At 46.4% G+C, this 143,814-nt stretch overlaps 2 protein-coding genes across 4 annotated transcripts in view; one reads left to right on the top strand and one right to left on the bottom strand.

Moving 5' to 3' along the window:
- SSUH2 (ssu-2 homolog) overlaps positions 1-10,777 on the top strand; it is a 26,274-nt gene extending 15,497 nt beyond the window's left edge. For both annotated transcript variants that reach the window (XM_032360857.1, XM_032360846.1), the window contains exons 8-12: positions 1,357-1,442; positions 2,791-2,883; positions 3,456-3,561; positions 5,344-5,451; positions 9,941-10,777. In XM_032360857.1, the coding sequence (XP_032216748.1) occupies positions 1,357-1,442; positions 2,791-2,883; positions 3,456-3,561; positions 5,344-5,451; positions 9,941-10,087 (540 nt within the window). In that variant the 3' untranslated portion in view covers positions 10,088-10,777. The remainder of the gene's footprint in view (positions 1-1,356; positions 1,443-2,790; positions 2,884-3,455; positions 3,562-5,343; positions 5,452-9,940) is intronic.
- A 44,882-nt stretch (positions 10,778-55,659) lies between these two features.
- On the bottom strand, positions 55,660-114,114 carry LMCD1 (LIM and cysteine rich domains 1). 2 transcript variants are annotated; one of them, XM_032326058.1, is made up of 6 exons: positions 113,943-114,098; positions 84,929-85,017; positions 78,870-79,125; positions 71,753-72,082; positions 58,497-58,712; positions 55,660-56,322 (listed from the first exon to the last, which is right to left on the bottom strand). In XM_032326058.1, the coding sequence occupies exons 1-6, from the start codon at positions 113,982-113,984 to the stop codon at positions 56,164-56,166; spliced, it is 1,092 nt and encodes a 363-aa protein (XP_032181949.1). In that variant the 5' UTR covers positions 113,985-114,098; the 3' UTR covers positions 55,660-56,163. The 2 variants fall into 2 exon arrangements, with proteins under 2 accessions (XP_032181949.1, XP_032181956.1); XM_032326065.1 differs by lacking the exon at positions 84,929-85,017 and having other exon boundaries at positions 113,943-114,114.
- Positions 114,115-143,814: the final 29,700 nt, after the last annotated feature.

Here is a 143,814-nt window from a genome sequence, read left to right as displayed (position 1 = left end):
GTTGGATTGGGTGTTTGCTACTGGCCTTTGTTCCCTTTGATGGTTTATGGTTCATGATTTTAATTCTTCTTTTTCTCATCTGTCTCTAAACATTCATTGAGACTGAGTCTCCGTTCAGTGCTGGGCCTCTGTAAGAGGACTCAGTCCTGGGGGCCTCCTCACCAGGGACCCTCTGTCCTTGGGGAAGACCAACAGGTGACCAGCACATGTAGTATGCGGTGATGAGTCTAAGAAGGTGAAGTTCAGGGGGCTCTGAGAGACAGAATAGACAGGGGTCTTGGGTCAGTGCCTTAGGGCTGCTGTAATAAATTACCACAAACTGGGGGGCTTAAAACAAGCGGTATTTATTCTCTCACATTTCTGGAGGCTGGAAGTCCAAAATCAAGGTGTGAGCAGGGCTGGTTCTTTCTGGAGACCCTGAGCTACCCCACCAGCTTCTTGTCCCACATCCCCTCAGGCCTCCTTCTGGGGGCCCACCCTAGTCCAACATGACTTTGTCTTAACTAATGACACCTGCCAAGACTATTTCCAAATAAGGGCACATTCTGAGTTCTCCGGTTCTCCGGTGAAGCACTCTCTTCAGAACCCTCCAGGCCTGCTGACCCTCCCAGCGGGAAGCCCACACTCCTCACATGTCCTCAGCTCTCCCCCTTCGCTCTGATCTGTTGGACATATATTGACCCCTTGCCATGCTAAGCCACACCTTCATCCACCTTCTCTCTGCCCACCTGCCCTTCCACACTTTGGATGCCCAACTTCCGCCTGCTGTGTGTTCCTCTGCCTACTCACGTGCCACCTGTGGGGCCCAATGGCGGCTCCCCACCCTTCTGTCTCCTGTGCCCTCACTCCTGCCATATGCCTTCTCCTGGCCTTCCTGGACCCCTACCTGTGGCCTTTTTCTTCCTCTCTCCATCCCTGCTCTCCTTCCTCCCCTGGGCTTTTCCTGGAAGGTCTCTAGAGTCCACTCTGAGCCAACTGTGGAGCATAGCCTGGGGGACTTTCCAAGACCAAGCTCCTCATCCCCAGCCTGCCCCTCTCTTCCCAGTCCCTCTGGCCGTGGCCATTTGGTCAGGACGCAGTCTTGGGGGTTGTGGGGCTCCGAGAGGAGCAGGTGAAGATGGTGTCCCAGGAGAAACACAGATGTGAGTATGTCATGTCTCTGAAGGCTGCAGCCGGAGCGGCGCAAAGATACACAAAGGTCACCCCTCCCATCTTCCAAATGAATGAGCTGAGGCCCAGGGAGAGGATGTGGCTTGTTCGAGGACACCAGGTTGGGATCGGAAGCGGGTCTCAGGGTGCCCTTTGCTCATCTTCTCTGGGAGGCCAGCGGGAGCTGAGGCTGTGGTGTGTCCACAGGTGAGGTGCCCGTCCTGCAGCGGAGCCAAGCGCAAAGCCAAGCAGTCCCGCAGGTGTCTGATGTGCTCAGGGTCTGGCAGGCGGAGGTAGGAGCGGGTCTCCCCAGCCCTGAGGTGAAGGACTCTCACTTACCAGCTTCCTTGCTTTTCAGTGTCTGCCCTTCTGGAGGCCATCGGGTGCCCTGTTGTGTCACTCTTGTGCCCCAGAGTGCTGTGGGCCTAGTGGGTGCTCAGGAAATATTTGTAGAGTGGGTGAGCTTTCCTGCAGGCTTGCTATTTTGAGATGAGACTGGAACTCATCTGGCAATCTATGGGTCAGACATAAAGAAAGAGTCACTGTGGAGAAGAAGGGAGGGGGTGCTTTAAGGAAGGGAGATGTCCTCCTGCTTATATGCTGGGGACACGAACACAGAAAACCACCTGAAGGTGAGATCTGTAACTCTTTGAGGATCAGGACCTAGGCAAACCCTTATTTATAACTCACTGCAGGGCCTGCACGGAGGAGTCAAGAACAGTTTGGTGATTGACTAAATAATCAACAAAGTTCCATCTCTGTTCACAGGGCTTTGTAAATAGTGGCTCATTGCATTTTGTAAATCATGTCCATAGTGTATTTATAAATCTTGAAAGAGAAACAGGAAACCCGAGAGTGAGACCTCACGAAGTAGTGTTGGTTAATGATACTTTTTGGCTCATTGAGGCCCAGGCCATCCTTCTAAGAAGGCAGCTAGCAAAGCTTTGGCAGACCTGCCACCTGTGGTAGGCAAAGAAGGTCTTTGATTTGGAAAGAAGCTCAGGTTTCTTTTGTTCAAAAATGAAAGAATCCTATTTCAAATGAGCTTAACAAAAAAAAAAAATTCCGCCCTTGTAACAGAAAATTCTGGTATTATATTTCTGGGATGGCTTCAGGTTCAGCTGGATCCAGATGCTAAAACAATGTCACCAAGACTGTCTCCACCCTTACCCTGCTTTCCTTTGTGTTGTCTTCATTCTCAGGCAAGCTGTCTCTTGTGGTGACAGAGGGGACAGCCAACAGCTCCAAGCTTAGTAACCTCAGTCAAAAAGGATATCCCTTTCCTGATAGTTTCACAAAAAAGTTCAAGGGCAGATCTCACTGCATTCCCCAGGGTTGTGTGTTCATCTTTGTGTCAGCCACTGTGGCCAGACATGTAGAATAAGCTAATGGGTTAAGCCCAGGTCCCCAGCTGGTCATAGAAGGGGTGGGGGCAAGCCCACAGTTCCTGTGGTCAGGTCAGTGGTCACCAAAGGGAAACTGGGGCATTGCCACCAGAAGCAGGAGGTCTAGATGGTGGGCAGGGGGAACCAATTGAGGCTCACTTTAGTCCACCTCTATGAGGAAGGATTTGGCCTGGGCCTTGTAGAAGCTGCCAGGCCCCTGACTACCCGAGTGGTGCTGACCTCATGCCCCTCTCAGGTGCAGCACGTGCTCAGGGAGGGGCAGCAAGACCTGTGCCACCTGCAAAGGGGAGAAGAAGCTGTTGCACTTTATCCAGCTGGTCATCGTGTGGTATGTGGCCGTGTCTCTATACTGTGGCCCAGTGAGGTTGACTGGGGGATTTGCCAAGGACTACTTTCTGCGGAGAAACTCCATTTGGCTGGGGCTTTCACAGTGCAGGGACCTGTGCAGGAAGAAAAGGGCTTCAGGCACCTTGGGAAGGGGAGAGGTCCTGGGAAAGGCTGGGGGTTGGGGAGACGGGGTGGCTGGATGCTGGCAGGCTTTACAACAGACAGACCCGAGTTCAAATTCTGCCATTGCCGCCTTCTAGTGCAGGCAGCCACTCAACGCCTCAGCCTTCCCTTCTGGGAAGAGTCCCTGGGTCTTAAATCCCCATGGCAGGAAAGGCTCCCATGCATTCTGGGGGGCACGGTGTGAAGTGCTCACAGTTGAGGACAAAATGAGCTAATAGAACAGAGCTCTCAGTACTTTCTTTACCTGTTTCCCCATGGTGACGATACTCATGAGCTCGCCCGAGGTCCCAGCAGTAGTAATGCCACCCTCCAGCGCAGGTCGGCCTGATTCCGAAAACATGCTCTTACCCCCATACTGTGAACGCCATTCCTCATCCTTTCCCCTTCCAGGAAAAACAGCCTGTTTGAGTTCGTGACTGAGCACCGCCTGAATTGCCCTGGGGAACTCCTTGCTAAAGCCAAAGGAGAAAGCCTCTTTAAGGATGAAAACACCATGGTAAGGAGGGCTTCAAAGACCATCACAAGGGAAGCTGGGTTCCCCTCTCACTACACATTCCTCCCACCCCCCTGCCCTCCCAGGGGGAGGGCTGCATTCGCCTGGAGAGGCAGGCTGGGCTGGAACAGGGCTCAACCCCTCCTTTCCTCCCCCACACCCTGACACAAATCTTGAGACCCTCTTCCCATACTAGGCACTATTGTAGGCTGTGGGGATACTGTAAAACCAAACGCTTGCCCTAGCGGATCTCATAGTCTGGTGAGGGAAAAGGTAATAATGTTTCACTCCAATGTCAGACGGTGGTAAGAGTCACTGAAAACATGCAAGCAGGGGAAAGAGACAGGAATGGGTGTGGTTTCGGCTGGGGGCTGGGAAGTGACACGGGGGCAAAGACCAGGACAGTGCCCTTGGGGTGTGGACCCTGTGAATTTCTGGAGCCGAGGTGTCCAGCAGAGGGAGGCCTTGAGGAACAGCAGAGGGTGGGACAGGAGGGATGTGAGTTGCGCAGAGCAAGGACCTAAGACCCGAGAGGTGCCAGCGGTTAGATCATGGAGGGTCCTGTAGGGCAGGTGTTGGCAAACACTGGCCCTTGGCCTGCTTTTATAAATAAAGTTTTATTGAAACACAGCCATACCTGTTTGTTTACATATTATCTGTGGCTGCTTTCCTGCTGCAAGGGCAGAGTCAAATAGTTGAGGCAGAGACCTTATGACCTACAAAGCCTAGAATAGTTACTAAGTGGCCCTTTATAGATTTGCCAACCTCTGCTGTAGGCCTTGGCAGGGAACTTAAGTCTTTATGGGACGTCTCAGAGGGCATGTTTTCTCTAAGAGGGTCAGGTGCTCAGTTACCTTTTTCTTTTCTTTTCCTTTCTTTCTCTCTCTTTTAACCATAAGTAGCCTTTTCACATTGGCTTCTTTGACTTTATAGTTTGTATTTTAAAAAATTGAGACATAATTAACATACCTTGTATTAGTTTCAGGTGTACCACACAGTGATTCAATATTTGTATGTGTTGTGAAATGATCACCACAATGTCTAGTTAACATCCCTTACCACACACAAATTTTATTTTCTCATGATGAGAACTTTGAGGATCTTAGCAAAGGACTCTTAACAAATTTCAAACATACGACACAATATTAATTACAGTCACCACGTTGTACATAAGTCCCTAGGACTTACTTATTTTATAACTCTGTTTGCACCTTTTTATCACCTTCTCCCATTTCACACCCCACAACCACCAATCTGTTTCTGAATCTATGAGTTTTTTTAGATTCCGTATGTAAGTGAGATCATACAGTATTTGTTTTTCTCTGATTTATCTGCTTTAGCATAAGGGCCTCAGTGTCCATTCCTGTCGTTGCAACTGGGAGGGTTTCCTGCTTTTTCTTATGGCGGAATAATCATCTTCAGCCTCCTTTCTTTGCCCCAGTCAGTCTGGCTTCCTAAAGGCTCAGCTCGGGCATGTCCCCAGGAAGCCCCATCCCCCGCCCCAGTGTGGCAGCGGCAGAGGGGTGCTGGGTGAGAGAGTGGGCTGCAGGTGAAGGAGTGCTCTGTCCACAGTCCCCCGTTCTTGGTTGGAATTCCTGAGGCTGGCAGGGTGGTAATCAAAGCCCCCTGGAAGTTAGACAATCCCCACCCACTCACCGGGTGGCCTCGGGCCCTCCCCCAACCCTGCCTGGGCTCCTTTTCCAGCCCCCATGAATCAGAGCCGCAAGGCTCCGGGTGCTGACACCCCGGGCTAGGCCAGCGAGGTGGGCTGTATCTCTCCTGCAGGTGTACCCCATTGTGGATTTCCCGCTGCGGGAGATCTCTCTGGCCTCGCAGAGGGGCATCGCGGAGCACAGCGCCACCCTGCCTTCCCGCGCCCGAGTCCTTCAGCAGGTGAGTGCGGTGGGCACTGGGGGCTGTCGGGAGGCTCTGGGGGCCGGGCTGGGGCCCTGAGGGTGCCGACTCTCTGGTCACAGGAAGGAATGCGCTGTTCCCTCGGCAGGGGTCCCCTTCCAGAGAAGGGAGCAAAGGCGCCCGCTAGGGGAAGGGTGGAGGAAAGGAGTCCCAGTTTCGGAAGTACTGGAGACTGACCAGAGGCCATATGTGGCCGGAGGGCAGAGAGCAGAGCAGTGTGGGGCCGCGGGCAGGTGGGACGCCTGGGCGGACGCCTGGACGTAGAGATTAGGATTCTTATCCTGAGAGCAACGGGAAGCTACTGTAGGGTTTCAAGCAGGACTGTGGCTCAGCATGATTTTGACTTGAACCCCGTGGGTTAGAATCTTCAGAGAGGGAGAGGGAAAGTTCAAGACGTGGGGTCCTGGGCAAGTCTGGCACCGGGGGTCCTGACCCTCAGAGCCCCTTCTCTTGTCGGGAGATTGGCTTCAGGCCTAAGGGTTGCTTTGGTGCTGTGTTGGGATGGCCACTAGATGGCGGTGGTGTCTGTTGAGGTTTTGAGGGGTCGTGGGAGCATGGGGCTGGGGCGGGGAGCTGGGGGTTGGCCGGAGAATAGCCAGCGCTGGAGCTCCCTGAGTCTTGTAGGCTGGGCTTATATCCTGGTTTTCTGTGTCTCACTGTGGTCCTGGACCAGCCACTTCCTCCTCCCGGAAGTCCGATTTCTCACCAGTGAAAAAGAGATGTTTCCATCACCTCAGGGTTTGGTAGAGATGCAATAATTTGCTTTAAATGCTTGGAACCTGGTGCTCAAAATGTGCCTTTCCTTCTGGTCCCTTTTCATTGAGTATTTCTCTTTCTCTCTCTGCACATCTCCCCTGTCTGCAGGAGAGAGAAAGGTGCATTTAACTAAAAAGTAATGATAGCCATCTTGGAGCGGCAGTGGGCCTCAGAAAGCATGGATTTGGGGCACTACAAACGTAAAGGCCTGCCATGGCTGGTGCTACCATGGTAGGGAGAGCCGCCTTATCCAAAGGGGTGGGCCACCACTCATCTTGGTGTAGGCGTAGGGCAGCGATTTCAGACCTCTGAAACTCCAGATTTTTTTTTTTTTTTAAGATTATTTATTTATTTATTTGACAGAGATCACAAGTAGGCAGAGAGGCAGGCAGAGAGAGAGGAGGAAGTATGCTCCCTGCTGAGCAGAGAGCCTGATGCAGGGCTCCATCTGAGTATCCTGGGATCATGACCTGAGCTGAAGGCAGAGGCTTTAACCCACTGAACCACCAGGCGCCCCTGAAACTCCAGATTTTTATATGACATCTTCCAATTTTTCAGTACAGAGAACAAAAATTTAAAAACGCTGGGAGTACTGAATGGACTGGTGGGTTGGCTCTGGCGTGTCGGCTGTACTCAGCTACCCCCGCCTAGCCCCAACCCACGCTGTTTCCAGCTGGAAGAGTGGAAGTAACTTACCTGAAACCACACATCTGCTTAGTGGAAGAGCCCAGGGGAAGAACCCACTTCCTAGCTCCAAGCCAAATGTTATTACTCGCTGCGTTCAAGATACACAACTCCTTGGAAGCCAATGCGGGTTTATGGGGGCGTCCGCTGAGGGGGAGTTGGGGCCAGACACACCGCTAGGACTGGTGGCGTCCCAGGTTCGTGCATGCGCATGGCTCCAAGCTGCGCTCTTCCCTTCTCAGGGCCTCAGTGTCCTCATCTTTAAAATGAGCTGGGTTGGACGTTGCCTTAGGTTGGGGGCTGCAGAAGCAGCTTCAAGATGAGAGCTTATATGCAGGACATTTATGAAGAAAGTGCTCCCAGGAGAAAATTGTGAAGGAGTAGGAGGGCCAGAGCCAGAGGAGGGGGGAGCAGAGGTCACAGAATGGCGCAGTGTGGCAAAGGTCCAGTGGCTGCTCCATCCCGTGGGAGCTCTGAGTACCAGGCAACTGTGTGCCTGGAGATGAGGGGGCTGGCCTCGTGTTGTCTGGCACCATCCAATCATTGGGCGCAATTTCCCAGGCCGGCTGTGCTCCTTGCATGTGAGGGGATTTCTGTATCTCAAGGACAGGACCCTGCGGAAGAACAATGGGCTGTGAGTAGCAGAGAAGAAGCAGATGTGCAGGAATGTGGGTGAGACAAGAAGAGTCTGTGGAAACCCCCAGAGCATCATCCCATCATCCCTGTGGGACTTTGCTTTTGCCTCATTAGTATTAATGGTTTGGGTCTCATGAGAGCTCCCAGAACTGGGGTATTGATTACAGGAATGGGAAGAAGATAACGGCTTGATTTTAGCAGCTTGCAGACACTGGTTATTCTGAGATTCTTTTACTTCTGAAAATGACCCTTTGAGTCCTTTTTGGGCCCTTGGTTTGGCAGCTGGGGCAACTGAGGTTGAAGAGGGCAAGTGAGCTGCCCAAGACCACACAGTGTGTCCGTGGCAGCCTTGGATCTTTGGGGACTGTCCCCTACAGGACAGTCCTGTCTTGGGCGACACAAGCCCCCTGTGAACCAGTCCCGGAGTAGGGAAGGGTAAACCAGGGGCAGGAGGATGGATTTTATTAAAAGGGAGTGCCATGGGAGAAAACGGCTCTTTTGTGAATCTTTCTGGACCTGCATCTGTAGACAAAGATGCTTGCTGATATTTTGTTCAGGACTGAGAACTTAGCACATGGAGTCAGCCTGAGCACGCGCCTGTCATGACAATGTGTCCCCTCCCCCCATTCCAGTGCTCTCAGACATGGAAACTGCTCTCCTGGGGGATGACCAAGGCGTGCCGACACATCTGTGGCTGATTACGAGGCAGCCACCTGATGACCGCTGATGTCCTAATCAATCTGTAGCCTCAGACCTGGAGGCCTTTTGAATCCAAAGCAAATAAAGGCAGGAGGGGTTGGAGCCAGTATCATTTTCCATTTGATCTTGGCAGAAAACTCTGGAAACGAGAGTGACCATGACCCCACTGCCCAGGTGCTTGGAGCCGTGATGTGGGCTCCCACCTTCTCTTGTCTCCTGGTGCCCATTTTGTGTCTTCTATAACAGAAAGGGGGTCTTCTGCCTTTGATTTCCAAAATTACCACTTAGACACCACTTTCTGGCATATGGAAAGTCTCCGGATCTCATTTGGTGATCTCAGCAACTCTGTGGCCTAGAAGCTTCTATCCCCATTTCCTAGAACAAGCAAACTCTAGATCAGGCAGGGACCTTCATGGAAGAGGCAGTCCTTGACTCTGAGTCCTCTCTTCTGCCACAATGTCACACTGCCCTTCGGCTGCCCCTCCTGTCCAGTGGGGAGCCTGCTTCTCAAAATCCCCTGCCTAGTCTGTTTCCCCTTTTCCAGTGGCCTCTGGACCATCACCTATGGTGATAGGACTTGGGGACAGGACTGTCCCCAAGGAGTGAAACTTCCTGAAGTAAAAAGGTCTAACCCTGGGCCATCCACACCACCTCCCTCTGGGTTTGTGGACCCCTAGATGTGGGTCTGGGACAAAGAAGCCTTTCATGTAGAAGAACTTTGGGGTTTTGATGCAGAGCCTGGACCACGGGACATCCCTGAGGAAGCTTAGCTTCGGTGTTGAGGAGTAGCTTTCCTCTGCACCCAAAGCAGAGGAAGGAGGGTATTTCAGTAGGGTGCCAGTGTTCTCCTCCCAAGGTGGTCTTCCACATTCCATTGGGGGTCCCACAGTTTTGGAAGAGTAACTGCTCTGAGAAGATGCCAGAGCGCGAGAGGCCTTCAAAGGAAGGTCAGTGCAAGACCATGGTGAGGTACGAAGTGTCCTGAGAAAAAATGTCTGAAGTGGACCACCAGATTTTGGAATTTCTTTGATGTCATTGTTTTATTTTAAAATTTAATTCAAATTGTATAAGTTACTCCCTAATATCTCCATGGCTGTATTAATATAGAGATGGTTAAAATGACTTTATCTTCCACCTTTCTCCACCCTTCCTCCCCATCTAAAAAGTAACACTTCTTTTTAAAGATTTTATTTATTTATTTGACAGAGAGAGATCACAAGTAGGCAGAGAGGCAGGCAGGGAGAGAGGAGGGGAAAGCAGGCTCCCCGCTGAGCAGAAAGCCCGATGCGGGGCTCGATCCCAGGACCCTGAGATCATGACCTGAGCCGAAGGCAGAGGCTTAACCCACTGAGCCACCCAGGTGTCCCCCAAAAAGTAACACTCCTGAAAGATGTCCTATTTGCCTGGAGGCTTACCGTACATCCCGGGACTCCCTTGGGGATGACTGTGCCCCCACTTTGTGAAACGTAGCATCAGATGGTGGCTAAGGCTGAAAAGTCCATTTGGAACAGAGTTTAGTGTGCATGAAGGAGTGTAGTAGGAGATACACCTAGAAAGGCACACGGGAGCCGAAATGCCAACTCCAGAGTGTGAACTTCACCCCACAGGTAGTAGGGAGCCACTGAAGGTTCTTGAACAGGCAAATGACTTGACTAGAGCACTGAAGTTTTTTCTTGGGCAATTGTTTCCCCAGCGCCAGACCATTGAGCTGATCCCCCTCACAGAAGTGCATTACTGGTACCAAGGACAGACTTACGTCTACTACATCTACGGCACGGACCACAGAGTGTACGTGGTCGATTACCCTGAGCGGTACTGCTGTGGCTGCACCATCATCTGACGGGACCCAGCCATCTCCAGAGCCGGGAGTTTACTCATCATTGGCTACGTCGGACAAGCCTATACAAACCCTGGGGTGTCCTTCTAGATACTTCAGCTTATCATGTCAAATCCCTGGTCTTTCCAGAGTTTCTCTGGTTAAATTCTCATGCATTTAACCTACAAGAATTCAGCTAGGCACATTTCTTTAGAACACTGTGGACCATGATATGCAAATGAGCAGTTACACCCTCACCTGCCATGCCCCACCCCGGGATTCTGCATATCCCTTTCAGTTACTGCTGTCCCCTGTGGAGTCTGGCTGGTGGGGTCCTGCTCACAGGAGCAGCAGCATTTAGACAGGTGTCCAGCTCCCTTGGGACTGCATGGAAGACAAGGGGAAATTGAGACGTGAAACGGGACGTGAACCAGGAGGACAACCTTCCAGGCTCAGACTTTGTTTGCCTCCCATGCTGGCTGAACCTAGCTGATGCCGCACGCTCTGCACATGCAGGAAGCTGAGGGCAGGATGAGGTCCGTCCTTGCCTGCCCAGTACCTCTGGCACCTGGGACGGTGGTGGCAGGGGAAACCGAGAGAGAGTACCACGGGACTCCCTTCCTCCTGAAGCTCTCTAAGTCCGGGAAGGCCCTCTGAGCCTGGTGTCCTTACAGCCCACCTCCGTGGGGCTCCAGCAGGATGCTGCTGGCGGGCACGGGCTTGGGTTGTTGCGGTGGTTGGAAGAGACACTCCTGGCATTTGGTGAATGCAGAGCAGGAAAGCTGGCTGGCTAGCGCTCTGCGCAATGAAGCTCGCAGATCCGCCCCTGACAGTCACGGAGACCTGGTTACCCAGAACCTCCTCGAGGCCTGCGGACTGCCCTCATCTCACTTACCGCTCAGCTCTGCTCTTTGATTTTCCTGTTTGGTTAGGAACTGCTCCGGTCCTCTCTCTTCCCCAAACTAGAAACTCCCTGCCGACTTCGTTACAGCCCCTCACGCGGTCCTGCCTTAACCGTCACAATTTGAAATAGGTGCAGTACAATGTTACTTTCTTCTCATTTCTCCGTGCGTGCTCTTTCAGCTGGGGCATTAAATTGCTTTTGTGTTTGTTTGTTTGTTTGTTGTTTTTAAAAACATGGTATGTAAGTGGATCATTTTGGGTCATTTTGGGATAAAAAAAAATAGGAGCCTCAAGTATGTTAAGGTTGTGGCCTACTGACCTATACTTGCTGTTGATGTGTAAACTGTGAAAGAAAATCCAGCGGGAATAAAGTGAAGCCAAAGGGACGCTGTTCCCGTTCAGCACCAGGGGGTCACTGGCCCCTGGGCCCTTAGTCCCTTAGGTTTTGGCAGAAATCCCAGATAAATCCTGGATCCTACAGCCACTGCATAACTCTTATGTGTTTTTCTTTATAGTGTTACCTATTTTTATGGCCTTTGCTGCAGCCAGGATATGACTTAATTTTCTATTTCTGTCTCTTTCTATCATCCCAGGACTGAGTTGGCTGGTAGTGTGTAGCCATAAACCTAGTGGAAGTCACTGGGGGATAGAGAGTAGAACACGAGGACAGCCCTGACCCCAACACTGGCCACCACGGCCTGAGGCTCAGGTCTCAGTCCTGTTTCATTTTGAAAGAACATCGGACCCAAGTGATTCGCTTTGTCTTTATTGCTCTGCCAAAGGAGAACACTAGCCGGGCTCCTCACTAGTCACTGATGGTCAGTCTGCCAGGGGGCCAGAACCATGCTGGGCTTTGTGAGGGTTTCACGGAGATTGGCAGGCTCTGCCCCAAGACTACAGGATAGTAGGAGGGAATGTATGCAGAGGGAAATGGAAGTGAAGGTAGCTTTAGAAGATGAGGATACCTAAGACCCAAATCAGTGCTGGTGATTACAGGCGATGGAGACTCAAACTGACTTAAGGAGAAACGGTCTTTGATTAGTTCTTATCTTTTAATAAAGTTCATCAGCTTCAGGTACAGCTGGATCCAGGGATTTGAAGGATTTCATTCAAACATGGACTCCCTGGCTCTCCTGCCCTCTGCGTTGACAATAAGACAGCTACCAGCATCCTGGAATTTCATCATATGAATTCAGTGACCCCTGGAAAGAGGGGGCTTCAAGCTAATTGGCCAAAAAAGCAGGGATCCAGGGAAGGTTCTCAGTTGCTCATTTGGGTCACATGCCCATTCTTGAACCAATCCCTGATCAGCAAATGCAATGACTCAGTAGGCCAGCCTAGGTCACATGGTACCCCTCCCCTCTTGCTGGGCTCAGCCTGGAGCTATCAGAAGGGGCCCGGGAAGCTGGGCACCTGTCTTCTAGAGGCACAGACAGAAAGTGCTGAGTTTGTTCAGGGATGGTGCTCAGGAGTTTTCTATGTCCTTTGCCCCAAATGACATCTTAAGCCAAAGAGGTGAGACTGGGACTAGGTTCTTTCCCTGCCTCAGCCCTGCAACTCTCTCCCTGCTTTTGTTGGGACTGTAGGACTGCTCCTCCTCTGTAATTTGGCTATTAAAGTAAGAATTTGGACTGATCTTGGTGTCAGGGGAGGCATACAGTACTGGAGTAAGAGAGGGTATATGTGTGCGTCTGTTTGTGTGCACATGCGTGTGTATGCATGTATACATGTGTGTGCATATGTATATGTGTGTATTGTCTGTGCATGGGGGAGTGTGCACATGCGTGTGTGGATGTGTATTATGTGTGTGCACGTGTAGGTGTGAGTGTGTGTATCTGTGTTGTGTGCATGCGGTGTGTATTGTGTGTGTGCATGTGTACATTGTGTGTATGTGTGCATGGGGCGTGCGTGGGATAGTGTGCACATGCTTGTGTGGATGTGTAGGTGTGTGTGTGTTTGCCAGATGGGGAGGACACTGCTTAGAAGGCAGGAAGGACTTCCTCCCCTGACCTGGTGGTTTCCTTCCTTCACTCCAGGTCCCTGTCATTTCTCTGGAGTTTCCAATACCTGGCCTTCCTCATGGGGTTAGCTTGTTAAACCCACAGCCAACTTCAGTTTCTAGGTCCCGTGCAGCCCTTGATGTGGAGACTGAAGACAGAACCGTGTCCCTCACAGTCAGGACAGACAGCCCAAGGGGGGTTCTGTTGCTCAGCAGTGGACAGCCTTTGGGCGGCAGCAGCTGGACTCCACCAGCTCCTGGCAGGGTTCCCGGTGCCAACTGGGCACCCTGAGGGCTCAGGGATCATGGACAGGGCATGGGATTGGGGTCCTATACCTCCAGTTGAAACTCTGGCCCTGCCTCTTCTCAGCCATGGGACTCGCCACTCTGCTAACCTGGCGGAGCCTGCTTCCTTGCCTGGGAGATGGGGACGCCACCGCTTGCCTTGCAGGGTGGTCTGGAAAGGGAGAGGTGTGCCGAGCTCAGTGGCAATAGCTGCTCAGCGCTGGGAGAGGCTGCATCCTCCCTGAAGGAAACTCCTTTGGGGGGCAGTACTCAACCGCTTGTCACGGGACCTCTCCAGGTGCCACAGTGACTGTGCGAGCTGTCTTTCCCGTAGCTCCCCCTTCCTTCATCCTTCAGCTCAGCTCCTCCACCCCTTCCGCAGAGGTGTTTCTCCTCACCCTCAGCTCAGGCCAGATCCCGCCACCCCTCCTCTCGGCGCTGGGACCTCAGCAGAAATTACAAGCCTTTTCCAGGCTTTCAATTGTATCCGTCCCCACGCCGGTCCACCCAGCGATCCCGTGGGCAGGACAGGGTTTTGCTCGTCACTGGTTGTCCCAAGTGCCCTTAGTAAATACTACCAAGTGTGACTCAGTGACTGAGAGAAGGTTTAGGATACGGATGTAACACAAGGAATATTTAATTCCAGTCACCAGCAGCTGTGTGGTGCTGAGTAAGTCCTTTTCTCTCTTGGGCTTCAGTTTGCTTTTCGTACCATGAAGAGTTGGTTAGATCCCTTTTTCCTTTTCTTTTTTATGGCACCCCCCTTTCTTTCTCCCCCAGATAAGATCTTACACGGGGCCCAGATATTTAAACTCGGCTTACACATCAAGTGGAGTTGCTGTGCCTGAGGTGTGGGTCGGGACCCAGAGCCGCCCCTGGTGCCTGCTCCCTCCTCACCGTGAGCCTCCAGGGCCTTGACGCCCACTTGAACATGGCCAGGCCAGAGTCTCTCATGATGTTCTGGGAGATGGTCTGCATCTCTAACAGACCACAGGACACTCCTGGAAATTTTTGTTTGTTTGTTTTTTTGTTTTGTTTTTAAGAGAATTAAACCCTTGATGGGAGCTTATTTTCTGATGATTTCTTGGAGTAAAAAATGTAGATAGGCAAGAAAGCACTATGAATATTCTGTCTACTGGCACTCTAGCCAGTTGATAATTCTTCTGTATTTTGTCTGGAGCAGAAGGGCCCTGGGACATTCAGATTTAAGGGGTCTCCTCTTTCTAACTTGGTCCCTCAGCTAGAAGAAAGGGTTGCTACTTGTCTTTATGTCTTCAAGCCTGGGGGATTCTATGCGCCCCCCCCCCCCATTTCAGCTAAATGAGATTTTCAGTTAAAGGTGTGACTTGGATATACAGAGCTGATATTTTAGGCCAAATTTAGCCACTATCATTTTAGTAACAACAGTTTTTGTCCCATGGTCAGAGAGTCAGGAATGACTTTCAGGGAAATGGGACACGGTGGGGCTCCTGTCGGGGAGATAGCACAGTGTTGACAAAGCCACATGGTGTGGCCTCTGTGGTCACAGCCTGGGATTCCCATTCTGGCTCAGCTACAGTTCATCCCTGTGGGCTTGTGGACCTTTGCTTGCCCAGAGGTCCCATCTGTCAGATGGATGCACTGTGTACTGACTGCTAGGACTGTGGGAGACAAAATGAATTGTGCATATAGTTTGTATGGTGTATGAGTCCTCAATGGTGTGAGAGGTTAGTATGAGTATATATAGGAAGAAGCAACTGTTGGGAGGAAGAGATCAGACCCTTTGCTTGGGGGGTAGATCAGAAGGAGGGTGCTATTGACTGAGTGAAGATTTGTATCCCCTCAAAATTCATACAAGATCCCTAAACCCTGAATGTGATGCTGTTTGGAGATGTGGCCTTTGGGAGATAATTAGGTCCTAAGGGTAGAGCCCTCATCAATGTCAGAAGAGCGCCCTTACAGAAGAGACAGGAGCTCCTTTGCCATGGGAGGGATATAATGAGAAGACCGCTGTCTATGAGCTAAGAAGCACACTGGTCTTCCAGACCCTTGGTCTTGGACTTTCAGGCTCCAGAAATATGAGACATTATAGTTTCTTTTGTTTCTAAGCCTCCCAGTCTGTGGTGCTCTGTGATAGGCTCCCAGACTAAGGCAGTGGGTGTCTAAGTACAGAGTCTGAGGCTGTACCCTTTGAAACAGGGCAGCGATTTCCAAACGCTGGTCTGAGTGATGGGACCTGACTGTACCAGCATCCCCTAGAAAGTTTGTAAAAGATCCAGGTTCCTAGTCTCATCCCTAGATATTCAGGCTCTTGACGGCTGAGATCCTGTAGCCTTAACCAATGCCCCAGAATGATTCTTGCGCATGGTCAGAACAGGAAATTGACCTTTGGAGTAAAAATGATTGGGCTTTGGAACCAAAATTTTCCACCTTAAATTTCAGTTGTTAACTCACTGTGGACTTACCTTCTCTAAGCCTCAGTTTCTTCTGTGAAATAGGGACAGTCCCTGCCCTACTTACCTCCAGAGTTGTTGGAAGGTTCACATGAGTCACGGAGTGTGAATGTACTTTGCAAACAAGCACACCACATATATCTATCTCTTTCTTACCACGGGTGGAAAAGACAACTTTGATGTTTTCCAAGGCTTCCTGCTGCTCTTGACCCTGTCCACCAGGGGGCAGCAGGTGCACACAAAGGAACCTTTGGAACAGTTTCTCCCGCCAGTAAGCTCCTTGTCTGGTGAAATCAGAACTCCAGGAAGACTGTTCTCAGCAGTTTCGGGGCCATGGAGATGCTTGCAAGGCCCGGGCCTCAGGGAAATCAAGGTATCTCCAGAAAGTTCTTCAGAGATGCATTTAGTATATTTATACTAAATGTTCAGAGTCTCCTTCCAGAAGGACACTGTATGACTGACATTGAGGAAGCCAGGCTTGAGATGCCAAACTGGAAGCCAATGGTCCAGGTCAACACATTAGCTCTTGAATCCAATTCATTCATTCACTCACTGACTCATCCGTTCATTCATTCAACAGATAGGAACTGACACCTGGGCTGTGCTGGGTACTAACTAGGCCAGGCACAGGGGAGATGAAGGAGAATCAGGCACTGAGCGAGCCTTGAGGACTGTTCTCAAGATAATGGTGAACATTACTGGAGCATCACCCATGTGTCACGTGCTGTCCTCCGTTCTTCCTATGTGTTAACTCATAGGAGTCCTGCCGGGGAGATGTTCTTATTACCTCCACTGGACAGAGGAGGGAACTCAGGTCCGGAGAAATTCAATCAAGGTCCCATGGGGCACCTGGGTGGCTCAGTCAGTTCAACATCTGCCTTCGGCTCAGGTTATGATCCCAGAGTCTTGGGATGGAGCTGGCGTCAGGCTCTGTGCTCAGCGGGGAGTCTGCTTCTCCCCACTCTTGTGCTCTCTCTCTCTCATTCTCTCTCAAATAAACAAGTAAAATCTTAAAAAGAATAAAGCAAGGTCCCACTTTGAGGGGAGGAGCAAGGATTTGAACATGGGCAGTCTGACTCCAGAGCCCATGATCCGGCTGGTTTAGCAGGGGAGGCAGACCTGATGATGATTTAACAGTGAGAGCTATAAGAGACTTGTGCTTTAGTCCCTCCATGTTCCCGGGCAGGCACATGATGTCTCACTGAGCTAGGCAGTGGCTGGGGAGAGGATGCCCCCAGGGGGTTTGGGGATTGGAGGATAAATACCCCTGCTCCCTAGGGTGGGACAGCTCTGGGCCGTGTCTGTATCGCCCTCTGGTGCTCCCCAGTGGGACTGTGCTCTGAGTGGTCCCAGCTGTAGCTGCTCAACAATGCGTGCTCCCTGCCTTCCTACCTGCTCTGTCTCATTTCTCTACACTTCTCCTGGTTGCTGAGATTGTCTTCCAACTAAACTATCTCCATTGCAGCCTTTGGCTCAGGACCTGCTCTGGAGGGAGTTCTGTCTGGGACACCTATCTCCCTGAAGTTTGCTCCTTTAAGGAGCAGAGAGTTGGATCCAGTTCACAGCTGTAGCCCCAGCCCAGAACCTGCCAGAGCCGAGTGGTGGGGACCTGGAGGCTGCGGAGACATGGGGGACATCGCTTTGGCCCCATGGGAAGCAGTAAAGGCCCCTGGGAAGAGATGACATTTGAACTGCGGAATCTGGATCCCCTCTCCCCGACTTAGCTCATTATTAAATTGCATTCTCCCTCATTGATTTCCTCCTGACCTTTGGTATCCACAAGCTTCCCTGAGGTCTCCTAGAGCCGTGATCCCCCCCACGCCCCCAAGATTCCAGGGCCCCGCTGAGCCTTGCATTATCACCTCAAAGCATTTTCTTCCCATGGGTTTATCAGCACTATGAACCAATCAACAGCTTCTGCTTAGCTTTCTTTAGCTATCTGGGAGCCCAGGTCACTTTTGGGGCCTCAGTTTCCATATCTGTAAAATAGGGATGGTAATGCTCCCTCAACAGTGCTTGGGAGTCTCAGAGGGGTAAGGTGAGGACAGGCTGTCGGCTCCAGGGCTTCCCTGGGAAGTCCCAGCACAGGGCTGTCATCTTGTGCATGAAGGTGACTCAGTTCCCACCTGCTTATCTACTCCCGGGTCCCCGGGTGCCAGACAGTCTTTCAGTCTGAACTTTGCCCTCTCTCATGATGTGCTGGGTTCCCGGAAGAAACCCAGCTTGCTTGTTTCTCTTGGATGCCCCCTATACTCAGTAGAAATCCAGGCATCTCCTATTAGGGACACACGGCCAAATTAGCAATCCTCCAGACTCTGTCCAGGAGACCTAGCCCTACATCTGGACCTGATTATGCTAATAGAGCCCTCATCTCCTCCCACTGTAGTATACTACCAAGCTCTGTGGGGTTCCTATAACCTGGCCTTGGGAAAGCATCGTGATTTCTTCCGATTCTTGTTTCCCCTTTTCACTGAATGAAACAACTAATAACCATGGAGAACATTTATTAAGCCTTTACTAAGGGCCAGGTGCTGTTCTTACCATTTTAAGTGCGTTTGGCCCTACATCTTCTTAAGGATCTTGTGAAGGAAGGATGGTTTTATCCCCATTTTACAGATAAGCAGACTGAGGCCTAGAGAGTTTAAATCGCTTGTGCAAAGTCACAGAGCAGAGAAGGGCAGAGCCCTCCTGTCTGGCTATCCATCTTGGGTGTAAAGGCTGTGTGCTAGGATAGATGGTGAGCTGATGTGTGCGTGTAAGAGGGGGAGGGGTGAAGTGTGCCGAGCAGCTGACAGCCTGAGGCGGGGTGGGCAGAGCAGCATGCCGGCCCATGGGTGGCTGGAACAGCTGTGGCTTTTGGGAGGCCCCAGCCTGGCAGCTGCTGAAAGGAAGTGCATTGTTCTTCTTGGATAGAAATTTGGGGCCCAAGTTTCCCTGTGGCCAAAGCTGACTTGGCCTCTTCTCGAGGTGGGTTGGTCCCAGGTCACCTCTTTAGCCACACCCGAAAGCAGGAACTTTTTTGGAATGCAAGTAGCTGTCCTGCCCTTGGCTTCCTGTTATGTGTCACAGTTGGGGGGGTGGCCACGGAGCCCTGTGTGGTCCTTTTCGTTGCCAATAATGCACAGGGCTAGAGTTACTCATACATTATGCGATATATGATATATGTAGTACACACACATGACATATATATGAAAAACTGTAAAATCACCCCCACGTTTGAATCAATCCCAACTATGCTCTTTCTAGCCTGAAGACCTTGGCTCATCAGTTTCTCTGAACTCAGTCTGCCCATCTGCAGAATGGGTTATTAGTAGTAGCTCCTCCTCCTGGAGCTATTTGAGCACTAAGGGTATGTAATGCCTGGAAAGCCCTGAGAATGGGGTCTAGCAGCCACTCCATCATGATTACTATTATTAATCCAATGTCCGTGATCATGATTGTTTTTCCTGTTATTTCCATGTGGAGATCATTGTGGGGCTTAAATGACTTAATGCATGGCACACCGTAAGTTCTCACTAAAGGGCAGTTTATTGTTTTGTTATTTTCTTTTGCTACGTTGTTTTACACTCATTTGGTCCTCACTCTGGATCTAGGGGAAAGCTAGAATTCCTTTACTCATTTGAAAAACATTCAGAGATGAGTGAAAAAGCGAAATATCTTGTTCCGGGTTTCTTAAAGAGTAAGGGTCAAAGTCATGCCTGAAATTCGAAATATTTGGGCTCAAAACCCTACATCCTTTTTAGGAATCAAAGACTCCTTTAAACTATCCTCTGGTTATATTGAAAACCACTGTTTAAACCAGCTCCGCTCCTACCTGTTTATTTAGGAAACACCCTCCTACCTACAGTCTCAGTGTGATGTACTTAGTCCTTTGAGGCCCATTTCTTAGAAGACCCATTTCAAAGATGGAAAAACTGAAGCTCAGAGAGGTTGTACTTCTTGCCCAAAGTCATGCGGTGGGTTGGACCAGAGTCAGGATCTTCTGGCTTCTCCATCTCCAGCACAGAATTGAAGAGCATTCCTTTAAGACCAGAAGAGGCTCAGGTGTCCTAGGAAGCTCATATTAACATAGGCATGGTCCTTCCGTCCTTGCCTGTCTTCCCTGATCACCCTTGCCATTGATTCTGGCTCTGTCCCCTCTTGTAACTAATGACTCCTGTGGAGCTGTGTCCTAGAACCCAAGCCTGCCCCCAATTCCCACTGCACAGACCACGTTTGGACATCCCGAGCCTCCTGTCCCACCATCTTATTGCTGGCTATCCTTAGGTTCAGCTTCTAGGCTCTTCTCCCAGGTGTGGGAGATCTTGCTACCACCTGTCCGCATGTGGCTGAGCTGGGATGCTCACCCCTCACCTACTGCCTCCCCCAGACCAAGGCAGGACACTCAAAGACAGAAGAGGAAAGGGTGCGGAGGGGAGATGTTGCTGACGCCACCAGCAGAGTGACTCAGATCCAGCAGAAAGACAGCCTGGGTGTATGTGTGGGGACCGGGACACTTAGCTGTGGGCACCAGAAGCCTGGCTCACCCTGGCGGAAGCAGTCTGTTGGCCTGCAGAATCGGAAAGCCTCAGGGGTTTTCTGGCCGGGGGCCTGGGTGTACCCAGAGGTTCTAACAGTGCTGTGGGGAACCTGTGTCTCTCCACCTCTTGTCCAGTTGGGTGGCACGCTGCCCACCTTCATTCCAGGCTTAGGCTGACTCTCTCAGCAATTCTTGCAGCCAAGAACCCATGGCTTTCCAGGTTGCTCCAGAAAACGTTCCAGTTCTGAGACCAATGTGGCCAGATGACCCCGTTTGGGCCAGCTTAGTGCCGATGGCTGAGGCCCTGGTGATGAAATGAGCTGATGAGCCAAGGCTTGATCTGGGGAGGGGACCAGCCCCATGAAACCCGCCTGGATCCAGGAGAGAAGGCCGGTCCCCTTAGGATAGTCTGGTGCTGTTCCCAGAAGGGGAGGGGACTCTGGGCAGCCAAATAAGCAATGACCAGGGCAGCATTTGTATACACTCTCGATATGGGCTATTCCCCACCCAACCTCTTTCATCCTGACGTGGTGAGGTTGGACCTGTTCAGTGCCACACGTGATAGGAACCTGGCTACACAGTTTCCTTGGAAGGTGCAGGGGCTGGGCTGGAACTCTCTGTCTCTAGCAGCCTGAGTTCAGTCTGGAGCTGGGTGGCCCCTCACTCTCCCTCCTTCGCATGGTGCACTGCCCATGAAGGACCACCCCGTCTCGTAGCTGGGAGCTGGTTCAGGAAGAGAAAAATCCAGTTGCTTCCAAGGGACCTACGCTGTCTTCAGATGGTGCCGAATGTAGCCTCCTCCCTTAGAACAATGGAGTGAATGAGCACAGGCTGGGCACCTGGGGCTGGCGCGGGCTGGCTAGGGCAGCGATGGGCAGACTGGGCAGGTGGCCTTGGGTCTGTGGTGGTTGGTAAGCAGGAGGGAATTTAGTTTCTTGCAGGGGACCAGACCAGATCCCGTGATGCAGCCACGAACATCCTCCTGGCATTGACTCTTCTTTCTCATCCCTCCAGCTCAGCTCTGAGACAATTTTCTCATAGAAAGAGTCACTCAGAGGCTGCCCGTACAGCTGCGGAAAAGCTTCCTCCGCTTCTGCGCTGGAGCAGAGAGCTGGAGACGCTCTGGGAGAGAGACGCTCCAGCAGAGAGCTGGCTCCGCGAAGGGAGGAGATCTGCGTGGACAGACACATGTTCATCCAGATGAATTAGGGAGGACGATTGTGTGTGTGTGTGTGCGTGCACGCAACACTGTCCCAATAAGGTTTTGCAGCTGATAGTGAGCCGGAGGGCACAAGAGGAATGACAAAAACGTGAGCTGAGCTGAGCAACTGATCTGCCAGGCTGCTTCTGGGAGAGGGCCCTGTGCAGCCAGGAAGGAATGCTGAGATGCCCTCTTGCAACAGCGAGCGGGGAATGCTGTGATGCCCTCTTGCAACAGCGAGCGGGGCAGCTCCCCAACAGCCCTGCGTAATTAAGGAGGGAAGAAGTTTGATGTTGAAGTTGAGGAGGGAGTGGGTAGTTTGGAAAGCTGACCGCTGGGGCAGAGGAAGGCCGACAGACAGGCAGACAGGGAGAATAGCAGCGCAGAGAAGGAACTGAGGAATGCTGGGGTGTCGGGGGGGGGCGCTTTGCAAGGAAAACTCAGGGTGCTGACGGATGGGGGCCTTTCCTGGGAACATACACAGAGCCAAGTAGAAATTACTAAGAAGTCCCCAAATGCTTGGTGGGCTGAATCTCTTCTCTTTGCTCCTCTGGCTCTGGGAGGCCATCTGGGATAGGCTCTCTGGCCCTTTGGCTTCCTTTGTTGGTCAATGGAGAGCTGCGGGTTTGGCCGATGAGGGGTTTCTCTTTACGTCTGGTCAGGGCACCGGAGGGAATGAAGAGAGTGACATGTGGGACTGTTTGTTCCCCTGCTTCCCGCTTTCATATTGACTTTAGTTGGCTATTGCTACTCCAGGGAACCCACACCCTGCCCGCACTTTTATGGAATTTTTTCTATTAAACACTCTCTAAATTGTCCTGATTTGATTGTGCTGGCTGTTTCCCGCCAGGACCCTAACTACCCACCTGGGGTGAGTGCGTTTCTCATGGAAACCTGAGAGGGTTGGGTCCAGTGAACTGGGCAAGAGGCTGAGACAGCTGTGCACTCAGGCAAAAGACCCCTGACATCGGGTTGTCACAAACAGGTGCTTTCGGGGAGCTCCCAGCAGCTCTGGTGGCTCAGAAGTAACAAATGTAAGTTCCAAAAGAATCAGGCTGGTGCACCTGGGGCCATCAGGGTGTGGCCTTCTTTTGACTGAGGGTGGGGACATCCAGGATCTTGAGACACCGGGAGTGTGGAATCTGAGAATTGCTGGGTGTGATCATTTCCTTGATGTGAAAACTGAGGCTGTAGGTGACTCAAGGTTCCAAGTCAAGGTCAAGTAGAGGGCAGTGTTGAAAGAGCTGTAGGGGACAAAAACAGGGTTTGGTTGAAGCTAGGACGCATCTGCCTGCAGACGTTGAAAAGATGCCCTCTAGTTTTGTCACTACACTTTTGTAATTTAAGTTCATTGCAGGGCATTTGAAAACTACGCCATAAAATAGAAACACCCAGATTCTTCTTAGCACTTAGAACTCAGTTGCTACTCAAGCATATTTTCTTCCGAGTTGTCTTCTGCAATATAGTAGTCATTCTGTTCCTCTAACTTTGCATTCTACTTCCTTCTCCTAGCAATACGAGTGAACATTACGGATAAACATGATTTTAAAAACTTTTTGTTTTTTATATCATACAGATTGTCATAGTTTGTTTTTTGTAACTATTCTTAATGATAGTGAGCATTTAATTTTTTTTCCAATTTCTTTTGCTATTGTAGTTAAAGACACATGTTATATGATATATATAATACATATATGTAATGATACATATACAATATATAATCATATAAAATGATATAATGTATATAATAATGGTATATATATACACACACACATATATAATGTATATTGTTCAATATATATTATATATATGTGTGTTTCTGTCCTTTCAGGCCATGATCCCACTTTTAAAATTCTGAATGAAGGAAAGAATCAGAGATGAACATAAAAATGTGAGTACAAAGTTTGTGTGTGACATTATATATACATATCTTTTTAAAAACTCTGGTTCTATGCAGATGATTGCGGAAGCTGTACTGGTCCCATTTCTCTGACCAGTCACCTAGGAGAGCACAGCATCAACATAGCTCTGCCTGTATGGGGTAGGGTAGAGCCTCATTTAAAGGCCCTGCCCCACCCCAGGTTCCACCTCCACCTCTGTTAGTCTCAAAGGTGAGCCCCCTGGTAGGGAGGCTGTGGAGTGGTTCCAAGAGTAATATATATCCACTTTCTACTTTCCAGATGTTCCTTCTCTCTGGGACCATGTCCAGAGCTCCCTGGAAGGTGATATGATGACCTTGGGCTTGAACCCAAAGAGTACAGGCAATTTTTGGCAGGTGGATGGTGGGTTGGTGCCAACCCACTTAGAAGGAAAACACTGCATTTTGGGCTCATGTGGAGGAAGGCTTCTGCCTCTGCCTCCCATGGAGGCCACTGCAGGCTCCTCTAGGAGACTGCCTGAGCAGCTGGATCCCCTGGAGGGAAGCAGGAAGGATGTATTTAGAAAAGGTTTATGTACGGGGAGTTGGTGGAAGACTAGGCGTGCACTAGATGTGGAATCAGGAGACGTGGGCCTTGAGAGACCATTGATAAAAAATCAGCAGCGGTACAAGGAGCAAGTATTTAGCCTCTCTGGATCTGTTTCTTCATTGTGTGGTTAGTGTCGGAAAGATTTCAAGGGCCTTCCCCATGAGCTCATGCACACTTGTGCACATACACACACACACGTATGTACACATGCATACACAATATACATTTTAATGCATCCTCTACTGTTGGATGGTGAATCACAAATCCTTCATCTTTAATATTCAGTTTCCTCCAACTTACCCTAATGCTGGAAATGCATTTAGTACGGTTGGGCGACTGAATGGCTCAGTCAGTTAAGCAGCTGCCTTTGGCTCAGGTCATGATCCCAGGATCCTGGGATGGAGCCCCACATCAGACTCCCTGCTCAGCGGGGAGCCTGCTTCCCCCTCTCCCTCTGCCTGCTGCTCCCCCTGCTTGTGCTCTCTCTTTTCCCCTCTCACTGTCAAATACATAAATCAATCTTTAAAAAAAACCCACAAAAACCTGGGGCTGCCTTGCCCCTGACAAGGCCCTCTTCCCATCACTATCACTGTGGCCCCATCATGTCCTGTGGCTGGGTAGAGTTCATTTTGTTATTAACACGCACACACAAAATGATTAAGAAGCCTGATCTGCAGAGCTTGTGTGTGGTCTTATCCAGCATGTGGACCGTCACACTGCATCACTTTCTCCCTGAGTGTGGGTAACACAGAGTTGCTGGAGTGACCGTCTTGTAGATTTAGAAGCCGAGGCTGAGAGAGCCAGCATGTGTAGCAGGAATGCCCACCCAGGGCGCCCTGGAGCCAGGATTAGAGCATCAGTCACCAGGTTCCAGGCTGGTCCTTTATTTCACCTGTCATTTTGTCAAACTCTTCAAGTATGAGTCTGATGCAAGTCCTCTCAATTCCTAAACAGACAGTTAGTGAGGAGGGGTTATGTGTGGCCCAGAGCCCCATCCACCAGGGGCTTTTGGAGTAATTCCATGGCTCTTTACAGCTCTATTTAGAAACCAAGCAACCTGCCCCGTTCATTTACTTAGTTTCTCATTCATCTATCCATTCCACAAACTTGAGATGAGCACTCATCATATCTTCAGCTCCATGCTTAAGTGACTTGCCTCTTGTCCTTTAAATAAATTCTCTGCCCTTGCCTTTTTTATACATTAAGTTATTCAGATTTGTTTCTGTTGTTTTTCATTAATGAGCCCTAATAGGTATAAAGAGTTTCTATTATCTAGGTGGTGGAGATGCTTTGAGAGAGAGGGAGTCTCTGGGACATGTTTGAATGTTATATAGACCAAACTGGTGACTGAACAATGAATGGCTTGGTTCTTGTGGGGGCTGGGGGAAGATAGAGGCAAGAAGATTGTTTAAGCAGTAATGAAAGCCAGGAAGGAAATACTAAAAGCATAAGCTATGTCAGTGTTTGCACCAAAGGCAGAAAAGTTCCTTTGATTAAGAGCTTGGACTTTGATGGTAGGTCTGGGTTTGTATCTTAACTATTCCACTTCCTTGTAAGTGTGAACATGGGCTAGTCATGTAACCTCCCCAAGGCTGTTTCATGATCCAGATCGGCTGGAAAAGAGTATTAATGCTAGTGGAGTGTTGGGAGGATTCACGGAAATAACTCAAGTGGAGCCTTCATGTTGCCTGGCCCATGGGGAGCCTTCAGTAGAGGCTGCTAACCATTGATGGTGAAGACGGTGGTGATGGTGATGTGGTGATGACGGTGATGGTGATGATAGTGATGACAGTGACTGTGAGGAGGAGGATGGTCGTGGTGGTGATGACGGTGATGATGATGATTGCGATGATGATGGTGGTGGTGATAGTGATGGTGATGATAATCATGAAGGTGATGATGGTGGTAGTGGCGATGATGGTGATAGAGAAGATAATGATGGTGGTGATAATTATGGTGACAGCTATCAGGGATGGAGGTGACAAGTGGGATTTGAAGAAAAAAATCAAGGATGACTCCCGGAGTTCTAAGCCAGGTGACAGAGAGAGCACTTTTTAAAGAAAAAAAAAATACCACTCAGAGTATATTCATATGGTTATATGCTTTTGTAGAATTTGAAAATTTGGGTTTCAGGTATCTTAACCCCGCTTGGCTCTGACCGCCTTTTCTGTCCACTCTGACTTCCCCTCCTGTGTGTTATCTCTTGTGGTGGTAGGTTCTGGGAAAGCTTGAGGAAGCCTGTGGAAGCTTCATTAAATCGGTTTGATCATAATTTGCAGAACACATGAATTATATTTACTTAATGTTTTTTAACCTTGTCTTCTGGCTGTACATGGGAAGCCAGTGCCATTGCCATAAATAGAAAGTGGCTACAGAATTCAGTATGATGAAACACAATGTTAGTCAATGTTGGCTAGATGCTGCTGTTGGCAGGGACTCCAAACCCGAGGCTTGTGCTCTGTTAAAAAGGGGGATCAGGGGCGCCTGGGTGGCTCAGTGGGTTAAGCCGCTGCCTTCGGCTCAGGTCATGATCTCAGGGTCCTGGGATGGGATGGAGTCCCGCATCGGGCTCTCTGCTCAGCAGGGAGCCTGCTTCCCTCTCTCTCTCTCTGCCTGCCTCTCCGACTACTTGTGATTTCTCTCTGTCAAATAAATAAATAAAATCTTTAAAAAAAAAAAAGGGGGGGGATCAGCTTGTGTTGGAAAGGTGTTCAAGGCCCTGACATGAAAAGTGAGCCCTTGTCCTTATAGACACAGCAAGATTTGAAGAGAATTAGGGCAGAACATGGTAAATTTCTTAATGTGTGTGTCAGTGTTATTTAGTCCCTGGGCTGTGGACACCCCCAGAGCCATTCCTGAGCTGTGGGTGGGACCCACTCTATATACCCTGGACAGTCCTGTCCCAAAGACAGCCTGTCATGTCACCATGTCACATGGCTGCACTATCCAGGACCTGTAAATTGACATCGACAGGTGCACACAGGTAAAAATTAGCTCTGGATTAATCAGCTTGGTTTTCCAGGCTGCCTTCCTCAAGCAGGCAAATGAAAGGCACCATCACACAAGACTTCTATTTAGAGAAGGCATCTGAGCAACTGGGTTTGGGATGGGCCAGGCTCTGCAGAACAGGTTGTTCAAATCTCTAAGACAAGTTTGTTGATGACACCTCTGGAACCACGGCACGGCTGTCCAGCCTGGACACGATCATGAGTCACTGGAAGGGACCAGAAATCTTCTAGGAACTTCCCCAGGAGTACCCCCTTCCCAGGAAGGAGGCTGAAGCCAGCAAACTGATCTCCCAGAAAAGAAAAATGAGGATGGGCACCCTCTCTGCCATGTTTTTAATGAGCGTGCTTTTCTTGGTCCCTGCCCTGCTCAATAGTAATTTGCTCAAATGACTTCCAGAAAGACTAATAAGCACTAATATAATCACGGACACCAAAATTAACCTTTGCAAACTATTTTCATCCTTTAAAAATTATCTTTCTGGGCTGTAACCTAAGCAGGGATGCTCAAAATATTGGCAACATCTCCTTTTCAGATCTTTAATTATAGAAGATTTCAAACATACATGAGAACAGAGAGACTCATATATATAGCGAGCCCCCTTGTACGCAGCTCCTGGGGGCAGCATTGTAAACTCACAGTCAGTCTTTTTTCATCGATGACCACCACCCCCTCCTCCATTACCCTGCTAGGGCATTTAGGAGGAAGTCCTAGAATTATGTTATTTCATCCTCAAGTGCTTCAGAGTGTGTTAGGTTGAACCTTATGCCGTTGCTAATAGACAAACATATTTTTTTGAAGTTGGTTTTGGAGTGAAGATTCAAACGGAATCTACCCTATTCAGTTTCTTCGTGGGGCTGCTTCTCTTCCCTCGACCAGCCTCCATCCTTTTTCTGTCCCCTAGATGTATAGTCATCCCTTGGAGGAGTTTAGGGAGGGAGGTACATTTGTTTTTGGAACCCTTAAGCTCTTCCTGGGGTTGTCTGCTCTGTGGAGTTCCCACCCACCTCCTCTAGGCACTCAGAGATTGTCTATTTTCTACCTATTTAGGAATGTTGATTCTCCACAAATTCTGATTCCCTGAAAAAAGAAGTCCCAGAGATGAGAGAGCCAGTGGCTTGGATGGTAGAAGGGTGTCCTTGGTGCTTCTGGACCTGGTGGGGTTGGCACGTCTGTTTAAGAATTGACCGAAGCCTTACCACTGCTCTGTTACCCTGGCCTGATCACTCAACTTCTCTGGGCTTCAGTTTCTTCATATGCCACAAGAGAGGGTGTTTGTTCAGTTACCATTCCTTTCTTTTCCTGCCATTAAAATTGAGTCTGCCTTGTTCAGCACTGTAGCAAAATACCTAGCACATCGTGAGCACTCATTCATCTGCTGGTCTAATGAATGGTGTGCTCTCAGGAACCCTTCCCCTCGGAAGCCCCAGTGTTCCAGGACACCCAGCGTGGCCGGTCCTGCCCACGTGGAGAGGTCTCCCAGCTCATCCCAGCGAGGGTGATCTTCCACCATTGTGGGCAGTGGTGAAGGAGAAATGGTCAGGGACATTGGAGGCCACTTCCCCAGTGTCCTTGACTGAATGACCCCCTCCTGGGTGACAGCCTGGGTCCCAGGGCTTAGCTCTATTTTGGTGGCCATTTGGCATGTGTCACCTTACAGAGGCCTGGGCCCTCAGGGACAAAAGGCCAAAATCTGCTACAAGAATGGTAATTTGAGGAAACTTGGCCCCCTGCCCCTGGGGCTTCGGTGTTCTTTGGGACCAGTTGAGTAATGATATCACAGACTAATTACTTTCGGGACTATGAAGGACCTTGTTGCTGGGCTCAGCCAGAGCGAGGCCCCAGGGAGCCTAATTTAGGAAGAGGAATCAGTGGGATGGCAGCTGTTGAAAGTGCTTGGCTCTTGCCTTCAGCCAGAGAATTTAAGAAAAAGGCCGTTTGAGGCAGGTCTTCCCCACTGAGGCCTCTCAGTTTGTAGAGACGAAAAGGCCCACAGAGGTCCTCCAGGCCCAAGAACACCTTTTCCAGCTCCCCTAAGAGGCAGTCATTCTGGCTGGACTTGATTACTTCCAATGATGGGGAGCGCAGTCTTTTTGGAGGCCACCCATTGGATTATTGGACAGCTCTGACTGCCGGACAGTGCCAGCCTGACTTCTACATGGCCCAGTCTGCCTTGATACTCCTTCCATTACCCTGGTTTCAGCCTGTGGAGCCACAAAAAAACACATTTAAATTCATCTTCTTTGTGGCAACCCTTCAGATATTTGAAAGCAGCTCTCATGTCCTCCCTGAGTTTCTTCTCCAGGCTAAACTTAGCTCTTTCAGCCATTGCTCATATGACATGGCTTCAGTCTGTGCCACTGTCCTCATCACTTTCCACTGGATGGGCACCAGCTTCTCACTGTCCTTTAGTAGAGAGGAGTCAGATATTCCCTTTATTCTGACTCTCACACACCTACTATCACACTCTGCTTGGCAGACGCCCACACTCTTTATACACAACAAAACCCCCGTGTCGTCCTCACACGTGCCGCCGTTAAGCCATGCCACCCACTCTGGGATTTGGGCAGCTGTGTCTCAGGGCCCAAGCACAGAGCTTCCAACCATCTGTCCCCATTAAAGTTTCGCCTTGTCGAATTTGTGCTATTGTTCCAGGCTGTCTGGGTATTTTTGGATCCTAATTCTCTCCCTCACCGTTGGCAGCCCCTCCCAGCTCTGGACTGCCCACACAGTTGACTGGGGTGCTGCCTGTGCTAGCGGGGTCACTGGGGAACACGACCAGTGGGAGTGTGCATGGGTGTCCCTTCCAGGCTCCTGCAAAGCCATTATTTAGCACCTGCTCAGGACAGGCATCAACGCCTTCCAGGTCCAATGGCTCCTTTCTTCACCCACTCCCAAGGGCTGGTTAGGGAGGCCAGGGTGCAATCCTGTGTCCCAGATATTCCGTCTCTGAGCACAGTCCCTGGTAACTTGTACTGTTGAAGGCCATGAGGTGTGTCAGCAGTGTCTCCTGCACAGCGACCCCACGCTGCTTCTAGTGTTCTCTACTGTCTGGAGAACCCTGGAGGAACCCTCCACGCTGTTTAGAAGCCAGAGGGAGGCAAGCATGGAGGTGGCAGACACCTCTGTGGGGTCCTGGGGGCTGGTCAGTGAAGGCTTTAGGCTCCTGGCTGAGGACCACAGGAAGGACTGGGTCCTGGGTGACAGGTGCAGGGAATGGGGAGCCTCCCACCTTGCACTGGCCTACTCACTGGGGAACCTTGTCCAAGGGCTAGGCTCGGTGGGTTTATAGCTAGAGGGACTGTAGGTCTTAACATTTCTCTAGTTTATTTTTCTCTCCATTTCCCTTCCTTTCCTTCTTTCTCACTTTCCCTCCCTTCTCCTTTTCCTCCTTTCTTTCAGTGGTGCCTCCCCACCCGCTATCAGCGTCTGTCTTGGTATTCACCATTGCCCTGTGCCTCTGTCTGCCAGGTCACAGGCCAGGGGCAAGACACATGTCAATCACCAGCATCCGTCCTCCTGGTGGGAGGTGGGCCCACAGTGCACACTGGGTTCCTGGGTGAGCCCGATACTCCATGCTCTTCATAAGCCCTTGAACTCCCTGTGGAATCATCACACTTTGGGGTCCACATGACAGATGCCCAGATCAATTTTCACACTTGCATGGGAAAACTTGATATGTTTCTCTGTTAGATGTTGGGCTTATTTTTGGTTTGAAAAGTGTATCCCTGTAATAGGTGACTTTAAAGTTAGCCCAGGTTATTTTGGGATTCAGGATCCTTCTGAATTTGAGGATGGTGGTGGAAAGGCTGAGAGGGAGCACCTAAACATAGGTCAGTGTGATCTGCTGGAACCAGGACCACATGTGAGCTGGGAGCATGGGAGAACCGGGAGGTCTTAGGACCTTCTGGAAAGTGTAGATTGTCCCATCAGTCTTGGCTTTGTATGGTAGCCCTCCCTCTTGCTGTGTGTGTGATGTTGAGCCTCTTAACCCCTCTGAGCCTCACTTTTCTACATCTGTAAAATGGGGATAGTACTTCACAGTGTCATTTGTGAGGATTCACTGAATTAGTTAAACACCTGTTAATAGCAGACATTGTATTTCTCACTGTTAGGTCTCTAAAAACACTATGAGCTCTTTTTAAAAATCTGTCACTCTTCTAAAAAGGAAAACAAACTGATGGAGAATATGAATAATGTAGTTTTCATAAGGGGCTTGAATTAGGGTTGCAAAATAGGTTCTAATATATGTCTCTCATGCGTGTAATTTGGCGTAAGTTTGCCTTTCTTCACTGTTAAGTTTTGTTAGGAAGCCTTTGGAGAGGTGAAGTGCAGCTGCATTTCAAGAGAAAGATGCAGGGCTTGCCTTTGTTTGGGACAGTTGGGTCCCACAGACCAAGGGTCTGTCCTGATGAACAATGACAGGTGGGCCCAGGGCCTGCCCTGATCTATGTGGTGGGAGTCCCGGGGAGTTCCCTGGGGCACTGAACTGGAAGCGCTGGCTCTTGCGTGGCTATGACAACAGGAGGGGACAGTGGCCTGGAGCATCGTTGTGCAAGAGGGATGTCGGGAGGCTTGGCCACTCACTTCTCCTGGGCTCCTGGCTAGGGAATGGGGTCCAGGAGCATCAAAGCAGGGAAAATATCCCCAGCTCTGCTGACCTTCATTTCCTCCTCCCACATTTGCAGACTCTGAATTCCGTGCTCTCCATGTCAGCCCAGCCCGGCTGCCAACTCCCCGCAGGTCGAACTGAACCTTGCCTGATGATCTTTCTTTACTGGATATGTCTCCCTTTCCCCTTCCTCCCGAGTCTCAGCATAGCAGAGTGTCACTCGGATTTCCCAACTCTGAATTCTGTGACATGGCCAGCCCATGCCATTCCTCACAAAGTTAAGTCAGCAGATTTCATACTATTTATAGGATGACACAGCGGTTCAGACCTGGCGCCATGGGGGCTGGCCTGGCGGCCACAATAAACTTTATTTTCTTTTCTCTTTTTTCTTTATTCTCTAAGCTTTAAAGATAATTATTCTCAGGGTGCCTGGGTGGCTCAGTCGGTTAAGCAGCTGCTTTCGATTCAGGTCATGATCCCAGGGTCCTGGGATTGAGCCCCGCATCAGGCTCTCTGCTCAGTGGAGAGCTTGCTTCTTGCTCTCTCTCTGCCTCCTTGTGTTCTCTATCTCTCTGTCAAATAAATAAATAAAGTCTTTTTAAAAAAGTAAAGATAATTATGCTCATGGAGAAAGACTTACAAAATAGAGAAATATAGGAAGAGTGTTTAGAGTAAAATATTTATGTTCTACTTCATTCCGTTCTGACAATTAACAGCTTGGTATGTTTCTTTCCATTCTTCTCTGCATTTAAATACATGTCTGTGTAAATATAAATGCAAATACATAGGTGTCTATGCAGTAGAGAATTTAACCTTGCTCAGAAGGACGTCTGGCCTTAGCCCTCAGCTCCGGGGAGGAGACCTTCATTTGCCAAGTGGTGCTGGGCCAGCCAGATAGTAACAGTGTGCTTTAGGGTGAGGCTGACCATGCCAGAGAGACCAACAGTGTGACGTGGTGGGGGAGGGGAGGGTTGGGTCATGCTTAGTTGACCTCCAGATGAGACCAGCTAAGTAATCAGTCATGCCTCTGGAATGAGCGCCAGTGAACACTGTGAACACTGAGACCTAGGTGAGCTTCTCTCCTTGGTGATACTCTGTGCATGTTGTCACACAAGGATGTGGGGAGATTAGCATGTCCGTGACTCGATGCGGGGGGGCGGGGCGGACAATGGGAGCTCCATGTCTGGCCCCCACCCCCTGGGCTCTGCCCTCCATGCCTCTTCTCTTGGCTGCTTATAATCTGTATCCTTTCTCTGTAATAAACCGTAACTGGGAGCACAAGAGTTTTCATGAGTTCTGTGAGTTTTCCTAGCAACGTATTGACCCTGAGGGTTTGGGGGCCACCCCCTGAATTTGCATTTGGGGTCAGAATTGAAGGTCATTTTAGGGACAGTGCCCTCTGACATTATAGTTGACCTAAACTCATCACTGTGTGAATTTACATGCATGTGTGTGTGTTTAAAAATACATAATTGGGAATTCTTGTTATGGTTCTGGCACTTAAATTATTTCAACTTTCATGTTCTTGGAAACCATCTTTTAAGGTTTCTGTGCATTAGTTTCCTCGGGCATGAAATGGAGTTAGTAGTACTACCTGTATCTATAGGGTTGTTATGAGGAGTAAATGAATGGATATTTTTAAAAAGTTCTTAGTGCCTGGCATGGAGTTAGGGCTTCCTAAGTGATGAGGATGATGATGGTGATTTCCACACCAGACCACCGAAGTCTTAATAGCTGATTAAAGGTTATCACTTCTGTAAGTTCCCACTGAGAGAACCGTAGGTTGGGGTCTGGAGTACTATATGGGAAATGACTCTCTGCTGCACTACAAGGTCAGATATATTAGCCAGTGGATCTAGAACAAGTGTTTATTGGGTACTGGTTATTTACTGAGGTAAACATTAATGTGGCACACACTATATGTGGAAGCCCTGTCCTGAAAACTGTGGCATTATCAAGCAAATGGACTTTCAGGGAAAGGGAAAGAAGAGAATGAGCAACCATTGGGTCACATTGTGAATCTGTTCTATCATTTTACCCGCACTGTACCCCTACAAGGGAAATATTAGGACCCCCTTTTCCAGAAGAGAAAACTGAGTCTCAGGTTCAGGAACTTGCCCACCTTGACCCTGAAAGGATGTGCTGCGGCTGACCTGAAGGCCAGATGGGCTGTTTTCCACAGTGCTGCTGCACAAGGCCTGACTTTCGTCTGGGCACCTCAGGATTCTCTGGACAAGCTGTGATAGTGGCAGGAAAGACACTTTCCTTTCCTTTCTTTCATGACACAATGAAAGAAAGTTCCAACTCCTAGAAGCACGTCCCCGTTTGTAAAGTTACTCTGTCAACCAACGTGGCATTGGAGATTTCAGAACGACTCTGCCATAGGCAGGCATCATCATTCCCATTTGTGGATGAGAAAACTGAGGCTCAGAGGGGCTCGGTGACTTATCCAGTGTAAACATCTAATAAGGAGCAGACTGGGGTGAAGCCGCATGCTTCAGGGAGTGGGCATAATAGCAGTACTGCAAGTGATGGTCTCCGTGACCAGAGGGGACGGGCTCCTGTGGACAGGGAGCTCTTGCTCCAACCCCAGGACCTCACCGCCCTGTCCCCGGAGGGTGTCTGAGTCTTCTCGGATTCCTAACTCTTTTCTTTTCTGGGCTAGCTGCGTGAGTCCCCGGGACCCTGAAAGCACATTCCTTCAGGCTCTTGGTAATGGAGCATTTCAAAATTGAACCTAAATTAAAAATAAAAGCCTTAATTAGTTTCCTTTGCAGTTTTATCTGCAAACAAATAAATGGCTGCCTCTGGAGGGGTTTCTTCATTTTTCCGGGCATGATTCATTGCCAGATACGCTTCCTCCAAGATACAGCAGAAAAGTAATGAGAGTTTAATCTCTGCCGAGCAGAGGAGGAAAAGCGCAAGTCGAGTGCAGGGATGGCCACAGGGCAGGCGGTGAGTAACTTGGAATGCTCTGGCTGCCCTAGCGGGGCCTTCAAAAGGGTGGCTGAGCTCTGAACCACCAAAATAAGGTCATGAATGAAATTGGCATTTATTTTCTATGTGAGCTTCAGCTTATGAGACACTCCCAGTGCTTGACCCTCCCTGTGCGGGGGGGCAACTTCTCCCCTTTCCCCACCAGCCTCTGCAAAGATACCAGTTCTTCCTCCCCCTGGTCCAGCCACCCTGGCACAAAGGTGTCCCCACTCCTCCTGGAACCTGTCTGTGGATCCTCTCAGGCTCTGAGGACCACAGGATTCCGAGGATTTGGGGAATTACTCAGGAAACTTCTACTCTGAGAAACCTTTGTTCGGTGGAAGCAAAAAGCAATTCATTTGCCCATTCGTCTAGCTATTTCTGATTGAACCCTACTGCGACCCTTCCAAAGTGCGAGGAACAGAGGGCACAGCCAGGAGCAGAACAAACACAGGACCCCCACCCCCTTGGGAAGCTGAAATACTGTGTGGTCGTGACCAGGTGTTTTCACCACAGCCTCAGCTCATACCCACCACAAGTACGCGGACAAGGCAAGGATTAGTCATTCCCACCTTCCAGGTGACGAAACCCAGGTTGGAGAAGGGGAAGTGACTGGTGACTGTTGCAAACCAGTGTTGGAACCAGGGCTTCCCGGTCACAGCTTTTTCTACCCTCCCCCTGCACTTCCAAACCAACACACTTGGCAAACTTCGGGCAAGTTACTTCCTGTTTCAGAGCCTCAGTTTCTCCTCCTTTAACGTGGGGCTAAAGACATCTACTCTGCAGACTTCCTGAGGTGGTTGAGTAAGATGACGTAGATGGATATTAATAGGTAGATGTCTGTCTGTAGAAATAGATCAAATAGATAATAAGATGCTTAAAGCACTTGGCATTCTACCCAGAGCATGGGACCAATCACCATGAGAGCATTAATACCAGCTAATCTTTATTGAGTGCTCACGATGTTTCCGGCAAGTTCTATTACTATCTCCGTTCTGCACTCGAGAAAATCTAAACATGCAGAAGGGAGGTGATTTTCTTGGTGTTACCCTGCTTACTGCTGACGGTGATAAGGGAAGTACGTACTCAAGGCTACAGTACAGGCACATATTCCATTATGACTCTGGGAACAATATCCCCTTTCCTTTCACTAGTGGAGACAAAAAGCAATTATTTTGAACCCCACAGAGGAGAGGCTGAAAAGCTTCCCCCACATAGCTTATACCTGGACTTTCCAGAGTTAGGTGTAGACTCCTGAAGGAAAACTGGGGCCTCACTGGTGTCACCTGACTGATGGGGATGGTGGTAATTCTCTCTAGCTTATTGTGAATACTGAATGAAGAGTCTGAAATGCATTGCCCTTGAAGTGCTGCCCTCAATAAGAGTGGACTGTCCTGTGTGGAACTCATAGATCTATGGCATTATGTGCTCTGTGTGATGCTATGCTATTTGATACAGAGATAAATCATTTTTCTAAGTCTCCAGCCCAGAGGATGGTATATTACTGGGACAAAGGACAGCCAGCTGACTCTTGGAAATTGCAAGTAAATTATTTAAATTAAATGCCTGGGTTATTAATGGCCTACTGTTTCAACTTAAATTCTGACTTCAATGTCTTTTTTTTTTTAAGAAAGAGAGAGTGCATGCACAAGGGTAAGTAGAGGCGGAGGGGCAGGGGCAGAGGGAGAGGGAATTGCATCCTTATAAGCATGCTCCACACCCAGCATGGAGCCCGACATGGGGCTCAATCTCCACCTGAGATCATGACCTAAGCTGAAATCAAGAGTCAGATGTTTAACCAACTCAGCCAACCAGGCACCCCTAATCTCATTTTTTAACGGACTTGTTCAGAAGCTGTTTTCTAGTTTTCATTTCTCCTTTAATAACCTGCCTCTTGTCTTAAAATAATGGTTTTTGTCACAGTATTGAGGTGCATAATTCAAAGGGGGAAAAAACCCCAGAAAATTGAAACTTCTTTTATCAGTAAGCAAGAAACTAGAAATATGCTGTGCTACTCCACCAATATTTAGATGTGGCGAAGAAACTTAAGCTAATAATTTCTTTTTGTAGATTTTTCTTTGCAAAAGTATACTTTCTTATTGTGCTAAAAATATATAACAAAATGTGCTGTTTTAACCATTTTAAGGGTATAACTCAGTGACATTAAGCACATTCACAGTGTTGTACAGCCATCACCACCATCAATTTCCAGTACTTTTTCCTCACCCCAAACAGAAACTCTATAACGAGTCAGCACTAAATTTCCATTTCCTCCTTCCTGGCCTGTTAGCCTCTATCCCACCTTCTGTCTCTATGAATTTGACTACTCTTAGTACCTCATCTGAGTGGAATCACATAATATTTGTCTTTTTGTGCCTGACTTTTTCGCTTAGCTTAATGTTTTCCAGGTTCATCCATATTATAGCATATTATGAGCTGAATTGTGTCCCCTGCCCAGCTAGAATTCATATGTTGAAGTTCTAACCCCCCAGGACCTCAAAGTGTAACTGTATTTGGAGACAGGGTCTTTACAGAGGTGATTAAGTTGAAATGAGGTTGTTGGAGTGGGCCCTAATCCAATACGACTTGTGTCCTTATAAGAAGAGAACGTTTGCACAGAGACACATACAGAGGGAAGACCATATAAAGACACAGGGAGAATATGACCATCTAAAAGCCAAGGAGAGAGGCCTGGAATGGATCCTTCCCTCATGGCCCTCTGAAAGAACCAACCCTACCAACAGCTTGATCTTGGACTTCTAGCCTCCAGAACGGAAGAAAATAAGTTTCTGTTGTGTAAGCCATCTAGTCTGTGGTACTGCGTTATGATAGTCCTAGAAAACAGCATGTACCAGAAATTCCTTTCTTTTTATGGCTGAAAAACATTTCACTGGATGTATAGACTACATTTTTTTTATGCATCTGTCAATGGACACTTGGGCTATTTCCATCTATTGCTTGTTGTGAATAATGCTGCTTTGAAAAGTGGTGTATAAGTATTTGCTTGAGTGTCTTCTTTCAGTTCTTTTGGGTATATGCCCAGAAGGAGAATTGTTGGATCTTATGGTAATTCTGTTTAACATTTTGAGGAGTTGCCAAACCATTTTCCAAAGTGGCTGCATCATTTTAATTCCTACCAGCAAAGCACAAGCATTCTAATTTCTTCACATCTTTGCCAACACTTGTTATTTTACTTTCTGGGGGGTATGTTTGTTTTTTAATATTTGTTCAACCAGAGGTGTCAAAATCAACAACAAGGAGTTACACTTCCAGGATGGCAGAGTAGGCTCCTAATAGGCTATCCTCCCTCAGAGAACAACAGTGAATGTTGGATAAAATACAAAAATCAGTACCTGGAGCCTCTGGATAGTGCACTAAAGAGAGCAGATTTAGAAGAGGGTCAAAACCTGAAAGAAGGGACCAGTATTAAGTCGTTTTCAGTTTTTGTGGCTTCAGCTTGAAGGTGCAGTGCAGTCATGGCAAAATGAACAGTAGCTAAAACTCCAGTGGAAATCCTGCCATATTTCTGGCCTGGCAACTGGAACTTAGTTCTGTGGAGCTATTGTGACCACTGAAGAACAGTGGTAGAGTCCCGGACAGGAAAGAGCTAGAGAAGGGGGATGCCCCCCAATTCTTCTTATTCTCTAAAATGTCTCTGGCTGAACATAGAAAACACATGTGCAGGGCAGATGTAAGTAGCTTCCAGCTAAGGTTAAACAAAATCATTTGTGTTTTTATATGTTAGAAGTAACAAATTGGAAAATAAAATTTTTAGACATTACAATATCATCAACAATTTAGGAATATACTTAATCAAGGATATCTGGGACTTTTCAATGGAGACATTTGCAGCAAGAGAAATAAGATTTACATAAATGAAATGATATACCATATTCATGGATTGGATAACTCAATATTGTTGAGATGACAATTTTCCCCAAATTGATTTACAGATTCAACACAATCCTAGTCAAATCCCAGCAGACACTTTGATAGAAATTGATGAGCTGATTCTAATGTTTATGTGGAAAAGCATATGAACTAGAGTCAACCAAAACAATTTCAGAAAAGAATAAATTTGGAAAATGTTCACTATCTTATATAGTAACTACCATTTCAAGACTTACTGTAAAATCCTAGCAATCAAGAGAGGGTAGTATTGGTGAAGGACAGACATATAGATCAGTGGAACAGAAGAGAGTCCAAAATAAACTTGCGCATACATGATCAATTGATTTTCAACAAAGGTGCTGAAGCAATTGGAAGGGGAAAGAATAGTCTTTGTGTTCTTTGGGACAAAGCTGTTCCCAAAGCTAGTCCTGAATCAAGGAACAGGAAAATAAACTCTACCTCTTGATGGAATGGGAGACAAAGTCACATGGCAAGGGCTTTGGAGTTAGGGAGCCAGGGAGGACTGGGTTCATTTTGGAATCTACCACTCTAAGCAACCTGAATGAGCCTTTGGGACCATTCATCAGACAACTCTGTCTTCCTAGGCTTCAGCTCAAAGGACACCTCCTCTGAGAGGCCTGTGCAGATGGCTTGACCTCAAGGTGACGCACCCACGACCATTTATCACACTGTTCTATGCAGCTTTGTCATAGCTCTTCAACAGTCTTGTTTCTTCATTTGTTCATTGGTCTGTCTTCCACATTAGAATATGATTATAGTTTAAGATGACATTGAATTAGGTGGAAAGAATTGAGGCTGGAAGGGTAGCCAGAGGCCAGACTGGGGCTGCAGTGTTCCAGTAGGGAGTTTGGTCATTAAACTGTACAAAGGGTCAGGAGTTTAGAGCAAGGGTGTAACCTGATCAAATGGATATTTTCTAACAAGACTCCTGTGGCCAGGGCACCACAGTAGAATTCCTTGCAAGATGTGGTGAAGGGAGAATGGGAAGGGGTGAAAACAGGGGCAGAGTGTGATCTATCCAGAGGTGGCTATGTCAGTCCAAGTGAGAGTGAATGGCCTGGGCAAAGGGTCAGTGGGGATGGGGAGGCAGGTCCCTGAAGGTGGATATGGCCAGGCTTTCTGATTTTGCAACAGAGTACAGGTATTTAGACGTTCTACGTGGAATCTCAACATATTTTATTGTTGGCAAAAAATAAAAATGTTTAAGCTATGTTGGATGGTGGGGTGTGGCCTGAGCCCCACTGCTAGCCTCTCTGGCAGGTATCATAATTAGAATTGCATGGGTAAAGTTTTGATTTGAATGCCTGGAATCCAGTCGTTGCTCTGAATGGCCTGCATGAGTAACCCGTGATGCAGCACCTAGGAGACAAGGTCAGAAGGTGGAGGGCACAGAACAAGGGAACATGGTGAGACCCACAGGTGGAAGGAGGCCCAGTTCTCTACCATCATACCTGATGAGTGCTCATGGACCAACTCTGCCATTTTTCTTTTTAGTTTCTTCCTCTTCAAAGTGGGAACTGCTCTGTACCTCTCAGAGTTGGTTGATGGAAAAAGCGAGATCATGTGATCTCTCGTGTGATGATAACAATGCACCACCCCCAGTTCTGCACTCTTTGCCTAAATGGATTCCCTTAACATGAACAGCAACTCTGTGAAGCTTTGGTATATGTATTTGATACTTTCAATACCGACCATATAGACGGGTACCCACCATTCTATAGAGGGGAGAGGGGCTGGAAATTGGGTCTGTAATGGTTCATATTTACATGATGAAGCCTCCACACACATTCCTAATGTACAGGTTTCAGAGAGCTTCCAGGTGGGTGGGCCCATATATACATGGTGGGAAATGAGTGCACCCCACCCCCCCACCACTCCACGAGGATGGAAACTCAAGAACCTGGGACCCTCTCAGACCTTGCCCTCTACGTCTCTTTATCATGTCCTTCCTAATGAACCTGTAAACATCAACATTTCCCTGAGTTCTTTGAATCATTTTGAAACCCAAGCCATTTGGGTTCTGTGAGGCATTTGAAACCCAAGTTGGGGATTGTGAGAAACTGATTTATATCCAGTTGGTTAGAAGTACAGGTGACAGCCTTGGATGGGTGATGATCTCTGGGTTGGGGGCAGTCTGGTGGGACTGAGCCCTTATCTTGTGAGGTCTGTACTAACTGTGGTTAGTGTCAGAACTGAGCTAAATTGTAGGATGCCCAGCTGGTGTCAGAGAGTTGGTCAGGGTGGGGTAAAAGCCATCCACCTGCTCCCAGAAGCATTGTGTGAGTAATGAGCATACCAAGTTGGAGAAAAAGAGTTTTCCTTTAGTTGGTATAGAGGAGTTTTTCTCTTACAGGACTATAATAACTGGGGATAATAATAACTATAATAACTGAAGAATAACTGGGGATGGGCGTTTCAGATAAGGTGGTGACCACAGGTGGCCTCCACAAAGAGGTGAAAGGTGATTGGGTGCCAGAGCCAGCCATGTAACTATCTGGGGAAGGAAGGAGCATCCCTTGGCACAACAAGTGCAGAGTTCCTGAGGCTGGAATAGACTTCGTGTGTTACATCTCAGACAGATGTGTCAAGGCCTGGATGGCTGGAGCATGGTGAGCGGGGGAGGGAGTGGTAAGAGAGGAAGTCAGAGAGGCCGACACATCCCAGATCTTACAGACTGGGTTTTATGCTATAGAGAGACATCATAAGGCTGTAAGTAGGGAATGACTTGAGCTGATGCATGTTGATGCTTGGGGGGACATGCATCATGGGGGGAGGGTAGGAGTAGAGATCAGTTGGGACAGAACTGAAGTCTACCAGGTGAGCAAGGACAGAGCAACTGTCACTATGCTGGGCAAAGAAGGGGCCACAGGCTTCAGGGGCTCACAGTGTAGAGAGCAGACCACCAGGGAATAGACACTTACATATCCTGGACAAAGATGAGCAGCTCAAGTCTCCCCAAAATGCCTGTTTTGTGAGCCTTGTCCTCCTCACTGGGCCATCGGGTTGTCAAAGTGTCCAGCTTTCTCTCCCGCATTGCTCTTCTGCTGGGTGAAACCAGTAGAACCTCTTGTAAAGTAGCCACTCCCTGGAAAAGCACATAACAGGATGTTCTAGGCCCCTAACTTTCCTCTCCGCTGTGGTCTCCGGCAAGTGCCTTGCATGAGGGTGGGCTTGCTGGGGTCACTGGCTGTTTTTTCTGCCTTTTGTTACATGTTCTTCTTGAAGCATATGATTTAGAAATGTGTCCCCAGGCCAGTCAGTATTTCAGTATGGATTTAGTATGCATGCTGTGAGAGTGGAGGTCATGTTTGTCTGTCATGGTTCATTGCACTGTACTCACACTGGCTAACACAGGGAGTCTATCCACTGGCAGGGACTAGGCTCCGTGTGGATTAAACTAATTGGGGTGGCTAGATTTTTGTTTGCTTTTAAATTGAGAAGGGAGGCCCAAACTACATTACAGGGAGAGTCTAGTGAAGAATGACAATAGAACAAGAAAAACGAGTGATATTTTTTGCTTTTTGTTTTAGGGTTAATTCTTCCTTTGCCAACCTACCTCAAATTCTCTGAACTTTGGTCAAAAAAATCATGAGAGGGCACCTGGGTGGCTCAGGAGGTTGGGTGTAACTCTTGATCTCTGCTCAGGTATTGATCTTAGAGTCGTGAGTTCAAGCTTCATGCTGGGCATGGAGCCTACTCAAAAAATAAAAAAAAAATTTAAAAATGAGATAAACAATAACAAAAATAGTGACAACAATATCCTTAATAATTGCTTCTTGTTGCCTGAGTTGCTACCACCATTCTTAAAGAGGGTAGAAAGATCTCAAGAGCAGGAACCAGGAAAATAGGTTCTAGTTCCACTTCTGCTACACTCTAGCTACACGGTTTTGATCAAGTCACATTTCTCTCAGGGCCTCAGCCTCCTCATGTGTAAAGTTCCTACAATACATTTTCTCATCTATGAAATGCAGTGACCCTATCCTGCTTTGCCAGCCATCTGCCAAGTGACCCTGGGCTTGTTCCCTAACCTTCCTGAGCCAGAGTTTCCCCATTGGCACAGAAGAATTAGTAACACCTACTCCAGTGTAGGCAAAACCTGAGGTTCATAGCTAGGGTCCCTGGACACATGATTTCTAGGCTCTATGACTGATGTAATGTCTTTCTATTGAACTGTCTGACATTTTCCCTGTTAAAACATTCCTTCGCTCCACATTTAATATCCTATGATCTATAAAGACACAGTCATGGAAAAACGAACACAAATGTTTTGAGCTTGTTTTTCTAGGTGCTGGAGGGTCTGTCAGTTTTGGGGAAGAACAGGACTGAGCAAGTCCTCACCAGTTATGTGAGGCTGGGAGCTGGGATTGATTCTTTCTTTCTTTCTTTCTTTCATTAATTAATTAAAAAATTTTAAAAAATTAATTAAAATTAAAATTAACTAAAAATTTAAAATTATTATAATGTTCAATTATGTTTTATGTGTAGGCTCTGTTATCTGTTGTTCTGGGGTGGAGGTTTGTCACTCCCAGGTTAGCTCTGGGCTATGCCATTTTCAAAGCTGGTTTCCTTATTGATGCTGCCATCTTGGGTGGGATAGCGACCCCAACCCATTACCGGAAAGACCCCCAAACTGGTCTGGCAGCCAGCAGCTCCAGGGCCAAAATGTGGCTCCAACTGGTTAGTTGGTTAAGAGAAACAAATGTGGAGAAATTTCCTTTAGTTCTGCTATTCATCACCCTGTGGATTGCTTGGTCAAATTGTCTTCTGTGCCTTCCACCCTCCCTCTATGTTCCTCTTCAAAAAGCTTCTAGAAGGAGCTGCAACAAGCGGCAACCCAGGACACAGGGGACTTTAGCTCCTGCCTGTTTGTGAAGTGGTCACTAGCCAGGGAGGAGCCTGATGGTGAGGCCTAGTCCGTAGCTTTCCCCCTGGTTCCTGGGAACCCTGGGGTCTGTGAGGAGACCTCAGATGTGGCCATCAGTTTGAGGTCTAAGCTAAATGGGGAATAGGGGGGTCTCCATCTCCCCTTCCCCTGCTAATCCTTGCACTCCTGCTTTTATTTATTTCATATGCAAGGAGGTTGTATAAAATTTCATCAATATTAAAAGTTCAAAAATGTTTGAACATGCCTGAGCTAGCCCATTGGGTGTTTCTGAAAGAGTGTTCATCTCAAACTGCATTAAGAGAAAGCTGATATTTTTTCTGGGACTATCAACTCTTCAGGCCATACATAAATTGGGCTCTTAATAATTTTTCACGAGTTCTTTCCTATCTGTTGTCCCATTCGATTCACAACAATCTCACCAGGTGGGCGGGATGGATTTTACAGGTGATCCCTGAGGTTTAGATGGATCTCATGACTTGCCAGGGAGCTGGAAAGCTCAGACCTGAGCTTGGACTTTCTGCTTTGTTGGCCAGTGCTTCCTTTGTTTCATATCTAGAACTGGGAGCCCCAGTGCTGAAAGGGAACCCTGGTGAGGAAAAAACCTTTGGCTAGTGACCTGTACCAGCAGGGGCATCACTCAAATGAGTTACCAGCCAATGAGAACAAGTGGATGCCTGACACAGTGTTAAAACAGGGCACGAAATGAAATCCACTTTTATAAAGTAAATTTGTATTTGTAAAGGTATCTTCCTTTCCTGTAATAGGAAGAGAAGGGCTTAATAATTTTTATCAGGGGAGAAAGAGTGGACTTAATTCTGCATAACAAACCTTGCTAAACAATCCTTATTTACTGTACTTTTTCTGATTTTCCATAACTTGCCTCTCCCTCCCAGAAGTCCCCAACCCCTTTTCTTCTGTTTAGACTAAGATGATCTAGAAGCCTCATTCATCTTGGCCACCTCCTTGAGCCACGTTTTTCTTTGAAAACTGCTATTCATAGATACGTAATTGAAACTGGTCTTATCCTTCCCTCTTCTTATTCCTTTTTTTTTTTCCAGTTTGATTCGTTGGCCCCAGCCAATGAACCTAAGATGTATAACGGAGAAAGAATTTCCTCCCCTGCACTAGTCTGCCAGCGGGGCCCAGATATCAGGGCAGCATTGGCAGGGGTAGAGCAAGCAGAGTGTCAAAATGGCGTGTCCTCGTCATTGGAAAGATCCTCTCTAAGTGACGACTGGGCCTGACTCCCTTGATGCTGAGTGTCTGCCTTTTTCCTCTTCCTTAACCTTTCCCTGCAACACTGTGGGTAGTGTTCACAAAAGGGGAGAACCCGGGTGTCTGACCTCGAGTTAAGGCAGACATGGTAACCCCTCTTCATCCTCCATAGAAAGGAAGCCCAATTTAACACGAGTCTCTAGTGTATTTTTTAGAATAACCATCTGGACTCCTCACTGTCCACTTGCCTGCAGATGATTTAGCCTTTTGGAAAGAAGCCATCTAATTCTAAAGAATTAGAGAAAATAGCTCTGATTCGCATTATATCAGCTAAGATCCAGATGAGCTCTGTTTCTTATTATCCCTTTCCTTTCGGAGGGTTTCCTAGCATGGAGGGTGCCACCTTTGTCATAAAACCTTTGTCTGGAACTGGGATTGCCTTTCAGCTTTGGGGTGGAAAGAGGTTTCAGAGAGGGAACAATGTCCTGGCTACAAAGTGAAATTGGTCCCCAGGCCACTCTTGATATGAAACGGATGGGCGATAGAGCCGAGTGTGTGTCCCCGTGCAGGGGACCCCTTACCAAGATGACAGAGAGCAGTCACGGTTTGGGCAAAACCTGGAGACTCTCCCTCTGACTGGCAGGTTGACAACCGAATAACAGCCTGACCAAAAGAAGTACGTGTACCCATCAGAAGGCACTTTTGACTTGGAAAACAGAAGGAAAAAACCAAAGTCAGAAGCCAGCCATGGGGCTGCCAGACACTTTGAGACTTGGGAATGTGGCTTCTCATTAGCTCATAAGTATTTCTGGAACCATGTAAACTGCGCTTTAGTTGTTCCAGAATGAGGTGTTTTCCTTTGCAATTGTGGGCATTTCATTTAGAATATTTGGCATTTTCTTCCAGGTCCCTATTTTGATACCCTTTCATTTAAAAAAAAAAAAAAGCTTCCCTTAAAATACATGAACATTTAGGTGCAGTCTCGGCTCATTCTCTCAGACCATAAGCTAATTTAGAACTCAGGATAATTTTCCAAACTGATTTCTTTTAGTGAAGTTACACAGGTTGTATGTGGTGTGAAAACCACCTGTGGGGGTGTGAGGTAGGGGGCAGGGGTGAAAATTTAACTTGGGAAAGGAAATGATAGTTTTTAAGCTCTGGCCCCAAGCAAATCCGAATCCGTACCATTCAGGGAAGCAAGCCATGAAGTTTTTCCTAGGTGGGAAGGCATGGATTACCCTGATTTAGAAATTCAACTTGCATACCCTCTCACATGGTAAAATGAGAAGCAAAGAACACTGTGTCTTCTCCGTCTCTGAGGTGGATTTTTTGGTATGAGTTGTTTCCAGTTGATCTGAGGTCCCCTAGTACATGCATATTATTGTCCATACCACCCAGTTAGGTAACATCTTCATAAGGGGCTGGAGGTGGAGAGAGGGAGAAACTCTTATCAAATTAAACAGACACTCTAAGGTGAATCCTGATTGTAGGAATGGAGTGCTTTCATTTAATGTGTGCTTTGGAAGTAAGGATACAAGACACTCAACTTCTGTCCTCCATTTCTACACACTCACAGAGGACAGCACTTGACTGATTTTGAAAGACCCAAGTTGCATTTTAAACTGTTAAATAAATCACAGATTATATAAATAAAGACCAGCCGCCCCCTCCATTGTCTAATCAGCTTGGTGGGGGCGGGGGAGGGTGGAGAGGCACTGGGCAAATCAGGCCTATCTCCTGATTTTGTAAATAAACTTTCACTGAAATCCAGGCATGCTAATTTGTTTACGCACTGTCTGTGGCTCCTTTCCCACCACAAGAGCAGAACTGAGTAGTTGTAACAAAGGCCATATGGCTTGCAAAGTCTAAACTATTTGCTATCTGGCTCTTTACAGAAAAAGTTAGCTGACCCTGGTCTAAGGTTATGCAAATTGCCCACCCACAGAGCAGCCTGAGCCCACAGGTATGTTTTGATGGGGTTTTAAAAAGTGAAGCAACAAACAGGCACACCAAAAGCATGACCCCTGCTGTTGGCACTGGGCTTCCTTCCTCTGTTATGCTCACTGCCTGACACCCGTAGGCCCTAGAGGCCACCCCTGGATAGCGGACTCAGGAAGGGTCTTGGCTTGGAAGTCTGGAGACCGGGTGTGCTGTCTTGCTCCACTTTGAGCTTACCCTGTGATCCTTCTACTCCCTAGCCTCAGTTTCCCCATGTCTTTCCTGGCTTCTAAGGGGCCCTTTCAACTCTAACATGCTCCAGCCTTGCTGAAGGCACGCTGAAGCTATTTTCTGGGTGACAGGGAAGGACCAGGCTGCCATTGGCCTATTTGCAAGGAGCCCCGGGGATATTTTGGGAAGGGACATAGGCTGGATTCTGCTTGTCTGAATAGATAATTGTCCTGTTATTTGTTACCCAAGTGTGGTCCTCAGGCCAGCAGCCTTAACATCACCCAGTGCTTGTTAGAAATGCACGGTCTCAGGCCTCAGCCCAGACCTGCTGAACCTGAACCTACATTTTCACAAGCCCTTGGGTGATTCTCATAAACACTAGGCGAGAGAAGTTCTTCTCTAGAACGTCACCTTCCTAATGTGATGTAGCAGCAAAGTATATTAGAGGTGGCAGAGGATTTCCATTCTTGAGTTGCCTGCCATCCTAAGGTGAGTTAGGTGAGACATAAAACGTGTGGTCTTATGGATGCAAGGTTTCCCTGGGCACTTGCTTAAGACATTGTGGGGCCCATTGGGAGTCTGAGGGTCAACAGAAGTGCTCACCATTCTTAAAGCACACATGCAGGACAGATGCCGCCTGGCATCTGTGTGTGTGTGTGTATGTGTGTGTGTATAGCAAAATGTTGAAACCACCTCTCAGTGGGGAGGTCCTATTTGGGCATTTGCCAGAAGGTCTCAGGAAATCAGACATGAGGAAATGGATGAGCATGTTTGCTGATGGACTTTAAGAAATATACACTGATTTTTTTTAAAAAAGTCTCTGCTTCCAAGAGTAGAGGAGATTGCATTTGAGTCCCCTTCTTCGGGTCCGCTGTCCGCTAATGCAAACGACGATGGTAACGGCGATAGTAATGGTAGCAGCCAATCCTACTGAGTGCTTACTCCATGCCAGGAGCTGTTCTCAGTCTTTTAACGTGCATAAACCCCTTTTATCCTCAGAGCAGCCCAATAAAGTAAATGCGATTACTATCCCATTTTATAATGGAGAAATTTGGGAAGGAAGTGCAATGCTTTATCTAAGGCGACCCAGCAGAGCGGGGATCAGAATGGAGGCATCTCGCTGCACACTGTCAGTGGCAATGTTATGCTGCCAGGCACGCTGAAGCTATTTTCTGGGTGACAGGGAAGGACCAGGCTGCCAGTGGCCTATTTACAAGGAGCCCTGGGGATATTTTGGGAAGGGACATAGGCTGGATTCTGCTTGTCTGAATAGATAATTGTCCTGTTACTGGTTACTGGTCCCTGATAAATTTAACTCCTTCACAGCAGGACCTATGCCTCTTTTGTCTGCCATTGTATTCTAATACCTCTTAGGACCAGGCTCGGGCCATAATAAGTGCTGAATAAATGCTTGGTGAATGAATGAAGGCTAAACTAGTGAGTGAGTGGCCTCTTGCGTGGAAGACAAATCACAGAGTTTGACATAGATGCAGTCTGGTTAAGGGCTGAATCACTTACACAATTGGCTGAGATTCTGAACCTCTGAAGAAATCACTGAGGGCTTCCTGAAAGAAGGAGTGCATGTGCTGAGCCTGGAAGAAGAGTGGCAGAAGGCTGGTCTTTCAGGTGGGAACGAGTATTGAAAGCACCGCTTTTGCAAGCTCTGGTCCAAGATGTCACAAACACCTCTCCCGCTGAGGTGGATCACACAGACAATGTATTGAACTATTGAACAGACACCTTCCTGCTTGGCTTGGGGCTTTGGCTGGAGCATGTTCTTCTGTCCAGCTTTGGCACCAGCCGGTCCCCTTGCATTGGCCAAGGATGCCCGCCTGTCTGCTCCTTCTCCCTCCCCTGCTTATCAGCCGAAGATGAACTCCGGAGAGCTGGCCTGTCAACCGAAGCACAAACCATTCCCTTGTAGGGCAAAGGCTTGTGATTCTTTGCAACAATATTTCATAATTTATACATTTGATTAAAAACTGGAACCTGTGCCAGCAGCCTGCGTAATCTAACATATTGGGATCATTAGCTGCTTGTGTCACTCTTCTATTTTAAAACTTTCCATATTTGAACTCATGGAAGTACATCCTTCACATTTATTAAACTTTTCCCATAAAAACAGTTTAGTAAGACTCCATCATCTTTCACAGAGTTAAATAAAAAAAGACCACAATAAAACCCTTTAGACATTTCCTTTAGGGAATACCATTTTATTTAGGCCTTTACAAACATTCGTCTTTTCTTGCCAGTAATTTAAAAAAAATATCAAGACAAATGAGATTTTTAGTGGCTTGATAATTAGTTCAAGATGAGCTTTGTGACTTGGCTTCTATCCTGGCTCTTCGGGGCAGGTCCTCCTAGGCCTCTCAGGAACCTGCATTCCCCAGTCCTGGGACAATCTTAGTCCCTTTGGTTCCTGGGTTGGTTCTCTTCCAACTTCTCAGATCGTTCCTTTTCTGTGCCTTTCTCCTGTTGTTTCACCACCCCCGCCCCTCTGTAGAGAACCAAGCCAGCTCTACTTGGCCCAGCAGGCTCTTTCCCCCCTCTACCTCCAGTTCTAACAGGGCTTCTCTCTTACTCCCCCTCCACTGCCTCCCCCCCCCCCCCCCCCCCCCCCCCGCAGGAGAAGCCTGTTTCGGGTGATTTGCTTATGACCCTCTTTGTGAATCCCCTTTCCTCTGCCTGCAGTTCTGGTTGGCATTTGACTGAGATACTGTGAATCACAGTACCCCAGTCCTCTAGCACACTGATTGGTTGAGGGATAGGCACGTGACCCACATTGGGCCAATCAGAGTCATTCCCAGAAAGCCCCAGAAAGAGGCGGTCCTTTTCCTTCGGACTCACTAACTCCAAGGGCAAAAGTGACCTTCTGGTTGATGGCTGCTACCATCTAGCTGAGCTTACCTACTGATGAAGCCAACATGGAGAGAAACAGAGGTGAGACGTGGAGAGAGGAATCAGATTCTTAACTATGTAATTAGAGTTACTAGATCCCGTTGTTCCTGAAGCTGACCCTCCTCTTGAACTTTCTGAGAAGAAAGTGGATTCTAGAATGTGGATTCCCTGTCATTCTCATTATTTGTTTAAATTGGTTTGAATTGGAGTGCCCTCACTCGCTCCAACATCATCACAGGTAATATTTATTCTGTTCAAATCCTTTCTGTTATTCAAGAAACAGTGTTATCCCAAACTCAGACCAAAGAACCACTTTATGCTGAGTTTCTGTTATAGAACAGAGGGAATCAAATGGAGAGACCATTTTGCTTCAAATTAGTGGAATCTGACCGAATGTAAATAGCAGTTGAGAAAAAGAGACAATGCACTTCTTCCTTCAATACCTCACCTCCAATATAGGCCATTGTACAGTCTTGTTTTTTTATGTAATTTTCTTGTATTTGATTGCAAGCATTTGAAGCCAAACTCTGATAACCCATTGAGTCAAGCACTCGTGTCACTATCTCTTGCTTCCCCATGGAACAGACTTGATTAAAAATCCCAATGAACTAAAGAGTGTCATGGCTTTAGAAGTACATAATGCCCCCAAATGTTTTGCGTATGAGTCACGTTGTTTTTGGCTAGAATCAGCAAGACCCCACTAATGAGAGACTGTATGATGAGGGAATATGTCCCACAAGGAGGAAATATCTCACTCTGCTTAAAGAATAATGAAATGTATTGTCTCATGGAATAAGAAGCCCAGGGGTGTGGTCACTGGCTGGGTGACGTAGCCAAGTATCTAGGCTCTCTGACTTGCATGTCCATCATCCTCAGCTTACTGGCTTGGTCAGCGGCAATTCCAACCCAACTGCACTCCGCTCAAGAAGAGGGACCTCCTTGAGAAATGGCTGACTCCAAAGCTGAAGTAAAGAAAAGACCGGATGAGCCGTGAACTCCTGATTGTGCCAGAACGTTAAAGCTGTGTGTAAAGAATGATGGTGACACATCAAAAGGATATAGTCAGATTGAAAGAGCTTTCTTTGGTCAAATCTGGGACAATTTGAACATCCAAATAAATAACGATAGTATTAGATTATTAGCGATTGAGCATCAAAATCAAGAATGATAGTGTTAGCTTAAATGTGATTTCATAAAATAGAAAAATGTATCTCCAAACTGATATAAGTAAGGGAATGAACAAATAGAAGACAGAACTTTTCCTTGTAGTGAATACTAACTAATAAACATAGAAGGGATGATTCAATTAGAAAAACAACATTTGGCAGCTCTCATAGTAATTAATTCAGTCAGGAAACATCAAAGGATACTTAGAAACAGTAGGTGGCATGTTGATGAGCAACAGGATATTAGCATCGTATCCAATACAAGCATATCTCATCTTATTACACTTTGCTTTATTGCGTTTCACAGATATTATGGATTTTTTTGTTTTGTTTTTTATTTTATTTTATTTTATATATTTAATTTATTTGACAGAGAGAGAGATCATAGGTACGCAGAGAGGCAGGCAGAGAGAGAGGAGGAAGCAGGCTCCCCGCTGAGCAGAGAGCCCAATGTGGGGCTCGATCTCAGGACCCTGGAATCATGACCTGAGCCGAAGGCAGAGTCTTAACCCACTGAGCCACCCAGGCACCCCTTGTTTTTTGTTTTTTGTCTGTTTTTCACAAATTGAAGATTTGTGGCAACTCTACTGTGCAAATCCATCGATGCCATTTTTTCAGACAACGTTTGCTCATGTCTTGGTGTCACCTTTTGGTAATTTCTGTAATATTTCAAATTTTTTCATTATTATTATGTTTGTTACCATGATCTGTGATCATTGGTTATGACTTGCTGTAAGCTCAGATGATGGTTCTCATTTTTTAGCAATAAAGTATTTTTTAATGAAGACATGTACATTGTTTTTTTAGACATAATGCTATTCCACGCTTAATAGACTTAATAGATTATGGTATTGTGTAAATAATTTTTATATGCACTGGGAAACCAAAAAACTTGTTTTCCTCACTTTATTGGCAATATTCACTGTATTGCAGTGATGTGGAACTGAACCCACAGTATCTCCAAGACTTCCCACAAATTACTCATTTAATACAAAGGGGAACAGAGTAACTTCACAAGGGAAAAAAACCTAGCTTCATCAAGTGTTGAAAATTAATATCAAAACCTAGCAGCACAAATGCAAATCTTGTATCATCTGCTGGGGCACAATGAAAAGTAAACAAGCTCAGTTTCATGATATCAGGATACCTCACAAGGTTCACGAAGAAAAGCTCTTTGTTTTTGTCTTGAAACATTTTTTTTGGTAAGTTTGAAATTATGAAAAAAAAGAAAGAAGAAAAAAAAGCAGGGCTCTTTATTCCAGAGCCTGTCCTTCCATTAAGGAAGAACAGTTTTTGGTTTTTTTTTTAATTTTAAAAAATTTTTCTTTTCACTGTAACAGTATTCATTGTTTTTGCACCACACCCAGTGCTCCATGCAATCCGTGCCCTCCCTAATACCCACCACCTGGTTCCCCCAACCTCCCACCCTCCGCCCCTTCAAAACCCTCAGATTGTTTTTCAGAGTCCATAGTCTCCCATGGTTCACCTCCCCTTCCAATATCCCTCAACTCCCTTCTCCTCTCCATCTCCACTTGTCCTCCATGCTATTTGTTATGCTCCACAAATAAGTGAAGCCATATGATAATTGACTCTCTCTGCTTGACTTATTTCACTCAGCATAATCTCTTCCAGTCCTGTCCATGTTGCGACAAAAGCTGGGTATTCATCCTTTCTGATGGAGGCATAATACTCCATAGTGTATATGGACCATATCTTCCTTATCCATTCGTCCATTGAAGGGCATCTTGGTTCTTTCGACAGTTTGGCGACCGTGGCCATTGCTGCTATGAATATTGGGGTAGAGGGGAGACAAGATGGCGGGGAAGGAGGAGAAAGAACAGTTTTCTAAGCAGCTCCCCAGTGGGGTAGCCCATTTGCCAGACCTGAATTACATACTGTTTCTTTTTGGAGCCCAGGGCCATTGGCAATGGTGAGTCCCCCAAGGGCCCTCAGCTCTTTATGCTTGCATTTAGTTGCCAGTGGCTATCCTGAGGATTGGCGAACCAAAGATAGTGAGACTATCCTCTTAAGAAGTTCACAGGGGGAGCATTTCCCCAATGAGTAATGATAGCTCAGTAGCATCAGTCAATGATCACAGAGCACCTGGGGTACTCTGAGAGCACAAAGGAACCTGGAACTCCCTGGAGGGCAGGGTGAGGCCAGGGAAGTTTTCTAGAGAATGGGAGTTAATGGGAATGGCCGCTCCTATTTTTGCTGAATGGGGGGGGGGGGGGGTAAAATCAGCTCAAAGTAACACTGTTGGCTTTTATTTATTTATATTTAAATATTTTATTTATTTATTTGACAGAGAGAGACAGCTAGAGAGGGAACAAGAGCAGGGAGAGTGGGAGAGGGAGAAAAAAGTAGGGAGCCCAATGTAGGGCTCAATCCCAGGACCCTGGGATCATGACCTGAGCCAAAGGCAGATGCTTAACCCACTGAGCCTCTCAGGCACCTTAGCACTGTAGGCATTGAAAGCATACCAGCTTGCGGTTCTGCTATAGAATGCCACTCAGCCATGGTGGTTCCACAGGTGAGGCAGTAGTGGAGCACAGTGTGGGGAACTCTGGGGAGAGGCAACAGCCTGAGCAATGGTGCAGAGGTAGGGAAATCCTGGAACATGTCTAGGGCCTGACAAGCTCTTCACCTGGCTTCTGAGCAGGGAGCAGGAAGCAAGGTGGTTTGGGGCCAGTAAATTAAGAAGCTTGATTGTAAGGTTAAAAAGTTTTGCCTTTCTTCTGGGTGTGCAACAGGGAGCCCCTGACTGTGTTAGAAGAGGCCTGTGTTTCTGAGCATTTCATCTGGGCAGTGTGTGGAGGGTTCATGGTAGGGTCACACACTAGGTGACTATTGTCAGTCTGGGTAGAAAATGTTCAAGGTGAAACATGGCCCTGGGGATGGAGGGAAAGCAATGACAGAGGGAAAAGACTGTGCTGAGTGACACTGCTGACAGGAGGGGAGCGGCAGGATTTACGCGTTCCATGTGGGAGCGCGGGTGTCATCCTCCCACATGGAGTAGACATGGGGATGGCAGGAGCATACTCTGGGTGGTATCTGGTGGGGTCTGAAGAGGGACATCATTCCTACCCACAGTGGTGTGGACAAAAAACCCAGGACAAAATCAGTCGAGTATCATGCTGGGGTTTCAGCAGAGGAGAGAGCATGTATTCAGTAATATCTCTGTCAAGTCATTACCACCACTGCTTAAAACTCTCCGAAGGCTCCCCATTGCTCTTTGGACAGAGACTATTCTTTTCCATTGCCCATAAAATTGGTGCACCTCTGGTGTCTCACACCGATCCTCCCTCCCTCTATGCACCACACTTGCCTTCTTTCAGTCCCACTCATGGGCCACAGTCACCTCTGTATTTCCAACACTAGTGAATAGGTATTGAATAAACTGATGTTCAACCACAGGGCCTTTGCACATGACATCCGTGCATCCATCCTTAACCATTTCCTTTCCCTCTTTGCTTGCTCAGAGTTTACTCACCTTTTAGATCTCAGTCCAAGTGTCACTTTTCCAGAAGCACCTCCCCTGACCTCCCTAACTAGGTCCAGTTTCTTTCACATGCTTTATAAATACATGTATCTCCCCTTTCTGTAACTTTTCAATGACTTGTAAGAGTATTTGCCTAAGGCCCATTCCCCCATAGACTATAAAATCCAGGGGGTAGGGGATACTGTTCTTTCTGTAAACACTCTATCTACTATACTCAGTATGGGTAATAGAACTCTGTAATGCCCAGTGGTATCTGCAGAGTGAATTAGTGAGTGAGTGAAAGAATGAGTGAATATTCCATTGGTGCCTCTGGGAAGAGATTGAGAAGTAGGTTATGCCTCAGGACAGACAGAATTTCAACAGGTGGTGTTGGTCTTCAAGAAACCAGCACAAAACTAGCAAAAGCACGGAAGAGGGCTTGATCAGAGGCAGTTGGTGACTGTCTAGATGAAATAAAGAGATGGAAATCAAGAGAAACGGAGAGTTCCAAGGCCAGAAAAAAGACAAGCCAGATTTTGGAAAGATCCCAATGTCAGGGAGGTCTTGGTTCTTAACTTGAGTCCTGGGGAGCCATGGAGGGTGGGGGAGGAAGGGAACACCCCCAGAGCTTCTCTGTGGGGAGACAGACATGACAGGGAAGCAGGCAGCTGGAGACAGGAACTGGAAACAGAAAACCACCAGGCAATTGTAATACCTTTGGTCAAACATGCAAAGTCAGGGTGTTGTAGGTAAAGGATGAGCAGAGTGAGATTCGTATGGGGAAATGAAAGAAACTTGGCAACAGATGGGAAGTTGAAGAACAAACACAAGCCACAGGTGACTGGGCTGTGAGCTTAGAAGACTCATGTCTTTTTTGTCTTTGGATCCCTCCACAGAAAAAAGATAACTTTTCTTAGAAGTCGTGGAAAGGAAACTAATCTGGGAGCTGCATATGTTCAGAGAGGCCATAAAAAGAGAGGAAATCTGGCCCAAAGACCCATTCCGTTCGGCTTATTCAGTGTCCAGTTGGCAACAATTAAAAGCACAGAGATTTCTCATAAACATCCCATATTTCTTCAAGACTGCGCACACTGCTCACCGTGTCCCCCGGGGCACCAGTTGGCTGAGCTCCGGTGGCTCCACGTGCCTGCTCCCCAAACTCCACCTGGTCTTACTCCCAGAGGAGTTCCCTCATTACCTGTGAGGGCAGCTGACCTCCCGGACGCTGCTTTCTGGGGTAGCAGGAAACATGACACATTCCCTCATGGATCTGGGGCTTCCTAGAATGGGGGACACAGGGATTCAGCCTGGAAGACCTACACCCTCAAAGAAATCTGATGAGACACAGGTGACAAAGAGACATGCCAGCCTTTAGGGTGCTTCCTGCCACCACAAGCAGTCAGGGTCACAGGGCTCACTGGACACAATGAAATCACACCGTGGTGTGAATAACTACACCGGGACATATGTGGACTTCATAAAACTTTTATTGATACATTTATCATGCCGAAAAAGATTTTTATTTAAAATTCCAATTCCATTTGAAAAGGAGGCCACAAATGATTGTTGGGGTCCCAGCCTGTTCCGGGAGGAGCGCCCCTGTTCGTGAGAAAGCACGCACATTCTACAGCTACGTGATCTGATCACCCAGAACTGCATTCTGGGAAACTCCTAGAGATCCTTTGCAGGATGCCAGCTGTGTCTTTAGTTGGTAGCTGGGAAACAACAACAAAATAACTCCATTCTAAGACTCCTCAGAACGTTGTTGGCTTTGAAACTATTGACCTCAAGGATCTACCACCACCCAATCTAGAATATATGTATGCATATCTATATATATTCCCACTGAAAAAAAAAAAATCACTGTTTTTGTTCCTTGCTGTTGGCATATCAGACAGTTAGGATGGCTTCAGCACACCTGGCCTTTCTTCTTGGTGGGATCCTGTGGGTTCTGGCTATGGATGGGCAGCCCTTCAGGAGCGCTTGGACTTGCTGCAAGTCGGGCATAGAAGCTGCCCCTTGGTGACGATGTAAGCCCGGCCACTCAACTGCTGCTCACAGCCCTCACAGACAAAGTGCTTTCGGTGCCAGGCCAGGTCCTCCACGCGCTGGTAGTCCTCCGAGAATATGATCTAGGGGACGGGAACAGAGGAAATGCATGACTCAAGTTCTGTGCCTAGTAGAGACAGTGCATGGAGGACAAGTTGTAGATGGTGGTTCCTCCTTCCCCATTCTCGTCTTGACCTTTAAATGCGTCAGTGGAGGATTCTGACCTAAATCTCAGGCAGTAAGTACAATATTTGGCACAGATCATGATTGCATTTTAGCTTCTTAGATGGGGAAAAAAAAAAAAATTCTCTGCCACAGGCAGGTTTTACTTATCTAGCATCTGTAATACTCCTTGGCCCAAATTCAGAGCCCAGCTGTGCTCAGAGATGTGATTACATACCCCAGTGAACACAGCCCAACTAAGGACCAGTGGTCACACAGGGTCACTTGGGCTTGGAATAAAGTAACACGTTGGAATATGTATATATATATGCTGAGGAATCCTTGAAGAGAGCCAAATAGTGTACTTCTTAAATACATTTTATGACTTGGGGGTCAAACAGGAATCAGGGAACCAGCTGCATGACATTGGGCAAATTATCTGTCTGTGCCTCGGTTTCCACATCTGTGGAATGGGGACATAAAAACTACCTATCCCACAGGGTTTTATGAGTGCTACATGTGTTACTACATAAGAAGTGTTTGGCATAGTGACTGTTTTATGACCTCTCTGAGCTGTTCTCTTTTCAAACATAAAATGTAGACAATGATGGTCTCTCCCAAAGGGACCACTGTGAGATGTAAGTGGCACATCACATATAAAGTATGGAGCAAATGACTGATCCACTGTATTCCCTTAATGATGGAGTGTTGTGACTCTAGGTATACTACTGTCCTCACAAAAATGAGATTGTGGGTGGGTGCGTGGGTGGCTCAGTTGGTTAAGCGTCTGACTTCAGCTCAGGTCATGATCTCAGGGTCCTGGGATGGAGCCCGTGTCACAGGGCTTCATGCTCGGCAGGGAGTCTGTCTCTCCCTCTCTCTCTGCTCCTCCCCCTGCTCATGCTCTCTTTCTCTCTCTCAAATAAAATTTAAAAATCTTTAAAAAGCATGAGGTTGTGGGGCAGGCCTGCTGACAATCCTTTTCTCTCTTAACCTCTCTTGATCACAGTTACTAGGTAAGACCCTTGTAGGATTTCAACTTCATATGGAGAGCAATACGTGGACGGTGGGAGGAGGGAGGAGGCAGATACTGGCTCAAAACGAAGAAGACATTTCTAACCCTCATATGTGCCAATGATGAAGGTAGTGAGGTTCCTGTTGTCATAGGCATACAGACAGTCGTTACCATTATCATAATTATCGTTGTCATTGTTAATATACCTTAGAGTTGGGGCACCTGGGTGGCTCAGTGGGTTAAGGCCTCTGCCTTCGGCTCGGGTCATGATCCCAGGGTTCTGGGATCGAGCCCCGCATAGGGTTCTCTGCTCAGCAGGGAGCCTGTTTCCCCTTCTCTCTCTCTCTGCCTGCCTCTCTGCCTACTTGTGGTCTCTGTCTGTCAAATGAATGAATAAAATCTTAAAAAAAAAAAAAAATATATATATATATATATACCTTAGAGTTCCTCCAGCCTGAACTCATATTGGAGAGTCAAAGCCCTTTCATGGCATCTCTACTGTGTTAAGTTAATGTTTTACCATATCATACTGTATTATATTGTAAGACTACTAGTAGCTCCTATTTATTAATTACTTGGTCAGGCCCTGTGCCAAGCATTTTCGTGCATCATCTCACTTTATCCTCATAGTAACCCCTTGGGATGGGCCTATCTTCCTCCCGTTTTATGAGTGGTAAATTGCGGCACAGGAATTATGTAGCCACACCACTAATCTTGTAGAGCCAGGTTTGAATGTGGGCGATCTGCTTTCCAGCGCACACCTCCTCCCCCCGTACCCCCACAGTGTTCTTCCGAGCACTTACTAAGTGCCAGGCGTTGTGCCAGGGATAAGACCTGACAAGAACAATGTGTCCAACCCATCCTGAACAACCCCGTGAGTGTGAACTGATTTCTGCCCCAGTTTGCAGATGAGGACACAGAAGCTGAGCTCAGGATTCCAGCTCCGAACCTCCATCTTTCTATCTGCGGATCATATCCTCAATGAAGCCACATCCACCTTGGCCTCCGGGTCCTCTCCCGTAGTCGTGGGAGGACACTCCCCACTCCCCACTCCCCCCCCCTGCCCCCGGGGCCTCTCACCTCATCGCAGCCAGAGCACCGGGGCCTCAGGCTCTCGCAGTAATGGCGGCCACACCAGGGCGCACCGTCCTTCCAGAAGTAGATGAGGTCCACCAGCGGCTCAGAGCACTTAACACACAGAAAGCAGGTGGGGTGCCACTGCTTACTGTACCCTGCCCTGTCTGCGTAGACCACAGGGCTGTCGGCGGGGGCCACTTCCTTGCAGAACTCACAGACCTAGATGAAGACACCAGGGATACAAGGTGGTCAGGAGAACACTGTGACACGGGTTCAAGTTTCCACTCTCATCTCTTTATTTCCTGAGGGCCCTCCAGCAAGTTAATGTACCTCTCTGTTCCTCAGTGTTCTCATCTTCAGTGTGGGATAACAACATTGCCTACCTGGTAGGTTGTTGTGAGGACTAAATACAGTACTTGTTAAGCTCAGGGAACCTCAAATTTTTATCCTCCAGGACCCTTTATGTTCTTACAAATTATTAAGAACCCCAGAGTGGTTTTGCTCATATCGGTAATAGTTGTTGAGATTTACCATAAGAAAATGAAAGCTGAATAAAAACTCAAGTAATTATTTATTAATTCATCTAAAAATAATAAACCAACATATTAATAGACATATTCACCATTAAAAATAACTGTCCCCCCCCCAAAAAAAAACTTAGTGAGAAGAGAGGCACCACTTTATATTTTTGCAAATCTCTTCACTGACTAGCTCAGTAGAGGACTGTGCCCGTGATTGCTGTAGCATTTTATCTTTTGCATTATGTTGTTTTCTTTGCAATATAGGAAAAAAGTCTGACCCCTCACTGGTATGAATTTGGTTAAAGGAAGGGAGGAGTATTTTAACAGCCTTTCCAGATAACTATGGAGATTCTTCCTTGATACTATATCCAAACTGGACAAGTGGTAGTTTCTCAAAAGTCAATGTGGCCTCTGAACCGTATCAATCAACCTTCCATCCTGGTTACATTAAAACCCACGGGACACCTTGCACTTTGAATGGATCTTTTAACCACATGTAATTATTCTTTAGTGAACTTTTACTTTTAGAAGAGTTCTAGATTTACAGAAAAATTGTGAAGATAGAGAGAGTTCTCATAGACCCCACACCCAATTTCCTCTGTTCTTAACATTTTAGAGTAATATGATATACTTGTCACAATTAGCCAATATTGGTATGTTATTATTAACTCAAGTCCCAACTTTATTTCGATGCTTTTAGATTTTACCTAATATCCTTTTTCTATTTCCAGGATATGTTACCTTTAGTCCTCATGTTTCCTTTAGGTTCCTCTTGGGTGACTTCTCAGACTTCCCTTGTTTTTAAATTTTTGTTGTGTTTTGTTTGTTTGTTTTTTGAGAGAGAGGGAGAGCACGTGCACATGCGTGGGGGGGTTGGGGGGAGAGAGAGAGAGGGAGAGAGAGAAGTCCAAGGAGGCTTGGTGAGGATGTGGGACTTGATCTCATAACCCCGAGATCATGACCTGAGTTGAGAGTCAGACAATCAACAAACTGAGCTACCCAGGCGCCCCTAGACTTCCCTTGTTTTTGATGACATTGACAGATTGGAGAAGTACCGGTCAGTTGTTTTGTAGAGTGTTACTTTCAATGATTATATCAGGAGGAAAACCACAGAGGTTAATTGCCATTCTCATGACATACTATCCAGAGTACATACTTCATCCATCGGATCTTTTGAGTCATTTTGGAGTTATTTCCTACCCCTCAGAACTCTGGTGAGGCTGATGCTGATGGTAGCTCTGTCATTTCCTTAAGACAGCTCTCCGTCCGGCACTGTGCTCAGCACTGGGCACTCCTTCCAGAAATGCACCGCTTACAGAAACCCCAGAGAGTTACTTCCCCTTATACTTTAGCTCCCTTTTAAGAAAATCATTATTTCCCTCCAGACATGGCAAAACTGAGGTTCAGAGAGATTCAGTGGTTGCTCAGTAATGTACAGCTGATAGGCAAAGCTGGGATTTGAACATGGGCCAAGCCTGACCCGGAAGCCAAAGGTCTTTCTACTACAGGGTGTGTAGGCGTTGGTGAACCGCAGCCACTGCCAAACCCAGCTGCTGCCTGTCCTTTTAACACCCACCAGCTAAGACTAGATTTTACATTCACACTCCAGTTCAGTGAAATGTTTTCTCCCAAAAAAGAATTCCATTTTTCTCATTGGCGGACCTGTATCATGGACTGAATTATCGCCCCCCGCTCCCCAATTCCTATGTTCTCCTAATGTGACTGCGTTTGGCGTAGGGCCTTTTAGCAGGTTATTAAGGTTAAATGAGGCCATAAGGGTGGGACCCTACTCGGATAGGACTGGTGTCCTTATAATAAGAAAAGAGACCAATCACCTTCTCTCCCATTCTGTGCACGCACAGAGGAAGTGTGAAGACACACTAGGAAGGCAGCTGTGTACATGCCAGGAGGAGAGGCTTCGTCAGAAACCTACTGCACTGGCACTTTGATCTTGGACTCGTAGCCTCCAGAACGATGAGAAAATAGATTTCTGTTATTTAATCCATCCAGTCTGTGGCATTCTGTTATGACAGCCCGAGGTGACCAATATAACCTGTATTACAAAAGCCCATACTTAATGATATTATTAGGTTTTGAATTTCAGAAATAGAACACTTGGTTGGTGGAAATTTGTTTTCTCTCTTGTTACATAAAGTACCTACATAACATCATCAGTTTTAGCTCTTGGCCTACAGCACCTGAAATATTTACCACCTGGCCCTCCACAGAAAATGTTTGCAGAGCCTGGCTTTAGAGGAGAACTCGATCTGACTAAGCACCAATTAATTACAGGTCAGCCCCAACAGAGATATTGTTTTGCCATGCAAAGATGAGTAGGTACATTTTAAGAGACTAAACAATTGGCATTCTTAAGTTATAGACTTGAATTACATACTTAGTATATATTCTTATATACAAAGAGGAAATAAAAGTTATGATGATGCAAAGCAGGGAAAGAAAACCAAACGACAAGGAATGCCCCATGTCCTGACAGGGGTCCCTAAGCACAGCAGTTGTCGAATGAATGGCTAGATTAAAAAAAAAAAAAGGGTGTGAGTCCTTCACCCAATGAAAACCCTGTTCCCCTGCACATGGTTGAGTCCCAGTTCCCATGGAGCTCATCAGAGGGTCTCAACCAAAGACAAGTGATGAATCATCATTCCCTTATTTTCACCATCCCGTTGGCACAGCTGGGAGGTGTAAAGTCTTTGGCAAGCACTGTATGAGTACCAAGTGAATTTTCTGGCTGGCTGGCTTTCTGTATTTCACAGGACAAAATTTCCAGACCTTTTCCTCCCTAGCAGAAGGGACTTAGTGTCCATCCACCACCCAGCTGGGTATCCCTGTGATATACTAGTGGGGTTCCTGATTCCAGGTTTCCTAGAGGTTTCTTAATGTGGAAGCAGGGGGTGGGATAAAAATGCACCTGGTTGTGTCTGGGGAACATTGGAAAGCACCCACAACCCACAGAAGGAAACGAAGGGATGGGAGGTCAGAAGGTTTGGGGGCTGTGAGCCCAGGTTATGGTTGCAACTTCTGGAGGTAATGGGGAGCCATGACTGGTTCTTGAGGCCGGGAGCACTGTGTTTGGTTCGTACCGTAGTGAGATAATTCTAGTGGCGGCAGCAGCGTGGAGGGGAAGGAAGAGAGAATAATCCGTGCCCACAGAGCTTTGGCCCCACTACGTCCGAAAGCTCTGTCTCAGGGTCTTCCCTCAGTGAGGAGTATCTCTTCCCTCATTGTTCCCCCAGCATCCCTGGCTCATGGCCTTGTTACTACCAGTAGCCTGCCCTTTTCAAAGCAAACAGTGTCACTGCCATTTTATGAAAACAAGATGTCTGGGTAATGAGCCCTGTCAGCATGTGTCAGAAACCAATTTCCCTCTCTGGCCTCTCAGTTATTTTCTGTACGCTTTTCCCCATCATCTCAAAGGATAGAAGATCTGACAGTGTCCCAGTTATGTAAGCCTGGTGGCCCCTCAGAGACGAGGGGCAGGCTAGCAACCAAGAGTTAGAAGGCGTAGCCTGCTTGGCTCCTATGATCCAGGCCCTGCCTTTCTCTGCACAAACTTATTCTCCTACAACCTTGGTACTGAAGTTGACAATTTCTGAATTACAGTGGATGGTTGAGAGTGGAGCTAGCTGTGTGACCTTATGCAAGTTACCCTACCACTCTGTGCCTTAGTTTTTTTCATCCATCAGGTGAGGACACTAATAATATTAACACCATATAGTTGTTCTTGGGATTAAATGAGATAATAGAATTAATGGACTTTATAAGGGCTCAGTAACAGCTCGCTAAAATCTCCTGTTGTTTCTACCCCAGCCTTCTTTATAGAGGAGGGGCCTGTAGCTCAGAGGGGTTAAATCACTTTCCCAAGATGACAAGGACATGTTGAAAGCAGGATGTGCTTTTGGGTTGAAGGCCTGGGGTTTCTTTCCATAACACCATGATCACGCAGATTGAGAGGATGTTTTTCCTACCATCGATGAGTTTTGTTTTTTCCCATCTCCAGTTTTTCCATCTGTGCTTGGCCAGAGGACAGAGTTGTATGAATTGTATTGCCAATAGCTACTCCAGACTCCGCTATAGTCAGTCCCTTCTCCCAATCCAACCCCTGTAAGACAGTGGTTCTCAGGCCTGTGTCTGCCCCAGCTGCCCCTAGAGCACTCGTTGAGACAGACTGTTGGGTCCCATACCCAGAGTGTCTGATTCAGACAGGTCTGGGATCAAGCACAGGAATCTGCAAGCTCCCGGGGATGCTGGTGTGGCCAGGGGACCCAGTTTGAGAACCACTATCATAGAGTGTCTAAAAATGACCTTAAAAATGAGCTCGGCAAAAATGACATCACCAATTCAGTTCAGTCACAGCAAAAGCTAATTCAGATTGCTGGGATGCTTAAGTTCTGGACAATTTTTAAGAAAGCCCAGTGTGGTCATTCTCAGGCTACTTTCCCTATGAAGGAGATACTGTGGCCAAGTAAAAGTCCCTTGGGACTATGTTAAAGGGCATAGAGAAGAACACTCATCACTAGCATATCAACGGGTCCATCTTCATTCTGTCAACCATCTACAATCAGAGCTTATCCTCGAGAATCTAACATCTGCCATATAGCTTAGTTTGCAGATTATTTCCCCCTGGGGGGAGGAGGTGTGGCATAAATCTTTCATTGGTGGAACAAAGGTGAAGTTTCTCCTTGTGCTACTGAAGCTTGGCTCTGTCCCTGTTCAAATGGTGAAAGATTCTGAATGAAAAAGGTCTAAATGAAAAGGTTTGAAAATTCGGTACTTTGGGGCTTTGTCGTGTGTAAAACCACCTGCTTGGAGAAAACTGAGGAACACTTTAGATGGCACTGCCTTGGGAGCTAAGATGTGGTATTGTTGAGGTTCCCTTGGTCATGGTGTGGGAAATGATGTTGGCCAGTTCTTGGACACGCCTCCAACCATGGGGTGTCTAAGTCCCTTCCTTTGGTTGTGGCCCCTCCTTAATGACTTGCTCTGTTGAACAGAATGTAGTGGGAGGGATGTTACAAATTCCTGAGGTAGGTCATAAAAGAAAACTCAGTCTCTTCCACTGGAATCTTTCTCTCTACACACACTTTGGGAGTCCTGGGCAGGCAGGAAAGGAACCCCGAGACCTCTTTGCCAGGGAAGCCCTGTGGAGAAACCACACAAGCCTCTGGCTCCCAGCCTGCCAGCTGCTCCAAACGATGCCACACGGGCAGAGATAAAATAGCCCCACCGAACCCTGCCCAAATTGCCGATTTGTGAGGAGGACATGTGTTATTTTTTAAAGCCTCTATACCTTGGGGTGTTTTGACATGCAGCAGTAGGTGACAAGAATATCCAATGTGGGCACACAGAATTATTAAGTCTTCTGAAACAGGAGTTATCGAGACACCAAGTGTTTAAGGCAACAGTAGATTAGGGACAGTGGCCAAGGGTTACGTGGCCAAAGAACTATCTCTCTGAACGGAGCTGTGTTGGCCTTCAGAGAATGATCAACAGATACGGAGAACCCTCCGAACCAGCAATAATCTCTCTCGAGGTTGCCAGAAGTTCTGTCCTAATCATTCTGTTCTCTGGAAGGCTGTTCTCCAAAGGCCTACTCAGTCTAAACCCAGAGTGCCTTGTGAAAATCTTACTATTACAATACAGTAAATATTAACACAAGGGCCTTGAATTCAGGCGCTGGGTTCTTTCCAACACAAATACTCAACAATTTATTTATAAACAGCATCTCCTCATTTCCTCTTATGGTGATTATTCACCATCTTTGCTTTGGAGCCTCGTGTATCCCAGAATTTTTTTTTTTTTTTCTTTCTTAGTTTCTTTCCTTTTTTGGCTCAATGTCATTTCTGGCATCTTTAAACTCTTGTGTTCTGTTCCCCTGCAGTTGTCTTCCTGAGACTCCTCACAGTACAGACTGGGCAGGCTGGATGCCGTGGTCAGGCTGAGGGCTTTGGAAGGAGAACCATGTCATTGCTTCATCACGGATGAGTACTTAGATAAGTCACCCACCTCTCTAAGCCTCAGTTTCCTCATCAGTAACATATGGCAGGCCCTAGCTCACGGGAGAGGCTTTACATATAGTGATCACCATTGTTGGCCAGCCGTTTCACCTCACGCTTCTCCTTGGGGCAGATCATTGAATACAGAGCTCTCTGCTGAGCAAGGTAACATGTTAGGCATTTCTAATGGACTCTCCTTCACTGTTTTTTTCTGATAAAGGGGGATGTGGAGCCAGGAAGGTTTCATAAATGCTACCCCCTGAAGAGAGGCCGTCAGCCTGGGGTGTTCTCAAATCCTGCTTTGACAAGGGTGCAGGCAAGGACTGGCTTCCTACCGAAGGAAAAAGCCTTACATGGGGTCGTCTCTGTTGCAATGGCCATGCGTGTTTCCTGCAGCTGCATGGGAGCTGGGGAAATAGAAGCTTCCACTTGCTGGAACCCTGGTGGGGTTTGGGGTAAGGCAGGCCTTTGTTCTAATTCTGACTTAACCACTCACAAGCTAGATGACTAGAAAAAGGGGGAAATTGTATTTTGTAGGAGAATTCTTAGAATTCAGTAAAAAAAAAAAAAAATAAAAATAAATTGATGTGAAGCCTTTGGCATAGTCCTGCGCACAATCTAGACAGTTAAGGGATGGCAGCCAACATCACCAGCATCATCATCCTATTAACTTATAAGAGCAAGATGAAAATGGATAAAACCAAAGTAATTTTTTACAGTGGTTCTAGTTCTGGGGTTAGCAAATATATCTGTGGGCCAAATCCAGCCCACCACTTGTTTTTGCAAATAAAGTTTTATTGGCACATGATTATAGTCCTCTGTTTAGTTCCTGTCAGTGGCTGTGTTAGAGCTAGAGTAGAGTAGAATAGAGCTAGGCCAGAGTAAGTAGTTGTGATAGAGACCGTATGGCTTGCAAAACCTAAAATATTCACCATCTGCCTTTTACGGGAAAAATTTGCCAGCTCCTGTTTTAGTCAATGGAATATGATGCAGCCCAGTCCAGGAAAAAAAAAAAAAAAAAAGATGCTTGTGAAGCCCATGTGGCAACATGGAAAAGTATTTTCTGTGGGGAAAAAAAAATCCCTTTAATGTCATTAAAATATCTCCATTGTAAAGGAGGAGGGAGGCACATGTGGAGAAGCTTGGTAACCATGGTGATTTTCTGGGCCTTTTGGCCTGGGTCCTCCAGCTCATACAGGGCTCAGGATGTGGGGGTGGGGCACTGGTTTCAAATTCCCGGAGAGGGGCTGGCAGGAAAGCCAACCTGCAGAGCCCACAAGCCAAACATCTGCTGCACAAAGGTTTGGAAATCCCTTGCCCACAAATATGTCCCTTGTTGGGGCTGGAGTCAGGCTGAGCTGCCCGCTGCTGTCAGTTTCCATCAGAGGCAGAGCTCGGTGGGAGGGGTGCTGCAGGGAAGGGGCTGGGTGGGGGGCACCCGGCAGGGATGATAAATACTAAAGGGTGGAGATTACATCGACTGCTATGTTCTGGCTTTCTTTCTCCTTTCTTCAGTTACAAGTTTGGGGTGTAGGGAGAGGTGGAAATTCCACGCCCAGGAAATCCGTATATTTCATTTCTGAGAAAATACCAAGTAAGCATTCTCAAGGCCCGGAAACGTTTGGTGGGGCTGTTAACAATCAGAGCATTGAAGTCGTTGCCCTCGCGGCCCCAGGCACTCATAGGTCCCATCCAGGTGGGAGAGGTGGGGAGCAGAGGGCCTGGAAAGTGGATACAGAGCTTTGTCATTCTGGAGTGAATGTTCCAAGTTGCTGGAGTTGGCAGTTCCCTGGCCATGGAGCCCTGTGAAGCCCTCCAAACCCAGGAGAACTCACGGTGGGAGGGATTGGCGTGCCGTGGGCAAGTCCTTCCATTGTTCTTGGCATGCAGAATAGAGGTCCCCAGATTCTTCACTGGACTGGGCTGGCGGGGACTCCCAACACTGCCACTCACCCAGCAAACCCACATACACACGCCTTTGGTGGTGGTGTCCCCACCTACCCAGGTCCCACCCCAGGGCTACTCAGACTTATCAGGACTGGTAGCTCACAAGGACGTGGGATAGAGTCCCAGCCTCACCTATTATCAGCAAGCCTCTTAACCTCTCACTGTGTCAGGTTCCACATCTGTGAAATGGGTGTGACAACCTCAACCTCTCCTGCTAGCTGTTAGGATGGTTCCAGAAGACACGAATGAGCCTGCTGGGCAGTAACAGACACTCTTCCACCTGTGCCCCCCCCACCCCCCACCGCCCGGTTCCTTGCAGGCACATATACGTGGGGCAAGTAGAGGAAGAGGGAGGTGAAATACTTTGGGGTTTTAATTGGCTTCACTGATTCAAAGAGGACATTTCAGGAGTGACAGCGACTGAGTTAGCCCCTGGGATTTTCTGCTGTCGTGTCTCCTCATGAACACAGATACCTCTGATAGCATTTCTCAGGTGTCCTGCTGCTCCTGACCTCAGTGTAATAATGATGCTTTCAGAGGGCTGCTCTGAGGTACCCAAGGGTAGCCACAGCTCTTGGGTTCACTCTTCAAATGTGCCTCAGCTGATGTGAGGATGCCCCATCCCATCACGGGGCGGCAGGGGGTGCTTGTGTGCAGGCCCGGAGCTGGAAAGATGGGATGTCCATCTGTGAACCGTCCTCAGATCTGAGGAACCCCGCAGGCCTGGACACATGAGGGAGTTGTGCTCAGAGAGTGCTCTTCCCACAGGTGGGTTGGCCTACCCACTGTTCTAGGACCTCACCCCTAACTCAGCTCATGGGGGCATTTCCACATGGGTGATTTGAACAAGGCTTCTGGCAATAGTGTTCCTCTGGTCTGGATAACACTTTCCTCTGAGCACATTTTGGTGGAGGGGCTTGGTGAGGAGACCCCACTGTCTGACTCAGCTGGCATCTGGCCCCTCCCAGGCTTTCTGAGGAAGAACATCATGGTTGACAGGCTGACAGTAGTTTGAGGGAGCCAGGCAAGCTCACTGGAGAAGTGCCCTGCGGTGTGGGCTGACTGCAGCATGGAGGGAGGGGAGCCTGTGGCCTCAGGCTGCTGAGTAGTGCGGTTGCATGGCGCTATATGGCAATGTCTAAAGCCATTCTGTGTTTCCAGAACTCCCCGCAGACCATTCAAGGAATGGGAGAGTGTTGTGCCGTGTCCTCAAAGCTGGACTGCCTAAGCCAGCGGGCCAAAAACATCTAGAAAATGCCAGTGTTGTCATCTCTTCAATCCTCACCATAGGCCTCTTGGGTGATATCATTTTCCCTGAGCTTATATGTAAAATTATTTTTATACTCCTTGGCAGTGGGTCTCAAAGAGTGACCCCCAGACCAGCATCAGCATCAGCCTGGGTGCTCAGTAGAAAAGCTGAGTCTCTGGGCTTACCTGCCCCTATTAAGCAGGGAGCTCTAGGTTAAGGCCCAGACTTCTGAGTTTTAACCAGCCTTCTCTGTAATTTTACTTTGAGAACCACTGCCATAGCCTACCAGAGGCTTTCGGAAGTCCCACCACAAAGAAACGCATGTAGTGTTGGTCACTCTACTGTTTCCTAAATTCACATGGCCATGTAATCCATTTATGACCTAATGTCATAAATTAGCTTTATGACCATTAGCTTTCCAAGCAACACTCTTTGGGCAACAGGAGAGATGGGCCTGGGGTCTGACAGAAGTTGGTTCAAATCCCACAGCTTTCTTCAAGTCCTTGGGTGGCTGGGAGTTTTAAATTAGATACTCTAGTGCTTAGCACTACCCTTGGTTCAGGGAAAGCATGCCACATCGTAGCAGCTAACGATAGTAATAATGATCATTCTTTGGATAAGAAACCATACTATGTCACCAATATAGTTCTAGCAAAATAGGTTTCGTGTGCCTTCCTTTTGCCTCCATTCCCCCCTGCTGCCACAAATCGCCATGTGGATTTGGGCTATCAGTCTGAATTCTACAATTTTTGCTCCCCCTCATCAGGGGAGCAAAAATCAGGATTCCTGCCTGATGCTTGGCTCTGGTAAACTGTCCTCCACTACCCATTTATGGGAGACAGAAGGCCCAGCACATGGATGGCCAGCACCCATGTCCACTTGACTTGACTACTCACTGGGGTAAGGCAGAGCAGTCCGGGGAGCACTATCTGAAACTAAGTTTGGGGCTGCTGGGGACACATTCTCTATGGTCTATGTCTATCTAGCTACCTTTGTAGGATTTGCTCCCGGGATTCAAGGAGATAAACAGGGACTTATAAATAAAAGCCCCCAGCCTCCTTTCTTCCTGGAAGACATCATAAGCAGGGTTTTATAACTCTGCATAATGTAGTAGGAAAAGTATAGGATCCAGGTCCTACTCCTTAGAAACTATGGGGCCTTGGAAAAGTTACCTACCCTCTCTGAATCTCTGATTCCATACCTGTAAAATGGGGTTGGTGAAATTCACACCACTTGGCGATTGTATGAATTAAACAAAGACCCTGACAGAGAGGGCAGGGTATCTAGCACAGAGCAGGTGCTTAATAATTGTGAACTTGAATCCCCAGGGAACATGGCCATCTAGATCGTCCTCATCATTCAAGGCTCACTTATTCATCCATTTGTTCATTCATTCATGGTTCACATATTTATTGAACACCTACTCTCTATACTGATGGCATCTGCTGAAGATACAGAGATGAAAAAGACAAGCCAGCAGCACCTAGAGGGGTGCATGTAATACAGACTGAATCCACTAATTACATAACTAGTTATCTAAGCAAGACTGGGTTTAGGGTAAGGAGGGAGAAGGCTGTCTTCCCCAGGCAGCCCAGCCCAAATAATATGGACTTCCTTCAAATTCCCTGTTCATTGTCTGATCTTGTTGTTTATATACTTCTAAACTGTCACAACTACTTCCTAAAGTTGACGGTAGGCAGAGACCCAGGATCTCAGGCCACCTTTGCCCCACTTCCATGCTGTGCAAATATGTGGGGCTGAGTCAGGGGTAAAATATGTTCTCAGATCAGCATATCTCTCCTGGGAATGGCAATTGGGAAATGTCACAATGACTTAAAGAGATCACCTTCCAAGCTGGAATTAGGCAGTATTTACGCTTTAAGGACAGATGACTATTTGGATAGAGGGCTGGATGGAGAGAAGAATCGTTTATGAAACATGGTAACTGGATCTAAATTTTTTTTAAGTTGCTGGGACATGTGTCCTTCCTGAGCAATCGGTTTTTTCGACGCCCTTTCCAAATTTGTGGTAGGGAAAATAGGTTTTTTCTTTTGTCTTAAAGTTCTCAGATTAGGGGCACCTGGGTAGCTCAGTCGGTTAAGCATCTAACTGAGATCGTGATCTCGGGATCCCAGGATTGAGTCCCACATCGGGCTCCCTGCTCCGTGGGGAGTCTGCTTCTGTCTCTCCCTCTGCCCTGCCCTCCTGCTTGTGCTCTCTCTCACACATAAATAAATAAAATCTTTCACAAAAAGAAAAAAGTTCTCAGATTAACAGTGTGAAGCCCCAGTTCACTGGATGGCAATCCCAAATGAATGTGCCAACACAAGGGGGTTGGACATGCGGGATGCAGGTTTTAGATGATAAGTCTGAGTCACAGCAGGGGAGAAGGAGCCTGGCTCTCTCTGAGTGTAGAGACAGCATCATCGGGGCTGCCATTTCCCTGGGATGTCTGGGTCACACAGGTGACTGCCAGCTGTTACCAGCAGGACAGGTAATTGGCTTGAGGGCTCCCTGTATTGGGACATTGATCTACAAATCCCATACAGAGGCAGTTGAGGCCAGTTGGCTGAAGGGGGAAGGGGACAAAAGGTAGAAGGGGGTCAGAGACCAGGAAAGAGCAGATATCAGTCCTTGGTGGCACCTGCATCAAGCTAGTCCTTTCACCTCCTGTGGGACAGATCAGACAAACCAATCCATGAGGCTTTCGCCTCCCAGACGGCTTCTTCATTTTTTCTGGCTTCTTCCTTTTTTCTCAACCAGCCCCCAGGAGCTCACTCCCTTACAGCGTATCTTCCACACACTCCTCGCGGATGCTTTCCAAAGCACAGCTCAGATCCTGTGACGCCTCCCACCGACAGCCTGCCATGGCTCCCCGTGGCCCTCAGAGGGATGTCCCACATCCCTGCTATTCTCCAATGGGAGGACAGGGACCTCTGCCTGTTTGATTTCCTGGGGCTTGGCGGACAGGACAGGCTAGTCGATACATGAGTGACGAATGCATGGCTTGCTGCTTCGGGAAGCATGCCCCTGCTGACCGTGCCAGCTTCGTGTCCCCACACCCCCAGCGCACCATGCTTTCAGACACACGGGACTCGGTTCAGCCCTCCGGCTCCACCTCGCTCTCTGGAACTCAGGCCTTTTGTACACGCTCACCTCTCGAAGGTGGCACAGGCCTTCCCTGCCAGGCCTGAAGACTTGGATGCATCCTGGTTATTCTTCCCAAGCCAGGCAGGACCTCAGCTCCTCCTCCAAGCCGACCCTCACCCCAACCAAGGTTAGATGCCCTTTCTGTGACAGTTTGGTTGTCTGTGACCTTCCCTGGCGCTGAGCCTCCCAAGCACGAGGATCGTGTTATTTTCCGCAGGACAGTGCGTGGCCTGAGTAAATGAGCACCTCATAAGCTGCTGGCGGGATGAACACATGAACGACGGCATGAACGAGGGGGAAAGCCTGGAGTTGGGGCCATGACTGCACAAGCCCTGGGGACTGGTAGTTTCAGCCACACCGGGAAGTAGGGGAGAGACTTACGTATTCTTTGGATGGGTCACCGATGCTGCCGTTGGTGGTTGGGGCGGTGGTCTCCGGGCCCTCTGGCTTTTCCTGCTGCTTCCCCTCCTCCTTGGGCAAGCCCCCTTGCCCAGGGAGGGCCACCTCTCCCACGCCCAGTGCCTCGCTCTTGTATTGCTTGACAAAGTCTTCCATCACTTTGACCTCGTTCTCCAGAAGTCCACGGCAGCGAGAGGGGTCCTGGTCGTAGATGGGGAGCTGGTGCATGAGCTGGCGGCGGCGGTAGTAGGCGCCCTCGGTGCCCGTCACCGGCTGCTTCTCCTTCGGGATGAGCTCCATGTACTGCAGGCCCTAGTGGGGAAGAGATAAAGCAACTGTGGTTGGCACACGCCCATGCAGAGATCTGGAACTGGCGAAGTTTCCAGCTTCTTTGGGTTTTCTGCAGAACCGGAGGGCGGTCCAGGTTGAAATGCTGGGAATCTGGCAACACCCAAGAGAGGCCTGAATAAGTTCCACTCTGCCTGCATTGTCACACATTCACATTCTGGGTGAGAATGGTGTACTTTAAGTCAGTATTCATTTTAGATTTTTTTGGCATGGTGATACAAGTTTGGTTTCCTTCAACACTGAACATTTTTACTTCATTTACCTCATGGCAATGCTCCTAATTAAAAAAAAAGTCGATCTACTTTAAAATTGCTTTTCTCAGAAAAGTATAATTAAATCATTAGAGGCATAAGGTATTTCATGGTTTATTAATTTAAAAATAGGCAATAGCACCTTCTAATAGAATGAACTGACAAAATCTCAAGATAGTAATATTTCCACATCAGTATGATGGGTAACCATCTGGATATTAATATGTTCATAGATAACTGTCCAATTTGGCTTTTTTTTAAAAAAAAAATGAACAGTAATTTTGTACTTGGGTGGGTGCCAGGGATGGGAAGATTTTGGGGGAGATAAAGGTCAAGGCCAGACAGCATGAGAAAGTGTGAAAGGCAAACTGTTTATCCTTGACAACTGTTCTCGGCCTCTGGGCTTGCCCCTGACACACCCACCAGGTTGCCTGATTCCCGCTGCCCAGGTGGCCGTTGCCATATTTACCCTCTTGGAACCTGCCTGCCCCCATGTCACATCACTTGGGGCTGGGCTCATTTTGGAACTGAATTGTGTTAATCAACACGGAAAATCATGCAGCAGTTCATAACGACAACCCACGTTGTGGCCCGATGTTAGGGAGTAGGGATGAGGAAGCTGAGGGAGGGGTGTACTAGTCCAGAGCCTGGTTTGCTGAGTTTCATAATCAATGAATTTCAGATGAGAGCAGTTTTGGAGAAGGGAGACGCAGGTGACCCATGTTCCTGTGGGACTCACGATGTGAGCGGCTGTGGAAGCCCCCTGGGGGTGACGTCCTAGACCCTGGAACATCTGGCTGAGACTTCTTCTGGCTCTGTGGGCTCACAGCACACCCTGATACCATCCCTTCATCTGCATAGTCCCCAGCACTTTCCAAGGTGCTTTGCTGGATATAGGACCTGGCCTGGGTGGTGGACAAAGTCTACCAAAGGCTCTAGCTCCTGGCCAACTGCTGTTCTCTGTGTAAGACTAAGCAAGCACTCAGCTTCCTGGGCCTCAGTTTCATTACCTGCAAAGTTTGGGGTAGACTGCATGATCTTCAGGGTCCTAACCCCCATGAGAAGTCTGTGGTGACCTCACTCAGTCCTTACCTCTACTAGGAGAAAGGCGTGGTAGCACCGACCTGAGTCTACAGGTCAGGAAAGTGGCTCAAGGAGCCCATGGATTCTGGTTGGCCCAAGAGGTAAATGCCCTGAATGCCCACACATGGAAGAACAAGAAGCATCGCGGGCCACACAGCTGACTGCGTGTCCGGGAAGGGCTGACTCCTGACTCTGGGGAAGAAAGGGGGGATGCGGTCTTTCTCTGGGTCAGTATGAAATTGCAGGGGCTTCCAGCATGAACATGCCAAGTAGGTGGGTGTGAAGAATCTAAAATCACACTTTGGGGTGCACATGAATCCCTGGATGGCCTTGTGACTCTGACTCAGGAGTCTGTAAGTGGCTGAGAAGTGAGCACTTTTTCAGCTCCTCCTGGGTGAGTGTGAAACGGGTCCTCTGAGGATTGGGGGCCTCTCCGGGGACAGTGGGTGGCAGGATAGGATGTGACCATCAGAGGACAGGGAGAGCAGCGGAGTAGCAGGTTACAGGCTGGGGCAGGGCACAGGGCCCTGGGGAGACAGGTTAGGGACTGCCGTCAGGGGCAGGTACCTATCCCAGTCCTTCTGATCTTGCCTGTGGCCCAGAATCTATGGCAGGATTTTGGAGATGTAGAAATAAGAGCATTGCTCACTGTGCCAGAATGGGCACCGAGACTCGGCCAACATCTCCTTCATTCCAAGTGTTGAAGCAGTTCCAGTGTATGCCTGACGGAGCTCATGGGAGTAAAACCTCTTCTCCCACGAAGGCTGCCGACACCCCAGGTTGAGTAGCTGAAGGCATGGTGGGAGTAGCTACCTACTCCTGCTTCCTGTGATCTGGGCACCCTTCCAGGTGCCTGACCCATGCTTACCCATTTAGTTCTCACAGAACCCCTAGGAGGAAGGAACTAATACTACCCCTCGAAACCCTGAGGCCCAGAGAAGGGACCTCCCGACATTCCCACGACTCCTCTGCGGTAGAGACCGCTCGGCACTCAGCAGCCTGGGTCTCCACCATTGTCTACAACTTCTCTACAAGACGAACAATTTGCCAAGAGAAAACCATTTCCCCCAATCTCTAGGGGAGTTTCCTGTGGTCGTCATTGACGGTGTGAAGGCTGTGTAAGCCTCCTAGGGCCACGATCCCCTGTCCCTGGATAGGTCTGTGACTCCTCCTTCACAGCAGGTGTCCCTCCCTGCTTAGCCTTGCAATAAACACTGCATAGAAATCCTGCAGCGGGGGGTCTTCTGCAGGTGCAGGCCACCTGCTTCTCCATCCCCATGTTCTGTGTCCTTCCTTGGCTCTGTCCTGGCTACAGGTGTTTGTGGCCTGCAGAGCTGGAGGATTCCTGGCCAGGACCCTGGAGACAGGGATGTTCCTTCCCCAGGAATCCAGGGTTCCCATCACAGCTCAAAGCCCCAGCTGGGCACTGCAGCATCCGGCTGCCAGCGCCGTGTGTTCCGTGATGGCTGGCCTTGCGTGGCTGGCCCAAGCAGCCGATCACACACCTGCGGCAGACTTTGCTCACTGACCCTGGGGAGGGTATTAGAGTCCGCCGCGACATGCCATTCAGACAACCACATCGCTTGGCATGGGCTTGGGGAGGGGACAATGGGGACAGACGACTGGGTCAGAGTCAGCTGCCTGTGCCGCTCAGAGCTTGTAAGGGAATCTCTCCGGAATCTCTCCAGGAAGCTGATTAAGGTCATGTTCCCAAAACCTTTAGCAAGAGGCCTTTTCTCGGGGCAGCTGGAAAGGTTGGTTTAGGTTTCAAGTTTTTCACGAGGGCCTTTCTGAGTCATTTGGTGCTTTGCTGTCTGGCTGGGACATCCTGGGTGAAGAGGTTCCCAGAACTGGGCTTTATCAGGAGAGGAATCAAAGGGCAGAGAGAAAAGTGGAAAAGAAAGGTGCTTTATTCCCAGGGTTGGGCAGTGGAAGGCACATGGACTCTGGAATTGGAAGACCCGATCCTGCCTGTTCTTTCTGCTTCTCCAGCTGTCAGGCAGGGACAGTCAATGGGCTTCATGGTACATGTCAATCCTAGTCAGTAGTAGCTACTGGGAGGGCTGTGTTGAGGAGGATTCTGAGGTCCAGTGAGGGCTCCGTGGGCGACAGTGCCCTGACTGACCAGCAACATTTGCCATTATGGGAGTAGAGGAGGAGGTATGGGTGCCACACCTGCAGAGCCTCCTCAAAAGCCTCTGTTTGCTCTCCTGTAAAATGGGGTTATTATCCACATCGGGAGTGGTGAGGTATTGATATATCTGTTTGTCTATATCCATATCCATATCCATCTATCTATCTACAATGCTCAATGGATGCTGGTTCCCTTCATCTTTTCCTACTTGCCTCTTTCCAAATCCTGGCTAACCTTCAAAGATTTGCTCAAGTCTCTCCCCATTCTAAGAAGCCTTCTCTTGAAAGTGCTAGTCCAAAATACCTGCTTCTTTCTGCCTCTCCTACCTGTCTTGTTCTCCTGGCCTGGCTTGGTAGAGAAGAGCCTAAGCTTTGGAGTCAGGGAGGCCCGAGTCCAAGGCCTGGCTCTGCCATTTAAGCCAGCTATGGGACAGCTGGCTCGTGTGTCACTTCTCCAAGTCTCAGCTTCCCCCTCTGTGGATAAGTGTAGTCACAGTACGTCCCTAACAGTGTTGGAAATTTAGATGAGACCGTGCATGTACAGCTCTTAGCATAGTGCCTGGCACACGTAAGTACTCAGTAAATATTAACCATTAGGTTTATTGTGACTAGTCTTTAAAGGCTTAAGAGTTTCTCCATTTTTTATTCTGGTTGGGAGGGATGACAGCAAGATCCAGTCCCATTTCCAAAATACAATCAGTCCCAATCACTTGGTAATTAAAAAACCAAACAAACATAAAACCATCCGGAGGGTGAATGGGAAGGGAGAACTGTCCAATCTCAGAAAGGCAACTTGCTCAGGCAGGCCAGATGCGGGGCAGACAGAGGGCTCTTTATACCATGTGGTTTTATGAGCCAGCATTAATCACAGCCTGACGATGCCTTCCTCTGATTCGTCTGGGGCCGAAGCGTTCGGGGTTTTCACCAGCCAGTTCCTGACGCCCACAGCCAGCTCTTTTACGAGCTGCTTGCTTTAGTTTCCACTGACATCTTGGAGGCCTGCTTGATGGCTTACCCAGGCCTGGGCGCTGGAGGAAGACCCGCGTTCCCAGCCGCCCGGCATGTCCCAGCACTGACTGCTGTTGTTGGACGCCATCCTCCGCGGCCCGGATGTGCCCCTGCCTAGCCCCTCCAGACGGCTAAGGCCCGTTAACCATGCTGTGTTTCCTTACACGTAAAGTAATTCCTACTTCACAGGGGGGCTGAGCTCACAAATGCTGACATACTCTTTTAAATATGTCTTCAGAAAGTAGAGCTTCCAGAAAAGCATCTTGCCAGTCTTCACTTGATCTAGAAGGGGTTCCTCCCTCCTTTCCCCCACTTAAGCCACAGCTTAGAACTGCACTGCTCAGACTCTCTATGGTGAAGGATCAGGTTTTTTCTCTTTGATTTTTCCACCTATTGCAGAATGATTTGTGGGCTCACCACATGAGATGAGAATGTAGCTCACGCCACATGAGATTTCCACGTGCGTCTGACCACAGTGGAATTCTGTTCAGTGAGAGGAGGTCTCTGATCACATGCTTGGATGTCAACTGCTACTAAATTGCCCCAACATTTCTTCTCAATTTCTGTACCTCTCGCTGTGGACCAATCACAGGATTTTGCGGCAGTTTCGGTCCATGGAGTGCATGTGGCCAGGAGGGTGACAAAGCACACATACTCATCAGACCTAGTATGTGTCCTGCATGGTGCACGGTGCTGGATAGCCTGGTACAAGGGACGGACATGGTGTCTGCCCCTGTGGGCCTTGCTTCACTCCAGTGAGAGAGGTGGTAACTAAGCAAAGACGCACATTAGACAACTACCGCTTATAATCAAAGCTTCTAAAGAAACATTGGAGAACTGGAAGGAACAAAATGTAGATGGAGGGTAAGTGGCATCTGCTGTAGATTGGGTGGTTAGGGAAGGCCTGTCTGGGACATGACTGTCAGGAAGACTCAGCCATGCAAAGAGCAGGGAAAGGACATTTCAAGTAGAGGGAACAGCAAGTGCAAAGTCCCTGAGGAGGGCAAAAGCCCAGAGAGATCCAGAGCAGGAAAGAGGAAGGTCAGGGCATTGTTAGGTAATGAATGGGGGGGTCATAGCTGGAGCTATAGGAGGAGCCTGTGGGGTATGACCATGTAGGACTCTGAAGCCTCTCCTTTCTTCCCCAGAAGAGATTGAATTAAATGCATCTCTAAAACTATAGGACTTTTTTTTTTCAAAAAAACTTTTTTTAAAGATTTTATTTATTTGACACAGAGAGAGAGAGATCACAAGTAGGCAGAGAGGCAGGCAGAGAGAGAGAGAGGGGAGGAAGCTCTCTGAGGAGCAGAGAGCCCAACGCGGGACTTGATCCCAGGACCCTGGGATCACGACCTGAGCCCAAGGCAGAGGCTTTAACCCACTGAGCCACCCAGGCGCCCCCTATAGGACATTTTTAGCCTGAGGAAATCACCGAGGCCCCTGCCATTCCAGGTGTGGTCTGGGGGCGGGTAGGATCGGCATCACCTGGGAGTGTGTGAGGAGTGCAGTCTCAGCACCAGCCCCAAGCTTACGAGATGTGTTTCCGCAAGCTGTCCAGGTAAGGTATATGCCTGCTGAAATTTGAGGGGCACTGCTCTGGTCTTCAGGACCCTGAATGTGGCTGTATCTGGGATTACCTGGGGAGTTAAATGCCCATGTCTGGTGGTTCTGTGCCAGTGATCTTGAGCTTTTGATTTAATGGTCTGCTCTGAGGCTTGTGCATGGGGACTTGTTAGGGGTTTTGGTAGTGGGCAGCTAGGGTGTGACCTCGTCCTTCTCTGAGTGCCTCTGCCCCAGGGTTGTGTAAAGCTAGCTTGGTTCTCCCTTCCAAGCCCAAGAGGCCTCTGCTGTTAGAGAGGGGAGAGGACTGTTTCTGTGCTCCCCTACAGGCCTGCAATAGATACATCCCAGGCCACTTTGAGGGAAAATGAACATCTCACACATGAAGACAAGAACTCTGAGGGTTTGTAATGATAAACCATCCTTTGTTCAGAAGTGGGGAGCCCAAAGGGAACCATGAACGACCCTGGACTAGAGCTGGAAGGACCCGTAGAATTCATAGAGACACTTCTATCCATTTCATGGATGAGGAAAACCGAGGCCCAGGCAGTTTTCAGCTCAAGATCACGTAACAAGACTGGAACAGGTATAGAACCAGAGCTATTCCTATCATTTCTATAATCTTGCCCTCTTCTTACCTTGTCTTTGACATTCACGCATGACTAACATTTACAAAGATAGGAAAACAACCTCTTGGTTGGAGGAGGTTGCCTTACCAGTTTCTGGGTGACTCCAGGGGGCGCCCACTCATAGGTGATGGTGTCAAAGGTGGGATCTTTCCCAGTGGCAATGGGATTGGTCATGATCATACGATTCCTCTTGTAAATCCGGATGCCATCTCCACCTTTCACCCGGGCCGTGAGGGTGGAATACTTGGAGTCCATCAGCAAGCGGCCAATTTTCCGATCATCTTCCAGCTCAGAGTTGAAGCAGTGGTCCTCGTGGCTGCATTTGCACGATTTGCATATTTTCCTGGGGTGAGAGGTTAATTGGGACACGTGAGATCTACCTCCAGAGAAGAAGAGCAGAGTCTCCTGCTGATAGCATCTGCCTTTGTGAAAGCAGTTTCAGGGTTCAACTTTAGTAACTTGGCAGCAGAGAAATGGAAACCAGAGACCAAAAGGCCTTTGGGATTGGGAACTGCATTTGGGAGACCATCAGTCTATCTGTGGGGAATGTGGGATGTGACTTTTTCTGGTTAAAAAGAACAGCAAAGGCTGGTTCATTCATCAGAGATGCTAGAAAGCAGGAGTCTTTATGACTGGTGGGCTGAACCCGGCCCACCACCTGCTTGTATAAATAAAGTTTTACTGGAACACAGCCATGATCATTCACTTACATATTATCTGTGGATGCAGTTGGGCTACAATGGCATACCTGAATAATTGCAACAGAGACTGTGTGGACCACAGAGCCTAAAATATCCACGATCTGGTCCTTTATAAAAAAAATTTGCTGACCTCTGCTCTAAGGAATTATTGAAATTGTTTCCCAAGACTCATGAGTTCGGAGTTTCAGCAATTTTCAGCAATTTAGCATTCATACTGAATTTAGAATACAACTAGAAGTTTTCTTCAAGGAACAGGTGGATAGGACCCAGGAGGAAGGGAATAAGCTCAGAAAACTGCTTGGGCTAAAGAGACTGATGCTCACTGGCCATGCTCTGTGGTGAGACTGAGAGAAAGAAATGCATCCTGGGGAAGCATCAAGTTCCCCTGAAAGCATCATGCTTCTGTCTGACAATTAAAAACTAAAACATCTGGCTGCTTTGTGCCATGCTGTTAAGGTTTCGAAATCCGGACTGTTCCCAGTGTAGTGGAAAACCGCTTCCCTCCCTTTCAGGCCTGACACCTGAGGTGCGCTGTATCTCAGTTGCTCTCACGCATGAGGTTTAAGAACTTGTTAAGCAAAGTGAACATTGTCAAGACCTGCAACAGGGATGAGGCAGGCCCAAGAGAGAGGTCGCTGTGGTAGCATGAGCCCCTCACAGCCAGGCATCCTGTAGGAATCCTCCTTTTTCCCCCATAAGGACTTTATTTTTTTTTTTTTAAAGATTTTTTTATTTCGACATTTGACAGAGAGTGAGAGAGAGAGCACAAGTAGGGGAAGCAGCAGGCAGAGGCAGAGGGAGAAGCAGGCTCCCCACTTAGCAGGGGGCGCCATGCAGGTCTCGATCTCAGGACACTGGGATCATGACCCAAGTGGCTGATACTTAACTCACTGAACCAACTGAGCCACCCCAGGCACCCCTTCCACCAGCAGTTCTAAAGTAAGGTCATACCCACACAAGCCATGTAGCAATGTCTGAAGACACTTTTGATTGTCATTGCCACCAGGGGGTGCTACTGGCTTCTATAGGGTAGAGGCCTGGGGTGTGGCTTAACATCCTGTAATGCAGAGGACAGCCCCCTCCACAGCAAAGCATTATCCTGTCCAAAATGTCAGCCGTGCTAAGGTTGAGAAAGCCTTGTCTAATATAAAATGAAGGCGGCCCCACTGCAACCTTCCAGGAACCTATAGCTGGGGTGGGAGAGGGAGAGAAAATCAGATGGACACTGTAACATGGGGTAAGTTTGCCCCCTGTGAGGGCCGCATAGGTTTTGGGGTGGTCCTGCTGGTCTGGACCAGTTTCCCCAGCGTGGAAGTATGGGGCACATGGAAAAAGGCTCAGGGTGATAACCGTGGGAGACAGAAGGTTACAGAAGGTTAAACACATGTCTTGTTTTTAATGCACTGATGTACCGCGTGACTTTAAGGCAGGGAGAATGCAGCCCTTCCAATGTTATTTGAAGAGAAGCTTGCGGTCCAAGTTCACATTTAGTGGGCTACAATTTGAGAAATGGTAAAATCCATGATCACAAGGATAATTCCAGGACTCTAAAACAGAATATGACCCTGAAGATGATTCAGGGCAAAACCAAACTCTTTTCTTTTGTTTTCACAAGAAGGGGTTGCTCATTTTACAGAATTGGGGCATCCTATTCATAATAAATATTCTCTTGCCTCTCCCTTTTACGAGCCAGGCATGAAGGAGGCTTTCTCGAAGGTAGGGGGTAGCACCACTGGTTTCTATGTGGGGAGTGACAGCAGCAGAGGAGGAAGTGGAAGGGGGAAGAGGAAAGAAGTGAGGGAAAGTCTGGTGTCCTGTGAGATCCTCAGCCCCAGTGCCTTCCATGCATGGAGCTGGGTGGGGAAGCTACCATTTGCTTTTATGATTAATGAGACTCTCAGGATGCTATTAGAGATAGAGCAAATGTAAAACAGTTTGAAATGGACAATGCTGATGGATATGAGATATTCTTCTTTCTCCTTTTCTTCATACTATCATGTTGCCAGGCACTGTCACTGGGATTCTACAGATGAGGAAGACACTTCTTAGCCCCACTCCCCTTTTTCAGGCATCCAGACTGAAGGGGACACAGACACACCCAGGAAGATACTCAATGGTATTAAAATGGCTGTCCTGGGCTACCTGCAGTGGCAGAAAAGGCAGAGCCTTCGACTCTGACCCCAGCCTGAACAGCAGCCCAACACAGGTCCATGGTTGAGTTTCTTATCTGACAGTAAAGAGCTGGTCTACATCAGGCATCAGCTAACTACATTCCATTGGCTGAATCTGGCCCATACCTGACTTTTGTACAGCCTAGGAAGTAAGAACAGCTTTTACACTGTGACATGGTCGAAAAAAATTCAAAAGAAGATTACAATCTTCTGACACAGGAAAATGAAATGAAATTTGAAATTCAGCATCCTGAACAAAAGGCTTATGGGAACATAATCACTTCCATTCATTTACATACTGCCTATGGACGTTTTCACGCTATGAGGGCCAAGTTGACTAGTTGTGCCAGAGGCCATGTGGCCTGCCAAACCAAAAATGTTTCAAACAGCCTCTTGACAGAAAGGTAGTGGATCCTTGGTCTATTTGATGAGTTTTCAAACTTTTTGTTGTGCATCTCAATCACCTGGGGAGCTTGGTAAACTTGGAGATGGCCCACCCTGGCCCCCGCTAGTCAGATTCCATGGGTCAGGAGTGGGACTGGGCAGGTACTTGTAATCCTGTTCAGCGGTGATCTGGATGCTCATCAAAGTGCCAGAGTCCCTAGTCCATGCCTTTTAGGAATTTAAACAGCTCTGGTCCACTTTCTCTAGATTGCCTCTCAGAAAGTATAGGAAGCCCAGCTCTTTGGGCAGAGTCGTCTGTGAAGATCCACTGCCCTGGGGAGAAGAGGCAGAGCTAACACTGTAATTCCTGGGGCAGCCGCCTATGCTGGTATACACAGAGGACCTCCTCAGAGAGGGTGTCACAATGAGGGTGTGGGAGAAACCAAAGAACGACCCTTGAAGGATGTAAAATTGGGTGATTTGAAGAGCCAGTGATCTGTCTCCCATTTTTCATACCATGTCCCCTGCTTCCCTCAAACTGGGGTTTTTTCTACTCATTGAAGACAGTGGGAATTTACAAAAAATAATAAAGCAATTAGGATTATGGTACTATTTTTTTAAAAAAGAACTCTGCTTGCAAGGAAGAGACTTTTATTGGGCTCTCTGTGAAAAGCCTGGAGCCTTGGACATGTGTGTCCCCTGCCCTGAAGGGCAGGTCAGCCTCTTGAGGATGGCTCAGAAGGCCAGGAAATCTGACATGTCCATCAGGAAAGCAGGAGGCTTCAGGCTGTGAGGGAGGACTTTCCTTCTGTTTTCATGAAAGATTACCCTTGCCCCTTCACTCTGTACCATTCTCTCCAAATAATTCTACCATCTGTGCCACTAATACTAATTACCATGCTAATTCTGCTAACCATGTCGATCACTAATTTGATTACAGACAGCTTGCCTGCAACTATGCATTGTAAAGCTAAAAGTGGAGCCAAGAGCACATGGGCTCCATCGTTCCCATTTTTCAGATGGGAAAGTGAGGCTCACAGGAGGGAAGTGTTCATTCAAGCTGAGTCAGCACATGGATTTGTCTTGTGATTATTAGGTGAGGAACTTGCTCATTGAAGCAGGAGGGCTGTTACTTGGGTCATTCAAATATCTCTCAAACTACTGAAAGTATGAGAACTGGAGCATGAATATGTTTTCTTGTGGATTCTCCTAAGGTTCTGGGACCTCCTTGCTCCAGTATGGCTTGAATTTAGGTCCCCACTAAAGTTATTCCAACCAAAGACAACACTTGTTACTTGGGATCTGAAGCTACAATCTGCATTTTTCAAGGATAAATTTACTTGATGTTCAAATCCTTTGTAGAATTGTGGGGGAACGTAGGGATTGAAACAAAGCCGACACTCCTGCTTATAGCCCCGAAGAACAGGGCATCACCCTTGTGCCATAAACAGCTAGAAAACTAGACAAAAATATGTTGAATGAACCTTTTCAGATGTCAGACAGCAGGCAGTGAGGGACTGATCCTTGAGCGGGGAAAACATTATTGAACTGAGTCAGTGGGTGCATTCAGGGAACATTAGCTCCTAATGGGGATCCTAGAGGAGGTATCCAGGCTGTCTTTGGAGAGCTAATGAGGAGTTAGCATTGTTCTTTGACACCCTGATGGCAGATTCAGGACCAGGGCGTGAAAGTATAGGGAAGCTGACCCTCCTCAAGACCAAAAAGAGCTCGAGGGGCTAAAATAGATATGTGGGGCATTCCCCCAATGGGGAGCATGTTCGCTGTGTGGGGGATGGAGTGGAGTTTGGATGACTCTGAAGGTCCCTCACATCCAGAAGACCACATGAGCTCCCGTGAGGTTGAGGACTGGCAGGGAACAGCCCTGTGCTTCAAAGGCTTTCACGACCCAAGCTTGTGGGTGTGGGTGTGGGGTTCACAAAGACCCAAGCATGAGTTCTGCCATGTACGGGCGTCTCCCCACTCCCCACTCTCAGTTTCCTGACCTGAAAATCGGAGAAACTATCACCTTGCTCAGGTTTACTTCAACATTTAAATGTAAAAGACTTGGTTCAGCTCAACAAACGTTTTTCCAATGGCCAACTCATGATGGAAGTCAACAACTCTGAGACAGATAGCTCCCAAATTTTGCTCCCTCATTGAGTGGCCAAAGAAACCCTATGGCAGAGGAGAAAAAACCTCCCTCTTTGCTCTTATGCCCCTCAGAGTTTAGCCTCTCTCTCCCAGGGCTGTCGGGACGGTCGCACAGGCTATGCCCTGCACACCCCTAGCAGGCACCAACCATGTAGATGCTGATGGTAGTAGCGCCCGGGAGCTGAGCAGTGGGGCAGCCTTACCTCTGGTTTTCAGAGTCCTCAATGACAAACAAGAAAAATTCGGCAGATCCCAGTCCAGCTGGACCTTGTGGCCCTCCCTCTTGGGCATGAATGCACCATGGCCTGGTATTTAAGTCTCATGGACACAGTGACTTTTATTTCTGGCCCATGGCACTCTGAGATCAAAACAGGGGTGATGGCATAGTCTGGGGAGATCAACCACATGCATCTCGTCCCAGGATAGAGCAATCCAGAGAGGACCAGGCACCGACTAACAACTGCCCACATCTTCCCAGTGTGGTCCTTGGTGGGCCGAGCTTGCAGTCTCCACCTCAAAATGGTGTGTGAAGCACTAAACTCCTTTCTCATCTGGGCTCCCCAGGGCTTCTCTGTCATTTCTGAATTAGGCAAAGCAGGAGAGCATTCCCTCCGGAGCCAGCCCTCCCTGAAATGCATGCATCTTAAGCAGTCCCAACAGAAAAGAATGACCAGGGGTTCCCAGAAAGGACAGCCAAGAAATGAAGGCAGGCGGAGCCTCTCTTGACAAAGTCTATTACCTCCATGGATGTGGCTCAAAGCCTGAACACGTCCCCTTGCATTTCAAACAAGGCACACCTCTCGCTGACTGCTGCTGGCCCAAGGACATCTGGAAAAGGAGACAGAAAAGAGGGTGTTTTCCTTCCAAAAGTCTTGGGCCGGGGATTGCTTGACCTCTAAAAGACTTGGCATGTCAGTAAAGGAATTGTGTGGGGTTCAAAGGGCTTGGGATGAATAAGCCATCAGTTACTGTTTACCAAGACTGGAGAAGACCAGACGGGAAAGGGACATAGGGCAGGCAAGTGTCGAAGGGTGGGGCCCTTCTCAGTAAAAATGGAACGAGGCGGGGGCTTTGGGTGCTGTTGCCAGCCAGCCACCAGGGCCCCGTTGGAAACTCCCTGCTAAAGAGGGATCATCTCCTCCTTCCTCCATATTCTCCAGCTTCCCTGGTCCACTTGTCACTGGAATGGAATCTTCCAGCGAGTGCCTCCTCTCCCTCCTTTATTTGTGATTTATTGATAGGGTGTGATTAAACCAAAGCTACACGCACAAACAAATGTTCATGCTGCCAAATGTTTATGGCTCAAAGCATAACTCAAATATTTTGCTAAAACACAGAAAATCGGGGGCATTTGAAGTCTGGTGGTCCTGTGGAAAGAAAACAATGTGTAGGGACAGGCTTTACTCTTTGTCACTAGTGGCTGCTGCCACTGCTGTGTTGAGACCCAACTGGCTCTCCCATGGGGTCTTCAAATCAGCAGCTTCACAGGAAGCTCGCCAGAATTGCAGCCCTCCAGGTCCTGCCCTAGCCCTTCTGATTCAGAATCTGCACTTTCACGAAATTCCAGGAGATTTGTATTACATTAAAATTGGAAAAGCAGGGGGTTCATGTACGAATCTGCTGGCTGAGAAACTTAGCTGCTGGGGTGGGGATGACTTGCTACAGTTACATGAATGTTTTACGGTTGTATCAAGAAGACCTCAGCAACTTGTAAAATGAAGGGATAAGCTGCTTATTCAAGGGACCGTTGATTCATCTAAACATTTATTTATCACAGGTCAGACACTGGGATTCATGGCAGGACTCGGTTGTGCCCTAGAGATACGTACAGACTAGAGGGAGAGGGAGAAACACATACTTTTCAGCTGCTTCTGGAAGGGGCAAGTTTGAGGCAGAGGAAGCTGCCTGTTGCGTAGCAGAAAGGCATGGACCATGGAGCCTGGGAGACCTGGATTCCAAACCTAGCTTTGCGACTTAACAGCCGTACTGGCCTTGGACCAACGGGGCTTCATTCTCCTTACTTGTCAAATGACTACAAAGATAATGTTTGCACAGTGTCTGTTCACTGGGTTCTAAAAACTGGTAGCTGGTGTTATTTTGCACACAGACTTTAGGCGCACAGAGGAGGGTGTGAGTAAACCTATACAGGAAGTTCAGGGAAGCTTCTTAGAGGAGGTGACTCTGGATGGGGGTTCTGCAAAACGAGCAGGCAGAAAGGGAGGAGGGAGAAAATGTGTGAGGGCAAAAGACAAGAAAGGGCATGATGCATGGGATGTTGCAATCTGAGCATCGCTCCTTTACTCTCTTTGCTCTTAAGTGGGGACAAAACAAGCAGTAGAACTTGGGAGACTGTCCTCATGGCTATGGTTAGGATCCGAAGAAGTACATGAGAAGACACATTCTTCACAAGGTTTCTCTTCTGTACCTCAGAGCTTCCCACAAGGACACCTAGCTCCCCAGCTCCCACTTGCCAGCCGCTGTTTACAGTATGCCCTCATGAACTCCGCTGTCCCAACACATGCTCACAACCTGTGAGATTCTGACACGACTCTGTGGAGTAAACGCCACATGGCATGGATTTGGAAGACAGCATGTTCACATCTGTGCCTGGTCAGAGCTGGATTCTTGTTAACACAGAAAAGCAAGAGGATGCTCACTCTCCACTCATCGTCCGAAGCTGGGGGGCTTTCCTTCACAGGGAGGACTTTGTTCTCGAAAACCCTGGCACCAAACGCCCTGCAAACCTCCACCTCTTACTGCTTCTGCCTCTTGTCACCTTGGATTCTACCAGTTGAAACACAGCGATCCTTTCACACTTCATGTTTGAGTGATTCAGTGGTTATTTTGGAAGGTATACAACTTATGAATAAGGCTTCATTGTTGGATCATTTCAGAAAGACCCAGAGGCAGCAAAGCCTGGAAACAGAAGAGCTATGTGGAAGCATTTCATAAGTGGCAAAGCACGCTGTGTGCGAGCACTGCTGTTCTAATGAGTGGCCGATCGAACAGTCATCCTATCAGGGGATTTGGTCCTGATGCTTGGCCAGAGTGCTGAGCTGCTGGCTCAGGGTTTGCTTAGAAACAGAGATGCGAGGCCACACGGCAGAGCAAAGCATGGGCCCGTGGAGGCACGGGGCTGGCTCCGTGGTACCAGCTCTGACATTTATTAGCTGTGGAGCTAGACGCAACTCATTTCCTCCCCTGGCCTAAGCTGCTCCTCCGTAAGATGAGAGAAGTGGCCTGGATCGAGATTGCTGGAATCCTGTTCCCCAGAATCCTCGTTCTGTGAGATGTTGCAAAGGGGTCATTGATGGCTGGAAGCAGGAAGGATTTCATGATCAAATAAAAATGGTGGACACTGGACGCGAAACAGCTTTCAGGGCCCCCAAGGTGCCAGCCTGTGTGAAGAGCAGGACGGGGTGGGGTGGAGAATAGGCAGCTCTTGCAATTAGTCCTAAATTTGTTCCTTTCTCCTGCTGGACTTGGGCAAGTGAGTGGAGTTGGAGAGTCTCCATTTCTCCCTCTGGGTCATGGAGATAATAAGAACCAACCTGCCTCGTGGAGCTACTGGGAGGGTTAAATGGGTTGCTGCAGGCTGCAGGGAAAGGGGCTTGACAGGGACATTTTACGCCTGGGGTGTTTGTTCTCCTTGTCAGCACGCCTTGTGTAAGTGGTCTGACAGACCCTGAATCAGACATTCTAAACAAAAAAAACTTTTTTTTTCCAGTTTCAGAATTCTAGGGAACTTCAGAGGAACTACTTTCTAACTCCACACCTCGTACACTTTCCTACTGTCCCCTTTGCAAGCGTTGCCTCTCTGACTAAGTGCAGGAAGCAGAAAGTTGGCCTTTGTCTCCATCCTGCTAGTGGGACAGTTTCCATGGTGACAGGAGTCCTGGGAGAGAAAAATAAATGGCCTTGCAGGGAAGAAGCAGATTCGGGCTATCAGGCCACACTTGCAGCCAGTTTCCTGGCCGACTGCTTAACACAATAAATAGCCATTTGTCCCCTGCGTGTCATTCATCCCGGAGCCAGACAGACCCGGCTGTGTGGGACTCAGAAAATGATGGTCCTGTTTATTGAGAAGAGGAAAACATCAACCAGAAACAGTGTTTCAAACAGGAGATTCTGGTTTATAAACAGTAGGTTTCTCTGATGTGGACTTTGTCTCGGATGAAAGATGGCACAGTGGCAGCTCACAGTGGCTCACAGTAGCTGAGAACAGAAGAGCTTAAAAGGAGCCATTACTTTTAAAAAATGGGTTCCTAGAATGTAGCGTCTATTCTATCATTTTTCCTGAGGGGTGATAACATGTTTTGACTATTTTCTTTGGCTTGTGAGAGTGGGATGTTATGGGACTGAATCCCGTAAGGGACTTAAAAGGAGTTATTAGCTCAGGCCAGGAGCCCTGGGGACACAAGGGCTGGGGGGCAACAGGGCCTCCACCCCACTCTGAGCATCTCTGTCAGGTGACGCCCCAGGAGAAGTCTTACAGGAGGAAGATATCACCAAGAACAAGGCAGGACAGGAACGAAGAAGGGAAGAGAAGAAATGCAATATGGAGTTTAGGAATGAGTGCGGGACTTGGTGTTAGACAATGGGAGTTCTCTTCCCATATGTAACTAGGTTTCCTCCTCTGCAAAAGGGGTTTTCCCTGCCCCTTTTTGCCTCCACAGGGCTGTTGTGAACATCGAGTCAGATTAAAAGGTTGTTTGTAAAGTAAAATATTCACCGTTGTTAAAAAAATTATCCAAACTATCCAAAATTATCCAAACATAAGGCAGAAAAGTGGTGGCACGTCCTTTGAGTGTCATATGGCAGCAATAATCCCCTCAAGGATTATCTAGACATATTTATTTTGCTGTACTCCCAGACTTTGTGAAGCTACATGTTAACTTAGAGATTTTTGTCTGGCAAAGACACGAATACAAGGAGTTTTTGTCTTTTGAAGTAGATAACCTGGAAGGTTATGGTTTATTGTCCCATTGGACATCAGTTACATACCTAACCCATCAGTCTTGTCCTAACATTAAATTGCCTATAAATACCCAACCCCCTCAAATGCTTTTTTGAACTGGTCTAAATATTTTGCTGATTACTTCATTAACTAATGAGTTGAATAAAATCTTTACTAAATTTTATTTTGTATTTGCACAAGAGTCATGATTTTATGTTTTTGGAAATTCTATCTTCACCCCATCGCATGTCCTCCTGACCATCCTTGGGTTTGCTTTCTGAGCTAGGGTGTTCTGAATATTGACAATAAATTCTATTTCCAGGTCAATCACTCTAACTCGTCTTCTACAGGTAAACTCTACAGGCATATGTGTCATTAAAGATTATTAGCCAACATGCTTTGCTACTTGAAAACAAACCCTTTTCCCCCACCGAGGAGAGGAGGCAGAGTGAGGGCAGTGAAGGGTGGGGTGCGGTGAACTTATGAGAAGGTCGTGAAAAGAACTGCCTTCATGAACAAAAAACAATGGTCCCAGAAACTCCAAAATGTGTACAGCTTAACAATCCATGGAGCGATTTTATTTACTTAAGCATTCCCTTCCTGGACACTTGACAACCCTGTGAAGTATAATCATTATTCCTAATCAACAGAGGATGCATGACAGTCTGAGAGAGAAGAAGCAACTTGTCCATTCAGAATGGTCTAGACTGGAGATCCTATAAGGAATGGGGGAGGTCTCCTCATTCTACCCTCATCTACTGGGCTTGAAGCAAAAATGTAATAGCTTTCTTAATGATTCTGACTGTAGCTAACATTTACTGAGTACACCTTATGTGCTGGGCATATGCCAAGGATTTCACAATATATATGCTTGATGAGAGGTACCTTTAGTGACTTCATGTTCAGACGAGGAAGCAGGCCCAGAGAGGTTAAGCCTCTTTTCCAGGATCCAATAGCTAGTGAATGGTGAAGCCAGGAAGTGAAACCAGGCTAGTCTTACTTCAGAGCTGTGCTCTCATCTAATCTGCCATGGTATTTTCCACTAAGGGTATAGCACTTGACAGTTAGCAAAGTGTATTTACATTCCTTATCTCACTTGGTTTTTCCAACAACCTTAGGATGTAGACACTTTGCATTTGGCTCATTAAAAAAAAAAAAAAAAGAAACATGCTCACAGAACTGATGGGATTTGCTACGGCTCAGGACATAATTCACACTCATGTCTTTGGAATCCAGATCCTATGATTCCTACCACACTGGGAGTCTCCAGACCTCAGACAGCCTCCTACGAGTCTAGCCTTGACTCTGGGTATCAGGCCATTTGGATCCAAACAGATGGGACAGCATGTCTGTAGGAGTGGGAGGTACCAGGTTAGGGTTGAGGGCAGCAGGACAAGGCCATGATCACCTTGGTCCCAAGATTTCTACCATCCATCCCAGTTCTGCTAAATAAACTATAGTACAGATTTTTAAGACAATGGACAGGCCTCAGGGGCAGCTGGAGAGGCAGTGGCCAGAGGAGAAAGAGAATCAGAACCACAGGCACTGCTGTGGCAGAAAAGCACCAAGGCACTGGCTTCCCTCCAGTGAAGGACAAGCCTAAGTGAAGGACAAGAGGTCATGTGTGTTTATTACCAGACCAGGGAGCTGGAGCTCAGGCTCCAACTCCAGGCCTGCAGGTGACTAGATAGACAGTGGCTTGGGATCAGCATGCTGAGGACCATCTTCTAGAAACGCTGCCACTTAAAAAAAAAAAAAAAAAAGAAGAAGAAGAAGAAAACCCTAATAACAAAGAAGCAAGTCACTTCTGGATTTATTCCCAACTCTTAAATGTTTATATTAAGGATACTAGCACCCATCTCATTCTGAAGTTGTACTGAGTTGCCTTTAAAGGGATAAATATTGTTGAGTGTTAGATGTCACAGGGCTCCTATGATGTGATCCACTGCACTGGGCCAAATGTATCTATTTCTACTTCCTTATCATCTACTACTTCTACCCAGATTCTCTTTCCAATCATCTGAGCCTCTTAGACTTCTCCTAAATATACACTGGGGTTTTTGCATGTGCTCCTCTAAGCCTCAGAGAGCATCACCCCCACCCTCTCCTTAAGGACCAGCTCAAGTCCCATCTTTTCCATAATAAAAATAATTAATAGCAGCTGTAATGAGTACTAGGCTTGACAGTTTTCTAGTCATTGTACTGTGCCTGAGCTCAGGCAATCTAACACTTCCTCTTTGAGATCGAGGTCCTGTGGTGGTTCTCAAGGTGTGGTCCCTGAGCAGCACCTTAACAACTTGTTTGTAGTGCAAAATGCTCCGTTTTCACCCCAGCCCCCTGACACAGATACTCTGTATAGGAACCAGCCATTCCTGCTCAACACCCCCCACCCCCACCCCCAGTGATTTGGATTGTACACCTGAAGTCTGAGAACCACTGATCTTTGTTGGCATCCCCAGGCTGTGTAGGAGGTAACCAAAGGGAAACTGATTGTCTTGGTTGGCCTGAGACTGAATCAGACCCTGAATGCAGGACTTTAGTACTGAACCAGGAAAGCTCTGGACCAACCTCGATAAGCTGGTCTCCCTAATTAAGACTATTCAAAGAGGTCAAATTAAGGTGCTGGTGCTTAGATTTGAAGCCAGTTCTCTCTGAATCCTGATTCTCCATGTTAATTAAACCAGTGCACTATAGGTGATGCCAAGAAGCCTTTCTCAGACACGTCAGTGGAGCTTACACTTCTCAAAGAACTCTTATAGCTTTAGAATTACAAATGCAATTGGAGCCAGGAATTAGAAAAAGAGTGTGCCATGAGTTTGTACTTTAGTAGGGGGATTTGGCCTGGTCTGCGTCTGTTTGGAGGCAGCATTTCTCAAATTAAGCAGACACACTGATTAGCATAAAGACCAGCCAGGCTCTAGCTAATATGAAGATTCTGGTCTCACAAGGCTGGAGTAAGCCTGATATTCGATCGTTCTATTGACCTCCCAGCAGAAGCTGCTGCTGCCAGTCTGGGGACCACACGTGAAGGAACAAGGGGCTACATCAGTGGTCCCCAAACTTGTCTGCACATTAGAATTACCTGGGGAGTTTTGCCACTTCCAAAGTCCAGGCTGCATGCTGGAGCAATTTAGCCACACTCTGTGGGGATGGGCCACAGGCTGCAGTCATTTTGGAAGTTCTCTCTGCTAATGCACAGACAAGTTCGGGGAAAAAATGGGTCTCCCCATTGTACCCTCAGCCACTACAATGTGGACCCTGAGGCTCTCAGCTCATTGGTTCGACCTCTCCTCCCACATTCTACTTCCAGACCACCATTCCCTACAAGGGGGGGTTTTAACAGCATGCCTGACTTGGTTTATTTCATTTTGGTCCCTTCTCTGGCACAAGCCCTCTTCACAGGCTTTCATGCCAAATGGAGGAACTCTCTTAACAGCCAGACAGAAGGGAGACCACAGCCCTTCCTCTGCTTCTAAATTTCACTGGCTGGCTGGCTCCCTGAGGGACTTACACTGATGCTGAGACCCTTTGCCAGGCCTGAGGTCAGAGGTGGTCCTCCCCAGCCCAAGTAGGGACCGAGAGGTCCTGTCAGACAGAGGTGCCCAACCTAGGACACCTAAGGGCCAGATGGTCACATACAGCACTATGGGAAGTTGCCTCCCCCTGCCCACTGCCCCCCACCTCCGTCACCTTAAGAAATGTGATTGATGCATTTGGAAATTGACCCAGCTGGGAAGTATAATGAGAGTCTTACATTCCCTTTCCAAACAAAAACCCTATGGTCTTTACAAGGTCTGGACTTCTGTTTTTTGAAGCTCCCCAATGATTGAAAGAATGAGTTGTCAAATAGCCTTACAAAATCTTTTTTTTTTTTTTTAAAGATTTTATTTATTTATTTGACAGAGAGAGAGAGAGATCACAAGTGGGCAGAGAGGCAGGCAGAGAGAGAATGGGGGAAAGCAAGCTCCCTGCTGAGCAGAGAGTCCCATGCGGGGCTCGATCCCAGGACCCTGGGGTCATGACCCGAGCTGAACCCAGAGGCTCTAACCCACTGAGCCACCCAGGTGCCCCAGCCTTACAAAATCTTAACAGAGTAATGAAATCAGTACACTAACCAATACAATAACGATCCATCCTTGACATCAAAATGACATGGGCTGCCCTTCCTGAACACAAACCCTCCATGTGACAAGTCCTGTACGCTACCAGAGGTGGAGATGGGGGCCCAGGAGCTTAGGGATGCTGGCTGAACGACACAGACTCTGTCCAATCTGTCTGCTCTTCCACTCAGGTGACTTTGGGCATCCCTATTCCATAATGGATATTTATTTTCTTTTCATGTAAAATAGGTGTTCCTTATCTTGCTCTCTCCAATCTCAGGCACAACTATTGCTCTGTGTTCGTCTTCTGGCTTCTGGCTCACTCCCCTCCCTACCGGTGCTTGTACTCTTGCCAGGGAAACCTCAAGCCAGGGCTTCAGTTTGTGGCCAAGAAAAACCCTGTTTCCCCAAATAGGAGATGAAAAGTGGGGTTTGTAGCCCCAATCTTGGAGGGTTCTTTTATCCTACCTGGCCTTAAGATGGCTGGCTTAGAATATGGTATGCAGAGGAGTGAGCAGATCAGAGGAGTGAGCAGATCAGGTCACTGGCGGTCTTGTTTGAATTTCCATTCTGCACTGGCTGACCTGTGCTCTCTGATGCCATGCAAATTAGCCATGGAAACAACTTACCATAAAGTGCCTCCTAAAACCACAGCAAGTCTCGCAAAGGTGGCAACAAAGACAGGGTCCACATCAGAGGATCTGTCTGGGGGCTCAGATATTCTTCAGGGGACTGTGTGTGGACACAGATGTGTGTGCAGATGTAGGTGCAAAGAGGTGTGGTACATGACCAAATCTACTGTTCCTATCCCAGGGCTGCTCCTTGAGCATTTCTAGTCTTCTGTCTGGGCAAGCACAGATGTAAGGAAATCACTTCAACTTAGATACCCTTTTCCTAAATTGTGTAACAAGGATAAAAATGCACAGACTAAACAAATTGAGATTAGCCCAACTGATCTCGTACTCAGAATTCTATGGATGGAAAACTTGTTCTTTTCCCTTTTTGTTTTTAAAGACCAACCCTATTTAAGGCAACAAAAAATGAAAACATTTGGTGGGTGATGAGCTGATGGCAGAAATGCTTGAGTTGTCAGTATTTCAGGGTACAGATTCGATTATCTTTCCTATTAAATGGTTTGTGTGTATTAAATTGATTCCACGGGCCAGCTGTGGTTGACAGAGTTAGTCTGATGGATTTAGCCCATGATGTCAGGAGTCTCTGGTGTCCCAAACAAAGTCTCGAACAAATGTCCAACAAAAGAGTACTTTTTACTCTCTATAAGAAGTGTTGGGTTTTTGTTTTGTTTTGTTTTTTTTGGTTGTCCCCCCAACTCCCGCCCCCCATCTTCTGTCAAGATAGTTTTTCATGCTTGACTCTAGGAGAACTTGTGTTTGGGGCAAAATACACTATGTTCTACTTACTATTCTTCCTCTCTCAACACATCATGTCTCACAGGTAAAATTAAGTTAAAATCAGGACAGCCAGCAAGGAGTAAAAATTCACAAAATCCCAGAACATGCTGTTCCATAGTGTATGAGAAGTTAGCAGAATGCCTGGTGGTGCCAGCCTCTGTGGCGTGGTGAATAAGGCCTGTCACTCCTGGACCTCCCCCCAGCTGTCCCCGAAATGGGTCCCAATCCCTCTGTTCAGGCTCCTTGATGAACAATGCCTGTGGGGAAGTTCTGGAAACCACTGGTCAGTTCCTCCTACCACTTCTTCGGGAAACTCTCCCCTCCACCCTCCCCTATAAACTCCTCACCACCATGTAGGACCTGTTGCCCACCCATCCACATGCGTGCAAACACACACGTGCACACATCCACACACATGCGTGCAAACACACACGCGCACACGTCCACACACATGCATGCAGGACGGGCACACACAGTCCTCTATGGAACAATTCCATACTTGTCATCATTTGTTTGGTTCTGTCTTTCCCTTCAGGGAAGGAAATCATTGGAGGTTCCCAAGATTCACGAAAAGGGTTAATACAGCTATGGAAACCGAGTAGAAAAGCAAATCCACATGTGGAAAGGGAACTATGAAATGAAAGGTTTCTCTGTTTCAGAGCCTGCTCTACCCTCCCTCCCTACCCCTCCCTCGTCCTCTTCCAGCCAAGCCTTCACGGACCTGAGGCTGGTTCCAGCAAAGCAGGAATGCCCAGACCCAGGGCCATGAACAAAGTAGGCACACAGAAGTCTGCCTTTGGGCAAGGGCTGGTCCCATCCTTAACCCGCTGCATCCTATCTCCTGATTAGAACGAGCTATTGCAATCTACTTCCCCTGTGGGCAGGCCTGGCTGGCTGAGACTGTTAGTAATGTCTGCCTCCTACCGCGTCAGTACTTGGCATAATGGAGCAGACACCGTGAGCGCTCCACTAGCTGAGATAGGGGATTATCTACCCCTTTTCTTTCCTTCCAGCCGCCTTTTCGTAAGTTTACTCTTGTATTTTAAGCACTTTCTTCAAAAATAGGCAAAGAAGCAATAAGACTCAAATCAGTACATTTTCCAAGGGTTTGCGGTTCTTGGAAAGGCCTGATGTGAGGGACCTTCGGACAGAGGTGCTATGAGACAATTCACATGTCTGGTCTCCTTTCCCACTTGGCATCGGCCAGAGCACTTGAAGGTGGGCAGCCTTGAAATAGTCATAGAATATCTCTTATGGGTGGCTCAAGGGTTAAAGCCTCTGCCTTCGGCTTGGGTCGTGATCCCAGGGTCCTGGGATCGAGCCCTACATCGAGCTCTCTGCTCGGTGGGGAGCCTGCTTCCCCCCCCAACCCCGGGCTCTGCTTGCCTCTCTGCCTGCTTGTGATCTCTGTCAAATAAAAAAAATTTTTTTTTAAATCTCTAAAAAAGAAAATAAAAAAAGATTATCTCTTATCTTTCAAAGGTAAGGAGGCTGGAGTCACTTTGAGGAAGAAGAGTACAGAACAAGGCAGAAAGTTCCAAATCCTAAATGGAGCAATTGATGGCTGGCATCCTTGTGATGGCTGTACATGGAAAATGCAGGAAATCGCCTGGCCCAGCTCGGGACTCTGACTCCTTTGTTAAACACTTTTTTGGCAGAGCAAAAATGATGGTGACCAAAGGAAAGAGGAAACCAGCCTCTGGGCCACCAGCTTCTTGCTGACAGCTAATGGGTACACATGGTTGAATCCAAAGCAGGTCCACAAATTTTACGTATAAGGGACTCTGCTGGACTGAAGTGATAGGATTTTTAGGACTGAACTAAAATTTTCCTTTGACACCAGCTCCCTTTGAACTACTCACAGGCACTTCCCAGGCTACCATGAAATAGTGAACTGCACAAAAGCGAAAGACGAAACCGTCCTTTCCTGTTCTTGAGAATTACCTGCTATTAGACAAGTCAGCCCATTGTTTGAGGGGCACCCTGCTTATTTGAAATAGGAATAGGAGGAGGGTCCTCCTACCTTCCCCCACGTCCAGACTTTTTAGAGATCTTCTGAGACCACTAGGTTCCTAAAGTGTGGGCATTGTTTTCATTGACCGTGCAAGAGATTCCCGTAGCACAAGAGTGGGACATGGCATTTCTTGCCAAACTGTTTCCAGAAGCTCCAGTGCTATCTCTTTTAAACTTGTCTTTTTTCTTTCATGGACAGGCCCTGCCAGTTCTTGGGAAGATGTAAGTAAAACCACTAGTCTCGCTATGAGCCAGAAGTTATCCAACCCCCTCGGGAATTTTATCAGAGATTTACCAAGTGGTTTGAGGGAAGTTGAGATAAAAGAAAATAAAGTCCTTGTAGGGTTTCTTGACTCTCCCCTCCCCCCATTTCCTAAATGAGAACAGGCTGTTGGTGTCCCCAGGCCTAATACCTTCAGGCCATACTTGGAAATTAAAATCCAATTGGCTTCTTGGTTCTTAGGTTTCAGTTTTTAGCAGACACCTCCTCTTGGATAAGACTGTCAGTTTGAGGCAGGCAATAATGAACTTATAAACCTCCCCAGTTTTATATGACCCTTAATTTTAGTGGCCTAATGTCTTAAGAATGTCTTTCTATAAGGATGTTAATTTGGTGTGTGTGTGTATACGTGTGTCTGAATTCTTGCAGCATTACTGATCTAAGGATAACACACTTTTATTGGAGTTAATTTTAGAAATGGAGAGACTTAGCAAACCAACTTGGAGAATTTTTAATCTTGCTTATCTGAATCTTAATATCATAATAGCATGTGTGCCATGTAAAAATATAGCACTGTTATTAAAAGTCTGGAGCCTTTGCTTATGCAAATGATTCCTGGTGGGAATCTCACACGTAAATTCTTAGATTAGCTTATGACAATGGAAACCCTGAGACACACACATTTCCTTCAGCCAACTTTGGTGCCTGGATATTAAGAAACCACTTGTGTTTTGCATGCCTCTAGCAAGACAGTTTCTTGGTTTAAAAAAGTACCCTTCTTATAAATGACTTCCCTCTTCTTTTTCTTCGCTATCATGTTTGTCTTTCTTTCTTTCTTTCTTTAAGATTTTATTTATTTATTTGTCAGAGAGAGAGAGAGAGAGGGAGAGACTGCAGAAGCAGGGGGAGGGACAGGTACAGGGATAAGCTATGGGATCCCCACTGAGCCTGATAAAGGACTCGATCCTAGGACCCTGGAATCATGACCTGAGCTGAAGGCAGATGCTTAGCCAACTGAGTCACCCAGGTGTCCCTACCATTATATGTTTTTCAAATATTTCATCTTTTCCTTGATTTTCCCCTTCATGAACTAGTTGTACATAACTTTATATAGTGCGATTCTATGTTTAAGAAAATCTGATACAAGGAAATCATAGATTCTCAGAAGTGAAAATGCCTTAAAGAGTATTTAGGTCACATTTTTCTATGCCTAGTTTTATGAATCAGAAATTAGCAGATGGTCATTCACTTGGCAAATATTTCATTTTCAAGGACTCACCTTTTGAAGCTCATCTAACACAATTAAAATGTAAAATCAGAACTCCAGAAGCCAAGTCACTTTCCAGAAAATTATCTCTTGAATAATTTCAGAATATTCATTTAACCACATGGCCCAGGAAAGATGCCATATTCCTCTGGGATATGCAGTGCTTTCTGCTTCCAACACTTCTCTCTCCCTTCACCTGACTTCTATTTGTCTTCCAGATACCCCTCTCATGTGGTCTTAGAAAACCTTGTATTTTATACTGTTTTGTAGTACTCATCACAGTTGTAATTATCCAATCCTGAATATAACTCTTTAATGACATCCTTTCCTGCTAGACGGTAAGCTCTAGGGGGGCAGGGTCCCCGTGTATCGAGTTTATTCCTTTACCACCAGTGCCTCAGACACTGCCTTGCACATAGTAGCGCCTCAGTGAACATGTATGTGTTTGACTAGCTTCTTTTATAACATTTTCGTTTTTGCCTTCGATCAATGCTTCGTCCGTTTTACGGGAAAAGCTATTGCAAAATAGGTATCCTTCATCTGAGGCCGATGCCTGCAGGAAGAGATAGAAAAACAAGAATGGCACTGATTTCCTATAGTTTCTGGGATTTTAGCCTCCCCTGGTTGCCCAACCCTTCCTGGCCCTCCTCAGCGGCTCCCTCCTCCTCTCGAAGGTTTCAGCACTGGTTCTGACGTCCTCCTGATTCTCAACGTGCTTCTCTCTTAGCATCCATCCATTTTGATGGCCTCAGCAGTTCTCTGTGGCTCTCAGTGTTATCTGCAGAAGTGTTTTCAGCTCTTGGAATCTCTTCCTGGGTAGACTGATGGGAACTGGATCTCACCTTCTTTGCCACCAAACCTGCTGGTTCTCCCCGGTTTATGGTATTCCTGCCCGTCCAGTCACCCAGACCTGTGGTCTGAATTCTGGTCAGTCGTTCAAGGCAAGTAGACATGGAAAGAAATGCTCTCCTCTCTGGGCAGAAGCCAGCTTTTCCTCTTTGAGGGGCCCATTTCTAGTTTGTGCCATCGCATCTGTGGTATACCCCCGAAGGTAGGAGATGCTCCCAGGATGGGAGAGCCATTTTCTGAGCCTTCTGGAAGGCGACTCACCAGAGAGAGAAAATCAGACTTCTCTAGAGCAACTCAGAATGTAGCAACCGCAGGCTTCTCCATGAAACAGAATATATATAAGCACGGGGAAACCGAAAACTTAGGCCAGCCTGAGAGTTGCTAAGCTCTGTAGACTTTCCATGGCGTTTTTAGTCTTGGCTCATTGCTTTGGAATATCCCTTTATCCACTCTTGCCCTTGAAAGGATTTGTTGGCGGGGCACTGGGGGAGAACTGTTCATGTTGGAACTGGAGGAGTTGAACACAAGCCCTGGCCGCTTTATCATTTACCCGTGTGACCCTGGTGAGCAGTTTCTGCTCTCTGAACCTTGATTTTTTTTCACCTTTAAAATGGATCATAACTCCTACCAGCTTCATGGAGGTATTGTGAGAATCAAATAGGACACTGCATATAAGATGTTGAGAAAACTATAAGGTGCTATAGAGATCAGGGGTAATTGAATATTAGATGTTTATGAAACCCTATGTTGCTGCTTCATGAATTCTGTCCTCAATATGCCATCTGTGTGATTATTTTTCTTTAAATAAATTACTTAAAAAACTTATTTCTTGAAAAAAAAAACCTTTACCTCTAAAATGTATTAAAACAGAAGGTAACCATAAAAAATACAACAAATATGAAACAACATCATTAAATTCTAGCTAATACCATTGTCTTTTAAAAGGTCCGAGCCTGAGGGCTACTCTCTCATGTGGCCCATCTTTCTGGAACCCTGTAAACATGTTACATATACATAAGAAATGGCATATAAGGGAAGAAGGAGAGCTATGGATTGAACTTCCTTCATTTAATTCATGTTCATCGTCTAGCTATGTCACCACGGCAATTTACACAATCTCTCTGAATCTGACTCATCTGTAAAATGAGATTTCTGTAAACATTAGGAAAACTGTGTAGCACGGTGCTTGGCCCATGGCCTGTGCTTGGTAAGTGCAGTTAATATGCCTCGTGCAAGAGCAAAGCTTCTATTTTTGTCCCTCATTTTAAGGGCAGAACTTAATGAAATTTTTTGTGTTGTTGCTTCTGAGGAGTATGGAGTGACTAATTAAACTGAAGAGAAAATCTGGGGCCATTTGTCAGCTAGCAAAGTAAAGAGGTGAGTTAAAGTGATTAACGGGACCACCCAGATTTTAGAAAAGTGGGAAAAACACCAACCAGCAAAACAATTTCACCCAGCAAAATTTTGAAGAGACCCCACCCTTTCAAATGAGTGTTCATGGTGTCCAGGACTAGGCTAAAATTATAAAGCCTATGAGAGGTGGTGATATTAAGTACTTTTTTAAAAAAAGGAGTGCCAAATCTAAGTTTTCGGGATGAGAAGAAATATGATGGGTCCAGGGCCTTCTCAGAATTTCTTGTACTTCAAAGAGCATATACTTGGCAGTGACTCCCCTACTTTCCTGAGTTTGGTCAACGTGGCTGAGGGAAGGCAAAACTCTTAAAATCCACACAGATGGAACTTTTCCACTGGCCCTATTTTGGTATAAATATTCATCAAGGACTAGAAACTTAAAGTCGATATGGGTCTGAGCTATAAGTGGTTTGGACTAAACTTCAGCCAATTTTCAGTCGTCCTGCTGGCTCTTGTCTCTCAGGAGGGCCAACTCTCCTGAGATGCGGCTGCTGTCGTCTAGAGGCCTGAGCCAACTACCTCCTAAGACCATGGAAATCACTGGAGTTTGTTCTCAAGAGACGTCCAGCCAGAAAGAGGGGGGCCTCAAGGGTCAGATGAAGGTTCAAGTCAGTCGTTTGAAGGAAGGAAACAAATCAAGCCTTGGCGCATTCACTATCCTAAGGCCAATCCTTTCATAGGCAAGTCTGCAGGAGGGTAATAAAACTTGGGACCAGACATTAAAAATTCAGAGTCTGGTTTGGAATAGTGCCTTCCCCAACCCTCTCACTTTCATTTCCTTTTCATCTCCCCATGCTTCCTGTATCTGCCAAAACGTCTCCCTCCCATACCTCTGTCCCCACTCCTACTATGCCAGTTCTGATCTTGGTCTATAGGTCCAAGGTTTTAGATTAAACCACATGGGTAAGGATACCACTGAGGGGTGCTGGTCTCACTTCCTCTATTCCAGGTCTGTCTTGTGTCCTTTGCCCTCATGTTCTCTCTACCCTTTTCTACCCACTATGAGTTCTTTGTCCATACCAGTTTCCCAAAGTGATTGTATCTTTTTAAACATTTTTTTAAAAAGACTTTTTTATTTGAGAGAAACAGAGAGAGTGCGCACACTCATGCGTCCACATGGGAGAAAGGGCAGAGGGATAGAATCCTCAAGCAGAGTCTCCACTCTGCATAGAGCCCCACATAGGGCTCAGTCTTGCGATGCGGGAGATCATGCGTCAAGCCAAACCAAGAATCAGACGCTTAACCAACAGAGCCACCCACATGCCCCAGCAAAGTGGCTGTATCACTTTACATTCTTCCTGGCAATGTATGAATTCTAACTGCTCCACGTCCTTATCAACACTTGGTATTGTCAGTATTTAATTTTATTACTCTTCTGGGCGTGCAATGCTATCTTATTGTGCTTTTGTGTTTTTCTGATGAGTAATAAGGTTGAATATCTTTCCCTACACTTAGTGGTCATTTAGACATTTTATGTGACATGGCTGTTCAAATCTCCAGCTATTTTCTTTTTAAATGGGACTGCTTTTTAAAAATTTATTTAAATGAGTTAGTTATATATTCTGGATATAATCCTTTGTCACATATATGTACTGTGACTATTTTTGTGGATTGTCTTTTACTTTCTTAGTGGCATCTTTTAATGAAAGTAAGTTGGTTTTGGTGACCAGCCTTCCTATTTATTTTTTTGAGCATTCCTTCCAGATGGAAACGTCACCAGGATATAAAGTTTACATTACTTTCTTACTGCTCTCGAATTCCACACTGTAATAAACTATGATAACTTTGTGATTATTTTTTAAAGCTTTCTCAAGACATATTACCTCTGTTTGTCACAGTTTTCTTCTTAGTCTTCTCTGATTTCTTATCACCTCCTCCTGACTCTTGCCCTTTATAAATCAGGTGCTTTACATGTGGACAAGTACTGAATTTTCATGAGTATTTATGATGTGGGTTTGGAGTTCTTAGTGCTTTAGGACTTCCTATCCCCTTCTCTTTTGCCATGTTTTTGTACTGTAAAAGCTCTCCACTGAGAAACAGGATAGTTTGGTGGCATAGAAGTGAGCTTCCCAAATGGGTGCGATTAGGAGAGGTAAATATGTTGCTCAGATGGAGAAGGTAGCAAACTCAAGTCCCCTTGGGCAAGTCCCCAAACTCACATCAAAACAAAAACTGGGAGCTGTCTGTTGGCCATCTCACTCAGCTAAAAGCTGACACTAGGTCTCCCAGAAGGCAGGAACTAACCCAGGAAACGATGCATTGACCTTAATCCTGAACAATATGTAGGACTTAGTCAGTTACCAGAACTGGGACATTAGAAAAAAGTGGTCATTGCATCCTTGAATTGAGCAGCTAGGGAAACAGAAGCAATGGGAAAAAGTTGCAGAGAGAGAGAGAGAGAGAGAGATTTTTCACTCGTGATAAGGATGAACTTCTACTATTTAGAGGGGTTCAAAAAATAGGTCTCTTCAGGAGGTACGCATGCTGGTCAGTGGTATTCTCAGAGCATCTGGCTGTCCTGTCCAATTCACCTCATGTTTAAGGCTAAGGATGGGACGGTTGAACAGAATAAAGTTTTCAAAGTATTTCTGAGGTATTTATGATACCTCAAATTTTTACCCCAGCTTTTCCACTAACTAGCTCTGTGACCTTGAGCAAGTCATCTGACTTGCTAGATCTGTTTCCTTGTTTGTTAAATAAGGAGAATGAACTAGGGAGAAACTCTGAGCCCTTTCTATCTCCTAAAAATTAATTGTAATTGCTGCAATATACAGTAGAAGCATTATTCAAATAAGCGTATGATGATTTTCCTTGTCAGGGCCCAGCCTGGGATGTGGAGGCTGGTGACAACAACCATTCTAGATAGTGTGACTATTTTGTCTCTCCCCAAGGGCTGTTGGGGAGAGACATAGGCCTGTCGGCTCTGTAGGAGGACAGACTCAAGGAAAACACAGCTTTTCCATCAAAGTTCGCCTCTTTTTAGGTCCTTGCAAACATAGGCATGATCCTCATAACTTCATTTTCCAGATAACTGACAGGGAATAATCTGGGATTTTTTTTTTTAACATACCGTATACATATATGCTACCATATACAGCTAGCAAAAAACAAGAACAATCACCCCAGTGGCACTTTGACATGCAAACCATGTGTTTTTCGTTCCTATACTTCACCTGCTCTAACCCACGGCAGCGAGGAGCCCACATTGTCAGGCCAAGTGAGAACTCTGAAGAACTGTACAAGAGGAATTGCTTTGATGTAAGATTCTGGATCTCGTTAAACAAGTTCCATATTTCAAAGGGTTGACTTTCTTTCACTTATTTCCTCCAAGAGTCTTAGTTGGGATTTTTCCTCTAAGTATCATTTATGGTGTCAGAGTCTAAGGGTGAATAAAACTTGGGGTGCACAAACATGCCTAGGAGATTCTGGACCATTTTCATGTTCTGCTCATACATGCAGTGTGCTGAATTTCATAGTGTGTGCATGTGTGTGCGTGTGTGTGTGTGTGTGTTCCTTTCTTCCCATTGATATTGCATATTCTCAGTTATCTGAACCTAAATCTTCTTGCAAAAGTTCAAACTCCAGGGGGCTCGAGTCGGCTGGAGCAAACTCCTTTGCTGGAACAGGGAAAGTCTCAAGCCACTGTCATAAAGTTTTCTGTGTGCCACGTTGGCAGGGCCTGCTACCCTAATCACTCTCAAGTGTTCTGGTTGAGAGGCAAGAGGAGCAAGTCCTCAGATGAGAAAATAAAAGACACGTATGTGGGAATGGATGGATACATGGAAATGTACTTCTCCACAGTTCAAGATGGAGGATATTCCCCAAGTCAGAAGTCAGGTAGGATGGAGACTATACGTGTCAGACTTGGAAAGCATAAAGCTGGACCGTGACCTGCTCCTAACAGCTCATTTATCCTTGTCTCTCAACACTCGGCTCAGATGTCGTCTCCTGGATAAGCCTTCTCTGACCTCCCAGGTGGGGTTAAGTACTGCTTCTTCTGATCTCCCTCAGTTCCACATGTACCTCTGATCAAGGTCTGTAGGCACTGTTCGCTCTCTGATGGTCGTGCTGGCTGTTCCTTTTCTGAAACCATCAGCTTCTGAGATTCTTTTCCTTCTACTTTTCCACTGATCAGCTTAGTCCCTTAGTCCCTGGCATGTAATAATTGCATACATGTTTGCACAGACTAACTTCTTAAAGTGTGCCAAATTAGAAGTGGATAAGTTTCACCAAAGTAATGTTTTTATTTTCTCTACCATTTTGCTCTCATGAGCTCTCATGAGGTAAGTCCTGTTTAACAAGCAACATTATTTCTCAAGAACTGTGCTAAGAACTTAACAGATCATTGTTGGAGACAACAACGCTCAGGCCCATTTTAATGATGAAGAAACTGAGGCTCAGAGGTAATGTGGCTTGTCCAAGATAATAGGAAATGAGTGGCTGGACTGGGATTTAAACCCAGTTTGTCTGCTCCAAGAGCCTCAGATCTCAATCCACTACAGCTGGACCTATTTATGTATATGTGTATAGAATACTGCTAAGGCTTTATTTTGACAGAGGTCTTAATATATTTGGGATCTTTTGGTTGTCTGACACAAAAGCATCCCTTCTCAGAATAATGTTTTAAATGCATGAAATATGTAAGATGACAGAAAAAACCACTATTACTGAAATAGTACCAATATGTAAAAACAGATCTATGATTTAGTAATATACATGCCTTTATTACATTAATTAACAAGACTTAGCAGTGGATTTCTTGTTATTTCAGAACATGGGCCAGTATGAGTGGTACATTAGACATCAATCTCAGCTGGAAAGTATTGATCTCAGGATAGGAAAGTATCAGATTTCCATTGGTATCAAGGGCACAGAGCTTATATCCAGCTATCTTTTTCTAATGTAAATGTCTTGTACAATAGCTTTTTGGTTTAAAAAAAAAAAGTCAAGGGGTTGCTAAGCTTTCAGGGCTTTTGTCTTCATTCATAATTGAAGGAAATGCTGAATCAGAGGCTGCATATATAAGGGTGCAGTTTTTCTTCATTTACATTCCTTGATACCCTTAATTCTGTCCATAGATCCCTGCTTAAAAATATCTCCCCTCTCTACTTTCAGGATTTAAAAAAAAATCCCCTTGACTTCCTCTAAAATAAGCCTCCAAATACTGGCCCCTTTCCCCCTCCCCTGTTATGGCTAGATCCCCTTAACAAGGACACTGGCTGGCCACAGTGCCAGGGCTGGGCGCAGAGCACAGGAATGCCTCGGCAGGTGGACGGCTCTCCTCCAGGATGAGCGCAGGGCTGGGCTCCACTTTCCCTCCACTTCTTCCAGCCAATGGATCAGCTAGGCCAGTTATGTTGGTAGTCAGCCTCATGAATCAGTACCTGGACAAGCCACTTAGTCATACAGCCCAAATAGATTGTCGTCTTAAGGGCGGGTTATGGGGTGTTAGTCAGCCAAGAGTCCTTTCTCTGTGCTTCTGTCCTTTGGTGCCCCTGCCATCAACACCATTAAGGACAGGGCCTGGGGTGTTAGGCTGCCTCTGAGGACATAGGCTGGGCACAGACAGTGTGTCCACCATCATGTCTGCAAGGCGGCTGAAGGGGCTGCTGGTTACCAGAAGCACCTGGGAGCTGCCAGGAGTTCTCCTCTGCCCCAGACTGCTCATCACTAAGTACCCTGTTTAAAATGCAATAACTGGGGTGGTGGGGGGGGGGGTGCCTGGGTGGCTCAGTTGGTTAAGTGTCTGCCTTCAGCTAAGCCCACATCAGGCTCCCTGCTCAGAAGGGAATTGGCTTCTCCCTTTCCCTTTGTCCTTCTCCTTACTTGTTCACTCTCTCTCTCAAAGAACTAAATATATAAATCTTTTAAATATGCAAATACTGGGAGAATTATCACACTCATTCCTTTGTTACACTGTAAAAGTAACTGGGGTTCAGTGTGGCTTAGAGGTGTGCAGTGCTCAGAAATATGAGGGTGGGTAGCAAAAGAGAAGAATTAACTGTGTAAGAAGAATTGTGTGTACATGCACACACAATACAGATGGTCAAGAAATACACAGAATCAGAACGCTGACAGGATTTGGCCTTATCTTACCTTTATGAGAAATGAATTTCATCAGACTCAAGTTTACATGGAAGGGACCAAAATTCTCTTATCCATTGTCTAGCACCCAGCACAATGGCTGACACACGATAGATGCTGAATAAATACTTGCTAAATGAAGAAATGAGTGACTATTACCTTGATTTACAAGCAAGACTTCTGAGGCTTGGTGAGGGTAAGTTCCTATCTAAGATCACACGGTTGGGACCAACGTCTGGTCTCAGGCAAGGGAAGGACTTTTAGAAGTGTAGCAACAAGCCACCCAAAGCAAATTGTTGCCACTGTCACAATTTTACATATGATGCAGCTTGAGTGTATTTATGGCTAAGTCTAAGTTTAGCTACAAAGAGAAGGTCTTGCAATCTGATATCTTAGAAGCCACATGTGACATGACGTAGGTAAGCTGAACTTGGTTTTCCATGCTCCAGCACTTAACTACCTATGGGACTTCCGTGCTGTACTGAAGAGAGAGGATACCAGGAATCAAGAGGAAATATTTTTTGAGCACGTACTAGGCATCCAGGCACTTGGTGTGCCTTATCTCTTCAACTATTGTTTAGATGTAGAACCATTGTTAACTCTCTTTCTCAAACAGGGAACCAGAGGTCCAGAGAGGAAAAGCAACTTGGCAGAGGTTGCAGACCCAGTAAATGGCAGAACCACAAGTCACATCTAGATCTCCATGCATGCAAAGGCCACGTATTTAACTACTTCTCAACTGGCCTCTAAGTCTTGTGGCCAAAGCTAAGTTCATAGCCAAAATGTTCACTTGACGTTCTGAAGTTTGAAGATATGAAGTTGACATGAAATCAGAGTATCCTGGGCATGGAAGTGACAGAATATAGAACACACCCTTTCCTCCCACATTCATAAAAGATGCTATGAGTCAGTGCATCCCTCAGTTATGTCTCCTGTAAATTCTGGATATGCTATTTCTCTCCCACCTCCCAACTGCAGCACAAAGGGACTGACGAAGCCAATCCCTAGATTCTGCTCAGCTCTTTTAAATAAAGATTCACTTGCATTTTTGTCCAAAGATTAATTTTATAAAGAATCTAATGTTTTAAAACAGAAGGAGGAAAAAAATCCCATAAACAGATCATGTGGATTTGAAACAGCCGCCATGGGCTGGACCCTGGTACTTCTTTGTCCTTCCAAAGGGTGACTCGCCAAATGGAGCCTTTGCTTTTTTCCCCCTCAGTGATCTTATTTCCTTTTAAAGCATGTCCTGGTGGGGGCTTGGCTATGTTTTGCTTGGTCCTGATTCACGTGTTATTGGGTAGACCATGAGTCAGGCTGACCAGGCATGTAGAGATACACATTCCAGAGGCCAAGCTTATCCTCAGGCTAAAATTTCCTGGAAGCTCTGGGACTGGGATCTCTAGGATTTTTTTATTTTTATTTATTTATTTATTTTTGGCCAAGGGTCACTGCTTCTTCAGTAATTTTAGGATACTGTTGTATGCTTCCTTAGGTTGTCTGTCTACCAGCCTCCTCCCTTCAGATTTCAATTAGACTTCTAGAAAACCAGGAACCAGGAAAAATCTAGAAAGCCCTTGTTCTCTACCTGGAAATGGCTTTGACTTATTGTAGGTGACAGCAGATACCTACTAGTGACCAAGAGATACCAGAGAGGTACAAATGCCTGGTAATAAGTGCTGGGAAAATTCTGAATCAGACTCTTAATGTGTAGAGAGACCTTGATCTCTGAGTGAAGTGCACAGTGATAATCAGAGCTCCTCTCTACCAGATGGCTACTTCTGAGGAAAGCCGCCTTATTTTTTCTTAGAGTGGAGAGAGATTAAGTTTTGGGATCAGAAAGGCTGGGTTTGAGTTCCTAACCTGCCATCATATGATCATGTAAACTTAGTCTTAATCTACTCACATGGAGAACACTCACATTTTTGCATGGTAGTCTTTGAGGTAAAATGGGATGTGGGAAACTTCAAGCACCTCCATGCACTCAAGAGAGGTCTTTCCTCTCTTTGGTCTTCCCTTGAATTTGTCTATGCTAGCAGAGAATGGGTGAGTCTTCCTGCAGAGTTCTTAGGGGGACAAGAGTCCAAACAAATGGTGAAAGGAAGACCAACATGTCTCTCCTGAGAAAAAAAGGAAAGGGGTTTTCTTCTCATATAAAGGAGCAGACAATGAGTGAAGAGTTGATCTGGAAGTCTGACAAAGCTTTGTAATTGTTTTAGTTCTGTTTCTGTTCTCGTGAAACCACCATCAAGTTTCCACACCAGATATTTAGGCCTAGGAACCAAGTTCAGGATTTGGCCACTGAAAAGAGTCTTGGTGCACAGAGAAGACCCAATTTCTTGTTTGATGTTTTCTTTAAAAGCTATATAGAAAACATTTCTAGAGTTTCTGCAGATCCAGACCACTGATATGTACAAAGCTCCAAGAATGGGTTTAGGACATCTTAAATATCCCATGTGAAGTTATGGAAATAACATAATCTTGAGAGACTCCTGTAGAAGTGGTTGGTGGCCCTGTACCTACCAAGATCATGGCAGCTGCCAGCCAAATTCTCTTTCTGATAGTAACAGAAAGAGTGTGTGTGTGTTTGTGTTGGGGGGGGGGGAGTACTTCCAAACAAAGGCACTTAAAGAACAACAGTTGTCTCTTCCTTCTGGATGTCCTGAAAAGCTGTTCCACAATTCTACTGTTAGTGGAATAGAGTTTTAGCCTGCTTTTCTGGAATTATTTGTTATTTGGGAGATAGTCTGGTGTATAGGAAAGGTCACTGGGCTGGAGGAAAAAGGAAGAATGCTTCTCATCCCAGGTCTGCTACTTCCTAGGAAAAGTGACCTGTCCAAAGTCAACTGATAAATAAATGCCTACAGTTATTAGGATGACTCAACATCTGCCAGAAAACTTTTCTCATCATCTATGTTTAAATGGTGTTGGATGAACACTGGGGATATAAGAACTCCCAAGGTTTATACTCATCATGCCAGATTTCTACTTTGTTATTCACATACTATTTTGAATGTACAAGTTGGAAAAAATTAAAAAAAGATTCTTTCCAAAGTCAAAGTCAAATTGAATACCTCTTCTGGAGTCCTGCTGACTCCAGTGGGCTGCAGGAGGAATTATCCCCTCACTGCTCTGCTCCTTACCTTCTCCTCACCAGAAGTGGTGGGCATGGGGGTGAGAAAGAATGATGCACCTGTGAGCCTGTGTCAATGTCCTTCTTGATCCCCAGCTTTTGCTGGACTCAGCCCATTCTTTTTATCCTTTGTTATCTTTGGCTAATTAATATGGAGAGAAGATCAAACCATAGGCCCTTCCGAAGGGAATACCTTTACCCACTGTCTGGTTATGGAATGGTGCATAGGTCCTGGCTAGGAGAAGGTCTGGAGCCTAGAGGGCTAAGAGTAAGCCTAGAGATGGTCTATGATTAAGTCTTTCCCTGCCTCCCATCACCCCAGGTGGTGGATGCACTGGTGAAAGTCAATCCTCAGCCCCCAACCCCCCATATTCAGACATGTCTGCACAATGTGACAAGCATCTTCAATGTACAAAGTAATGGCTTCAGCATTTGTTTTCAGGGACCCTTTAAGAAGGACTTGGATAATTTCTTTTTTTTTTTTTTAAAACAAGGCTGTCTTTTGGGCCAGGTTGCTTATACACCTATGGGCATGTCTCCAATACCTTGGCTATTATGGTCTTTAAGTGACAGCTTAATGTATTTTTAAGATTGAGGGAGCCAACGACCATTCTTGAGGAGCCATGTTTACATTGGATCGGCTCGCTTAGGCAACGTGCCAGCAGTGTTACACGCTGCAGGAACTGGAGGTGAAGGCAGGAAGGGCTGAGGACAGAGGGGAGGATGAAGCTGGAGGACAGGAAAGCCAAGAGGGAGGGAATGCAGAGAAGGGTGTGGGGAGACGCCCAGCTGAGCCTGGCAATGCCCTTAAAATCATCATTTAATACTCCTTTGACATGGTGTTGAGGGGTGAAAAGAGAACCCTTTGGAGCAGGTCCACTAGCACATGCATAGTCCACAGTGGACATGCTCTTAGATCCCTTTGTTCTCGTCCTTTCTAAATTCCTGCAAGTGGCTTCTTAGCAATCAACGGGTCCATATTGTTGCAGAGCCTAAATTGGCTTCAGCCCATCTTCTCAGCAATCTCAAATATGGAGCTTGACCCCTCTGGGCTTCAGTTTCCTTGCCTAAAAAGTGAAGAGAGCTCCCTGTCCCCTCCCAAGCCTAAAATTCTATAACTCCATAGTGAAATGACTGGTAATCTCTGTTCCATGTAAGCAGATTTTGTATCTGTTGGGGTAGAATGAACATGAGATCAATGTTTGGCTTATTGAAACTGAGCAACGTGCTTTGGTTCAGATGAATGAAAGTTAGCTGCTCTTCAGATGGGATATTCATAAAGAAAATTGTGTCCTTCACCAAAAGACTCCTTTGAGCAGTCACACACCCATCAAAATATACCAATAACAACAATAAAAACTAAGTCTATTTGCCAGCTTCTGGGCTGAGTCCTTTTTACGCATTATCTCATTTAATGATCACAGACCCCTTGGGGGGTAGATGCGGCTACTGCCTCTCTAATTCTCAGATAAGGGCACAGACTCAGACATTAATTATGGAGTACACAAGAGCACACAGCTACTAAGTGGTAGAGCTGGGGTATGAGACTCTCTCTGGATCCAAGAATAGTAGTAGCAGTATTCTTAAATATGCTTAATAAACAATAGAAGAACAAATCCACTGTAGTGATTGATTCCACCAAAAGAAATGGCATTTGGCCTTCCAGACCCTTTATTACCAAGGAATGTTGACTATTCTGTGGGAACTCTCTGTACTAGGAGACCTTCTCTCTCCCAGTAGAAAAACAAATGATGGCTCAAGAGCGGCATTTAACATAGCACAGATGAGAGGAGGCAGGTAGCTGTTTCTAAGTTCTGCCAGTAACTAGGTATATGATCCATGGTGAGTCTCTCAGTTCGTCTGGGATTGGTTAGACGATCTCTAAAGCAACTCCAGGTTTTGGATTTTATGTTCTCTTGAAGACCTTTTTATGACTTTCCAGCTGCTAGGGATTCCTCATAACCTACTTCCCCTTGGGGTTGGGGCAGTAGAGACAGTTTGTATGCCATTTTAAACCCGTTCTCATTTTGTAAGTGAGAGTCTATGAAATCGCTTCAAAATGCCTAAGTGTGATTAAGCATCCTGAAGCCAAATGTTATAAACCACCCCCCCCACTGCTGCAGATTTAAAGAGTAAATATGCAGTAAAAGTTTTTCAGCATGCTGTTGGTATGACACGGTGTTTAATCACTCTTATAACATTCAGCAAGGAGAGTTTCTCCCCAGCTCCCTTCTCTTGACTTTCTGAGTTGAAGACATTGGTTCATCTACCTAGTGGTGACTGTCCTCCTCACTGCCATCGTCCCAAGAAGTTAAAAAAAAAAAAACAAAAACAAACCCTTTCATCTCTACCCACCACATTCTTTCTCTAAGCCTGTAATTGGATCTAAATGGAAAATAAACCCTTTGCAGGCCAAGGAAGTTGGCACAAGAGGGTGACAAGAAGGGGAACATGTTCCACCTCTAATCCGGATAATCACACTCACCGATGCAAAGGAAAAATAAAAACAAGGCTTCCTCCAAGGGGTGGCTTTGGCCCTCAAGAAGGAGGAGGGTTTCCATGTACTGGGTCTTCACACATCATCTATCAATCTGCTTGTAGTAAAACCACCCCAAATCACCTCAGTTTCTAGAGGACCGTGGGGCTTGGCCCCTTTAGCCCCAAATTCTTTTACCTCAGCTGAATTTGGGGAGGCTGTTCAGACACAAAAATATCCTGGTGCTGCCACAAGTTAAAAAACATTCACGTACAAAATGTACTGTCTGCGAAAACTATGGTCTTAGCTGGATGGATATTCAGTGGTTCACTGGTCGTTTATTGAGTCCTGCTGTGTATGGTATGCTGTGTTGGAACAGAGATGAACCAGAAAGGTCTGTCTTCAAGGAGTTTAGAAACATGTATAAAGAAATAAAAGCAGTGTATGCATGACTTGTTAGTAGGTAGAAATTAACAGGTATCTTACCGAGGTCTAAAGTGTTAGGAGAATTCCATAGACGGAAAGAGGACCCGGATTCTCCAAAGAGTCTGGCAAATGTGATGGGACATGGTACCTTCCAGAGAGATGCCCTGATTAAGTTTGACTTGGTGTACACATTCAGAAGGGTCCGCTGGACTGTGTGGGATTGTGGGGAGGTCAGCTGTGTAATGGTGCAGCTATAAATCAGATGCATGAACTCTGTGCTTCTAAGTTATGTGGCTTGCATTTTTATTTTGATTCTGACATATGTTCGAGGTTTTTGTCTTTTCTTCCTCTTTCTTGTCCTTTCCTTTGTTTTTTTGTTTTTGTTTTTGTTTTTCATGTCTCTCATTCTATTCCACAGGTAATGGCAGAGGTCTGAGGAAGGCTTTGCCCTGCAAGAATTTAAAATGACTGCTTTGGGAGATTAACCCACAGTGTACTGCTGCTATTGTTGCTGCTGGGAGAGAAGCAGGGTCTACCATCCCCAAAACTGGAGACAAGGAAAGGGAGGCACAGAAAAGTGAAATGGTCAAAGCAGTGCCCCTAAAAAGTGGCAGGGCCAGGGTTTCAGTGCCTTAGGCATTCCTTATGCACCACTGCCTCCTGGAAGCAACCGCTCTAAACCCTGGGCTTCAGTTCTCCGTTGGCTTAGACTGTCTGTGTCTCTGCTCCCTTCCAGCTCACTTGTCCTCTAAGCCTCTGGCCTGTGCCCTCTCCCAACTGCATCCAGGTAAGTGGGTGTTGGAGCTACAGGCACAGCTGCAGGCCCCTCCTGCAGTGAATCACCCGTGACCTTCTGGGCTCCAGGCCAGATCTTCCTGAAAGGGAAATGTGCAGACCCTGGGGACAGAAATTAGTTCCCATGTGCTGGAACTGCAGCCCTCGCCAACATCACCAACTAAAGAAACTGATGTATGTGTGTGTGTGTGTGTGTGTGTGTGTGAAAAACAAAACACTAGGATGACAGCAAGAGGGGAGATTTCCTTATGAGTAAATATTACCCTCCCCTCAACTTTCACCTCAATCCCAGGAGGGGTAAGGGAGGGGTTATTTTTCTTCCTACAGACAATAGGATTACTATTTTTTTTTAAGTTCCACTTTATTTAAATTTTAGCATCATAGAAGAACTAAGATGCTTTGCAAATACTTTACACAATGGTTTTTAAGAGTAAGTTTTGGGGTGTGTGCCTGTTAGCTCAAATATGTACTCCCAACTGTTCTGTTTTCTGGGAAGTCTTGGAATTTAATGAGCTTCCTTCTTAGTCTAGGTAAGCCTCCGGGAAACCTGGGGGAGGGACATGGGGAAAAGGAAGAATGTAGGTAAGTACAGACAGATCGCAGCTCACCTTTTGAACTCCTTTCTTGAGGTCCTTAGCCACCTTTGCCATCTTCTCTGGTGCAGGAACAGCGCCTGGCTTCTCAGGCAGAGGCGCGAGGGCGCGCAGCGGGGACAGCACTGGCTGAATGGCCAAGTTCGCGGGCCCGGGGGGAGCTCTGTGCGCAGCCCCGCGCCGCGGGGTCCTTTAATTGGAGAGCGGGACTCCCTCTAAAACCGCGCCAGCCAATCCTCGCGGGCGCTCGCGCTCGGCCGGCCAATGGCAGCGCGCGGCTCCCCCCCACCCCTCCAGGCGCCCTGGGCCGTCCAGGCAGCTGCGGCGGCGCGAGCGCTGCCCTGACGTCAGTGCGGCCGCGGCCCCTGCCTGCCCTGGCGGCTCACATCTGTCCCTCGAGCAGGCGGCAGGAATCCGTCCCCACGCCCTTCTCCTTTAAAGGACAACGAGCAGAGGGTGGGGAGGGCCGCTGGGCCCCGCGATCCATTCAGGTCAAAAGGGAGAGTGATCAAACAGGAAGGCTGAGGTATTTTTAGTGAGCTGGGTCCAAAAATAAATGCTGAGCCGTGTTCCCCTTCCCACCCTTTCTGCCTTGTCCTAGGGGAGGTGCGGGGCGACAGGGGAGGCAGGTGGTGTGCAGCCGCGCGCGCGGACTGGGCCTGCTAACTTTCCCAAACCGGGGCAAATCCTCCAATCACCAGACAGGAGGTGAGAGCCCAGCGAGTTAGGTGTTTTTTTTAAAATTAATGTTAGTAAATTATTAATCTGCCTTTTCTAACTTGCTTTGTGTAAATCCTCCCATTTCAGCAAGGAGGATACGGTCCTGATTTTATAAGCGCGGAGAGGTACATCTTTCTAGTTTTGGAATTCCGTCAGGTGTTGTTATCACCGTGATGATGATGGTGGTGATTATCACTTGCACTTGGTAGATGAGGACACACTCAGGATCACCGGTCCACTGTTGAACCCTTGGTCAAGGCTTTACATCTGAGTTAGTGAGAGTGAGCAGTTACCAGGGGAGAGGGGACACATGATGGATGACAAGAAGCCATAAACGAGGAAACTCTAGTTAAACTCCATAAATTGGGCAACGGCTATCTGGACAAGCAAGATTCTATCTGTGGATGTCTCACATCTCTGGGTTGACTTGCCTGGCAACGTCTAATGTAACAAGCCTCATAAGACAATATGAGCAAGGTCTTCCCTCACTATGCCATGTTGTGGGCCTGAAAATTCACATCTCTACTGAGCCAGTTCCACAGACCTGGGATCCGAGAGGCATTTTCTTCTCTGCCAGGACAAATGACTAAACCCCAGCCCCTTTCTACCCTGGGGAGAATATCGCTCTGTTATGACGTTTTCAGTCCTGTAACTCACAGTGGCAGTACCCCCTGCCAGAAACCAGGGCTCAAGTGGGTTTCGGTAAAACTAGGTTGCAGAGGAGACTGAAGGGGGAGGGGTCTCATAGTACTTCATGTGACTAATTTGAGGGGGTGGGGGAACTGCAGGCCATATTTGAGGGCTTCCTCTCTTATTGGGGGTACTTTCCCTCTTAAAGCCTCCTGCATCTTGATTCTTAACACATCATCATCTCCAGCCATCCCAAATCTTGACCAATAATCCCAAATTATGATTCTTTTTCCCATTCCTAGAAAAGGCTTTCTGTTTGTGATCCTTCTTTTGTGGATCTGCTATAATTGATGTTTGTTTTGCTTGTTCCCAGCTGTACCCCAACACCTAGCATATGATGGACACTTGAAACATGTGTGTTAAATGAATACAGGTTGGGTTCTTGTTTTTAATCAGCAGTGAGCTGGCAGGCAGGACTAGGAAGAGATGGTGCAATGCTACACCTTAGTCTAGTACGTCCAAACTTCCAAGGTGGGCTACACGTTAAACTGGTGTGTAAATAAACGGTGGCCACCAGAAGCCTGGCCTGGAGGAGGTTTCCATGTGAACAGCCCATTCAGTAGCAACTCCTAGGAACAATGGTGCTGAACTGGGATGTTATGCCAGAAGCCTTTATATTTCAGAGTTATAGGAACAGAAGCCAGAGGAGTAACAAAGACATGCTTTATCCCTTGCAAACTGGGCAGAAGCCTTCCCAGTGAAGTCATTTCTTACTTGCTTCCCAGCCACCCTTCTTGCCCCATCTTGAGAAATTATTGTTCCATGGGATAATTCTAATTCTACTAACTTTGACACTGTATAGCTCCAAACTCATGACCCCTTTCCCCTCCTTATTTTTGCCCTTGGGCCCTGTGTCAGTTAAGGAGGCAGATATTGTGACTCTTAGAATGTGAGAATCAGGAGCTACTGCTTGGGGTGATTCAGTCTCTTTTTTTCTGGAGAATAACCTGTTGTGGGCAGAAAGGTACCCCCCAGTCCCTTCTACTACTTACTCTTTTGCTGGCTAAAGATGCTTACGCTGACTCTTTGAACCCTACTCTTGAGCCAGATGTTTAAGGGGAGCTATAGTCAGAGTCTTGGCTGGACACCTCATTGGACTATTATAATTTGGGATGTTCTGGCCAATGGAGGCAATATGGCCATTATACCACAGCCTTATTCTACTTTTGCTTCTCTTTGGAAGAAAATGGGTTATCTTTTCTAGGTTGGAACAGTGAGAGATCTGATTTTCCCAAGGTTCATTGCTTTGTGGTGGTAGGGCTTATTAGAAGCTTCATTCATTGAAGAGAGAGTCTTTTTTCCACTGTATATTTTTTTCCTGTTTTGTCGAAGATTATTTAATCATAGAGTTGAGGGTCCATATCTGGGCTCTCTACTCTATTCCACTGGTCTATGTGTCTGTTTTTATGCCAGTACCATGCTGTCTTGGTGATCACAGCTTTGTAGTAAAGCTTGAAATCAGGTAACCTGATGCCCCCAGTTTTATTTTTGTTTTTCAACATTTCCTTAGAGATTTGGGGTCTCTTCTGATTCCATACAAATTTTAGGATTATTTGCTCCAGCTCTTTGAAAAATACCGGTGGAATTTTGATCAGAATGGCATTAAAAGTATAGATTGCTCTAGGCAGTATAGATATTTTAACAATGTTTATTCTTCCAATCCAAGAGCATGGAATGGTCTTCCATCTTTTTGTGTCTTCTTCAATTTCTTTCAGGAGTGTTCTGTAGTTCCTCGAGTACAGATCCTTTACCTCTTTGGTTAGGTTTATTCCCAGGTATCTTATGGTTCTTGGTGCTATAGTAAATGAAATCGATTCTCTAATTTCCCTTTCTATATTTTCATTGTTAGTGTATAAGAAAGCCACTGATTTCTGTACATTGACTTTGTATCTTGCCACGTTGCTGAATTGTTGTATGACTTCTAGTAGTTTAAGGGTGGAGTCAGTCTCTTCAATAAATGGTGCTGGGAATACTGGACAGCTATATGTAGAAGAATGAAACTCGACTGTTCTCTTATACCATACACAAAAATAAACTCAAAATGGATAAAAGACCTCAACGTGAGACAGGAATCCATCAGAATCCTACAGGAGAACATAGGCAGTAACCTCTTCGATATCAGCCACAGCAACTTCTTTCAAGATATGTCGCCAAAGGCAAAGGAAACAAAAGCAAAAATGAACTTTTGGGACTTCATCAAGATCAAAAGCTTCTGCACAGCAAAGGAAACAGTCAACAAAACAAAGAGGCAACCCACAGAATGGGAGAAGATATTTGCAAATGACAGCACAGACAAAAGGTTGATATCCAGGATCTATAAAGAACTCAAACTCCACACACACAGAACAAACAATCATGTAAAAAAAAATGGGCAAAGATATGAACAGACACTTCTCCAATGAAGACATACAAATGGCTATCAGACACATGAAAAAATGTTCATCATCACTAGCCATCAGGGAGATTCTAATTAAAACCACATTGAGATACCACCTTACACCAGTTAGAATGGCCAAGCCAAAATTAGCAAGACAGGAAACAACATGTGTTGGAGAGGATGTGGAGAAAGGGAAACCCTCTTACACTGTTGGTGGGAATGCAAGTTGGTGCAGCCACTTTGGAAAACAGTGTAAAAATTCCTCAAGAAATGAAAAATAGAGCTTCTCTATGACCCTGCAATTGCACTACTGGGCATTTACCCCAAAGATACAGATGTAGTAAAAAGAAGGGCCATCTGTACCCCAATGTTTATAGCGGCAATGGCCACAGTACCAAACTGTGGAAAGAACCAAGATGCCCTTCAATGGACGAATGGATAAGGAAGTTGTGGTCCATATACACTATGGAGTATTATGCCTCCATCAGATAGGATGAATACCCAAGTTTTGTAGCAACATGGACAGGACTGGAAGAGATTATGCTGAGTGAAATAAGTCAAGCAGAGAGAGTCAATTATCGTATGGTTTCACTTATTTGTGGAGCATAACAAATAGCATGGAGGACAAGGGGAGATGGAGAGGAGAAGGGAGTTGAGGGAAATTGGAAGGGAGGTGAACCATGAGAGACTATGGACTCTGAAAAACAATCTGAGGGGTTTGAAGGGGCGGGGGGTGGGAGGTTGGGGGAACCAGGTGGTGGGTATTGGAGAGGGCACAGATTGCATGGAGCACTGGGTGTGGTGCAAAAACAATGAATACTGTTATGCTGAAAATAAATAAAAAAAATTAAAGGGGCAGGCAGAGAGAGGGGGAGGCAGGCTCCCTGCTGAGCAGAGAGTCCGATGTGGGGCTCGATTCCAGGACCCTGGGATCATGACCTGAGCTGAAGGCAGAGGCTTAACTCACTGAGCCACCCAGGCACCCCCACACTTAGGACTTTTAACTTGAAACTGTCCTTTCCACTATTCCACACCACCTCCCTATGATTCTTAAGGATTGACTGCAGGGAAAAATGTAAGCACTTGAAGGAAGATAGTATTGTTGTCATTGTCATTATCAGTGGGTTTGTCCTAACTGGGATTTTTGACTCTGTATTCATGCTGTTTTCATTGTTCATTCATTTATTCCTTCATTCAACAAACACTGAACTAAGAACTACAGTGAATCAGGAGGCCCTGAGCTGGGCTAAGACAGACCATGAATGAGACAGAGAAAGTTCCTGTCCTTACACAACTTCTATCCTAGTGGAGGGAGACAGATATTAAATAGGTGAACAGATAATTAGATAAGGTAATCGAGGATGGCAGTGAGTGCTTTGGAGGAAGCAATGGAGGAGAGATTCACTGGTTATGTGGTCCATTCACATCAGGTGGTCCAGTAAAGGCTTGACTTGAAGGGATCATGTGAGCTGAGACCTGAAGGAGGAGAATGAGTCAGCTCTGACTAGAGTCTCCATGGAAAGAAATTTCAGAAGGATGGAGTCATGAGAGCAAAGACATTAAGGTGGGTACAGGCTTTCTATGTCTGAGGGTAATGATGGGCAGGGAGAATGCATAAGGTGATCCGAGAAATAGACAGTGACTAGATCACATTGGACTCTGCTACGGAGGCTAAATTCTTTCCTGAGAGCACTGGGGAATTATAAATGAGTACTTCCCAGCTGAGACATAATGTGTGCCAAATATGTCATTTAAAAATTTCTAATAGCCACATTTAAAAAAGTGAAAGGAAACAGGTGAACTATTTATAATATATTTTTGTTATCCAGTATATCTCAAATTGGTCATTTCTTCCTGTGATTGATAGACACCATTACTGAGATGTTTTATGTTCTTTTTTTTTTTTTTTGTATATTATCTCTTTGAAATCTGGTGTGTGCTTTACACTTGCACTACACCTCTGCTGAGATCAACCACATTGCAAATGCTTACTAGTTACTTATGGCCAGTGGCTACCATATTAGAGCAGTTATAGAGTTCTAAGCAGTGGGGGATGACAGTACCTGATTTACCATTTAATTCACAGCCAGGACACCCAGAAGGTCTTAATAGATACTTGCCTGGTAACTAACAACCTCTCATCATCAGGTGGAAAGACTGAGGGTCTGAGAACCAATAACTACATGTCTGGTCTACTGTTTGAGGCACAGCACTGGAAGGATAAGCTATTTACCCAAAGTCACAAAGCTAGAAATAAGCCAAGCAAACCTTGAACCCAGATCTTTTGGTTTCATGTCAGGCACTTTGGGAAATCTCCAATGATCATGGCTCCCCATGATGATGCTTTTGTGTTACATTGTAATAGGTGTAGCATGGTTGTTTTAATATGCAAATATGAGTGATGGCTTCCATTTGGTTATGACTTTTTAGTCATATTTTATTCATTAAAATACTCGACACTTAATAGTAAGTATGTGTGAATAACCCATGAATCACCTAATATATTTTGATGTATATTAACTGATACAAATAATCCCTGAGCCAAATAGTATATTTTAATGTATATTAATTGATACAAATATGTCCCAAAGCACTTATATGTTTTAATTTGTATCAACTGGGGCCATCATTCATACCATGTATATGTGAATTGTTCACAACTTACATTTTTTTGGTTTCTTTCCTGTCGTTCTTACAGTAACTTTAATTTTAGAATAACTAATTTTCTCCAGATTTTTGGATGGCTTCCTAGATCACAAAAGGCTTTGCCTATAAGGCCAAAACATCTGGATAGAAACAAAATGTGGTTGTTGGACCCAAGCATTCTTCTGTCTAATAGGCTGGCTCTGACAGGGACTATGAAGGACATAAGGAGAATCTATCCATCGTGAAGGAGCATTGGCTCAGGAGTCCAGAGCCCAATATTTTGATTCTAGCTATGTCAAAATGTTGCAGCTGGCCATCATGTCTAAGGCCACCTACAACACAAATGTATTATTATTTACTAGGAGCAAGTGATCAGTTTTTTCTGAGTATCAGATATATAACCCACTTGATGGTGCAGTGGACCCCATTCCCTTCTTTGCCAGGTGAACAAGAGTATAAAGAGCTGCTCCTTAGTTAGGATCCAAACCAGATGGGATCACTCATGAGCTGCCTGGCTTTACAATAAGGACTTAGCTTGGACCAGAAGGGAAGACAGGGTTTCTTACCTTTTGGGATTGTTCTGGATGTTTTCTGTGTTTCCCTCCTGATCCACTCTTTGCTCTCCTACTCCAGCTCTGTGCCTGGTAGGCTGACACATGGACTCCTTGCTGGTGCCACTTTGCTGTCTTCCTGGGAACAGGAGACACTGGTAGGAGATCAGGGTGAGTATATATAATCTTTCCTCTTCTTCCCTACTGGCCTGAATCTTGGAGGTGGTAGTCATGCTCTTCTACCTCTAGCTTCAGCTCCTGTGATCCTGGGAACAGCTCTCTCCCATGGCGCCTGGAGGATGGTCTCTGCTTCTTGCTGTTACGGGCCTTCATTGATGGTGCCTTTATTAAACTTCCCTCGATTACCCCTTCAAGTGTTTCTAGCCAGGACCCTGACCCATACAGAAGCAAAGTGGGTTTTAGAGATTATCTCAGTGTGGCCTTTGCTGGATTGGTGAGATAGAAGGCCCTGTGTGTTTCTCATGTAGTTTTTCTGCTTTTGCATGTGAAGTAGTTGAAATGATTTGGGATTTGGCCCATTAATTAGAATAAGAAAACCAGTTAGAGGTACTTGGAGAAACAAGACAGAAATTTAGGGACCTTCCCTAGGGTAGCTCTGCTGACGACCATGGATTCCTTCAGACATTGTAAGTGACTTTGGATATACAACTCCCCTTGCCTTGGTCTTATTCTGTGTCAAAGTGGGGATCACTGTGAGGAGTGAATATGGGGTTATGTGCAAAGTTTGGCTTAAGCTTGATGGCCCTTCCAAATGTTCTGTTCCCATGCCAGGATTCCAGCTGTCATGAATCTAGTCTTGCATCTTTGGGGATGAGGCTTGAATGTGAGACACTGGGGAACTTGAAGCAATTTGCTGAGGTAGACCCTCTTGAATCATTGTAATTTGCTGACCTGCATGTACTTTGCAGCCAAGATGTACGAAAATACATGTGTTCTACATGGCCCACTGGGAGTGAGATGTTGCTATGGCTCACTAAAGAGAAAATATCTTAAATAGGATAAAGGGGTAATATTGCAGCTCTAAGTTCCTACTGTAAGAATGATCTTGATCTGTGGGGAAGGGAGGGTGGGGAAGGGGGTGGGGGAGGGGTGGACTAGCTTGGACAGGTTGAGTGGTGGGTTGACAGTGGCCTATCCAAGGGGGGATTGCCAATTTCAAGGGACATGCTCAGGATAATTTGTACCAAGTGCCACTTCTGATCTACCGCCAACATGATTGCCTGGCTCTTTCCAGTGGCAATTTTACTGCATCCTCCCAGCATCTTCCTGAGGCAAGAATAAAACTATTCTCATTTTACAGAACAGCAGACTGACCCTTATGGATATTAAATAATGGTCCCAAGGTCACATAGCTGGTCACAGAGCAGGAATTTGGACCCATATGTGTCAGACAGCAGAGATGGTAGTGATGAGAAGTACAGGGAACCAACTGAAGTCCAGCAAGCCCCAGCCTTGGCATCATGTGCCAGGCCATACTGATCATATTTAATTCTTAGAGCGTAGGATCTGGATCACTATAATAGAAATAAACCGCTGCCCCCCTCACTACACATACACAGACACTTAACACTTGTGGTCTAATTGTAGGTGTCCCTCAACAACCTAATTATGGGAACCATTTAGAATAAAATTCTACTTTGGAATAAAATGGGGGAAAATCAGGCCTGTTCAACTCATTAGGGTTGACTAGCCAGGGATTGATGGGAGCATTGTAGCACCCCTGTTTCCCAGGAGACCGAAGATAAAAATTAACAGTTAAAGTCATCATCATCATCTTCTTTCACTATCACATTTTTCATTCTTTTTTCCATCTTGGCATTTTAATTTTCCAAAGCCTTATGAACTTGCTTTACCTGGTAACATCTCCCCATTGGGTATTGAAATCACAGGGAAGTGGCTTCTGTATATTACCTTTAGGGGCAAAGCTGACATATGTGGGTTTTGTTTAGATTGCAAGTCTGAGGTCCTATTTATGAACTTGTATCTCTTGTAGTTTGGAACCAGTTCTGTGGCTTGGGTTCAATTCTAAAAGTAGAATGCATTGTGAAGGAGGTGATGTCTGGCTTGATCCATTTCCTTTCTGTTACCTGCCTTTGCTCGGTGATTAAATTGCCTGTCTGAGCAGTGCATTCTGATCTACACTCCTGTGTTTTACTTCATGCTGCTGCCTTCTTACTCCTCTTCTACCCATCAAAATCCACCTGTCCTAAGCACCTTCTCTGAGCACCCTGCCCGATCTCCTTCACTGGGTTTGGCAGCAAACAGTTGAGCAAAGAGTGAGGGTTTTGAAGTTAGACATATCTGGGTTTGAGCCCTGGTTATACTACTTGTTAGCTTTGTGGCCATGGGCAAATTAAATTTTCTCTTAGACTATTTTAGCCATAAAATGGAAATGATTAGCCCTACTTGCGGAAGGTGGCCCCACACTTAAAGAGAGATCATGTTTGAAGCACGTGACCCATTACTTGGCACAAAGGAATACCCTGGTTTCCTTCATCTAGAAGATTTCTCTCCCTTCCAATGTCGCCCCAATTCTTCCTTGTTTGTCACAAAGAGATTCAGAGTAACAGTTCCCCACCATGCCTTCTCTAGCCTCAGAGAAATGAAACTTGCATGAGACTGTTTCTGCACACATTGTTTTGCTTGCATGCTTGTGGCAGATGGTGAGGAGGTATAGGCTGATAATTAGTGGGCATCTACCCAAAGCAGACAGAGGGCCAGGACCTCAAAGGTACACCACCTACTGCTGTGGCATCTACCCCCTGCTTGGACACTTTCCGTGTTCAAGAATTCATTCTCACCAGACTGATCTAGCAGTTTGGGACATTTCTCATTATTAGAAGGTTCTGTGTTACTTTGGCTGACATCTGCCTTCCTAGGGCTGTCACCTACCTGTTCTTTCCAGCTTCTGCAATCTATTTAAAGGGCTCTCCCTTTCTCACATGATGACAGTTGATCTAATAGAAAACTGTTGGTCATGTATTCACAAGGTCTTCTCTCCTCTAGACTTTAGGTACTATTTTATTCTGCCTAAGTTATTCCATTATTCCATTCTGCTTGGTCATCAGTCATGCTTTCCCTTATCTCAGGACCTGTGTTGCAACTTGTGGAGAGGTAGGAGCATCAGCTTTGAAGGAAGGCACATTTGGTTCCAATCCCTCCATGGGCACCTACTGGGAACCTCACTTACCTATCTATAAAATGGAAGCAGTAATACCAATATTCTAGTCCCCACAGGGAGATTAAACGTGCTCATGTATAGAAAGTACACAGTTTCTTGTCTGGAGTGGAAAAGAGGCAGTAGCTATGTAATTATTATTTACTAGTTTCCAGGCAAGTAGCCACCATGCTTGGTTCTCTTAGAAAATCTTCCTAGTGACCTTTAAGGATTTCATCAGCCTGGAAATGGGAGCTTTTCCCCCCATCACTTACACAAGGAAAATGGCATTAACTGAGTGTTCCATTTATTTTGTTACAGCCACAGGATTCTTAAGAGGAGGATAGGATAGTCAAAATACTGCTCCACGGTCATTTTAAGTATGTTCATTTGAGGCAGGTTTTAATTTAAAAAGAGTTTGGATATTCTGTGGCTAAACATGTACATTCTAAGAGGTCCTTTGGGATTGCAGCAGAATGTTCAGACATTCATGGGCAGAATTCCAGAACGCTTGAAAGATGAGTGTGTCCTGTGGCGGATGAACAAGGTATGAAGACACCAAATCCCCCTGACAAAGTCCAGCAATGCCTTGTCACTGATCGGCCTTTCTGGAAAGACTAGATGAGCTCACCAAGAAGACAGGGGTGGGTGGGAGATTTCAGGAAAAATTCTTAGTTATCAGAAATTAGGCATTGAAAGATCTGGGGCTTCCTGTTGATTTTCCAAGTTGTTCTCACAGCCCAAGACACATGGTTGGGCCATGATGTCATCTGACATAGATAGACACACTGAGGCCTGAAACTGTCAAGCAGATTCTGGATCATGATGGAGGGTGGGAGGGATGTGCAGTTTAAGGGCCATGTGAGTGCAGAATGAGTAATGCTTTCCAATAGGATATTATCACCCATCCTATCGTTGATGGGGATGGGAGAAGAACTGAACTCTAAATACTAGAAAACAAGTATTATATATCCCCCTGAAGACCCTACTTTTCCAAGTTAAAATCTTGTATTTAGTAGTCTTGTCTACTGTCATGCTAAGATAATATTTTCATATCCAGCTGAATGTAGATGACCAATCTGAACCCCTCATTCATGTGTTCGTTCCTTCATTCACTGAATCCCTCAGTTGGTCATTCAGTCCTCTGGTCTGTGGTTCTGGCTGTTCAGTCTTTCAGTCATTCAATGAATACCTATTGAATGTCTTTTTCTGTACCAAGGGCTCAGCTGCGTGTGAGGCATGCAGCAGTGAAAAAAAAGATTCACAGAATCTACTCTCCTAGGAAAAGCAGATGTTAAATAAGCAATTACAACAAAAGGCGATGAATGGGGAGCATTATGATAGGAAAAGTACTGGCTCTGAGGCAAAAGAAGTTCAGTTTGGCTGGAAAGCCCAGTTTTCTATTACCTAAAACATCAGATCCCAGTGGTTTCACTTCCTGGGTGTCTAAATACAGAACCCCAGACACTCATCCATTAGGAAGAGTAAGAGCTAACATCTGTAGAGCTCTTGCCATGTAGCCAGCCACTGAGCCAAATCCTTTACAAAGACAGTCACACTTAATCTTGCCTGAGTTAGGGACTCTTAAGTATTCCCATTTCACAGACGAGGAAGTTGAGGCTCAAAAAGGATAAACAGCTTGTCTGTAGTCACATAAAGTGAAGTGGCAGAGCCAGGAGTTGAACCCTGGTCTGATTCTATAGCTTGCAGTAATAATCATGAACATTTCCCCTCATGTGTCTAGGAAGTGGAAAACCTGTAACAAAAGACATTGAGAAGTCAGGCCAAAGGGAGCCTTTGGACCTTCCTAGTGTACTCCCAAAGAATCAAGAGCTCTGCAGTGAGCCTCATAGCCCATGGGAAAAAGAGCAAGAACTTGGGGTGATTGGGTCAGAGAGCATCATGGGGCAAACTATGTTCCTGCATCCCAGAAGGCATGAGAAAGCTTTGCGGGAAGTTATTTCTAACTGTAGAATGAGCTTAGGCAATCCACCCGAGAAACAAATCAATCTTATGCTCGCACGTACGTTTTAAATGCAGTTAGAATCATATAAAACCAAATTAGAAAGCCCAATGTCCACGTGATGTCTTTATTTAGTGTAAAGTAATCCATTACACACACTTTCTTTCCTTTTCGGTGATTAAAAAAATAAAGTGAGTCAGTCATTTTTGCAAAAATAGTTGTATATTTCAAAAGAAAATAATTTTCTTAGAGAACATAGCCTTCTCTCTATTTTTTCTCTCTTTCTGGCCCCTCCTCCAGCTCCATAATAAATATCTCCTGCCCAGATGTTAGATCATGTTGAGATAATTTGGAAATCTTTGTGCTTAATTTAGACATGATTCATGTACGCATTGAGTAGTACCTAAGTTTGGCCGGGGATGAGGATAGTTGCTCGTGGTGATGATTCAGACTTGCCCGTGAGTGATCCGTCTTCTATCAGTTGAGATATTACTCAGTTGCTGTGATGACTCAGCTTGAGTCTGCGCAAGTATGAGAACAGCGGTGAGCTCCCTCAGCCGCTGCCCTTGGTGTCCCCCACATGGCTGGGGATGACTCCGTGCTCACTGGCACTTGCTGAGTTTGTGCCCTGTATTCTCAATGAAGGCACGAGTGAGTCATGTTTCCATGTGTCTCGCTGTCAGTTCTGGTTGGTATTCTGCAGTTACCATGGGTCTCGTCCATGCATCATCTCCTTATTCAAAGGGATTCTTTTACCCGATGTCTTCGTTATCATCAAAGACTCTCCTTTCTAGACTCGAGAACCACGAGTCTCAGAATCCAGCAAATCTGCCTGTATCCCATATTGGTATACGATGGTATTACTTCTTCTTGACACCAAGTAGTACTACTACCCTGCTAGTGCAGTTCTGCAACTGCCATCAGCACCACCACGGCCAGCATTTCTGCTCCCATGAAGAAGCAGGATTTTGGAATACTTAAAATGTTACAAATACTGGTTGAATTCCTTATATGCGTTATCTCAATTATTCTGCATACCAGTCACATGTAGTATTTATTTCCATATTATTTATTTCTTTAAAAAATTTATTTATTTATTTGAGAGCATGAACAAGAGAGAAAGGACAAACAGGGGTAGGAGCAGACGGTGAGGGACAGAGGGAGAGGGAGAGGGAGAAGCAGGTTCCCCACTGAGCAGGGAGCCCAATATGGGGTTGGATCTCAGGACCCTGGGATCATGACCTGAGCTGAAGGTCTATGTTTAACCAACTGTGCCACCCAGTTACCCCTACGTATAATATTTAGATCCCAATTATGCTTAGAAATTAAAGCCAAGGCTTAAATATGTGAAGTAACTCACCTATGGTGTCACTGTTAGTAAATTGCAGGGGTATTACCTAAAGCCCTGATCTGATGTGATGCTTCTAACCAAGACATCCTGATCTTTCTCTCCATCTCATATCATCATATCACCTCCGCGCTGTTCATTAGGTAACACCGGCTGCCGGGTACTCACTACACTCAGGTGACCTTGGCTGCAAGAGCAGATGAGTCTTTTGCAGCCTGCGGTACTTACAAGCTACTGAGACTGGGACCATAATCTGCACCATCTATCAAAGTAAATCCCCTGAAGGAAAGCAGAAATCCTGCATTAGCATGGACTCTGGAGGATGACATTCAAGCTCCCAGTCTCCTCTCTCTGACAGACAATTTTCTTTCTTTCTTTTTTTTTTTTTAAAGGATTTTATTTATTTATTTGACAGAGAGAGAAAGATCACAAGTAGGCAGAGAGGAAGGCAGAGAGAGGGGGAAGCAGAAGAAGGCAGAGAAGGGGGAAGCTCTCTGCTGAGCAGAGAGCCCAATGCGGGGTTCAAACCCAGGACCCTGAGATCATGCCCTGAGCAGAAGGCAGAGGCCTAACCCACTGAGCCACCCGGATGCCCCTGGCAGACGATTTTCTTATCAACCTCTAGGTAAGAGAGAGTGCTCTTTGCTACATGACTTCTTTACTCTGCTGTACTATAATTTTGTGTTCTCTAGTGAGGACCTCAGTTCTTTCTAGTCTCAGGGTATCTTTAACACTTTTTTCAGACTTTTATCTCTCTGGGTTGAACAACTCTAACCTCTGCCCACAAGGACCTGGTGGTGTATTTGGAAATTGGCAATTACCCTATTGTTTCTAACTTCATGGGGACTCTAGAGAGTGGTGACTCCTGCTGCTGCCTTTAGACTCAGGCAAGAGTGGCTCCTACCGTGTGGATTCTACTCTGGTCCTCGTCCCCTGGCATTCATCCCTTCCAGGCTAGGCTTAGGCTCCAGGGACTGCAGAGCTCTCTTCTTGAAGGACTCTAATCCCATTTCTAGAACAGAGTGGAACTCTGCCCTCGGGCCATTCTCCTCCAGAAATGGACTTTGTGACAGTTTACCCCTAGGCCCCAGGAGGTGGTTGCTAATGGGGTGTGGATAGAGTTTGAATATCTGCACTTATATGGGTAAGACCCCTTGGGGTGTGGGGCAGAGCTAAGAGTGGGAAGAGAAAGCAGAGACAGACCAGAAGCCAGAGGGGAGTCCAAAAACTTGGAACTCAAACCAGGCTTCCAGGTTGTTTTGAAGACTTTTGTCATGGTAGGGGAGAAGAATATATTTTTGTTAGGCAGTGTGTTAGCTTGATTTATAACTTCTGTATATTTAGACATATATCTCATGGGCCTCCACTTCAACCCTTTTGCCCTGGCTCCCTCAAATGTTAGGGATAGTCCTGTTATCAACCATTAGGGCAATCAGCATTTCCAGTGTATCTGAGACTAAGGGGTTTCCTGGGATTCAGGATTTAAAGTGCTTGTGGGAAAAGACGTGGGAAAACTGGAAGGAAGTGTGTTGATCACTCTAGACCACCTACTCCCTGTAAAGTAATGACCGTTGTTGATTTATATAACTGTATAGAACTCAGGCTCCTTCTCCCTGGGGCAGAGAGAACTTCAATTTACATGTTCATCATAATAGCGTGCAAGAAATTCCATTTAATGATAGATCTTCTCTCAGAGTCAGGAGATAATTAAAGGTCATTTAACCCCTGGCAGGCATATTATCTCCAGGGCAGGATGTAGCCATTAGCAGGGGCCTTTGTAAACTTGCCACTAAAATCAACAATGAGCATTCACTGACTACTGGAAGAAGAAACACCATCAAAATTGTTGCTGGAAGTCAAAATTGCTTTGTATACCTTGGACTGTCCTATTTCTTCAAGAACAAGTAGAGACGGGATGTGTTTCCATGTGGCATTAGTCCTATCAATACCCAGTTCCAACTTTTCAAATTGACTACAACTGCCTGAAACAAATCCTTTCTGGGGACCCTCCAGGTGCCTAAGAACTAGGGCTATTTTGAGGTGTTTGGCAACTGGGAAAAGGTGAGGTGGAAGCATATTTAGCCGAATGACTTTCTGGGCCAAATTGAAAGGTAAGTGCGGTTAATTTCTACCCAGGCTTCTGTTTCTACTTTCCCACTATCTTGTTTCCGAAGTTTTTAGGAATAAGACATTCATTCATTATTTCATCCATTCATTCAGCCAGAGAGGCCAAGAGCAGTAGCACCGCATGCAAAAGAAATAGCAGGAGCAAAGGCTCTGTGGCAGGAACATACTTGAAGATCTAAAAGCAGACTGGAGGGGAAGGCTGGAAAAGGAAGAAAGGGGAGTAGAATAGGGTCCAAAAGTGGGGTAGAGGCCAGGTTGATGAGGGAGCAGGAGGCTGGCTGAAGACAAAGCAAAAGCTGGTACCTTGCATCCCCCTCTCCACCTGCTATATTCCTCTGGCACCCCTGACCGCCATAAGAAACAAATAGTTAACTTGGAGAGATCACAATCCTGCAAGACAGAGTCTCCCTTGGTTTACAAATGTCCTAGAGATCTACAGACAAAGAAGTTACCTTATCAATAGCCCAATTTCCAGAAGCACATAACTCAGTTCCTCAAGCCCTAATGTCGCCCTCCCCTCCATAAAAACTGAAGGAGGTTGAGGCAGAAGGAAAAGTAAATAAAGTTAAATTTCTTCTAAACCTAAATCTCACTAACAGGGACGCTTGATAGCAGGAATGTGACATTCCACCAGGAGACTCCCAATTGTCTTTATGTTAGTGCCTCATTAGAGGGAAAGCAGCCTTGGCTTGATAGTAACCAGGCCTTCAATATCGTGACAGTCTTCTTTACCCCAATAGCCCTTCTGAACACCCCTTTGTCCTCACCTACCCAACTCCTGTGTATATAATCAGCTACTCCTCATATGCCCAGCCCAGCAGCTCTTCCTGCCCACGGGTCCTGTCCCCGTGCTTTAATAAACCACCATTTTGCACCAAAGATGTCTCAAGAATTCTTTCTTGGTCATTGACTCCGGACCTCAGCCCACCGAACCTCACCTAGGTTCTAGAACTTCATCAAGGTCACATGGGACCTTAGGGGCTACCGTACAGACTTCAGATTTTATCAAGTGCAGTGGATTAAAGACCCCCAGAGATAGACGCATTTTCATCCAGGAACTGTCCAAACAAATTTTACAGATGAGATTAAATCAGAATCTTGAGATGGGGAGATTATCCTGGACTATCCAGATGGGTCCTAGGTACCATCACATGTATGCCTATAAAGAGGGAGGCAGTGGAAGAGTGGACAGACAGGAGGACAAGGCAGTATGACCATGGAGGCAGAGGATGGAGCGATGCGGCCAGAAGCTGAAGCCTTGCAGCCTCCGGGCTGAGCTGGAAAAGGCAAAGAACAGATTGTCCTCTAGAACCTCCAGGGATAGTATGGCCCTGCTGATGTGCCGACTTTAACCCAGTGATCCAGATTCTGGACTTCTGGTCTCCAGAGCTGTGAGATAATAAATATTTGTTGTTTTAAGCCACCATGGTTGTGGTAATTTGTTACAGAAGCCAAAGGAAACTGATAGAGGCAGTTTTTGACTTTAGGCTGGGACAGGACCTGATGAGATTTCCACCACTCGGTGACTGCTTTGAGAGCCAGGTGGAACAGAGATCAGAGGGGACAGAAGTAGGAACAGAGAGACCAGCTGGGAAGTTCTTGGCAGCCATGCAAATGAGACATAATGCCCCCCACCAAGGTAGAGCGAAGTAGAACATTGGAGATTTTCTTTGGAGGTAGAATGCTGGGACTTGCTGACAGATTGCTGTCAGGAAAGCAGGTTTCGAAAAGTCATCAACAATTTAGTCTGAATGTAAGTAGGTCTTTTCTTCCAAGGGAACTTGTAATTTTAAAAGGAAGCAGGGGAATAACCCAGCAGTGGGATTTAAGGCTTTGTAATACCTCGAATGTGGGGAAAGGGGCTTTGTGGGTTATGGGTTTGTGGAGTTTCCCTGCAGTCCTTTCTGTTAGGCTGCTTTGCTGACCACCTGCTCTGTTCATAATCTGTCACGAATCCTTTTTTAGAAGTAGATGGACTGCAAATCAGCGGATGATATTTTTCATGCTGCCTCAGAGGGGATTTTCTGGGTTGGGGAAGGCACCTCAAAGATGTCGCTTATATGTCCCATTGATGTCCTTATTGACATTTCAAAGGTTTTCTCTATTGGTTCTCAAACTTCAGCCTGTATCTGATTCACTTGAGGGAGCCTCTATGTCAGGCAGATTTGAGAAATGTGGCTTCAGAGATTCTGATCCCAGGTCAGAGCAGAATCTAGGACAGACCTTTTCAGACTTTAAAGATTCTGACTCGGCTGGCTGGGGTGGAGCCTGAGATTCTGCATTTCTGATGAGCTCCCAGGTGATGCTGTCACGGCCAGTCTCTGGACCACACTTGGAGTAACAAGATCCACAGAAATAATTTTCAGAGCTTTAAGCCCACATGTGCCAAGGGTGAGCCTGACTCTAGTTTGGATGTGATACCACACGTGTCAGAAACAAAGGTAGCGAGACACACTGCCAAGCCCTTCTGTGCAATGGCCCAGCTGTCATCTTGGTGCAGCAGATTCTTTTCCTCTCGAAATCAGTGACACTCTGCATTCTCTCCTGCTGAGCTCATAAATGCCTCCTTGCCAAACCCAGCAGGGGCCAGCTTCCCAGACTGGGTTACGAGGTTGAGGTTTGCCAGGTTCGCCCCTTCCGGGAATGCGATGGGCCAGACGGCTTCCTTAACGCAGCACTGTCTTGCTTGGGGCCCATGAGGGTTGGCACGCCACAATCATTGTGCTGTTTCCAGCACATAGTCCTGGCCATGTTCTTCCTCCACTTCAAACCCTGCCCTGGCCTTGGTCAAGTTCACTGGCCTGCCTACAAAGTTCCTCCTCCATCTCTAGCTTTTACAATTTACAACCCACCCAGATAGAACCACCACGAATTCCTTGTTTCACAGGCTTGATTTCTCTTCTTCCCTGGCCCGAGTCTCAGTTTAACTCCAACCATCCCCACATTGGTGGTGAAGGATAATACATGGGAGAGAGAAAAAGGAACAGAGCTGTGACATAAAGAGAAGCAGTGCAAACCAGTCATTAAGCACAGGTTTTAGTATAAATCCCAGCTCAGTCACACCTCAGCTGTGTGATCTTGGACAAATCTCTGGGCCTCGGTTTTCCCCTCTTTAAAATGGGACAAATAGGGACACCTGGGTGGCTCAGTCAGTTAAGCATCCGACTCTTGATTTCAGCTCAGGTCATAATGTCAGGGTCATGAGATCGAGCCCCACATCTGGCTTGCACTCACTGCACTGAGTCTGCTTGAGATTCTTTCTCCCTTTCCCTTTATCCCTCCCCACCACTCCACCCTGCACTCACATACCCCGGCTCGCTCGCGCGCTCTCTCTCTCTCTCTCTCACACAAATAAATAAATAAATAAATCCTAAAAAAAAATAAAATGGGATAAATAAAATCTCACAGGGCTGTCAAAAGGGCTTAATGAGCTAATGAACTTAAAAGGCTGAATTTTGTGACGGGTGGTAATAAGGATGGAGACTGACAATTCAGATTAGCCACTGCTAATCTGAATTTGTCACACTCTCTTCCTTTCTAACCTTACCATTTTTTCCCCTTCTCCCCTTGTTTTTCCCCTCAAGATTTTGGGACCTCTATAGAGGTGCAATTCTTGGCATTTCCTCTAGGCGAAATTCCACAGGGGTGGGAAGTATCAATTGTATTTCGGAAACAGTTTTTGGTAACTAACCAATAGGATTGGTTTGGGACTGTCCACTTATCTACATTATCAGCGGTACTTTAAAAGGAAATGAATAGAAATGCTCATTATTCCGGCCATTAGTCCAAACTTGGAGCAAACAGGAATCTCTAGGTCCAAACATTTCCCCTCTAAAGCTCTGTTTACCTTAGAGACTGAAGTCAACACAATGAGGTCGAGGTATCAGCAACACGGAAAGGCTTGAAGTCAAGGGCCACAGAAGGCTTTTATGAAGCTGGTGTCCAAGGCCACAGTGAACACCTTTCTCTCTAGGATAGCAACATGGTGGGGGAGCATCTCAGGATTGCCCCATCAGACTGAGTAATCAGGAGCTGACATTAGATTACAGATGAGATTATCACTAGAATTATGGGGGAGACTCTGTACAGATAAGGTCCAAAGATGAGCATTTGCTGAGGCCCAGCCATTCCCACTGCCAGCCAGATGAGATCTCATTTGCGCAGGAGTCACTAAGAAAAAGAAGTAGAGGCTATGACTAGGGTTCATTCACACACATTAATCAACAGATGTTTCCCGAGTATGTACCAGCCACTGCTATAGATGCTGGTGGTGCAATGCAGTGACGGAAATACACAGAACTCCTTGCCTGCATGCAACCCACGTGCTACTTAGGGAACAACTTCAAGTCTTATAGAATATGTGCCCTAATCTGGATTCAGAGATGTAAGGGACCCTAGATCCCTTAAAGATCATCTAATCTGTTGGTTCATTATCTTTCTTAGGGTCACATGTTTCTTTGAGAATTCTTTTTTTTTTTTTTTAAAGATTTTATTTATTTATTTGACAGAGAGAGAAATCACAAGTAGGCAGAGAGGCAGGCAGAGAGAGAGAGGGGGGAAGCAGGCTCCCTGCTGAGCAGAGAGCCCGATGCGGGACTCGATCCCAGGACTCTGGGATCTTGACCTGAGCCGAAGGCAGCGGCTTAACCCACCGAGCCACCCAGGTGTCCCTTCTTTGAGAATTCTTATGGAAGCCATGAACCCATGAACTTCTTACCTCTTTAGTTATGCTGACTTCCGCATTTCGTTTCAGAGGGTTTCTGTCCTGTCTTCCTTCCCTTCCCAGCTTCAACCTTCTGAGCTGGTTCTGCCATCTGGAGAATGTTCCTCAGCATCCTTGGATGCTGGGTATGGATTTTTTTTTTTTTTAAAGAGATGGCCAACTTGTTACTTCTCCAGGCAGCCATTCCACCTAAGTAGTAAACAGAGGCAGCTCTACAGACTACGGACTCTACCAACTTCCTTTGCTACCCTGTTCCTTGCCTCTAAGCCCAGAGACTGGGATCTGATGCAAGGATGTGTGGCACCCTATACACTGGTGTTCTGGTTTTTTCTTGAAGGTCCAGAGAGAAGTGCCTACTTCTCCCACCCTCCTAGGTCTGGGGGCTATTCTGGCTTTGGCTACTATCCTTTTCCCTGAAAGGGAAAGACTCCAGTAAGGTTTCTTCTCGCAGTCTCTCCATAAAGATACTAGCCTAAGACAGGCCTCCTTAATCTCCTCCACCCTCTGTTTACCTTCTTATCTGAAAATATGACTGGATTTGCAGATTAGCCAAAGGAAACAGAGACTTGTTTTTAAGACTGGCGACTTGCTTTTTGAGCCTGCCAGTATTTATAAGGCTTAAATGACTTCTCTGTTCCTTGTGTTGTGTGGGAGGAAAAAGAAAACTCTTACCTACAGCCAGGGGAGAGAGCAGTGTCAACAAGGTACCCCCACCCCACCCTCTGCCGAAAGCCAGTTTTTCCTTTAAACCAAAGCCTGGGCCACGTGAAATCCTTCAGGAGGACAGAGCCAGAGACCCGGGTCTGAGAGTTCCTTCTGAAGGGAAGGTAGAGCAAGCACGTGCCAGCTCTCTGAGGAGGTTGCTCTTCCAAGAATGGGTTGGCTGAAGATTGGGAAGATCCACCCTGATCTGAGATGCCCAGAGGGCGGAGAGATCGCATTGATTCACAAAACTAGTGGAGCAGGGTGAGGCAGAGGGAGTCAGAAGGAAAGGAATTTGGTTTTCTTTAGCTCCCTCCACGCTGTGTTTGTGCCACGTGCACCGAGAACCCGCACAATCCAGTAGCTGAACGTTACTGCGCGGGAGCCCAGCAGCTGGGCCGCACGTTCGGAACCCTCACTGCAACTCCGCCAAGAAGGAATCCTTGTCGTCACCCTTGCTCTCGAGGTTCACAGAATTAAATGGACAGACAGTGACTCTGGGTTCATGACCCACGCTCAGAATGACATATTTTAATGACATATTTTAATAATGACATATTTTAATAATGCCATGAACACTCGTGACCCTGGACTTAGCACGAAGGCTCAGACATTGACACAGATGCACATCTAGGCATATAGCTCCCTCTCCTGTTTCATCCCTGCCACCCAGTCCTGAACCCCATTGCTACCACTCTCTGGCTTTCCTCTATATAATTGTATTGTATCTGTGCATATTATAAAGATATATGTGTCTACTTCACTTTAGTAGTTTTCACTTTATGTAAAAGGCTACTTATCATACTTGGCACAGTTCCAGTGTGATACCTTGCTGAGACCCAGTCACATTGTGCACTTCTGTGCAGTTTATCCGAAGTGAAGGCTCTGGAAGATCGCACCGTGGGAATATCCCACAGTTTATTCATTCACTCTTCTACTCATGAGTGTTTGGGTGGTTGCCAACGTTCTGCTCTTGTTAACAGTGTGGCCTTTGAACAATCTTGTGTCTCAGTTTTTCCGAACGGTTGCACCAATTTGCACACTTACTGGCAATGCATGAGACAGCCTTAGAGTCTATCCCATGCAGTGTTTGGAATGGCCAGATTTAAGATTTTTTTTTCCAGGCTAACAGGCATAAAAAAATTTGTCTCCTATTATGGCTTTGATTTGTGTTTCCTTGATCACTAACAATATTGAACATCAATTCATATATCTTTTTTTTTTTTCTTGGCTCTGTTTCCTCTTTTGTGAATTATTGTTTTTTATGCCTACTTTTTCTATTGCATTGGCTGTATTTTGCTTACTTAATTTTGGTTTTTTTCCCCCCTTAAGATTTTATTACTGATCCAAATAAAAGAATTAATGTTTGCATTTTATCAGTGGAGAAACTGAGTCCGAGAGACTCAAGACCACATAACTATTCATAGCTGACCAGTTTGACATGGTGTATATTGAGGGTTCCACGCCTCCTCTGTCTTCTTGTTGCTGAGTCTGTGGATGTGGAATGTGAGGTCTGGTTCTGGTCCCTGCTATACCACCAGTGGGCTAGAGGGCATTGAATTAATCCCTATGTCTTAGGCCTTACTTTCTTCATCATTTCTTTCCCCAAAACTCTGTGGACTATCTCCATCTTTTTTTTTTTTTTTAATTTATTTATTTGAGAGAGGGATGAGGGAAGGAGTAGAGGGAGAGGGAGAGAGAATCTCAAGCAGACTTCCTGGTGAGTGTGGAACCCATCACAGGGCTCGATCCCATGACCCCACGATCATGACCTGAGCTGAAACCAAGAGTTGGATGCTCAAGCGACAGAACCATCCAGGTACCCCTTCATCTTTTTTGATCCTCACTGCTTTTAAGAAACCATGTGGCTGATGTACTGGGGAGGGACTGCCCCTCACTGCCCTCACTCCACGTTGTGTTGTCCACAGTGTGGTGTGAGTGGTCTCAGGAAATTCTGTTGGACTGGCAGGTCCAAGGATTTCACTTGCTTTGGGGTTTGCGGGTCCCTGGAGTGAGCAAGGATAGCACTAACATCTTTCTTGCTCTTCCTTGATTATCATTGTTCATCTCTGTCTCCAGGAAGCCATGATTAAACATAGCAGAAGGGAAAATTAAGGATATCATCATGATAGCTTTCTATTATCTTGTCCATCCAACAAATAGTTATTAGACACTTAAAATGCACCAGACACACTGGGTAGACAGTGTCCTTAGGTGTCAGACAGGCTTGAGTTCAATGCCTTTAATTAGTTGTGGGAACTTCAACAAAGTTTTTCCACATTTTGGGTTGCTTCCATGTTTTGGCCCTAGTGAATAATGCTATTTCAAACACTGATGAGTACTTTTTAAAATAGGAATATTGGGAGGGTAAGATGAGATAAGATATGCCCTGACCCATAATCCAAACTCAATAAATAGTGGTGGTGATGAGGATGGATCCTAGGAAGGGGAAGAAATGTCAGTGAGAAAGTGCCAGAAACCTCACTGAGGAACAATGTACCGAATGACTAGAGTCCCTCTAACTGTGTCTATACTGCAGCGAAATGCATCTTTACTCAGAACTTTTTGTTTAGGGCTAGGCACTGAAGATAGAGATCAGCTGTAGAACTGGCTCACATTTATACAGCACTCACCATGTGCCAGCCCTATTCTAAGTGCTTTAAATTTATTAACTCAATGCTCACAAGAATGCAGTGAGATAGATGACAGCTGTAAGTCCCACTTTACAGATGAGGAAAGCGACATGTAGAGAGTTGAATTAACTTGTCCCAAATCACAGACTAGTAGATGTTTGAGCCAGGGCTGGAAGCCAGGCCAAATGGCCTCACGGTACCACTAGCAGAACGAGTGAAGCAGAATCCCTGTCCTAGGAGACTTCGTGTGTCCTGAGATGGACCTTTTATTGTATGCAATCAAAAGTGTCTGAATGGATTCACAAGTGTTCATGAGGTTTACTTCCAGGAGAGACCCTAGAATTTATCTCATTTTTAAAATCTCATTTTTATTTCATTCCTTCATATAGTATTAGGATTTTTTTTTTTAAACATTGGACATCTCTTAATTTGGTAATAAAAAAAAATCACCATGTGGGCAAATACAAAACAAGAAAGTATGGTAGAGGTGTCCACAGAGATGTGGGCTGGTGCTGTGGGAGCCCCGAGGAGACAACTCCTAACTCTGGAGGAGGAGCTGGGCTTTGCAAGGTGGGTAGGAGTACACACAATAGAAATGAGCAGAGAGATGTATTCCAGGAAGAAGGACCACTTGGATAGAAGCAAGTATCGTTGCCCTCAAAATAAGAAAAGTGTTGGCCCAGAGTATGGGACCTAGGAGGTTCATGATTAATATACTCCCAGTCCAGAGCCTTGGGATATAGGGAGTGGCCATTTGGGCCTCTCTCCTGGATTCTACTCATTAATATTATATTAGTTAGTATTACAATTTCTTGGTAGCCATTTTCAAAGAACCAGACTGTGTTACAGCACCAATCTGGCCACACAGTGAAAACTGAGGTTATACATGTTCCTCTTGCAAAAGAGGTCAGGAGTCAGTGTCCCCACACCCCACCTAGCTTCCCTCTCAGGCAGGGTCCTTGTCACAGCCTTCCCATAACCCCTCCTGCAGCTGCAGACCTGGGGGGAGGGGAGGGCTACCCTTCTTAGTGGTTGCCCCAGAAGCCTCTGACTCTCTTTGAGTGGCCCAGACTGAGCTGTGAGCAGGTCCTGAACAAAACATGCCCACTGGTGAGATCCAGTACATCAGATGTCCTTGGGACTGAGACTAGAGTTCTCCTCTCTTAAACCTTGGAACACAAGTGGGAGATGATAGTTCCCCTCTAGGAACATTAGGATGATGTTTCCAAAATAGAGGACAGATGCTAGCAGGTAAAACCAACCCAAACCAAACAGAAGGAATAGGTTTTTAGAAATAAAACATGGCTTATTAGGATATGAGCTCGGGTAGGGAGCCCCTTATACATCCACATGGAAACTCCTCCTGTGTCTCTCCGAGCTCATGAAGAATTAGAATTAATGAGGGAAAACTATCATAGAACATGTTCTTTCTGTTTCTTCCAACTTATCTCTCTTATCTCCATTTTTGGATATTTTCAGGCTGGGGAAATGTGACCCTTTGGAATACATTTTTAATATTGTTTCTCATCCAAGAAGCGACTTGCTTTTATAAATGTTCATTCAGATCCACTGTTGTCATTGTTTTCATTCTTGGTGTTTCCAAAGGTGAGCTCCAGAGGCTGGGTCAGGGCAGTTGTTTGAGGGGGAAGAGTTGGTTACCAAAGTATTTTTAAAGCTTCAGTGTTGCCATGGATGCAGATGTTAGCAAGGTCATACGTCTCAAAGAGGTCTTGGGTGTCTCCTGTGGCTTTGAGAAGTCTATGTTCTTCAGAGAGCTCTTTTCCTGACTGGTTATTGCTTCTCATCTGGCATGATTGGGCTATAATGTATAGACAGACATAACCTAAGCATTTCGGCCCCTGATGAAGGATTCAGATTCTGCAGTCCAACGTGTGCTCAAATCTTGGCTCTACCACTTGTTAGTTGTGTGATCTTAGGCAAGTTCCTTAACCTCTCTGAGCTTTACGTTTTCATCTGTAAATGAGGATAACATTAACATTGAGAAGACTGGATGACACACTGCCAGGAAACAGAGCCCAGGGAGAGAACAGACTGAGTCTTTATCCTCAGGAAGTTAATAATAAGGTGACAGTTAATAAAAATAAATAAGATCCTATAGTGTGTTTCAGCAAGAAAAGCAAATGTTGGCTTCTAAGGCTGGATTCCAGTCCTGGCTGTCCACTCAACAACTGTGGGGTCTTGACTCCCTGAGTTTTACTATTCTTATCCGCAAAATGGGGATGAGGAGACCACCTCAGGTGAATTAAGGTGATTTCTGTCAACCATTTGGCACAACGTCTGGTGTAAACCAAGTGCCCAGGTTGGGGCACGAGCTTCTCCCTCCCTTTCTGTGTGAGAAGCTGGGCCCAGCCCACATCCCTGTGTGGGGGAGGGATGCACGATACAGGTGTGGTGCCACCCACCCGAATTCACTGGGGTTGAGAAGAGAGGATACTTCACAACAGAAGCTGCCATTCAGTGCTGAGAACTGCCAGATCCCTACTGCTGAGTACCCAGAAAGTGCTCATTAAATTATTTCCCCTTGTGACAGGATTTGACATGTAGAACAAATGCTTCTGTCATGCCTGTAGCAAGTGTCACCCACCACCGAGGGAAGCTGCGTGCCCACGACCAGGGTAACCCTGGCTTTCCCTGCATGGCTGGAGCTGCCTATGGTAGCTAGCACCGTACACAGCTGCCTCTCTTACGGTTTCAGTTCCCAGGCAGCTCCGCGGGCAAAGCCTGGGTGGCATTTCGCTGCCATGACCCCACCTAGGAGAGCACTCTGGGGATAATTAATTGCAGTGTGAGAGTCTGGGTGGGAGTACTTGGCTTCCAGAGTGAATAATTCACTCAAGGCAAACAGTCCTCAGCTGCCTCCCACCGAGAGGATGCTGCTTCTCCTCCTGGCGCTGCTGCCTCTCCAGCTTGCTGAGTGAGAGGCAGCCGGCGGGACAGCAGAATCAGAAGCAAGAATGAGTGAAGATAGGTTTGCCTGGAGCTGAGACGTGCAGCTTCCCTCTGGAGGCCTCAGGAGTGGGAGACAGTGAGGAGACGACACGATACTCAATGCTGACTACTTCCTTCTCTTCTAATCTGCTGTCTCTTGTCCATTCAAACTTGTTCTTGTCGGTCCTTTCTATCTTGTTTCGGAACACACTGTCCTCTGTGTCTCTCTCATTGTCTGACCCAGTAGTGTCATAGCCCTGTTCACAGTCAGTGTTGGAGAAGCAGAGAGCTTCCCACCCCCAAAGTAATGCCCCTTAAAATATATAGCAATCTCCCCTTATCTGCTGGGCATATGTTCTAAGACCCCCAGTGGATTCCTGAAACTGGAGATAGCAGATGTAGGGTTCAATACTATGTTTTTTCCTATATATACATACATACTTGTGATAAATTTAATTTATGAATTAGGCACAGTAGGAGATTTACAATAAGAATTCATAATACAGGAGAACAATTAAAGTAATAAAAGGTATGTGACTGTGGTCTCTTTTTCTCTCGTTATCTTTTATTGTACTTACTCTTCTTCTTGTGATGATTTGAAATGGTAAGATGCCTACATGATGAAATGAAGTGAATGATGTAGACATTGTGATGTCGCCTTAGACTGCTATTGACTTTCTGATGATACATGGGAAAGAGGATCATCTGCTTCTGTACCGCAGTCTACCATAGCACCCAAATCCACTGATGCCCAATGTACAGGTTGGCTATCACTGGGTAACAAATAAACCCAGAATCTTATGGTGTACAACAATGAGTATTTATTTTGCTCATAGATCTGTGCATTGGCTTAGGTCACTGGTTTGACTCTGCTCCTCATGGTTTCTTTCTGGGAATAGGCTGAGGGGATGGTGTGTTCCTGAGAAAGCTCATTTCATGGGGATGGCAGAGCTGTCAGGGGGTAAGCTCAACTGCACAAACCCATTTCAAGCCCCTACATGCATTGTGTCTGCTAACATCCTATTGGCCAGAGAAAATCTGTGAGCAAGCCTAAAGAAAAGGGATAGGGTTATACTGTCTTGTGTGTGTGTGTGGGGGGGGGGGGAACTGCATGGTTTCATGGCAGAGGGTACCCAATACAAGGAAAAGTGAAGAACTATTGGGACCAGTAGTTCAATCTATGACAACACTTAACACCTCTTGTGATGATGTGAAATGAATGAGTATGAATTAGGCGGCTTAGTGCTGGGAGAGCGGTAATGGGAAGGCCTAGCCAATAGGACTCATACAATTCCATGACAGTAGGTGAGAAGAATATAGACAAAGACCAGTTATGGTCTAGATGAGTGATTTGAAACCTGGAGACAATGTGAGGGCACTGGATGCCCAGTAACAGTGGTTCTCAAGATTTAGCTTATCATAATTACCTGGGAAGCTTGTTAATACAGATTGCTAGGCTCTACTCCCAGAATTTCTGATGCAGTAGGTCTGGGGCAGGGCCCAAGAATTTGTACTTTCAACAAATTCTGGACAATGTTGATGCTGTTCCTATAGGAACCATACTTTGTGACCCACTACCTAAAGGAAATAGATTTTACTGAAGGCAAGCCAATATTCATTAGTGACAATCTTGCCTAAGCTTGGCCTAGCCTGCTCTCTCTTGATTCCATGCCAGTCCCATTCCATCACCTTTGTTCCTTTATTCCCATTTATTTCCCTCTTGACTCTACACTCCATTTTTCTTCACAGACAGCTCCTCAATCCTTCTCTTGCTCTGTTGCAACTTCACCCATGTTTCCTGTCTCCTTGCTCCTAGACAAGAAAAACCAGGGTGTGAGGGGCTGGAGTATGCAAACCAGACACAGCAGTCAGGGCCTAGTCCCTGGGCCATAATCTCCAGGAGAAAAGTACTCTGTGTTTTAGATGGAGATCACTAGTTGATATGAAAAGATATTCCAGGAAGTATAAGATCCCTTAACAATATTCTTTGGTGGTTTATTTATTTATTTATTTAACATATGTTCAGCACCTTGTACTTACGCTTCATTTAAAAAAAATTTTTTTCATTATGTTCAGTTAGCCAACATGTAGTACATCATATGTTTTTGTTGCAGTGTTCAGTGATTCATTAGTTGTATATAACACCTAGGGCTCATCCCAACATGTGCTCTCCTTAATACAAAGATGTGTTTTGTGTCTGGTGGCAGCCATCACAAGGCACTGACTTTAACAACTTGTGAGGGACAAAGGTGTTCCCTTTGGGACCATAACTGGTTGGTCATGCAGCTTACCCAGGAGTTTGGGAAGTGGTTGGACCTAAAACTCAGCTCACTCTCAGAATTCAACCCAGGGCTAGTACTGTCCAGCATCATCATAAACTCCCAGTAGGCCCAGCTCAATTAGTGGACTAGAGTGCCAGGAGATCAAGGTTATGGGTGTTCCAGCATGCCCTTTAAGTCCTGCTTGAGTAAATTAATGGTTCAAAGATGTTTATAGCTGGGCCCCAGAGAGAGACAGAGAGAAATGAATGAGAAGGGAGCTGCTACACGGGGGCCACTGGTGGCTCCTTTATTGCTAAACCCTCTTTACATCTAGGGGTCAATGTTGTACAGGTCCCAGGGGCTTAGCCTGTTAATTTTCTCTTCTCAGTCCTATACACTGTATCCCTTGAGACTTTCTCCCCCAGGCCTGGCTCTGGAGTATTGCATGTATTCTTGACTCTTTTTTCTCCTGGCTCTCCAGAAGACAAGTCCAAAGGGACATTTTGCTGAGCTTAATGCTGATATCACAACCATATTGACCATTGGTTAACAAACCTTAATTGCCTCTGAATGGCAAATAAAAACATCAGATTCTTTATTTTCTTGATTACAGGGCTCTATAAATTCTATTGCTTCTGACCTGGCCTTAGTATTGATATCTTTAGTGAAGGGGTCTTTCTGGAAATGAATGAATGACTTTAATCTCCTCTCTATTAGTTTTCTGTTGCTATGTAATAATTTACCACAAACTTAGTGACTTAAACAACATAAATTTTAGTTATTTCATTGTTTCTGTGGTTTGGAGTTTGGGCACAGCTTAGCTGGATCCTCTGCTCAGAGTCTTATCAGCCAGAAATCCAGGTATTAGCTAGGGCTGTGGCCTCATCAGAGGCTCAACTGTGGAAATAACCACTTATGACTTCCTATAGGTTGTTGGCAGAACTCAGCTGCTATGATTGTAGCTCTGGGGTTCCATTTTTCTCACTGGTTTTCAACTGGGGTCACTGAGCTCCAGAAGC

Source organism: Mustela erminea, chromosome 1 (genome assembly GCF_009829155.1).
Source record: "Mustela erminea isolate mMusErm1 chromosome 1, mMusErm1.Pri, whole genome shotgun sequence".
Classification (NCBI taxonomy): domain Eukaryota; kingdom Metazoa; phylum Chordata; class Mammalia; order Carnivora; family Mustelidae; genus Mustela; species Mustela erminea.
This window is presented reverse-complemented; position numbering and strand designations above follow the sequence as displayed.

What these genes read in the sequence shown, in the direction of transcription:
- LMCD1 (XM_032326058.1), bottom strand. Translation starts at nt 113,984, where the DNA reads ATGGCAAAGGTGGCTAAGGACCTCAAGAAAGGAGTTCAAAAG. An exon ending in TTTGAGCCACATCCATGGAG is followed by an intron (nt 79,126 to 84,928) that starts GTAATAGACTTT and finishes CTCTCACCCCAG; the next exon opens with GAAAATATGCAAATCGTGCA. An exon ending in GGTGCTCTGGCTGCGATGAG is followed by an intron (nt 56,323 to 58,496) that starts GTGAGAGGCCCC and finishes CCCGTCCCCTAG; the next exon opens with ATCATATTCTCGGAGGACTA.